The sequence below is a fragment of the Harmonia axyridis genome, chromosome 2 (genome assembly GCF_914767665.1).
Source record: "Harmonia axyridis chromosome 2, icHarAxyr1.1, whole genome shotgun sequence".
Lineage (NCBI taxonomy): Eukaryota > Metazoa > Arthropoda > Insecta > Coleoptera > Coccinellidae > Harmonia > Harmonia axyridis.
In genome coordinates, this window is record NC_059502.1 from 21009266 (window position 1) to 21131597 (window position 122332).

General features: G+C 34.1%; 10 protein-coding genes across 17 annotated transcripts; 6 read left to right on the forward strand and 4 right to left on the reverse strand.

Moving 5' to 3' along the window:
• Positions 1-463: 463 nt before the first annotated feature.
• LOC123673684 (protein crumbs-like) lies at positions 464-6333 on the reverse strand. Its single transcript, XM_045608287.1, has 4 exons — positions 6134-6333; positions 4316-4456; positions 1695-1823; positions 464-590 (listed from the first exon to the last, which is right to left on the reverse strand). Exons 1-4 carry the CDS (start codon positions 6165-6167, stop codon positions 523-525), a joined length of 372 nt encoding a protein of 123 aa, XP_045464243.1. The 5' UTR covers positions 6168-6333; the 3' UTR covers positions 464-522.
• Positions 6334-8032: 1699 nt separating this feature from the next.
• LOC123673685 (luciferin 4-monooxygenase-like) lies at positions 8033-14793 on the forward strand. The gene is made up of 6 exons (XM_045608288.1): positions 8033-8240; positions 9059-9165; positions 9433-10164; positions 12156-12449; positions 12828-13061; positions 13566-14793. Exons 1-6 carry the CDS (start codon positions 8222-8224, stop codon positions 13854-13856), a joined length of 1677 nt encoding a protein of 558 aa, XP_045464244.1. The 5' UTR covers positions 8033-8221; the 3' UTR covers positions 13857-14793.
• Positions 14548-17258, reverse strand: LOC123673686 (neurogenic differentiation factor 4-like). The gene is made up of 2 exons (XM_045608289.1): positions 16786-17258; positions 14548-15094 (listed from the first exon to the last, which is right to left on the reverse strand). The coding sequence occupies exons 1-2, from the start codon at positions 16920-16922 to the stop codon at positions 14623-14625; spliced, it is 609 nt and encodes a 202-aa protein (XP_045464245.1). The 5' UTR covers positions 16923-17258; the 3' UTR covers positions 14548-14622.
• Positions 17259-23903: 6645 nt separating this feature from the next.
• Positions 23904-30104, forward strand: LOC123673687 (enkurin). Its single transcript, XM_045608290.1, has 3 exons — positions 23904-24301; positions 26973-27302; positions 29870-30104. The coding sequence occupies exons 1-3, from the start codon at positions 23993-23995 to the stop codon at positions 30062-30064; spliced, it is 834 nt and encodes a 277-aa protein (XP_045464246.1). The 5' UTR covers positions 23904-23992; the 3' UTR covers positions 30065-30104.
• Positions 30105-30551: 447 nt separating this feature from the next.
• LOC123672201 (tigger transposable element-derived protein 6-like) lies at positions 30552-32161 on the forward strand. The gene is made up of 2 exons (XM_045606214.1): positions 30552-30834; positions 30891-32161. The coding sequence occupies exons 1-2, from the start codon at positions 30552-30554 to the stop codon at positions 32159-32161; spliced, it is 1554 nt and encodes a 517-aa protein (XP_045462170.1).
• A 2727-nt stretch (positions 32162-34888) lies between these two features.
• On the forward strand, positions 34889-46693 carry LOC123673688 (suppressor APC domain-containing protein 2). Its single transcript, XM_045608291.1, has 3 exons — positions 34889-36003; positions 43784-43987; positions 45284-46693. The coding sequence occupies exons 1-3, from the start codon at positions 35017-35019 to the stop codon at positions 45404-45406; spliced, it is 1314 nt and encodes a 437-aa protein (XP_045464247.1). The 5' UTR covers positions 34889-35016; the 3' UTR covers positions 45407-46693.
• Positions 46679-47908, reverse strand: LOC123673689 (probable palmitoyltransferase ZDHHC24). The gene is made up of 2 exons (XM_045608292.1): positions 46919-47908; positions 46679-46862 (listed from the first exon to the last, which is right to left on the reverse strand). The coding sequence occupies exon 1, from the start codon at positions 47799-47801 to the stop codon at positions 46980-46982; it is 822 nt and encodes a 273-aa protein (XP_045464248.1). The 5' UTR covers positions 47802-47908; the 3' UTR covers positions 46679-46862; positions 46919-46979.
• Positions 47909-48191: 283 nt separating this feature from the next.
• LOC123673692 (DENN domain-containing protein 1B) lies at positions 48192-82025 on the forward strand. Of its 8 annotated transcripts, XM_045608295.1 has the most exons (15): positions 48192-48374; positions 48829-48984; positions 49208-49345; positions 64424-64559; positions 64616-64669; positions 65902-66159; positions 67555-67656; positions 67875-68102; positions 69993-70169; positions 70398-70430; positions 70773-71017; positions 72842-72995; positions 77058-77432; positions 80032-80409; positions 80720-82025. In XM_045608295.1, exons 1-14 carry the CDS (start codon positions 48358-48360, stop codon positions 80389-80391), a joined length of 2433 nt encoding a protein of 810 aa, XP_045464251.1. In that variant the 5' UTR covers positions 48192-48357; the 3' UTR covers positions 80392-80409; positions 80720-82025. The 8 variants fall into 8 exon arrangements, with proteins under 8 accessions (XP_045464251.1, XP_045464250.1, XP_045464252.1 ...); XM_045608294.1 differs by having other exon boundaries at positions 80032-82025; XM_045608296.1 differs by having other exon boundaries at positions 80035-82025.
• A 6921-nt stretch (positions 82026-88946) lies between these two features.
• On the forward strand, positions 88947-95051 carry LOC123673691 (valine--tRNA ligase). Its single transcript, XM_045608293.1, has 14 exons — positions 88947-89217; positions 89272-89445; positions 89524-89651; positions 89708-89872; positions 89931-90132; positions 90309-90499; positions 90927-91149; positions 91207-91551; positions 92199-92497; positions 92639-92935; positions 93640-93880; positions 93955-94282; positions 94342-94622; positions 94851-95051. The coding sequence occupies exons 1-14, from the start codon at positions 89059-89061 to the stop codon at positions 94953-94955; spliced, it is 3138 nt and encodes a 1045-aa protein (XP_045464249.1). The 5' UTR covers positions 88947-89058; the 3' UTR covers positions 94956-95051.
• Positions 95052-95769: 718 nt separating this feature from the next.
• LOC123673693 (prefoldin subunit 6) lies at positions 95770-96508 on the reverse strand. The gene is made up of 2 exons (XM_045608303.1): positions 96322-96508; positions 95770-96260 (listed from the first exon to the last, which is right to left on the reverse strand). The coding sequence occupies exons 1-2, from the start codon at positions 96383-96385 to the stop codon at positions 95944-95946; spliced, it is 381 nt and encodes a 126-aa protein (XP_045464259.1). The 5' UTR covers positions 96386-96508; the 3' UTR covers positions 95770-95943.
• Between the last annotated feature and the right edge of the window lie 25824 nt (positions 96509-122332).

Below are 122332 nucleotides of genomic sequence, written 5' to 3' on the forward strand. Positions count from 1 at the left end.
TTCCTAGCTGTATCCACTACATAAATGCTCAACCTAGAGCTAGTTTCATAGTGTAGTTCCAACAATATCGAGTATATATAAATTATGATTTATGCTAGGATAGGCCTGAAAAATCATAGACCTAATTTGATTTTCATTTCAGAAACATACAAATCAGGTTTCACTTTGAAATTTTAGAGCACACTAACATTAAAATTTTAATTTGCAGGGTGAAATTTTTGATACTCCTGTATAGGTAAAATAAATATGTATTAAATATGTAACTTTACAAGATTTCCTTCTTTCCTCAAGTCAAAGTAAAATTTGTATGGACTACTACTCAACAAATTTGGATTTTCGTTCAGCCTTTTTACGAATGTTGCTGAGGGTACTGTGATGCAGTTATAATACATTAATTGCAATAATGAATATGTGGATCATCTTTATACATACTGTAAATTGTTTTAATTTCAAAAGAAATAAATATGATAAGCGAAGCATTTTAGGGTTTTTATTGAAATTTTTTACATATTTTAAGTTAATCTATATCACTATACATTCATATGGAAAAACATTGGTTGTTCCTGAAGCCCCCCCTGGTGTAGGACACGCTGTAAACAGAAAGGTCCACTTAGGAAGTTAAAAACATAATAAAATAAAAATTATTAGTATGTGAGTAAAGTGAGATCAACTGGTAGTTCCTGTTTTGATGAAGGATTTTGAACGATTATAATAATTTTCGAAAAAAGATTTGAAGGATTATGGATCAAGCGGAAGTATCGTAAAGAAAGATTTCTTGTAATATGAACTGATAAAAAATAATATTGATTTCATAATTATAATAATACAGATAGCCTTAGGGGTCACTACGATATTATTTAACAGGCAATGGATTCTAATAATATTTACTCTTTTGAATGACATGTTATGTTGATTGATTGAGTTGAATCGGTCAAAAATCTCGAAAAGGAAATATCTTACAGAAAAATATTTCGAATTGAAGGTTGATGGTTTTTTAGGGGGAAGTCCCCTTTGTGAGGTGTACGTGGGTCAAATTTGGAATTTCAAATAGGTATCCCTGTTTTTTATTACAGATTCGTATTCTACAGCAATAAATACAAACGTTTTCTAAGAACAAGTTTTCACGAATCGTCACAGATGGCTCTGTAATCGAGTTTTAATTTTTCTTCAGAACTGATTGTTTTCAGTACATATTCTGTCATTGATCATTGAAAAATGTCGAAATTATTTGTTTTGGTTCAAAATACTTCCCATTAATTAATAAGGATACATCAATTGAAAGAATATTTGGATTAAAGTAGAAATCTGGAATGGAATCATGAAATGCATTATGAAAATGAAAACATATTTTGCCTCGATGATCCTATTGCAATTATTTTATCTGTAAATTTCTAGCCCCCATCAATAGGTTTTGGAGTCATGAATTTTTGAATGTTTTATTCGGATATTGGAACGAATCAGCTCGGGTTCGAATCTCACCGTTACTTTTCAATTTTGATTTTGTTATTGATATTCAGTCAATTCGTTTCGAATACCGTTAATTTTTCCTTAATTAATTTCTTTAATTTTGTTCATTGATATACACTCATTGAACTAAAGAATTTGCAGTTATTATAATTATTTCTTCACTCAAATTTTCCTTGAGGGCATTACTGAATTTTAGTTGAAAAACATTCAATATTTCCTATTCTCACCTCTGTGACACCTTTGTCCGAAGTAACCTGTACCATCACACCTACAAATGAAATATGGTCTTTGGGAGATTTGTATGCAAGAGCCTCCATTCATACATGGATTTGGATAGCAGCTGTCCCTTCTCTTTCCTGAAATATTTCAATTTTTATTTCATTATTGTATTTTATGAAGAGATAATAAAAACTAATTCGAACTTTCGCTTAAAACCCGAATTATAAATTTAATTAATCATAGAGCTATAACCAGGGCCGCAGCCAGACATTTTGGCGCTCCGGCAAAATAAAATTTCTCCGCCCTAATTGTCGAATTGTATCTTCATTGTCTCCTATTAAATTGATTTTTTTTTATTTACCAAAAAAATATAATCTTGAAAGCTTAGGGTTCTGTAAAACAATAATTTATTACTAAATATTTTTCGATTTAATGAGTTACATATACAGAATGGTCCACCATTGACGCGAAGTCCTATTACGGATATAAGCTCTGAAATTTTGTTTTTTTTTTGACATATTTACATTTGGCTCCACTAGAGCTACATTCTCAAATTATTCGGAAATACACTGCTCAAAAGTTATCGTTTATTTCGATTGTTATAAATTGAAGAGACTAATAACTAATAACTTCGAGATGAATTTCAAAATGAATTCATTTATTTCAAACAAATTTTGAAAGTGAATACTAAAAGAACGGTGGTATAGATAATAAGTCTATGTGTCGACGACGTAAGTACCTACAGGGTGGCCACTTTTTCAATGGGATTGTATTATAACTTTTTTTTTTTTTTATAACTTTTTTTATAACTTTTAAACCATAAGAATTAGAAAGTCGGTCAAATGGAGAAAAAGTTGCCTGCATAGAAAGATTATCAAGCAGTTCAAACAAATCGAAATTATCAGGGCCGGTTATTGAGATATCATAACAAAAGTAAATTCTGTCATTTTGATTTTCCTTTTTTCCCACTTTGTTTCGAATATTATCAAAAAATGTTACAGGAATTTTTTATTCGACAGTAAATTGTTCTCAATTTGACGTAATCAGATTTCGTATCCAACGTTTCGTGCTCTCTGGGCCACCCTCAACCTCATTTTTTTCAATACGGACCTGTATATTTTATGACACTTTTCGAAATAACTTTTAACGCTGAATTCAACGATATATCATACAATGTCATTCAAAGTTGATTTTCAGGTGATTTTGACCCTTATCCAAATTTCTTTGGGTCGGATCTGTATTACATTCAGGTACCTTTAGTTTAATTTACAACATGCAACACATTTCGATAGAAAATCAACTTACTCATCTTGAACTAAATGGAACATATTAGAATCAAATCAAGAAACAAGTAATAATTATTTACATATCTCAATTCATAATAATTAAACGAATTATCATTTAATGAAAGAAAAATCGAATGATTATTCGAAAGTAAATGAAAATGAATGAAGTAAGTGTTCGAAATGTCCACCATTTTGTAAAATGCACTCAACGGTTCCGGAACCCATACTTCTTATACATTTGCTTATTTCGTCTTCTTGAATACCTTCCAATACATTCTCAATCTTCTCGCGAGAAATCACTATTGTTGGATTTGTCATTTGTTCCGTTGAAACAAATTACAGAATCGAACTTTATTTTGATATCATTACGATATAAGTTTTGCAAGGCTTGGTATTCAAATTTAAAATCATTGTATTCGCGTCTCTTGACTATTTTATTAACAGCACTTTTTGATAAATTGCATTCACTACAGATCCGACCCAAAGAAAATTGGATAAGGGTCAAAATCACCTGAAAATCAAATTTGAATGACATTGTATGATATATCGTTGAATTCAGCGTTAAAAGTTATTTCGAAAAGTGTCATAAAATATACAGGTCCGTATTGAAAAAAATGAGGTTGAGGGTGGCCCAGAGAGCACGAAACGTTGGATACGAAATCTGATTACGTCAAATTGAGAACAATTTACTGGCGAATAAAAAATTCCTGTAACATTTTTTGATAATATTTGAAACAAAGTGGGAAAAAAGGAAAATCAAAATGACAGAATTTACTTTTCTTATGATATCTCAATAACCGGCCCTGATAATTTCGATTTGTTTGAACTGCTTGATAATCTTTCTATGCAGGCAACTTTTTCTCCATTTGACCGACTCTCTAACTTTTATGGTTTGAAAGATACCAATACAATCCCATTGAAAAAGTGGACACCCTGTATACCTACTGACTTATTTCCGTTTAAGAATGATCGTACTCGTATTTACGGAAAATTACAGACATTGTGACAATATGAGCAATTTTTTCAGGAAAAGAACGCTTAAAAACATCTTATAATACTCGTGTATGAATCCCTTCAAAATACCTACGGTATCTAGACCGATCCACATCAAACTTGTGCCGAAGCTTACCTATAGGTTCACTTTTTAATGAGTTCATTCGTTTTATATTTACACTCACACTCTTTAAGAGGTAGAAATCACTTTAAGAGGTAGAAATCGGCAGGTTTGATAAGTAGGTATTTCTATCAAGAAATCATTTAAAAAATTCGCTCAGAAGAGGAATTATCTGAATTCACTGAGTTGGTGAATATGGATGAAGAAATTTTATTTTACTTGAATTCACCTTTGAGTGCACTGTTGCATTCAGCCATCGTTTCGTATCTATACTCTGATATACATCCGAAACCACAAGAACAAATACCATTTCTGATTCGACATCCGTCTTTGGTCTGGTCCATATCACAAGCAGAACAGATTCCTAAAACTGAAGATATTGATTACTAGTAATTAGTATTACTAATGATAGAAATTCATTAATCAATTGAGCATATTCAGGGCCGGCGTTAGGGGTGAAACAGTGAAGTGAACGTTTCTGGCGACTTTATTTGAGGGGCGGCAATTCGGCCCAATTTGCTTGCCGTCTTTTCATATTTCATCCTTGATTCTTGAAAAAAACGACATGTTGTACCGCTCGGTTGCATTTGTCAACCAATGGCAGCCCAACCAATATAAATTGAATTCCCGGTACCCCCATTTAAAGTGGGATAAAATAATTATGTATTTCACAAAGACGAAAAACCTTCCTTTTCGAATTATTTGGAAGCCGATATTTACACATTCAATGCCGATATTTACACATTCAATATGGAACATTTTTACGATTTTGCATATTATGAGTAAGCTGATTTTTTTGTGTTCCTTTGTTTTATTAAGATCACTTCGACACATTATATTTGGATGGATTTTTTTATGTTTGCGATGTATTAAGTAAATTTCGATATTTTTGACTTATGTCTATGTATTTGTTCTGTTTTGCTATCTCATTTTATTCAAAAAACTTTTGAATAGAACATGAAACATGAAACATATCAATATTTATCATCCCTTAGAATTTTTTTTTTGCGCAATTGCAAGATTCTTCATCGGAAGAAGAAAGTTCTATATTATCATCGGAGTAGGTGATGTTTTTTTTTGGAGGGAAGGGAGTTATGAGGTTGTCATTGGTGCTTTTTCAGCAGGGGCGCCGAAAAATTTTTTGCTTCAGGCGCCAAAATCACTCGCGCCGGCCCTGAGCATATTAACAATGCTCATTATAAAGATAGGTGGGTACATTCATTCAAAAGTAAATAAATGCTCTTATTGATAAAATTACTGAATATGGATGTGGAAGATAGTTTCGTTGAACATTTATTACAATGTAAGGAAAACATAAATTAAAAATTATTATATTTTAATCGAAATTATTTTCTGAATAGGTGCAGAAATAGAAATTGTCCCTCTTCCGAACAATACCCTTTTTTAATATTTATTTAATCTTCCTTTGTAGGAAGATTTAATCATTATTCTGAAACATATATTTTTTCAAACTCCTGATCTATGAATGCTAATAAAGAGTTTTATCATCAAGAAGTAATACATTTTCACCTGTTATTTATTTATTATATTTCTACTGTTATTTTGGGTAATTTATCATTATTTGTGAAGTAGTTCTCCATGTAATTTGATTTCAAATCTATAGTGGTATCATTAAAATAATGGTTTTCTTTTCATGAATATTCTTGCTCGTTCTCTCCCAATTAATTTCTACATTTAAAACGATTTGATTTATCGCTCAAAACTTTTTGAAACCTACATCCCATTTCGAGTGGCATGTACATTTTACTCATTTTCAATATAAAACGAAAACTACATCAATCACCATTTTAGTGTGTCGAAAATTCAATATTTGATACTCTTTCGATAAACTTTTAATTTGGGATATAACAATGCCATGATTACCTATATTCTAATTTTATAGACAACTATTCAACATTATAGGTAATTTCTCGACTTGAGATAAGTGTCTTGAATGTTTTTCAAGAGTTTGTTATTCCGGAAAATCATTTTGATGAATTTGATTAAGTATAATATGTTTGAGTATTTACGAATACCAAGTACTCACCTAAAATAAATAATACGATCACTTTGAACAACATAATGAATAGATTCGATTTGATACTAACTAAAACTGTTTTTTTTTTTTTTTTAAATGTAAAAGGGTAGATAATAATTTCCGTTGTTTTCTCAGTGGGAGGCTCTTGCCTCCACTTCAATTCTATTCATTTAACTGAAGCAAAGACGTGGTTCTGTTTTGATAACAGAGTCGTTGGCCTCTGCTTCTTCCCACTCTGATTGTGATAAATCAAAGGGCGCTTTACAAATTTGAAACTGAACATTCGTTGTGCCCAACACCGGAAATTTGCTTCATTTAATTCATCTGGATTGTCTAATACCCAGATGGATTTCGAGCTTAAAGAGTCGATGTTCTGTCCTAGCTTTTGCCCGCTTCGACGTCTGCTGGAAAGTTTATTTCAATTTTATTTAACGATTTTATAACCGATTTCAACTTCATTCGATTTTGATATAATTTAGACTAGATGTTGCTTCAAGTTACTTGCGAAAACCACAGCGAAATCTGTTCAGCAGTGTTGGAGATATGTATCTACAGATGCATATGCAAAGAAAAGATGAATAGAAGAAAACATAATCCAGAACATAAACTGTGAAAAATTCGGGAGATAAAAAACAAATTTCGAAAATTTTTGACATTCAGTCATCAGATAATATCAAATGAAATGATTTTTACTGCATATTTATTCGAACGCAAATACATTTTATTTAATTTTCAGGATTTTCTTATGTTGATTGTATTAAATTGTGTGTAAAAATTAATATTGGAGAGCAAGTACTTTGTGAGTGCTAATTTCCGAACGAATCCAATGTCAAATCCGATTACCTATGTTCATTCGGCCGTCCAACTATTCTTAAACACGATAACTCTCGAACGGAAAAACCAAAAACATTAATTTTTCAGAGTAGTTTTGGATCTCGAATGCCGAGGTTAAGTTAGTTAAAGACAAAATCTGACAAGAGGTTAAATTACTATAGCCCCTCAAAATTGCAAAACTTGCAAAATTTTATGTTGATACATACCGTTACTACAACCAGAGAAACTTCAAGAAGAATATTGGAAAAAAATCATTATTTCAGTGACAACAGATATGCTCGAGTTGAGATTTTGCATGTATATAAAATATAACAATTTCATGTTTCGAACAAATTTTCAAATCGGTTGCGTCGTCGGATCATAAAAATTTAAGCAGACTATCGAAAAAATACCAAAAATTCCAGTTGCAACAGATTCGACCAAATTAAATTTAGAAAGTAGATATTTTATACCTACAGAAAATATAGAAAACTTTTCAGCCAAGCCAAATTTTTCGATGCAAAAATAACTAAGCCATATTTAAGTAGAAATCACATTAATTTAATAATTTCAATAAAGATTAAGTGAATGAGAAAAAAATATATAAAACTCGTATAGAAGGGTCATTCTACTACTCGTTCATTCAAAAATTAGCCACTTTGTGGCTCTTTTTTGAATTTTGAAATCGTGGAAGAAAATCAATGCCTTCTGCACTTGTATTATAAATAACTATTCCAAGCTTAATGCAAGATGAACATTTATATGAAATAATCACTGGAAAGGTCTTGCGGAAGCATCATATCATCAAAATCTCTCATCTGGACAAACTAACTGACAACAATAACATAATAGTAAATCACATCTCAGGTATAGGCACAGGTTCCAAGGGCCCAATTAGCACCTGAATGAGCAAACGCTAAAAAGCTCCTGACTTCGCGGGACTGTTTTTTTTTTTCAAAAATTTTATATATAAATCAAGCTGATAAAGATCTGTATAATATTTGTTTTCCGCAATTGTCAGAAGGTGAGCAGAGGTCAAAATGTATTTAGAAATTATTGAAAATAATGAATGGAATCTAAATAAGATAATGAGAATCGAGCACTCCATTGCATAGTTGGAACTTTGACGACATCAATTCGTATTTGTAGGAGAGTGCAAAGATTTCGTGCTATAAAAACATTTTATTGAACCATCTACATTCGTTTCATTCAAGGATACTGCGATAATATATGTTCATGCATAATAAGACAATTATCTACACTGTGCATTGATAACTTGATAATATGAGGAAATATATCACAGGTGAGATAAATATTTAATTTTTATATCTATTGATTGAATGATTGCATAATATTTTACTGCTACTTATTCAATCCCTGAAGTGCATAAACAATTTTATCATTCCCAAATTGTTTAGGGAAGGACGTAACATAGTTTTCATAAACCATAAAAGAGAATTTTTCGTATTGATGTACAAGATGGAATGAAAAATTCCAGAATTTAGGTATACGTACATGTTATTTTTTCCCGCATAAAATATTCCACGTCATTAAAAGAACATCTGAAAATAAAGAATGCAATGAATTATATCTACCATCCCATGTAGACTGTAGAACATCTAGAATTTTTCTAGAAGAAATAGAAATACAAAATCTGTAGCTGAGATAATTCTCCTAAAGCTTAAGATTCCAATATAAAAAGATTTTAAAAACAACGAAACAAGAATTTAAATGAAAAAGCATTTATTGCGAACACTATACACCAACGTGAGCTTAGTAATTACCACGAGAAAATGATGAAGCTTTTTTTGAAATTTGCAGTGCTCTTTAGAGGAAAATAATGATAATTATCATAATTTTTGTAGAATATTCATTATTTTTTATTTCACCCCAATTATTTCTGAATTTCCAAGCTGAAAGTGAATTAAAAGACTTTGGAATTATTTGAGAACATTTCTCACCTACTGAAGATGAAATGATAAATTAGAAAAAAAAACATTTATTTTCCATTTATTATATACATATTGTATTTCAATCAATTATGATAAAATAGTTTTTTATCACAAATTATTGACTTATCTATCAAGACCACAGCAATAATACCAAACCCTATATTTCTAGAAGGAAACATCTTGATCGGTCCAGATCTGAATTTTGAACCTACTGCAGGAGGTTTGGGAAAAGAGATTTTCAATGTTTTGAACTCGAACAAAGGGAAATCTGCACAGGTAGGATAACAACAGACAAAATTGATCTCAATCGCAGAATCAGTAGAATAGTCTCTGTTTTCTCTGTTTCATGTGATAATGATGAAATTCAACAAGAACGTCTAACGCTACTCACCTTCAATGGCAGCATGTTTCCTTGTAGTTAAGTAACCTAGATTCTGCTAGTCCAATTTTCAAATTTAATTTTCAAAATATCCCTACTTTTAGATACCACATATTCTCACTTAAATGTCACTTTTCACTAAAGATTTATGTTTTGCATTTCAGCATCATTTAGAAACTGGAGAAACACTTACCTATGATGAGCTCCTTATAAGAAGTGTGAGAACAGCCATATATCTTTCGAAAAAAAACTTGCAAAAGGACGATGTTGTCTGTCTATGCTCTATGAACAATATTCATACTCTAGTGTCCTTCATTGCCTGTAAATTCGCAAATGTACAATATGCTGCAATGGAACCAACACTGCCTTCAGATGACATGATCTACATAATGAATTTACTTAAACCGAAAGTTCTGTTTGTCGCAGAAAATTTCATCCCGAGAATTGAAGAAACAATTGATATATTAAATCATCAGTGTGAATTGATTTCTTTGGGACGTGGGTCAACGAAGTATAAAAGCATATACCAGCTGTTTTCTCCTGTTGATGGAGAGCAAGATTTCAGTGCTCCTTATGTTGAAGACATCAAGGATACTGCTATTATAGCCCTCAGCAGCGGTTCTACTGGGAAACCGAAAGGGGTGCTTTTGAGTCATTATTCCATTCTGTTGAGTTTATACATCATGTCTAAAGAACTACACCGAAAAGGCACTGTCCGATTCAGCAACTTCACTGAAGAATTCACCATTGGAAATAATTCAGTAATCATCTATTCGCCACCATATTGGTTGTCAGGATTTATATTCAGCATGATGACAATTTTCTGTGGTGGTTGTGTTTTTGTTGGTAATGTATTCGATGCCGAGAGAGCTTGGAAGGTTTTCCAAAAATTTCAGGTATGTTTTTGCTTTCGAATATTTGAAATGAAAATAGTATAAGGTGCGCAACTAAGTCTAAGTTGAATAATTCGAAGAATTGACCATCTTTGCTACAACTTTTTCCCATCTTTCTGGTAGAATTCGAATACCGTTGCGGTAAAAGTGTTCATCTTTTGAGGCTATCCACGAATCATTGATGTCTTCATAAAACCAGCTCTTAGTCATAAAGCTGCCACCCCCTCCCTATATTTCAGTATGTCGATATTGATGAGTGAATACTATAGAAACAATGATAATTGATAGATAGAGGGCTGAAACCTACGTTTTTTGCCAATTTTTGCCAGTTTGAAGAAATTCCTCTAATTTTAATCGGCTGTATCTCGGTTGATATTAGTTTTAGAAATAAGTTTGTGAATACAAAATATAGAGAATTTAATGGTCTACAATTTTGAAAGGAAAAGTTTTGGTCGAAAACTAAAGGGTGTTTTTTTTAGAGCTATATAACTTTAAATTGCAATAAAACAACGATGGATTATTCGATTGACATGAATTTTATTTATCCGCAAGATAATATTGTGGCATTAAATTTCAAATATGATTTCTGGCATATGACCGCCACGGCTGGCTCGGATGTAGTCCAATCTGGACGTCCAATTTTCGATGACTTTTTCCAACATTTGTGGCCGTATATCGGCAATAACACGGCGAATGTTGTCTTCCAAATGGTCAAGGGTTTGTGGCTTATCCGCATAGACCAATGACTTTACATAGCCCCACAGAAAGTAGTCTAGCGGTGTTAAATCACAAGATCTTGGAGGCCAATTCACAGGTCCAAAACGTGAAATTAGGCGGTCACCAAACGTGTCTTTCACTAAATCGATTGTGGCATGAGCTGTGTGATATGTTGCGCCGTTTTGTTGGAACCACAGCTTCTGGACATCATGGTTGTTCAATTCAGGAATGAAAAAGTTAGTTATCACTGCTCTATACCGATCACCATTGACTGTAACGTTCTGGCGTCATCATCGTTTTTGAAGAAGTACGGACCAATGATTCCACCAGCCAGTTTTTCTGGATGTAACGGTGTTTCGACATACACTTGAGGATTAGACTCACTCCAAATGCGGCAGTTTTGTTTGTTGACGTAGCCATTCAACCAGAAGTGCGCTTCATTGCTAAACAAAATAAAATGGACGTAGTGCGCGATACGTATTCCGCACAGAACCATTATTTTCGAAATAAAATTGCACTATTTGCAAGCGTTGTTCAGGCGTGAGTCTATTCATGATGAATTGCCAAACCAAACTGAGAATAAATCACTTGACAACTGTTAAATCGGTCGCTATCTTGAAAAGAAATGCCAACTTAAAGTTATATACCTCGAAAAAAACACCCGTTACTTAGTTTAGAAGTTATGAGCAAAAAACTGAAGAAAGTCCGAAAATATTGAGGTTCTTCGGTCCTCCTCAAGTAAGCACAGGGTCCTCGTGTTGGATAACTTGACAGAGTCATCCCCAGCACCCCGGAACAAGCTGTAGAAGTTTCATCAAGTTCAGAATTTTTTCCAGCAGACCCAACTTTTTTTGCTTTGTCTACTATTTTGTTTACCACATGTATATGCTTGGATCATGACGTTTTGGATAATATGTCAAAATCGACTAGCACTTACTGCTGGAGAAGTCTATTGACAAGCAACGTGAATTTAGTTGCGCACCTAATAATTTTATAAAAATTTTCCAATCTTTACAAATCAATTCTACTCAAAATTGATCCTTTTATTGAGTCCCATCGTGCATGAACAGGTACTTGTGCCTTTTAGGTATTTAACAGAAGGATATTATCTTCAATTTGAAAAAGATGGGGATAGGTCTTTTAGATTTTCTACAGAAATTGTCTCCTCTTATTTTTCGATTACGGGATATTCAACTTTCACCTAATTTGTTTCTATTTTATAAATTGGCAAAATCAATGAAGGCGTTTTATCGTTTATAATACTTTTTACTCTTCAGCCGGATACGATTTTTTTACCTCCTGGACAAGTAAACGAACTTTGTGCATATGGATCTTCCGAGAGTCCCATCATGAGCGTAAGTTTTTTTGGAACAGGGGGCGGTTGTGTTACGTCTACTCATTTGGAGCAAATGAAAAAATGTTTCCCAAATACTAGAGTAACTCAATTATATGGCCAGACTGAACACAGTGGACTTGCAACGGTTGTCAGTAGTAATATCGAAGAAGAGTTTGAGTATGGTGAAAAAAATTTGAAAAGTTGTGGTCGTCCGGTGGATGGAACTAAACTGAGGGTGAGTTTCAGTGGTACTCAGAATAAGAGAGATAGACCAAACATATGTTATATATTCGAAATCAGGGGAAAAAGAGCTAGTCAAATATAAAAAATATACAGGGTGTTCCATTTGAAAAAATAAAGTTGTAATCAATATATTGCTTACTCTGTATATATTTCGTTTTGTGAAATAATTTCAAAAAACACTAGTCGATTTCGTGAAACTTTTGTAGAAAACATTTTTCTGTACCTCTTTTAGTAACAAAGTTAAAGGGGGGGTCAAATTATGGTGAAAAACCCGGTACATCCTGATTTAACAACTTTCAACAGTTTCTTTTTACATTTTTCTCAGTGAGATGAAAATGTAAATGAATTTTGAAATTGAAATTGATTTTAGGTAGTAGATATCGATACAGAGAAAAATTGCGGACCCAGAGAATGTGGGGAATTGAGAATAAAAAGCAAATTGCTCATGAAAGGATACTTCAAAATGGACAGTAGCTCTGTTTTCGACTCAGAAGGATGGTTCAAAACTGGAGATTTGGTTTACTTCGACGAAAATGGTTTCGTTTATGTTGTTGAAAGAATCAAGGATCTTATACTTTATACGGTCTACAACATTGCACCTTCAGTGAGTACAATGCATTACTTATATTAATCTAAGGATGGAGGTAGTGTTGTACTGAAGATCTTTGCAGGTTGATATACGTAACATGAGTTTAGGTTGTTTTAAGTCATTGAATAATTAAAAATCTTCTTTATACGATGTTTTGAATCAAAAGGTTCTGAGTAGAGATTCAAATACCTAATTCAGTGTACTTTCGAATGACATTAACTTTTTTACTAACTGCTTGTCCTCTGCCATAATATCATAGCTAACAAGATAACAACGAAAAGTTGAAATATTCCAAACCTGAATTTGCTCTATCTTGTAGCTCTTTGTGATTGAACATCAAATTAAACATTGAAAATCAACTCTGATAGTTTCTGTGGCTTAATAATTTTGGGTATGAATGTTTTCTTGAATCTAACGGATCAACTCAATTTGTAATAAGTTTAATCAATGTAATAATTATGATTTGCAGAATTTTATAGCAGGTTAAATTTTGTTATTATGAATTTCTTTCATTTGCAGATTATCGAAAACATCTTGAAAGAACATCCAGCAATCTTCGAGTGTTGTGTTCTCGGAATACCACACTTGAAGGACAATGAGCATCCTATGGCGGTAGTAGTACTAAAGAAAGGCCATCAAGAAGGAATAACCGAACGGGAAATTGTTTCTTATGTTAATAATCGTGTATCTGATGATAGATACAAAATAAGAGGGGGTGTTAAATTTGTAAATGAAATGCTAAGGAATCCAACGGGAAAACTGAAGAAACTCGACATGAAGAGAAAGATCAGTGAAGGAATACCATTTTAATATTGCTGTTTTTCAATGTAGATTACTACATTTTTTCAAACTCAAATTATAAAATTTTTTTTCTAAACTGTTCTCAGTATACAAAATTAATGTTGATCAATTATGAAACATGATCAGCATTAGATTTTTGAAGAGGGCATGGTAATTGTTATTCTACATTCAAATACAAAATTTCAACCCGATTAGATCTGTTGTCACGGAAATATCGGGTATGCATTTTTCAGTATTCTTCTTGAATTTTCTATGGTTCTGATGATATGATCAGCTTGAAATTATGATTTCATGTTCACATTCAGTTCAAAATTTGTTTAGCAACACAAACATTCGATGAAAAAATTCTTTTTTCGAAGTTTATCAATTTTTTTGGTTGTTCCTAAATCATATAAAGGAAAAGATTCGAAATTTAAAAAAATTGAGTTCTTCGTCTTTCATAATTTCTTTATTTTTCGAAAAAATATTCTACAAATTGTCTTTCAATAAATTCTAACACAATATTTGAAATATTTGATTTCGGAAAGTCGGTAGGTAGGTTTTTGCCCAATTCAAAGTTGAGAAAAAATGGTAATGCTATCGACTGATAAGAATCAACCATCTCAAATGGCATGTTTCGTTGAAACTTAAATTTGACATATAATAAGAAATGAATAAACTTCAAAAATAGAGTTTCTGGGAGATCAATAACAGGTCAGCCTTCAATGTCATCCTTATATTTCGCCCTATTATACTTATCACTTAGTTTGACTTTGTTTTCAAGAAAACATTTCAATCAGTGGTTGTATCTAGAGTAGTAGAAATTATCGGTGAAAATATCGATTTCACTGTTCCAACACTTGTAACTATCACTATCTTCACCTGAGGAAAACCAGAAGGGGTCGGAACGTAATCTATAATTTTGCCAGCAATTGTTACTATAAGAATTATAAGTTGGAATCCAAGAGTTAGTTATTTTATTATAAGAAGCTAAAGTATCAGAATTCGCACAGCACATTTTACTCCTTTCTTCCCAGTAATTATTTGTTGAATTTCTTATTACAGAACTTGCTATTAGATTTGAGGTAGATTGGCTTAGATTCTTCGACAACATTTTTATATATCTTTCAGATTCCATGGGCTGATTTCCTTCTAGAATTTCACTTAAAACACCAATATAATTAGCAGCCAAACGAAGAGTTTCTATTTTAGATAATTTTTGAGGACTTGCGTTCATATCTATGTAGATTTGTTGGATGGGCATACAACTGAAAAAAAAAACGATTTTACTAAATGAGCCGACTTCGTTGATTTCACAAAACCTTAATTATCATCCAGTTTGAAAAATGACAACGATTTTGAGAGAATTCATCTTAACTGATGTTAGACGAATTTGTTTTGTGAGAAGTATCACAGAAGAGAGATACAAATATCTCCTACACCATTAGCAGGATTTTGATACAAATCTATTAGGTGTAGTGAAAAAAATCCATCATTTTTACAAAAAAACGAGGCTTTAATTACCAATGTTAGAATCAAGGGTAAATATGCGCCGTTTTGTTCAATAACTTTCGTAGATAATATCATTATGCCTCTCTCATAAAAGCCTTGGTCCCTATTGCCAAAAAATTTGAAGGTTGATTCTTAAAAGCATCTGTTGAAGAATTTTTTACAAGCAAAATTGTTCGCCATGGACAGGAACATATGGTAATCACTTGGTACCAGGTCTGGACTATAAGGTGGATGTATAAGAAGATCCCAACCAGGCTTCCCCAGCTTTTGGCGAGTCACTATCGAAGTATGTGGCCTAGCGTTGTCCTGAACACATTTCTGGTATTTGCCAAAGCTGGCCATTTCTCAGTGATTGCCTCCTCAGACAGTCCAATTGTCGACAGTACAGTTCCGAGTTAACAGTTGTACCGTAGGGAAGTACGTCATAGTAGATAATTCCCTGCCAATCCCACTAAACACACAGCTGACAGCGAAAGCTTTCTGGTCGCCAATCCTAGATTGGCTATCGTTTCCGCCGGCTCACCGCGTTTCGACCACGACCGTTTTCGCTTGACGTTGTCGTAAGTGATCCACTTTTCAACCGCTTCAAAATGGGTCGATTTCGTTGCGTTTCAGCAGCGATTTGCCGATGAAAATTCGGCACAAGAGGTTTTTTTGCGTTAACTCGTGTGATATACATATATCTATCGAGTTTCTTCTTGGAACCAGCCTTATTCAATTGGTTTCAACCGTTTTTTTGTGCAATTTCTAGCACTTGGGCAATCGAAACAGTGTTAACATAACGCTCAGACTCGACAACGTCCATGCTTTTATCAACATTTTCAACAATTACCGGAACGGAACCGACGAAACTAGAATTGCGTGTGATTGGCTGTACCAGGACAATAAACACTATTTAGATTTTCAGCCGCCTGATGGCTTGAATTTTCGCCTTTATTGAAGGAAAATTGTAAAATATAGCCTAATTTCTCTTCAATAGTGTCCATATCTGACGCGCGCTCGAACTAAACTGAGTCAAGTAATCACAAAACTGCCGAAAAAGTTTTTGTAGTACAAAATCTCATCTTTCTAATGACATTAAGTGGAAGCCGATAGGACTTATACAACTCGAGATACAGATAACTAAAGCCAACTATCAGAAAAATAATAGATATATTTTTATTACACCTGATACATCTATGATGAATCGATTTATGATGGAATCTTAATGAAAATTCATCATTAATAGAAGAAGAACAATTTCTGGTTTTTGTAAAAAAACATCATAAATATTTGTTCCCAAAAAGTTATTTTGCAATAACTTTTAGTTCTCGAAAATCGGTTACCGTTTTTCACATTTTTGTTGAATAAGAATGCCTTAAAAAAATTATAAAATGACTAAATTTCGCGTTCTCTATGTTATCAATTAGTCTGTTGAAATTTGCAACTCTGAAGTACGTTATCATACCTTCTCAAGATATCCAAAGCAGCATTCAATCCATGCATTCTATTCCTCTCTCTTGCATTTGCCTTACACCTCCGCAATTTTTTCTTATAACTTTTAACTTTATATTCTCTACGTGCAACATTTCCATGTTTATCCATAGTTCTTTAATTCTCAAACTACATCGCATTTCATCTATATAGAAATATCCAATTCATTCGGTACATTTTTTTGTAAGGTATCTGAAACCAACGGAAATTTTACCTAACTGATGGTTGAGAAGACAAAGAGGGGATTTTTATAGTCCAATTAGTATTATCGGGATCGATGTTGACTGAAGCATTTTCCATTTAAGCAAATCGGGATTTCGAGTGCTTTGCGCCCCTTTTCTAGCCATATGTCATTTTTGCTACGTGGGAAAATATTTCTCATTATTATTGGGATGATATCACGGCACATCCTATTTGCTCTGATAAAGGAATGGTAACATGTGGATGAGTGCATGAATAGTTTCCAATAAATTAGAAAGGTTATCATAGATAAGAGATTATAATTCAATTCAACCGTTGCAATAAGAAGTAAATATAAATAGTTCAGAAAATCGAATTCGTATTCAGGGTGTATCCAAATTAGATGTGATGGTTGGAGGTATGCCTCATTTGCTGTCTTTTCAGCCACATTTAGTGACAACCAAAAATCAACAGTTCACGAGATATTTGAGTTCTGGTCACCAAATTTGATTATAATTTTTGATTATTTTCGTGGCCAGCGAGAAGTCCGGATTTAACATCGTTAGAATAGAGAGGGCATATACTTTGTATAAGGAATGGTGGAGGTCTTTTCAAATATAATTTATGTATACATTTTTTACTGAAATTTCGAGTTTAATTGCAAAAAAAAAAAATTAAATTCATTACTTCCCCTTCTTTGCTTCTTTCCCCTTTAGAATCAAAATCTGCTGAAACAAAACATGTGCCTGCATTCTAACGGAAAATTTTTTTATGAAAAAAAAAGAAGGAATTTGAAGTTTTCACAACAATTTTATCATACATAAATTGTGGAATTCGAAAGTTGTAGGCAAATTTATATTATAAATTTACTATTCTTTTCTTCATATACCAACTTTCAAAACATACTAATTCTTATCTTATTCAACATCTATTACAGCATAGATTCGCTTTTTCATACATATCATATCCTTTCCTGTTGAAAATAATCCAAAAGTTAAATCAAACTTGGTCAAAGTAGAAAACATTGGGAAAAAATGCAGTAATTCACAGTTTAATAACTGGATTTTTACGATTATTGAATTTTCTTTCTCGAAATGGTAACAGATACGACAAACTACATAAAACCAAAATGTTCAGTAATTTTTTTTTTACGTGTCAACGTGTCAATAGATCACTGTTTTTTCTAATATTCTTTCAAAAAAAGTTCTGGAGGAAAAAAGCGGGTACTGTTTAAGAAAAAATATTACTCTGTATATTTGAAATCGAAATTGGCATATCACGTGATGTAAACTTTAAATTGATATTGATTTATATTCCAAAATTCAGTTCAATATCTTGCGAAGGGCAGGTGCACTCAAAAAAATGAAACAACACCACGGATATCGAAAACAAAGCGTTTGCGCAAGCTCATGTTTATAAGAATTTTTTTTCTTGAAATTATACGAGGAATTTCTTATTTTTGTTTGTGCTCCCAATTTTGGAACACTCTGTATATGCTTTGTTCAACTACCCAGTATATACAGTTCTGTGACCTCTAAGGGCGCAACAGGCGATTCTTCTCTCGAATTTTTATTCTTGCTACAATGTCAGAAATAATTAAAGAACTCCTTTCGAATCTAAATCGTATGAAAACATCTAATTCGCAATAATTCTTATTAACGCAATTCAACATCTGGATGGGATAGCATCAAAGGAAAGTTTGTTCGATTAGTCGATAAAAGTAAATTGATTCTACTTCCATGTATGGGTAGACCACGTTTCCTTTTCAGATTTACATTGCTTTTCAAATTCCGTAAAAAGGAATTGTTATTGTTAAGGTGTAAGATGGTCACAGTTTAATATACACACATCGTGAAAAGTGTTGAACAAATCCAACCTCCCCCCACCCTATCAACTATCAACTTGTTGAATGTAACATGGCAATTTTTTGTGTTTGGAATCTTCCCTATTTTCATCTTATCACTTGAATGAAAATAATGAACCAACAAAAAATGTTCCTTGTTCGAGAATATAGGTGTATTCGAAGTTAGTCAGTTTTCAGCGAATAACGAGAGTTGTAATATTGAGAATATTCCGTGGAAAATGCCAGGACATCCAATTTCTCAGTTTGACCGGGCAAGAATAGTAGCCCTACATCAAGAAGTTATGTCGAACTACCAGACTACCCAATATTTGTATATTCCACGGACTTCAATAAGGCGCATAGTGGCTCTTTTACTTGAAGGAATCGAAAGGTTTCTGTAACAGCTCTTCGAAGTCATTTTTTAAGGAACTATAGACGGGTAGTCTCAACCAGTATCATAGAGAGACGTTTGCCTTCCTCAAATTTAAGGGCTAGAAGACCTTTAAGAGTACTTCGGCTATCAACTGGACCTAAAGCTACCCGTCGGCAATAGGCATAACACCATCAAGACTGGCTTTTATCAAAAAAGCGCAACGTACTTCTTTCTGAAGAGTCACGATTCGGTTTAGAAAATGATGGGCGACGAGAAAGTGTTTGGAGAGATCACGGAAGACTAGAGTGACTCAATTTCGCCCGGGAAGTGTCCTTCAACTTTTCAGGAATTAGGTTAATCCGAAATGCCTGAAAATTTCAATTATGACTTGATTCGTGGAATTCCTTTAGATGTATTGGGCCGTTGATTGAAAGAAGAGGTGATAATATGGACTATTGAGTTTAGATCCAGTTAATAATAAAACCATGGTTCTATGAAACAGTTTTTCTGGTGCACCAGAAAAACTGCAAAGATGGGGGAGGAGAAGCCTCTACATAGTAAATATTTCTACGAGGTGAAACAGGATCATGTTGACATTGCAGCGTCGAACTATTGGCTCACATCAGGTGGGATGTACCCATAAAAGGAAGGTTTTCTTCTAGCCATCCAACACCAAGTTATCTCCAAGAGAAACAACTGTAAGCATATCAAAAGGATCGAACCAATGATCTAATAATACATAGATGCACCCTTGAGCCATCGGTCACGTGACCACGAAGGATAAGATCAAAATGTTTGAATTTCAACCAATGATAAGGAAAAGGGTTAAATGATTCAATGATCGATTGGTACAATATGTTCAATAGCGCTCTCTAATGCGCTATCATTTTTCTTTCCCCTGAGGATCGAACTAATCACTGAACATCGATGCCGATAATCACAACATATCTGGATTTTAAACTTTGGATTGAATTTTTATATATTATTTCCACATTTGTCGATATATGTGGTGGAAAGAGAAAACAACAGAAACAATTTTTTAGGTGTTTTTTTAGTATATATGTATAAGGAAGCTTTCATCAAGAGAGAGTTGCAATTGAACAATGTATTCGATGTGGGTTAACTTCTTGTAGTCTTTTACAGTTGTTTGTTTTATCTTGCCTTTAATTTTTTATATAGCTTCATTCATTTACACCTTATAGCACTCGCTGATATGAACGAAATGGCTTTCCTTTTTCTGCTGGGTCGTTTCTTCACTCTTTCTTTGGAATTCCGCAGAATATGTAAACGTGGAATGTGTATGGATGGCTTGCAATTATACCACCAGGGCTGTTCCATACGTTCTCTGTTGTCTCCTAAGCCGTATTCATTCCAATCGATTATTTGTTTGTTGTTTTTATCATTACTTTTTTCAGTTTCATTTTCAATTTTTTTTTTAGATTTACTCCCAGGTTTTTTCATATTGGTTCTGGAATTTTGTAGGCATTCTGCTTGTTGACAATGTGAAATGATATGACAGTTTCTTTTTATTTCGGGAAATTCACTATAGCAACCCAAAAATGAAATGGTGGATTGAACTACTGATTCTTTATCAATTTTCATGTGTGATTACTCTATGGATCGAATCGTTTTCGGTTTTTTGGCCCTGATTGGTGTACAATTTTTCGGTTGCACTCATCAACGTATTTGTGTCTGTTAAGTTTGTTTGTTCAAACTACGACTGAGCAATAAAAACTAAATACGAGCATTCTAAATAGAACTGAGTAAACTCAGGACACGAGAAAAAAGTTGTAAAGTTAAAATTGATGTTTTCATGTGTCAATTTTCCAACGTCAATTTAGAATCAAATTTGATATCATCCCGAACTAAATTACAGTTATATTATTTAGATGGCACAAAAAAGGAACATAAGTCGGAAACAGATCATAAATACATCAGGACGTTATAATCACAAACGATCCAAACTAAGATCAAGTAGGGAGAAAGCAAAGAACAAAACCAAATGGAATCGTTATCGATCAAAACCACTAGGACGGAGCTCTAGAGAAATTGAAGAATTCAATGGTGTGCGACAAAAACTAAATATCTGGAGAATTGGACATAACTTTTTACGTCAGAATATAGAAAAAATTGTCGAAAAATGTCGTAGATCGAATTAGTGAAAAATAAGTGATACCCTAGTGCATTAATTAAAATCTTGTTATAGAACTATGGCATTATTCATTATGAACCACATAGCTTCTTGGCTTGCTTCTGTTGAAGCTACAAATTCAGCTACTGCAGTAGAAATTGCTACAGTCTTTGTTTTTCTAGATGCCCAACTGATTGTACCTCCATTTATTTTGAAAAAGAAATCCACTATTTTATTTGTATCTACTCCATCTTCAGCCTAGTCAGCATCAGCGAATCCAATTCAGTTTTTCAGTTTCCTTTTACTTAGACATAATTTGAAATGACATGTGCCTTTAAGGTATCTTACTGGTCTCTTCAGTTCAGTCCAATCTTTTTGATTGGGACACGATATCTTTCGACTCAGAATTGATGCACTGGATGAATATCTGAACGTGTATTGACAGATACGTACAGCAACTGCCCAATTAATTTCTGATAACTTTTATTATTTCCGAGTTGTTCTCCTTGTTTGAGTTTATCATATCCTGAATCCAGTGGAACATTGGATGGTTTGGCATTACCCAAATTGGCTATTAGTACGGTTTCTTGGATATATTTTCTTTGGTTGAGGAAATAATCACCATCTGGACCCATAACCTATTGAATATCTCAATTTCAAATATAATACATCGTGTATTTATTATGTATGTATTTTTATGATAATACAAAAAATTCAAAATTGTTATGATATACATAATAACCCCGATTCATCTATATATAACAACTGAGGAAATAATCACCATCTGGACCCATAACCTATTGAATATCTCAATTTCAAATATAATACATCGTGTATTTATTATGTATGTATTTTTATGATAATACAAAAAATTCAAAATTGTTATGATATACATAATAACCCCGATTCATCTATATATAACAACTGAGGAAATAATCACCATCTGGACCCATAACCTATTGAATATCTCAATTTCAAATATAATACATCGTGTATTTATTATGTATGTATTTTTATGATAATACAAAAAATTCAAAATTGTTATGATATACATAATAACCCCGATTCATCTATATATAACAACTGAATATATAAGGTGTATCAGAAACATAATAAATTGCAACTCCAATATAGACTACTGACAATATTAGGCAAATTTAAAGGTCCCCAGTCTGATGCAGAGATGGCGGTGCTAGTATTAGTATAGTTAGTACTAGTATTAGGTATTACCTAAATCCATATGATTTTTAGTTAGTACCAACCTTCAAACGATACGTGTCGAAATTTTAAAGCAGTGCAAACATTAGTTTGTGAGATATTGCGATGTGAGAGTAGCTACTTTTGTTATTTGGAAAAAGATGAAAAAAAGGATTTCGTGTGGTGATGAAATATTGCTTTTTGAAGTGAAAAAATTACAGTTGAAGCAAAATCTTGGCTTGATGAAGATTTTCTGGGGTCTGCACCAGGAAAATCAACCATCATTGATGGTTATGCTAAGTTTAAACGTGGTGAAATGAGCACCGACGACGGCGAACGCAGTGGGCGCCCAAAAGATACTGTCACCGACGAAAAAATCAAAAAAATTCACAAAATAATTTTGAATTACCGTAAAGTGAAGTTGATCGAGATAGCAGACATTCTGAAGATATCATCTGAACGTTTGCATCATATAATTCACGAATTTTTTTACATGAGAAAGCTGTGTGCAAAATGGGTGCCGCGCGAGCTCACAATCGATCAAAAGCAACAAAGTGATTCTGAGCAGTGTTTGAAGATGTTTAAGTGCAATAAACCCGAATTTTTGTGTCGATATGTGAAAATGAATGATACGAGACATAGCTCCAACATTTCTCTTCGGAGTCCAATCGACAGTCAGCTGAGTAGACTGCACACGATGAACCGAATCCAAAGCTAGGAAAAACACAACAGTCAGCTGGCAAGGTTATGGCATCAATATTCTGGGATGCGCAAGGTATAATATTCATTGATTACCTCATAAAGGGCCAGACCATCAACAGCGATTTATTATATAGCGTTATTGGATCGTTTAAAGGATGAAATCCTTGAAAAACGGCCCCATTTGAAGAAAAAAAGGTGCTATTTCATCAAGACGATGCGCCATGTCAAAAATCGATGAAAATAATGGCAGTATTGCAGGAATTGGGCTTCGAATTGCTTCTGCATCCACCGTATTCGCCAGATCTGGCCCCCAGCGACTTTTTCCTGTTCTCAGACCTCAAAAGAATACTCACTGGAAAGAAATTTAGCGCCAATGAAGAAGTAATCGCCGAAACTGAGGCCTATTTTGAAGCGGAAGACGAATCGTACCACAAAAATGGTATCGAAAAGCGCTATAATCGCTGTATCGCCCTCGAAGGCAACTATGTTGAATAATAAAATCGAATTTTGCTAAAAACATGTGTTTTACTATGGTAGACCGGGGAATTTTCACTTGGCCTGTTAAGTAGTCTGTGATCTGAACGCACCCCTGTAATCAATATTTTCCATCCTCACCTGACATTTAGCAACGTGCACATCGATTAAACATCGACAGGAAACTAACAACAGAATTCTAGATCAATATTATCCCCATTGACAGCAATACGTGCCGTCAAATGTTATTTCGATGAGTAACTTCTCACTGTCCAGACGAAATGTCGGTAATTTATTTGAAAAATCACGACGAGAATATTTATAGCATCACCACAAAACCTGTGCCACTGGTGAAAAAATCACCGAGGTACCGTTCTAAGTACGCTGATTATGTAAGGAAGCCAAACGTCTACTCGACCATATGCAAGGAATCCCATAAGAGTATGGGAAAACCAGTGGAATGTCTGCCAAACCCCAAGGATTTTTTGAGGAAAGGAACAGGAAAACAGCCTCATTCTAGATGTCGACCATACGATGACCCCAAGTTGGAGTTTCAGAAGAAGGGAACATGCTATCCTACCAGAGATGAAGTGAGTACCAGCAACTTGATATGAATATGCATTGAAAAAGTGCATATGATATTCCTAAACATTTATCTGTAAATATCATTCATATTTTGTGAAATGAGTACTGGAGTTTGTTTATTTAAAAACTTCTCTTTTTCGCTAAATTTGCTCAACTGTCTTGACGTTTTTGTTTAAATAATTATGCTGTATTTGTTGATAAAAATTCATTGATTTTTCATTACAATGAGCAGAATAAGAAATTTCCTAAAAAGTCAACTAATAACTTCAATCACTGCTATGCCTGAAATCGAATTCCGAAAAATTTCCATTGCAAAAGGTTTCCATCTCGGTTTCCATTGCAACGTCATAAAGGGTGTTTTTTTTAGAGCTATAGAACTTTAAATTGCAATAAAACAACGATGGATTATTCGATTGACATGAATTTTATTTATCCGCAAGATAATCTTGTGGCATCACATTTTAAATATGATTTCTGGCATATGACCGCCACGGCTGGCTCGGATGTAGTCCAATCTGGACATCCAATTTTCGATGACTTTTTCCAACTTTTGTGGCCGTATATCGGCAATAACACGGCGAATGTTGTCTTCCTAATGGTCAAGGGTTTGTGGCTTATCCGCATAGACCAATGACTTTACATAGCCGCACAGAAAGTAGTCTAGCGGTGTTAAATCCACAAGATCTTGGAGGCCAATTCACAGGTCCAAAACGTGAAATTAGGCGGTCACCAAACGTGTCTTTCAATAAATCGATTGTGGCACGAGCTGTGTGACATGTTGCGCCGTCTTGTTGGAACCACAGCTCCTGGACATCATGGTTGTTCAATTCAGGAATGAAAAAGTTAGTAATCATGGCTCTATACCGATCACCATTGACTGTAACGTTCTGGCCATCATCGTTTTTGAAGAAGTAGAGACCAATGATTCCACCAGCCCTTAAAGCGCACCAAACAGTCAGTTTTTCTGGATGTAACGGTGTTTCGACATACACTTGAGGATTAGCTTCACTCCAAATGCGGCAGTTTTGTTTGTTGACGTAGCCATTCATGAAGTGCGCTTCATCGCTTAACAAAATAAAATGGACGTAGTGCGCGATACGTATTCCGCACAGAACCATTATTTTCGAAATAAAATTGCACTATTTGCAAGCGTTGTTCAGGCGTGAGTCTATTTATGATGAATTGCCAAACCAAACTGAGAAGTGAGAATAAATCACTTGACAGCTGTTAAATCGGTCGCCATCTTGAACAGTAATGCCAACGTAAAGTTATATACCTCAAAAAAAAAATACCCATTACTACCATATTTGATACCAGAATGGTTAGGAATTGGAAGAAGAAGTCCTAAATTTCGAGAAAATACGTAATGAATTAAGAGGGATTACAACCACGTGGTTTTTCGCGTATCAATCTAACTTTCGTACCTAGTTTCCTCTCTGGCGGTCCTGAGATAAACAAACTTTGTAAGAAGTTGTACATTCCTCTTCTTTCTTTTTTCGAAGCAAATAAGTAGAGGTCAGGACTGTACGAAGACTTTCACGAAATTATAGTTTTATTACCTCTTTTGTAATAATTTGTAGTATTTCTTTTAACGAATATTTCAAAAATATATCAGTGCTTTGTAGATATAAAGCATATATAAATTTTTTTTGCGAAAAACAAAAAGGTACCAAGATTTTTTTCATTCGCAAATTAAAAATAATTACTTTGTTCCATGTGGATTATTATTTAAGGAAATTATGTGAACACCCCATAAAAATCGGGGATTTGTAAGAAGGAATATCTCTAATTTCGATTTGAACTGAATAGCCTCGTGATGGTGTTTCATCTTAAGCATTGACAATAACTTAGAGTGTATAAAGGTATGAGGCGGAATCTAAAGAATTATTGCAAAAAATGTAAATATTCATCCGTGATTATATACAATGTTTCGTCACATATTTCTTATGTTTATTTATTTATATTTTCAGATACATATTCATATTACTACAATTTATTCACATTCTTTTTTCTTTATTCTATTTGTTGCAATGTTATCTATACATTTTATAGTTTCATCTATATTCCTACAAATTTAATTCATATTTGTATTGTTTAATTTATATTTTTGTGCTTTCGTCTATTTTCATATTTCTCTATATTTCTCTACATTTTATATGTACACATTAATCTTAAATGGCTAATGACCTTAGCAGTCGATGCCGAAATTCATAAAAAAAAAATATTACTCTGGTGATAGAGGGACAAGAAATTTTTGAAAAGATGTATCACTCGATCCCTATTTAGTTAAATAAAATGAACCTCAAGAGGGTATAGTTTTATTGGACTTACATGAGGAAGCAAGTTTTCATTGATGTATGTATATTAGCAAAAAATTATGAAAAAATTGTATTGAACAAATTTTTCTACGATGACCAAAAAAATGGAATAAAATAAACCGCAAGAAGGTATAGTTTTGGACTTATAGAAGGAGGCAAGTTTTCATTCATCAAAAAATTATGTAAAAAATTGTATCGAACAATTTTTTCTACGACTGTGTAGGTACCTATCAATTTGATTAGGGAGGTTAATTATTGGAGGTAAAATGCCAGATTTATCTGCTTCGATTAAAAAAGAATTCAAATGAAATCAAATTCTCGGCATCATTCAATTATTAATCTTTCGAACCCTTCTCAGGTTAAAAAATTCAATGAAGAGATGAAGAAGAAAGAAGACTACCGTAACAGCCACAACTTCGTTTCGTCAAACATCAAGAAAGTACTAGAACTGAAATCGAAGATTCCCGAAAAAAAGGTCGCTTTCAATAACAAAGGTGATTCGAGACCTCTTATCAGGGAAGTAGATCCTATTTATATCTACTCCAAATATTATGGGAAGACGCCTCCATACCTGCAGAACTACATCGAAAATCAGCACAAGGAACATTTGATGAAGCGAGATACCGAAGGGGTGGAACAACCAAAATGCCGTTATATAACAAGGGAGGATAGAGAAAAACTATTGGAGGTGAGCAGAAACGTTGTGTTTCAAGTAGTGACATAATTGATGAGATGTCGTTGCGGGGTAATAATAATTGGTCGTCTCACACTTATTTCCCAGAGTGAATTATGGTATGAAACTCATATTCAAAAGTTTTTATAATAGATTATTACAAAAAAAATAACAAAATAATAATAGCTTGGCGAGATGTTCTCAATCAATCTTTATGGTGCGCCCTCCTCTTACAGATGATTGCGGTGTATTATCAAGGGATCAATGATGAAATCATCAGTATGGGAAACCAGAGGTCCCTGCCGTATACACCTTTACCTCCATAACGAAATCTGATGACTTTATCGTGAAACAGCTGTCGTTCTGCCGGTAACTGCGCAGCGTGCTCTCGAGGTAGCAAAGAAAATATTTTTTGTTACAAATTGGTGGAAAAAATGAGGATCGTTTCATTGGGAGATTAAAAAAATGTTCTTCTGAAATTTGGATGTTCAACTAACAGGCCAATTGAAAAGTTCCCGGTCTACCATAGTAAAGCACATTTTTTTTTGGCAAAAATCGATTTTATTATTCAACATAGTTGCTTTCGAGGGCGATACAGCGATTTTAGCGATCTTCCAACTTTTCGATACCATTTTTTTTACTACGATTTGTCTTTCGCTTCAGAATTGGCCTCAGGTTCGGTGATAACTTCACCAAATTTATTTCCAGAGAGCATTCTTTTGTGGTCTGAAAACAAAAAAAAGTCCCTTGGAGTCAGATCTGGCGAATACTGTGGATGCAGAAGAAATTCGAAACCCAATTTTGCCATTGTTTTCATCGATTTGTGACACGTCGCATTGTCTTGATGAAACATCATCTTTTTTTCTTTAAATGAGTCCATTTTTTAACGATTTCATTCTTTAAACGATCCGCTATATAATAATCGCTGTTGATGGTCTGGCCCTGGCTCTTTTGGAGGCAATCAATGGATATTATACCTCGCGCATCCCTTCTGGGATGCGCAAGGTTATGGCATCAGTATTATTACTGATGCCATAACCTTGCCAGCTGACTGTTTTCCTCGCTTTGGATTCGGTTCATCGCGTGTAGTCCACTCAGCTGATTGTCGATTGGACTCCGGAGTGAAATGATGGAGCCATGTTTCATCCATTGTCACATATCGACGCAAAAATTCAGGTTTATTGCACTTAAACAGCCTCAAACACTGTTCAGAATCATTAACACGTTGTTGCTGTTGATCGATTGTGAGCTCGCGCGGCACCCATTTTGCACACAGCTTTCTCATGTAGATACAAATATTCGTGAATGATAAGATGTACACGTTCGGATGATATCTTCAATCTTCTTCTTCATTTTCTTCGGTTCTGGCTACGCCATCCTCATGAAGTATTGAACATTCAAATGCAAACTTTCATAATGATCTAATGTGCAGTTTTATAATTAACATAAAGACATAAACACAAATTTTCAGCTATATTTACTGAACTATATTTACTGAACGCATAGTAGGATTTCGCCCATTAACAGACTTAACTGAAGTATTTAAAATCGAAACCTATCATAAAAATTTAAATTTAAATTTCTATTTGAATATCTTTTTTTCTGAATAAGGTTATCACCTGTATTTTACCTTTTCGAAATCCTCACAGAATAAGCAACTTTTCAACTTAATATGCAGAAAAGGCACAGTGCTTTTTTTTTACACCACCTCAAATTGAATTCGGTAACAAAAAAACACTTTCTCCAAAACGTAAATTTTAAATAATTTTTTCCAGAATTCCTGTATAATATTTTATGGTATTCTACATTACATGATTTGAAGCAATCATTCAACAATATTCAAGAAAAATAACTGATTTGAAAAGTATTTAATTTTAACTATGGCATGAGAGAAAGTATTTGAAGTGAAAAAATTCAACATTTTCATAAAACATCATAGATTTCGAAATATGTGAGACTTTCATGTGAAAGATTTTTTCACATCACAATCTGCACAATCTGATCTACATTCCGTTTTCGTTCGACTTGGTCTTTTTGGGACACCTTGTATATATTTTTCAGCATAATATTGGATTATTGTTTCACAAATCAAAATAAACCATTTACTACCAAACTTACCGAAATAATTATTGTTGCTTTCTTAATTTTGCGACCCGGACATTTGCCGCTTCAGGCTAAATTACTCTCAGTCTTCAGTTCATCCTCGGTTCATCCTAAGGTTTCAGCTACATCGAATGAAATTCTTTTTAAATGAACTTTCATCAACTATCTACAGAGTTTCATTATGAATTAGGTATTGGTATTATTCTTTAGGACAAAGTATAATTCTAGGGCAGAAAGGCAAAGCACATGAGACAAAACTATAACGATCTGAACTCAGTTTTTTATTTTTGTTAGTTTGTTAAATGTTTATTATAAAATATAAGTCATGTTCTTTAATCTTCACTGAAATGATCAATTGAATTTGCGTCGTATGTGCTTCAGTCTACGATGGAGTAACACAAAATAATGAACCCTTACCTATGTGCTTTAGTCTGTTATCCCAAGAATTTTGGATTTCAAAATGAAATTTATATTTTCAGGGTTTGAAACAAAATTGGGAAGAGTTGCAGAAGCAATATCAAGGATTGCCAATACTCACCGATACCATTCCCAAGAAAATAAGAAAAACGAAGATGGAAGAAGATTTGAAGCAACTAGAAAAAGATATAGGTCTGGTCGAGAGACATCCGTATATCTATGTGTATGATGACGACTCTTATTTAACGAAAAAATGATATACCTACTTTTTTATCTAATAAAATTAATTTACTACTACTCGTTTTTCTTACATCTCCCGTAATTTGATCTAAGTATTCATTTTTTACTAGATATACAGTGAAACCTCTACTAACGGACACCTCCGTTGAGCGGACACCTCTATTGAACGGACGCATTTTCATAGTCCGGAATTCGGTAAATGCAAATCCTTCATATGGTACCCTCTCTTGGGCGGACGCTCCCTTGGGCGGACACGGACACCTATTTTTCGTATACTAGGTTTCGAAACTCTCCCTTGAACGGACAACCGAAACATATGCAACGTAAATATTTCATGAGAGGCTTCACTGCGTACTGTGCAAACTGTGTTCACATGGTATCTGTGATTCACAAAGGGGGAATCCCCGGTTGCAAATGATAATCAGCATCGGCTTTCATGGTCTAGTTCCGTATAGTTTGATCTTCCCGATAGCGTGTCCGATATATTCCGTTGAGAAAGCAGAAATGCCTACAAAACGTCGAGTATTGACTCTCGAAGAGAAAATTAATGTAGTGAATATATACAATGAGCAAAAACTTAGTGTGAGAGAATTGTCTAAACGTTGCAATATTGGAAAAACAGCGGCTGCTGAAATTGTCAAAAAGAGGAGTGAATTATTGGATCAGTGGCGTTCTAATGACAGTAAGAGTAAAAGGCGAAATTTTTTAAAACCAACGGGCTCAACTATTGACAAGTGTTGCTTTGAATGGTTCATCAAGGCGAGAAATAAAGGAATTCCGTTGTCAGGTAATTCATTTCTATTTATAACAAGAATCATCTCCTAAAAACGTTCTGAATTTTAGGGCCCATCATTCAATCGAAAGCAAAAGAGATTGCGAACAATTTAGCCTATAAAGACTTCAGTGCATCCTCTGGTTGGCTGGAAAAATTCCGTAGAAGGCATAATATCGCTTTTAAAGCCATATCAGGGGAAGCTTCAAGTGTAAATCCAATAGACGTAGAAATGTTCTTGAGTAAATTGCCCATGTTACTGAAAGATTATTCACCGCGAAACATTTTTAATGCTGACGAGACAGGGATATTTTTCCGCGCCTTGCCAAATAAGACCCTAACCTTAAAACATGAAAAATGCACCGGTGGAAAATTATCTAAAGAAAGGCTCACGATACTTCACTGCGTAAATTTGGCTGGAGAAAAGGAAAAACTCTTGGTGATTGGGAAGACTAAAAAGCCCAGAGCTTTCAAGAACATTAATGTGAGTGATTTACCAGTTTTTTGGAGGAGCAATAAAAAGGCTTGGATGACATGTACAATAATGGAGGAATGGTTGAAAAATTTTGATAGAAGAATGGGTATGGAAAGGAGAAAAATTTTGTTATTTTTAGACAACGCGAGTTCTAATCCGAAAGACATACGTTTAACAAACATTCAGATAATTTTTTTACCGCCGAATTGTACATCCGTCGTCCAACCCTTAGACCAAGGTATCATTAGGAATTTCAAAACTTTTTATCGAGCACTAGTTGTGAAAAAATTGTTGTCTGAAATTGAATCAGTTAGCAAGGCTGAAGTTCTTACAAAGAATATAAACGTACTCGATGCTATTTATTATATCAAAACTGCCTGGCAGAGAGTAACAGAAGAAACTGTTAGGAATTGTTTTCACAGAGCTGGATTCAGACAAGAATCAGTCGAACAGACAACGGAAAATGATATTTTTTCAGCTGAAGATGACATCCCTCTATCTGTTCTACAAGACATATGGAGAAATGCACGAACGATGGGCTATAGAGATAATCAAGTCGAAGATTTTATCAATATTGACACAGATTTGATGATAGAAGAAATAGATGAAAACGTTTCTATCTATAATGCTGGCGAAGCAGATCAGTCTTCCGGTGAATCGGACGAAGACCCAGTCGAAAATGAGGGTATTCCAAAGAATTATTCCCAAGCCAATGGCATTTTGAAGACGTTGAAAGGGTTCGCCAAGAATAAAGGAGACTCAAAGGCAGTAGAGATGCTGTCTGAGTTAGAACTTCATTTCCAAAATCAAGTTTCGCGAACAAATACACGCCAGACATCATTATTGGATTTTTTCTCAACCACTTGAAGTATTTGCATATTCGTTTCTTTTAAATATGTATTTTTCTAAAATTTTTTTGTTTTATAATATATACGTATATATGTCCAGATCTCTCGTTTTATTGAATTCACCTTTCAAATATTTTGTGGGCAGGCCCTCCCTTACACGGACACCTCCGTTGGGCGGACACTTTTTCACGGTCCCAATGGTGTCCGCCCAAGAGAGGTTTTACTGTACCTTTATATTTGATGTTCTATCAAGACTCCCATTTGAGTTGTTCCAAACAATTAGGGTGAACTCATACATTGAACATGTACTTATACACTGCTCAACAATTGATAATAATAATCGATTTTGTGAACAAGAGCCGATGAAGTGAGGAAGACTTTGATATAATCAACTCAAAACATCTTACTTTTTCCTTAGAGAACATATAATGTACAGATATTCACGAGATAACTTGAAAAAAATACAAATGAAGAGAAGTTCATAAGTGATCCCTAGCAATTGTTGATCAGTGTATTAAAACTCATTCGATCTCTTATCGATCACCAATCATCCATCGAGCATCGAATCAATCAATATATTCTTGAAAAACCAGCAATCACTAGAAATAAAAAATGCAAATTGGAGTTCTAACCTAAAAATCATAATTAAGTTATTATTGAATAATGATGGTATCTAAACTGTTCTGCAATCTCAGAATTTAAAATTTTACCGCCATTCAAGACGAAGATCTAAATGTACAGTTATTCATTCTCTCTTTCTTTATCGTGGGTTGCCCATAAGACAACATACCTGCTGTGTGCTCAATCCACGTTACCTGAAAACAAAAAGATCGCTTTAAAGGAGGGTATACAATGTAGGATTTACTCTAAGGTTGGGGCTCGACATCAATGATAATGATTTCTTTAATAATGCACATTGAATGGATAATTACTACTGCTCTTGTAATTAATTGAACAAAAAGAAATCTTAGATGAACGAAATAACGATATGAAAATAGATATGTATTCAATACTTGTTGAATGAATAATAGAAAAGTTTATTCTTCAGTTGCTGAAATTTGTCATTCACTGAAAATAATTTTATTTATTGTTACAATTACATCCTCTGATCTGAAGTCACATTATTGACGAATCATCATTTCTAGAAAAATAAAAATGCATCTGAAATTCTTTACACATCAGAAAAAACATTTTCAGAATTCCAAAATTTAGTTGAAATGATTTATTTTCCGATTACCTATTTTTCTTTCCATTCAGTCAAGTCATTTTATGTTGATTTCTATTTAATTTTTACATTTCTCGCAAGCTTAGGGAAAGCTCGAAGGAAAATTCTACTGATAATAAATTAGTATTTGAGAATTCTACTCTTTGGATGAACAAAATTTAATGTTCCTCGTTTCACTTCCAGATCACACACAACATTTCATATTGATGTACCTAATTCATATCATTATTTTTTCTTTCCGCTAACAACAATGTGCAGAAGTTATAACAATCTAAGAAATGTTGACATATTTTTTCTTTCATTATCTCATATCAGGAGATCACGTTGAGGAACTAACAGACATAGATGATTCATTGTATATGTATGTTTTTTTTTGTTTTTATTATTCTAAGACTACATGTTTCCTTATTTTTTATCTGCTTTATAAGCGGCGATGTACCATTGTGATTTCTGTTTGTATTATTGCATACACCTGTAATTGGGCCTCGGCCTGTTGGATGTATTTATGAATAAATAAATTTTAAAAAAATGTTAGCTTTTCTAAAAGATTATTAATTTTGAATGTTTTTTTGCATTGAAAATTCAAAAACCTTACGAAGTAATGTTTAGACACAATTTCTTATTAAATCTACCAATTTAATTAAAGAACAAACACATACAGGTAAAACATATACCTATTTTTATCGATAATTGAGAAAAAAGCTGTTGAGGAAAATTGTGAGTACGCATAAGAAGACTTTTTCAGGTTGAAATAAAAGTACCTAATGGCAATCATTAATTTTCTCGTTTTTGATGAAAATAAGACAAAATTTGGTATATAATATATGAAAACATATTTTTCATAAAATATGGAGTGCTTCCATCAATTAACGATTAAAATGGAGATACCTATATAGATGAAGTTAATGTGAAAATTTTGAACTCAAAATAAGCTCGGTAAATTAATGAGTTTTTATCTGAATGAACTTCGTGCATGTATTGATTGCAATGATATGATATAATGACATTTTCCAATTAAGAATCTTATTAGAAGATTGTTATTTTAGCGGCTTGGTCAAGGAAAAATGTCGGAAATGCAGCTATGTGGTTTAAAAAAAAAATTTTTCATTCGAAACTTTGGCACTTTGTATTTCAAAAGTTCACGACATTTGTTATCATGAATTTTTTCTTAAAATAAAACCAAGTATCATCCCTTTGAACCTTGAATATTAGCATATCGAATGTATTTTTTTATATTTCACCGGGAAACTTTCAAATTCTTAGATTTTAGGGAAAATCGATCATATTTACCAAATTTTTCACAAATAATGTCTTCTTTAAAAAAACAACTAAATATCTTATGAAAAAAAATTCAAAGTATCAAATACCATCGGAAATATAAAACAATATACATATCTCAAGATTACTACGCGCCATGAAACACAAAACATCACATCTTAAAATTCCCACTCGCCATTCCTACAAGATTTCTCTCGAGACAAATCCTGTAGCGGCACCGCATCCATGGGTCCCCTACCATTGACCATCCGAATCTGGTTGCCAGCACGCGGCGGTATCGGCCGAGCCAGTTCACCAACGATCTCAAATGAAACGGTCTCCTCTCCTTTTGTGTTCAAACGATGTTCTGAGAGTGTAAACAGTGACACACGATGACCTCACCATCCACCCTCGATGGACTGCCAAAACAATTCGTGTCGGCTATGAGAACCCTCTTCGACATTATGGACGACAAAAGGACAGGCTACGTAAATTTTTCGGACATCGAAAACAGATGGCAGGACGACGGCTCCAAGGGACTGCCCAAAGGTGTCATCGAGAGCTTAAGAAAGGTCACACCGCCCAACGGCTTGTTGACGTTTGAGAGATTCTGTGCCGGTTTGAAGATTTGCCTGTTGAGGAATCAGGTGGATAATCGAAACGATCACAAAAGGAATAACGACCATGTGAGTGTACAGTCCAACAGTAGACCTCCTTCAGCTCCCCTTTTAGACATCGAAACGTCCCCAAACACTCAATGGACCAACACCGCAACCATAAGACCCAACAATGTGATATCTCAACAGAGGACAATCAGCATGCCCCTGCTCCTACCCAAGGAAAGTTCAAGCCATCAATCAGAACCTGTAGAAATCCATAACAACCTTAACAACTACGAGAAACCCCTGCCTACAAACAACAAACCTACCCTTTACGGACCTCCAAAACCTCCTAGGACAGCGATAGGCATCGAAAGAAACCCCACGACCAACATCGACAGAGCAGAGATCAGAAACGCTCTTCAAAATTGGCAAATGGGATTGATGATGAACGATGACAACAAAACTAAGCAACAGATACAATACACGGGTCTGCTGAGACCTAGCAGGAGTCTGGGAGATGGTAAGGCAGCTATTCAATCTGATATTCAAACCGGTATGTACCAAAAAAAGGCAAATGTGAGAAGAAGAGAACCAAGAAGGCATACTTTGCAGAATGGCATTGATTACAACATGTTGAAAAGGATGAAACAGATAGAACAGGAGAAGGATGTGCTGATGCAGGGACTTCAAGCTGTGGAGAAAGCCAGAGATTGGTATCTGAAACAAATAGCTGCTCTTCAAGATAAAATAAAATATTTGGGTAGAATGGGTCATGTGGTGAGTACCGACATTTTAATTGTTAAATTTCTCATGATAAAACTTCACATTTCATTCAGAATAATGAGTAGGTTCACATACGAAACGAACTATTGTTATTTGATATCTGATAATAAAAGTGTGTGGAATATGATTTGGTACACTTCTACTGATATTCGACTATTACATTCGAAAAGATATATAAACGCTGAGCCTTAATGCAGATTTGGAATATTCTAAACAATCTAAACCAATTAATTAAAATCTATTGCAGTATATTGAGGCTTGATGGCTTTGTACCATGTTTACATATTAAAGGTCTTCTCACTATTGTCTTCTGACTTTTGGTATCCCGTAAGAATATATCGGATAAATTGATTTAGTTAAAAAGCGATCTTAAGAAGTCGAATTGTCTGTTCAAAAATTCATTATTGATAAAATTTTGTCGATTGTTGCACTTTTCTGAAAGCTCCATAATTAATAATTACTTAAAAATATGTTATGTAGGTATACTAAACCATGAAATGAATAGATTGGATGATTGAAAGAAAAGATTGTTTAATATTGCCATATTATTAGACACTTATGTCATCTCAATTATTTAATAGCATACCTATACCTAATAATCAGAATTAAACACTTGGTGGTTTAATTGTCTCATGTTGATTGTTATTTCGAAGTAGAAAAAAATTCAAATATTAGAAAGGAGGACATTAGAACGATACACTTCTGTGTAATATTTACTCTGTATTTTTTATCAAATTCAGTACAAACAAGAAAGAGCGAAGAGCAAGAGAAATATCTCTCCTTCGAAATTTAAATTATTAATATTCCACAGAAGATATTTTGGTAGATTGAAGTACATCTAAATGCATAAATGAAATGAAAACTTCATTTTATATAATTTTGGATCGGCCTTTAATAAAAATTATTGTTAGATACTGGGTGAGTCAAACATTATTCAAAATGAAAATCATTTAGTTCATAATTCACCATGTAATTAAAAAAGTCGTCCGCGAAATATTTTAAAGTAATTATTCAAGAAACGCCCTGTAAATAAGGAACAAATCAAGATATCTATGATCTGCTTTCTGATATCTAATTATTTCGAAAAAAGAAAGGTCTTTGAAAATTTTTTGTCTGATCCTTATAGTTCTTGGGATGCTCTCAGTGAGCATCAAATTTCTGACACCCTGTACAATGTCTTTCATTGGACAATGACAAAATAACAATAGCCAACGTGTCTCTTACCGTTAGGTACTATGTATGAAATTTTCATTGTATAAAACTTTTTGACAACTTTTGTAATAACGGTCACACCTCTTTACATATTAACCTGTGTATCTCAAAAACTGACCATAGCAAAGCAAATACTGTTTGACATTATAATAGTGTACTCGACCTAAGAGTAATGACAAAAAATTGGACAATTCCTCAGACGACTTTTTTAATTAGAGGATGAATTATGAACTAAACGATCTTCATTTTGAATTATGTTTGACTCACCTCGTATATGACAATAATTTTTATTAAAAACAAGTCCAAAATCATTACTATATGTGTAATCAATATTTGTCGCGCAAAAGTGGTTCATTCATGATCTTTTCCTGCGAGAAATGTTACTTTAAAGAAATGCCATTTTCCTACTCCGACACCCTGTATCTCGAAAATTAGTCATATGATTGAGTTGGACCCATAGACTTTCTTGTTCAGGAGGTCATATTCTATAAAAACGAAAAATTCAGAAAAATTAACTGGTGTCAATTTTTTCACTAGGCCTCTAAAAAGGGTCCATAGTGATTTCGCCTATTTGGATTTTATGGTGCACGTTGTGCATACTTTAATCAAAGTAGAAAACTAGTATTTTATAGGTGATGGACGAGAAAATATAATTCCATACTTTTTACTAAAAAATTTTATCTTCTTGATGAATAAAATTTTTTGAATTATGGTAAAATACCATATTTTTAGAACCTCATTTTGAAACCAGTTTTTTTAAAACATCATAAGAAACAACGTATGAATATAATTCTATTATCATAAATTGTCTTCAAAGATTAGAATTATACGGCCTGCAATTTCATATATTCAGTTAGGACGATGTCAAAGGTAAATCAAATTTTTACTGCTCAACATCGTCATTGAAATTCATGTCTTTCTATCTTACCCATAAAAGTACGATTTATATGTGCGACAATTCCAGTTACTGTCAACATTCTCCAAGTAGCACAAATCCTACTTTCAATTTTGTCCAAGAAATATAATACCACAAAACTATTCAACCAGCTAGTGATATCAAGCAATGCTTCAACTAAATCTTCCCATTAACAATCTTCAATTACAGAGTAACGTGTTGTCACCAATATACAGGGTGATTCACCGGGATGGCCTATAAGACGTTTATGTAAAACTAATCATAATTTTGAGCTGAAAATTTGAATACTGGGGTTTGAGACAATGATCTTTCTCCCTACAATATTTTCAGATCTCTGCAGCTTCCGGTTATACCGGAAACAGACTACCACTTCCTTATTTCAAATGGCACACCCAGTATATTATTGCATCATAGATAGCTTTTCTGACGACAATTTCGGCAATATGCCATACCTCAGATAAAAACTCAACGGTTTATGAATTAATGGAATTCTCATGAAAAAAATGGTGGCGATGAGGTCAAAAAAAGCTTTTTTTGAAAAATTTTTTTCATTTTCGATTCTGCAAATACGTAGTATCTATCATAAGACTGTTTGCATTTTGGACCAAAAATGGACAGGGTGTTCAAAAGAAGATCATGAACTTGGACAACTCATATTCATCAACACTCAAGATTTTCAACTTAGAACCTATATTTTTTATTATTTCAGTCTATTCTACGTACAAAAATAGTGGAGGTTGCTTAAGCAAACCTTATACCTAAAATTAATACTTCAAGAGTTATCGAGAAAGAAACTTAAATGAGGCAAACCGATGTTTGGATAACTGAATTTTACATTTCCATTTACTTTCATTAAACCAATGAAATGTTTAATATTACAATCACTGTTCATTGAAATTGTCCAGAGCAGTTACTCATAACGTAACGTATGATTTTATATATCTAAGTATTTCTATCCAATTAATACCTATCTACTAATTAATATATCATCGAAACAACGAACACTAAACGTCAATTTCAAAATCGTGAAATTGATGAACAGGCATTCATAATGAAATTTCATTATATTGATGAAAAAGTACATTGCATCAATGAAATCAAGTTGATCATTGGCATTCTTCAATACAATTTAAAAATAATATTTTCTGCTGAAACCATTCAAATTGCTGCTTTTTTTCTCAAAATTAATATATCGCAATTACTAATTTTATGTGTTTTTGAACATATGGTAATTTATTTAGAATTTTAATAATAATTTTCCAAGAGTCTTCTATAACTCCAGAATTATTGAAGCTGAGGTATTGCAACTGAGAATTTTTCATAAATTGTTAATTATAAAAAATAACGGACATTGGTCGATGAAGAACAAAATATTTATTAGTCTTCTTATGCCAACGTCATATAAGGAGAATAGGTAGTTTGTGAAATGGGGTGATATCGTAATTCAAAATCCATGGATTTTCTTTATCCAAATCTGGCTATTTTCCAACAATTTGCTGTATGAAACGTCGCAAGACTCCGGTAACAATGATTCCTTTCTTACTATCTCACCTTGTGGTAACAAATCCGAGTGCACAACACTCAACAAAATATTCAGTGAACGACACCATGATATTTGAAAAAAAATTACCATCTCATTCGATCGAATTTTATACGGTTCCGCCTCACTCACGAATAATCCATGTCCCATCGCAAATTACAATGCTTTTCAGTTTTTATGAATGTAAGGTCAGAACTGACTCTTTCTAGCATGTCTTGAGACTTTTAGCTGTGGGCACTAGTGGAGCGGCAACGTGTTTCATTATCACTGAACCATTTCAAATGGTAAAGAATTGATTAATGAGTTGCATAAATTTCGATGAGCATCTCAAACGAATAGAACAACTAATGACTTACAACATTTACACAGTTATTACAAATTTTCAACAAAGAAATATTGAAACCTAACTTCCACGGTAGTTGACTTGGACTTGATTCGTAAAATTTCATTTCAATCACTTCGATGTTAAAGTAAAATAAAAGTTCTTAAAGTAATTTGAAAAAAAATAACCAGATTATGTATTCTTTACATATAACTGCAATTTTTATTTATAATTGATCAGAATGGGGTTTGATTTTTTAGAGGGTCTGGATATCTGATAAAATTCAATCGTATTAATTTCTTGGTGAAAAGTCCGAAATTCCTCTTCTTCGCTTCATCAGGGGTACAGCTATATATTCTGGGACCAATAGTGCATACAAATTTATGAATCAGTGAAGTAGATACTCGGTGTAGTATATACCTGTGATATATGCAAATTTTGTCTTTGTCTTATGTAGAAAATATGTATGTGCATTTGAGATTTTTATTATATTTTTTATTCTGGAATATAAACTTCGAATAACTGAAACTATACAATTGCTGCATATCCAATGTCCAACTGTTAGAAAAGAGCTGATTTGTTGGAAATCTATTTGGTTTTGAGATCACCACCTTCAGATTCTACTTTCATGTTGAAATCAAGGTTTTTATTTGACTTTCGTAAGTACCGCCACAAGCAACTATTCCATAAAAGATAATAGACACAACCAAAGTTCTCTGAACAATTTTCAGTATTTTTATTGGAAGGAATTTTCTCAGTTTTTAAAAAGTGTTTCCTCAATCGTTTGGTTAATTACTAAAAATAATGTCAAAGTGTTATTTAACATATAATTAATATACATAATTGTATACTTATTATCAGGTTTGCCTATTTCTCTTTCGCAAAAATATTCCTAGTGACATATCAGTGAATTTTAAAAACTGAAAATCAATGTGAATACTAAATTGGATTTGCCGGCAAATAATACTTATACGACATAATGATATTGAATTGATTTTTTCAGTAAGTTTTAGTGTTATTCAATGGAAGTAATCTAAAATATTGATCGACATGGAAATAATATTAACCCTCGTATAAAATCTGCAATGTTTCTAAGCTTATCTTGAAATAATCCTTCATCAAAAAATTGATATAAAAAGATTTTCCATTTCGTAGGTTAATTAATGAAAGTAATGGACCAGGAGTGATTACCCAAAAATAAAAAGGGTAATATAAAGGATATAAAAACGGTGTAATCAAAATCAGTTTACTTGAGCCATTATATTATCCGATTCAAGTACATTTATTATAAAAAAAAATAGGAAAGCACTGGCCCGAAGTCAGGGTCAGGGAAGACGAAATATCAATCATTCGCCAATTTCTCAATTGGTGACCACATTCCCGTAGGTACCTATATATTTACCTTTTTACTATTTCATACTATTTCAAAATTCAAAATCACAAACTTGACATTCAAAGAACGATCTCTCAAAAACAACTGTACCAGTTAGTTCTTAGTATTCATGTCGGAATTTAATGAACAAAATTTTGAAATCGAAAAGTTCCCATTGCTAATCAGCAATTAATTCAGATATGAGAAGATAATACATTCATTAAAAAATTCATATAATGCAAATGAAGTCGATGTTATCTATCTTCTAACTAATAAGAATTTTCTGCTCGATAAAATTCAACAGAATCTAGAATTTAATGTATCTATTTCATGCCAATTTCTCCTTTGTTGCCTATCATAAATCCAAAATGGAAATTTTGATTATTTTTTCATGCAGTTTTAATTTAATTCGCTTCAGATAAAACTTTCTAAGCCGAATGTGATCCGTAAAACAATAAAATTTCTTCGAAAAAGGCCATGAAAAGGTTATAAACTTCAAACTCGCTTCGCCATCTATTGCCTTTTTATTTCAATGATATGCGGAAGATGTGAAGATATTATGCATTTTCTCCATTGATATATTACGGCAATAATCTGAATATAGAGATCAAGAGATCCCACCGAAAGGTTTCATTAGAATAAAATAATAATGCGATATCAACGCTTATGAGCTTCTGGTTCTTTATGTATGCCAGTATTTAGACTTAACTTGAACCGTTGACTGCTGACACCGTTTCTCAGTGTGCGTGACTTTTCTCTCCTTTGTAATAAAAACCGATAGGAATGCAATGATTATTACAAAATCGTCGTTAGGCTTCATTGAACGCTCCTCAAATAAGGTGTTGGAAAAGACACGATATTGTGGATTAGTCTCGGTTAGAATTAAAGCGATCCTTTTATGTATTCGTATTAGTTGAAATAAATACCAGGATTGCTCGGTAAGTTATCGACATAATAATTCAATGTACAAGGTGTCTCAAAAAAGAGTTTATAAGTAAAAAAGCGATTAAAAAAAATAAAAATTTTTGAAAAAATGTTAATATGTTGATTATATTAATTATAAAAATACACTATTTGGCAATTTATTTCACAATATAATTTTGCCCAAAAGTCTACCCTCGCTTTCAAGACACTCATTCAATCAAACTCGTCTTGGCAAGTAAGTTTCGTGGTCTCGTTGTGGTGACTCCATTTCATGCCTAATATGTTTCTTTAACTGGGACAGGGAAGTTGGATTACTGACATAAACTTTAGATTAGAGGAAACCCCACAGGTAAAATTCCAAAGGCGTGAAATAAGGACTGCGGGGTGGCCAATGAATATCACCTTTCCTGGAGATTAATTTGCCTCTGAACGGCATCTTTGGATTTCAATTCTTCTACCACTTGAATTTTATAGGGGTGCAGCTTTATGCCCGCCACTCACGAAGCGTTTCTTCCAGCGTTTGGTAGCTAGCGTCGAAGAGATTCCAGTCGGGCAGTCAAGTTCATACTCTGATTTACAGTCGTACGGCCGTGTCCCGAGCTGTCTGACTGGAATCTCTTCGACACTAGCTACCAAACGCTGGAAGAAACGCTTCGTGAGTGGCGGGCATAAGATCGCTAAGTAAAATGCGGTGTATGTATATTCAAAACACTTGCACTCCTTTGAATGAAGAGATCGGGATCATCACGAACGATTCTGAATAACTTTGGCTTCATGTCTGTCTATCGGTAAATGTGTTTTCGAAAACCTTTGTGACATTTTCAATTCTTATAGTTCGTTTCCGATTTTCCGTTGAGCATGTGCAAACGTGAAATTACCGGTATTTTTGGGTTAGGAAATAAATGGTTCTGAAACAAGGAAGCTTTTTGGCACAACCATTGGCAGATTTGTTTATTAGTATGATTTTCTATTTTGGCGAGACGTTCTCGAGCCAAATTAACTAGTTGCACCCCGAAATTGCTGATGGCACTTCATTTAGGCAATCCAGCGATCTTTACCTAAGATACCCTCTCACACCATCGTGGAGAGGTGTCTCTGCTGAAACGCGGCGGCTCCCTTGAACCCGCCGAGGTCGCATTAGAGTGTGGCGCGACACTCTCAACGCCACCTCTCGAGCAGACAGAGTCACCACACTATATTGTATATTTTTCTATTACTCCATGTTTATTCGCATTCGTACCTAACAGGAAATTGAAATACATTACTTTTTGTTCTCTACCTCAAAATTGATATCAAAAATAACACGAAACATTGGAAAAAATTATAATAATATCTATTTTAAATTATTGACTAGACTTCTTGGGGTTGGATTGACAAATATTATTTGAAAAGTTAATAAATTCATTCAAAAATTGCGTATATAATCGAAATTAAATTTTTATGATTCAATTATGATATAATATGAGCTAATAATCATTTTTGAAACAGGAGCCATGGTCAGAATCACAGCAAGAACGCTTGGAACTACAGAGAGCCAGAGTAATAGAAGTCAATAGGCATCTTTCAGCTTTAACTGAAAGTTGGGAAAGAGGAGGATTACCACTTCACATCAATTTAGCAGTTAATCACTATCCCTCGGCCCATGGAGACATAACAGATAGACTCAAACAACAAAACCGTTTATTAACAGAGGTAAGCAAAGAATATGAGCTCAGTAGGCTCAATTCTTCATTTTTCGATCTGTACCTACTACCGCTATAATACAGTGTGTCAATTTGAAAAGGACACCATGCAAAATAAAAAAAAGGAGGCAAAATGCAAAAAGAGGTAAACTTTGAATCGTAGTTGTTAGTGTTAACGAAACCGACGACATCCTCTGGAGCCTTGGCTATTACTTCGTGAGTATCCAGAAATGACTTTCCCATATGAGTGGTTTCAGCTCGAAGCTCAGCTCGTTGTAGCTTCAAGGGCTTTCTGGTATAAGTCGGTAAAAGCACCACAAATATCTTTGCATGAGCAAGACCCGGAGTATTCTTCCAGAGGGTTTTCCTTTTGTCCCTCTCCCATTGTTGGACCTCTGTCTTGTATTGGAATTTTCCAAGCCCACAAAAGGGCTCAGGACCAACAGGTGTCAACCTTGATGCCCTTTGAACAAGTTCATCGATTTCTTCATTTCCTTCAATACCACAATTACCCATAATAGAGTTACTTCATTGCCTCTAGCCAGTTGTTTTATGGTATTGCGGCACTCCAAAGTCAGTAGATACCCCTGGCTATATGATTCCAGGGACCTCAGCGTGGTCTGGCTGTCCGTATGCTTTGAAGTAATTGGATGTTTAAAACTGCCGAAAAAGAAAAAACAAGAAGAGTTACTATAGAAAATTCTCCATTATTTTGTAGATAATTTATTTTGAAATTCTGCCATCACGCTTAGGAAAAGTTTAACTTGAATTTCTCGGAATGCTGTGAGTATTCTTTTATTGTCACCAGAGGAAAAACTCTGAAGGTGTCAATCTGAGGAACGTGGTGATCATTCCATCAGCCCCTTCTACTAAACCTTTCTTCTGGAAAATGGTTTGAAACTTTCCCACCCTTTTTTTATTTTTCGAAAGTACCTACTAACAAAAAAGGTGAAGTGTAAAGCCATTTTCGAGGAGGCAATCGAATTACGATTCAAATTACCATTCCCATTTGAGATACTTATACATTGATTGAAACCAATCGTATAAAATATCCCCTTCGAACCAAAAGTTTAACTTATTGGATTTTTTTCTGATTTTGCACGAGGGCGAGATATTATTGAATTTGGTACCTCTTTTCAAATTGACAGAGCTTATACATATAGGCTCAACTCCGAAAAAAGGTGAGCAAATTTGTCTTTTTTTGGTGTCTTATTATTTGTGGCTTGTAAACAATAAATCATATCTAGTAAAACAAATAAGCGATCATTTTTGAGATATTGAATTTCAAAGAACATATCTTTTACAGGAAGTAAGCAAGAAGAGTGAAAGAATTTCTGCCTTAGAACATGAGAAGGCAAGCTTGATCCAAGTTTTACAAATGAGGTCACCTTCAAGTAGAAGCAATGGACAAGAGGAAGCTGTCTTTTAGTTCATCCTTGAATTTTCTACAACGATTCTCTAATTTTTTTTGGGCAGTTTATTTTATAACAAAATTCAATAATCTTAATTGCCAAAATTTGATTTTCTGCATCTCCACAATGAAGAGATCTTTATAGTTTACTCGTTGGTTAAAAAATGATTATGCATTGTTTCATCCCAAAACTGAAAAGTCTTTATTCCTATGAAGAATTTAACTATTGTTAATTATAAAAATTTTATGCTGATATCATATTACAATATACTGAATAGATTTCATTGTGAAAATCTAATGTGATATAATAAGGAAATTTCACTAGATATTTTATCATGTTTGTTACCTTTTTTGTGAACTATGATATTTCTGTGCCATTATGAATTGCTACAAAAAACTTAATTATTACTATATAAAAAATTTAAGTGATAAATATTTATGTAGTTATTTAATGAACTATCATCAATTGCTCATTCATATACATAATGTTGAATATACATCGTTCTATAGTTTCTACTCCACAAAATTTTGTTTTCATATTGTTGTAATCTATTAATCTACTAGAAACATAACCAGACTGAATTTGTGTTTAGTGATATTTTATTGTGGAGTTAAATTTTACTAAATATTTCATATTCTATTGAATAATATTCAAAATTAGAAAATGAAAACTATTTGGCTTTCTGAAAAATTGTATATAGCAATTTTATCATGAGTAGCTCAATTAAATTATAAATCATATTTCAGATTCGAAAACTTCTGTTTTTGAAGTAAATATGTAACTCTTATTTGATAGGTGAACCAGTATTCAATTTCAGTGTTCCTAACATAAATTAAAACTCATTCTTGAAAGAGTGTCGTCAAATTTAAGGTAGCTAACTTGAAGAAATTTCATATATGTTAATCAGTAATATTGATATGCTGCTTGATTTTCGTTTCATCGGAAAAACAAATTGAAGTTCTTCTCTAGTGAAGATATATAAAATACGAATTTATATGTATAATTCCTCAACCATGATTTTTTTTTATTACGTATGCATATCATATGTTTCATGAAAAACTGGAATAAACTTGAGCAATGTAGTGATATTAATGAATTAAGATATAAAAAATTTTAGAGCTTTAATATTTTCCTTTCTTATTTATTTTTGCAGGTTTTCATTTATTTCAGAACCAATCCAAGGAATTTATCGAAATGCTATTTTAGAATTTGGAATATCCCCAATAAAATGATGCTTTGAAGTAATTTTGTAGTTGCTATCTATTTGATGGACAATAAGAGAATCAATATAACTTTTTATGGCTTTATTGATGATTTAATAACTTTCCATTGAAAGTATATTAACTGCTTGATATATACAAGTAAAATGTGAATACATTCAACATTCATGCAAATTTATTTGAACCCTGTAGTATAAATCCAAATCACAATGAGCTGTCATTTCAAAATAGTCTCTTATAAATTAAGTTTTTTTTCATTAATTCAAATGACTTTATTCAATGAAAGTCACCAAATTATTAATTCATAATAAATTTCCAATCAATGAGATAAAATTACAACATTCAATTTATATGGTACAAATATATGAAATTATTTCGATTTATTTGACTCCGAAGTGATCCAGTTAACACCATCCTGTGGAAGTTTGCTCTCAATTAAAGGAGATAACCAAACTAAGTACCATCTTTCTCCAAAAACATCTTTCATATTTTCAATTCTACCACGATTATACTTAGAATAATGTTTTTCATGTGTAGTCTTATTTCTCATTATTAATTTACTGTGAAAAACTAAAAGTACTCCAGTAAACATAGCTCCAAATACAGTTAGTAATGTAGCAGCTAAATACACTTCCTTATATGTGAAGAATACAAATAAGGCTGCTATAGGAAATACTAACTTCAACAATGAACCTAATGTATCAAAATGTACTACATCATAAATAAAATAAAAATTATAAATTGAAGCATATAAAGTAGCTACAAACATGTATACTACAAATACATAAAAATACCTATGATTGAAATGACCAATGCAACAACTTGTAAACTTACAGTGGTGATCTCGCTTTAGAATACAAACGTTACAGATATCACAATGCCAAGATCTAGGAGGTGTAATGCTCTCACAAACTGAGCAGAATTTCCAATCATGACCCAGAACTGATGGCAAAAAGAGTCCTTTAATACTGTTGTCACATAAAATTATTGCCATTATATTGGAACATAGATTCCAAAGTATAAAGGTTCCTGTGCATAAGTGAAAAATGAAAGCGGGGCTCCATAATATGTAGAAATGAGGTAACACTACGAAAATCTCGAAGTAATAGATGAAAGGAATTATTATCATCAGAAAAGATGTGATTGCTGCATCTTGAAATGATCTAGGTAAAATGTAACGCCTTACACGCATTTGAACTAGGGAAATGTCAACAGGTTTATTTATGTATCAAATTTCCAGTATTTGATTTGTAATAGAATTACAGGAATGTTAATGGCAGTTATTGTTGACTTTATTACAAATTATTTGTAAACAAAGAACATAGAACAATATTCACAATATTTGCCAACTCACCAGAATGATTAGTTCCCCTTAAATTTTTTAATATTATTCATGTACCATTTTTCTCGATATGAATGTAAATTGTTTATTACTAATTATTAATATTGCATTAGTTCGTATTTGTTGATGGCAGAATGGACACATTTAGATCAAATGTACTTCAGTAGGTGGAGTGAACCCTTTGTCAATAAACTTCAAATATATCTAACCTATTATTTTGTCTTTTTGTAACTTGTCAAAACATTTGTCAGTTTTGTCCACAAAATATTGAGTGTTGGGTGTTCGTCGGGAAATCGGTAGGAAATGTATAATGAATTGACAAATTCGCGATAAAAAATGCTCTTGTGAACTATAAACAAAATGGAATATTTAATTTGATGTGAAAAGAATTGCAACATAATTTATTATGGGATCCAGACTAAGGTAATAATCATAGGTCATATACTTTCTCTGCAAGAAAGAATTGATATAACTATTTTATACTCCCAAAATTATTTATTTGTATTATGAGTAATATTTCATATTTCTCTTTAAACTCCTGCCAGCAATTCTTATTTCCTTATTCTTCAATTATTTGACTATTCGAAAATAAAATGTAAAGCAGATGGTAGTTATTTATATTTCTCTAATTTGAATATATTAGAAAATTATGCTAAAACTAAGTTGATTAGATAATCGTAAAATTGTAGCATGTTCAATTGATTTGAATTTTTGGTTATTTCTATGAACAAAAAAAAAACTATCATAGTTGCAATTAATATAAGAATAGTGTTTTGATTTGAGATATCCCAAGAATGAATTCGAATAATATCAAAATTTAAAGATAAATGGTGTATTTCAACTCAAAACATCTATTTTTGATTTTCACTTATTTCAGAACCGATGTGACTCATTTTTTCGAATGCTTCTGTGAAGTTGTTCCTCCTCAAGGCGAAAATGATGCGTGGATTATCCAACAATTTCCTGATAAGTACAAAGATGAGGAAGTACTTAAATCTGTACCTAAATTTGCATATCCTTATAAAATAGAAAAGTAAGTTTTTTGAGAAAACCTGACTCTGAAATATTTCTCTGTTGGATTGATATAATATCTATTGTATGTCCTTATTGAAAAAAATTCTACAAAATTCTGTTGATTTTTGAAATTGGTGAAAAATTACCTAGAAAAAAATGAGATAGAAGTATTCATATTCTGCTTTCATATCAAAATAATTGAAGTAAATATACGATAAAATTAAAATTGTTACTATTTTCAGTACTGTTATACAGCATTATTCGTTTGTGCTCACCAACAATGAGTCGAAGTGGACATTTGGATTTTGCAGACATGATCCAAACTCACAAACTGCTATAGTTGTATTAAGCTATCTACCATGGCATCATGCTTTTTATAAGTGAGTATTTTATTATGATTTTGAAATGATGTTGCGAATAATTGAGAATCAAACAAAATATTCAAACTAGAGCCATTCAAAAGAATGTACTCTGACACAGAACTCCTAATTGATCATTAGCAAATATGAATGAATTTTTCAGTTTAGAAAGTGGAAGAAATAATGGGTACATATATCTTGAGGTTTACCTATTTATTGTCTAGGGAACATAATAATGAAACAATTATATTATTTATTCTGGGTAACAAAGAATTTTGCTATAGAATATTGGTATTGGTCTTCAGATAATAGGCTCGCGATTTCGTCTGCGACAACTCATTATTTTAATCGAATTTCAATTAAACCAGTCCTCAATGTTATTACAAGTTTAGCTCAATCTTCATGTGGAAATCTTAGAGAAATTGGTTCAATAATTCAAAAGATTAACATGTAGGTGTATACATTTCCAAGCAAATTCTCTTCGGAATGTTGCAGAAGCCAAAGTAAATATCCATTCAAATGATTTAGCATGTAAATTCTATCTTACGCTTTCAAAAACTTATCTCCTGATTACCTTGTTTGTATTATGGTGAATAGTGATGCGATAAACGAGAGATAATCATTCGATCTCCCCAGTGGGAGAGGAAGTCCCATTCTTCACATCTAATTGATCATCACATTTCAAAGGCAATGCCTCATTGCAACGGTTATTTCTTTTTGGGCACTCGTTCTCCGAACGGATTGCTCTATTATTTCGCCACGACAGGGCCGGGTTAGGGGTGAAACAGAGGAGCGACCTCAGAGGAAAGAAAAGATAGAGGTGCCCTTAGAAGTAAATAGCGTTGTATTGTAATCAATTGCAACAGTATGATGATAAAGTGAGATAGGACAACAACAAACCTGTCAAATTGACAACTAGAGGGGCGGTAAACATTTCAGTGGCGTAGTCAATGGTTCTCTTACTGCCTCTTATTAAGTTTTTGGTGCTGAAATGTTTGGAACAAACATATGCATATTTCGGCAAATTGTTCATTTGCAATATTAATACGTGGCACCATATTTTGCTAAATTCTCTATTTGAAGGAAACTTACAAATGTTAGCATTGAATTAAGTTTTCGATATCTCTCAAATACTACGCCATAGACGAGATATATTCTACGCCTATGGACTCAAAACGTGAACTTACCTATGATAGGTTAGGTTTTCTTTTCCGATGTTTTACACACTATACATGTTTTTCGAGTATTTACCATGATTAAAATTAACAATATGTAACTTAAAATTCACAAACTTGTATGAAATAACGCCGATTACAAACGTGAAATTAAAATGAACAGTTAACCCTTAACGCACCTCTAGTTGACACGTGCAATAACAACAACAGAACCGTGTTGCCAAATCCTCAGAATATTCGAAAAACATTTATGCCACAGAACGGAGAAAAGATTACTTCTTCCTCAGAATGGCAACGCAGTACATTATAAGTGTTTGTAAACAAAAATGTTATAGCGATGTCAACAAATGCTATAAGGCACCTCTATCCTTTCTTTCCTCTGAGGGAGCGACCGTTTCAGGCGCCTCTATTTGAGGGTCGGCAATTTGGCCGAGTTTGTTGGCCGCCTTATCATATTAGATCCTTGATTCTTAAAAACAACATAAGGTTATTCTGTTTCGCTGGGTCATTCCCTGCAATAAAAATCTCCAAACTGCCTTTACTAAGCCGCCTGTATAATGAATAACATATGACAGCCCAACCAATATAAACATAATTCCCTATTACCCTCATTGAAAGAGGGATAAAATTATTTTATATTTCACGAAAACGAAAACCAACTTTACCTTCGCTTTCGAATTATTTGGAAGCCGATGTTAACACATTCAAAATATGGAATATTCCTACGATCATTCCAAACTGCCAAACGTTTTCAGCGGAACACAATTCCGGTCTCGATTAGTTTTCGAAGCAATACTGAAAATTTACATTCCCTACCTTCCTTTGTATCTTGTGTTGTGATAGGAAATCATTCCTCGATCGTACTCAGTGTCATGTGGAAGTGAAAATCAGATATAGTACTTATGGCAGCAGGGGTGCCGAAAAATTATTGCTTCAGGCGAAAAAATTACTCGCGCCGGCCCTGCTCCACGATGTCCTTTTTTTTCGAATTTTGAGCTGGAATTGATCCCAAACCAAAAGTTATAATTTCTAGCTTCATGCGAATTTCATATTGATGGTGTTATCAGAATCAGAGAAAATTTAAGATGAATATCGGAAAAAATACAGAATACTTCCGACCGAGTTGAGCTCTTACGTATACAGGGTCCTTCACGAGGAACCTCACCCATATTTATACGGGAAACTACTGAACGTATTTTCATGAAATTCAGCACTTATAAGTATTTCACGATGCTGATGAAATCTAAAATATTTTCAAGGCATGAGCACCTCCGGTTTTTCCGGAAATGACGTCAACTTCCGTTTTTCAAATTAGAACACCATTTTTTTATTGCAGAAATAGATTCCTTAGAATATTTCAAGTTATTTTGATGTAACATTTTTCAGTTTTGGTTGGAAAATTCTCTCTGAGCGGGAAAATTCGAAAAAAAAATCGAAAATAGAGCTCCGCTGAAACAAGAATAACATCTTAAAAAATCCCAAAAATGAAAATTTTCCATCCAAAAACCTCGAAGTTATTCTTGTTTCAGCGGAGCTCTATTTTCGATTTTTTTTTCGAATTTTCCCGCTCAGAGAGAATTTTCCAACCAAAACTGAAAAATGTTACATCAAAATAACTTGAAATATTCTAAGGAATCTATTTCTGCAATAAAAAAATGGTGTTCTAATTTGAAAAACGGAAGTTGACGTCATTTAGGGAAAAACCGGAGGTGCTCATGCCTTGAAAATATTTTAGATTTCATCAGCATCGTGAAATACTTATAAGTGCTGAATTTCATGAAAATACGTTCAGTAGTTTCCCGTATAAATATGGGTGAGGTTCCTCGTGAAAGACCCTGTATACAGGGTGATTGACTGCGATAGCGTATTAGACATTTATGGAAAACTTATTATAATTTCGCGATGAAAATTTGCATGTTGGGGTTTCAGACAATGATCTTTCTCTCTAAAATATTTTCAGATCTCTACACTTTCGGGTTATACCTGAAACAGACTATATCATATTTCAAATGGCACACTCAGTATATTGTTGCATCATTAGATGATGCTTAGTTGATGACAATTCCAGCAATATGCCATAACTTGGGTCAAAACTCAACGTCCATGAGATAATGGAATTCTTATGGAAAAACAAGTTGGCTACGAGGACTCGTTTTTTTTAATATTTCTGCAGAAAAAGCTTTTTTTGAAAAAACCTTCTTGAATTTCGATTCTGCCAATACGTACTATTTGAGAAATGTTTGAGATTTGGGCCAAAAATGTAGAGGGTGTTTGAGAGAAGAGCATGAACTTGGACAACTCTAATTCATCAAAACTCAAGATTTTCAAATTAAAACCTTTACTTTTAGTTTTTCTGTCAATTCTACGTATAACTAAAGGAGGAGTTACTCCAGCTAACTCCATTGCTAAAATGAAAACTGTGAAAGTTACCGAGGAATTACTTGAAATTAGGAATAATTTCTAACTGAGTGGGAGTAGTTTTTGACTTCTCGAAGACACAGATAGAAACTTTTTGTGTCGATAACTAAATTTTCCATTTCATGAATTATAATCAATTCTTAATTGGGATTATTGAGAATCGATAGACCAGTAAGAATTTTCAAATTAATATGTAAACTCATTCATGAAATTCAAAATTTAGTTGACAAAACATAGAATTTCAGTTTCGTTCTGCGTTTTCCGTCCGTAGTCGCAGACTACTCCATTCAGTCAGAAAATGCGGTTTTTCTTATTTCAAATTCTTCTTCGATAACCCTTCAAGTTTTCATTTGAGGTATAGGGTTTGCTTAAGTAACTTCCTCTCTTTTTATACTTAACATTGACTGAAAGAATAAAAAATATAGGTTGTAATTTGAAAATCTTGAATTTTGATGAATTTGAGTTGTTCAAGTTCATGATCTTCTCATAAACACCCTGTACATATTTGTTCCAAACCGCAGTCTTGCGTATTGGCAGGACAAAAAATTAGAAAATGTTTTTTCGAAAAAACATTTTCTGCAAAAATATTTTGAAAAATGTGAGTCCTCTTCGCCAAAATTTCTTTCATAAGAATTTTTTTACTCTTGAATCCTTGAGTTTATATCCAAGTTGAGGTAAATTGCTGAAATATCCATCAAATAATCTATCTAATGATGCAATAATATACTGGGTGTGTTATTTGAAATAAGGAAGAAGTGGCATGTTTCCGGTATAACTGAAAGTTGTAGAGATCTGAAAATATTTTCGGGGAAAAGAACATTGTCTCAAAATTTCCAGCATAAACTCTGACGTTTCTTCAAACGTCTAAAAAGCTATCGCGGTGAATCACCCTGTATATCGCCCACATCCCCTGTTGCTTTTTTTAACGTTCTCGAAAATAACAGCGCATCGCGTTGTTCAGAACACCCGTGCCAAGTTCATCCAAGTCTAATTTCGAACTACCATCAGCTAAGTGCTCATTTCGTCCTATTGTTGACGGTTGTCATTGCCGAAGGTATTGTTAGCAAACAATCCATTTTTTCCATGATCTCCGAATGATTACTCTTCGAACTGACGCCACGAAATTCCAGAGGTGGAATAAAATAAGCATTAAAGATAAATAGGAATGGAAACGTTTCAACTAGGCGACTCGTTATTCAGAGCTATATTGCATTGAACTAATGAGAAATGTATGGGGGAATTGAATCGAGGTTTCAGATTGTGATGTAAACGTGGTATTTTGTTTCTCTGTAATAGGTAATGACGTTGGATGTTGGGAGTTATTATTATCAAACCGTGAAAGTTTTTAATGAAGGAGGGCCATGGAAATATATGGATTAATTCGGAGGAGGGTTACAATTACAACCTCAAATTAATGAATATAGATAAAGGGAGCATATTATGTAATTTTCAGTAAGCAAATTTTGTCCCCAACATGAACTATCAAATTTGACAAGAAGCGCGCGGGAATGAAAACATATCAGTGATACGATATTTCACTCAATTCGCGAGTTTCTCCACAAAGAACGCACTTCTTATGTCCCACAGTGAATCAACGTTTCATATTAATTCAAAATATATTGAAATAAATTCCTCAATATATCAAAAATTCAGAAAACAAAATTCAACCGCGCCAAACGACGTGAAACAACTGTTGACACTAGGAGGGCAAAAGTTGCCAAACCTTTGATTTCAGCAGGTAGATACAGAAAATATTCTGCTTATTATAAATTCGACAATTATGAAAAATATCGGATTCCAAATATTCAAATTTGCATATTTAAATAAATATATTTCATTCAATATAATATACATTCAAAACAATATAGTAAAATTGTGGATTTGAAAATATATCACAATCCGACAACGTAATCTAACCATGTTGAGGACATGTAAAAATTGCGTATACTTCCTCTATCTATGTTTATTACTCTTTGTATTCAACGAAATTTTCGATATAAAGATTATTGAACTAGTATGTTCAGCTGTTCAAGCTATACAATCAACTGTAGGAAGTCTTATAATCATAGTACTTGGAAGATATATTAGGGCATTCGGGCAAGAGATTTGAACTCCACGCTCGAAATTATGTTTTCCTGGTAATTTCAAAGCTACAAATTCAATAGAGATGCAGTTAGATGTAACAATTACAAGCTTCGTTTTAATTTTGCATGTCGATCGCGTAAACAGAATCATAGAAAATTCCTGAAGAATACACAATATTTCTGTGACCACAAAACCGACAGGATTGAGATTTTGGGTGTTGATATGAGATAACAATTGTAACATAGGCAATGAATGTTATATTCGTAGTTCAGAGAGGTCGACGTATAATATTAAATATAGTTTTTTCGAATAAATAATATTTTCCCCCTCTATTATTGTTTGTATCAGACGCCCCCAGAGCGTACATTCCCGAATTAATTGCTGCAATAGCTCCCCTATCGCTACGCCTCTGTCACGAACGGAAAAACCTAGTAGGAACTCGAAATTTCTAGATCCGGTTTCGATTCTTGAATATCGCGGTCGAGTTGGTTATTGGCAAAATCTGACCAGTGTTCCGTTTATGGAAAAACTGGAAATATTTCGTGAAATCAAGAAATTTTAAATTGAAGAATAACCATCAAAATTTCGAATTGTTATATGAAATTTTTGGTTGCAAATAACTTGTATGATCTTCCATTGAACTTCCGCCCTTTAAAAAGTAGACAACCTCTATATTTTTTTCAGGAAGAGCAATACAAAAAATTATTAACTTCAAACAATGAAGCATGGTCGATAAATCTCAGTATACAGATACAAGAGTACAGATATCTCAGATACAAGAGTACAGATAAAAACCTCAGCAAAAACTGCCTCCCCGTATAAGTATAGTGATTGGTTCGTGTATTTGTTTATAAAATAAGCTGACATATTTATATTGAAGGGTCTCCTCTTCACCCAAACAAAATGCTTTCATCCTTCCTTTTCACCAGAAGTTGACGACGCATATTAGGCCATTTGAAAAGTCCCCGGTCTGATATACAGATGGCGGTGCTAGTATTATATCTATATGATTTTTAGTTAGTTCCAACCTACAAACGATACGTGTCAAAATTTGACAGGAGTCCGACCATTAGTTAGTGAGATATTGCGTTGTGAGTGTAGCTACTTTTGTTATTTGAAAAAAGATGGAAAAAAAGAGTTTCGTGTGCTGATAAAATATTGTTTTTCGAAGGAAAAAAATGCAGTTGAAACAAAATCTTGGCTGCACCGAGAAAATCAAGTTTAAGCTTGCACCAAAGACGGCGAACGTAGTGGACGCCCAAAATAGGATGTCACCGACGAAAAAATAAAAAAAGTTCACAAAATAATTTTGAATGACCGCATAGTGAAGTTGATAGCAGACATTGTGAAGATATCATCTGAACGTGTACATCATATCATTCACGAATATTTGTACATGAGAAAGCTGTGTGCAAAATGGGTGCGGCGCGAGCTCACAATCGATCAGAAGCAACAACGTGTTAATGAGTCTGAGCTGAGTTAGAATCTGTTTAAGTGCAATAAACCTGAATTGTTGCATCGATATGTGACAATGGATGAAACATGGTTCCATCATTTCACTTCGGAGTCCGATCGACAGTCAGATGAGTGAACTGCACACGGTGAATCGAATACAAAGCTAGGAAAAACAAAACAGTCAGCTGGCAAGGTTATGGCATCGGTATTCTGGGATGCGCAAGGTATAATATTCATTGATCACCTCCAAAAGGGCCAGACCATCAACAGCGATTATTATATAGCGTTATTAGATCGTTTAAAGAGTGAAATCGCTAAAAACGGCCCCATTTGAAGAAAAAAAGGTACTGTTTCATCAAGACAATGAGCTGTGTCACAAATCAATTAAAACAATGGCAAAATTGCATGAACTGGGCTTAGAATTAATCGCCAGATCTGGCTCCCAGCGACTTTTTCCTGTTCCCAGACCTCAAGAGAATGCTCGCTAGAAAGAAATTCATCGCCAATGAAGAAGTAGTCGCCAAAACTGAGGTCTATTTTGAAGCGAAAGACAAATCGTACTACAAAAATGGTTTCGAAAATTGGAAGATCGCTATGATTGCTTTATCGCCCTCGAAAGCAACTGTGTTGAATAATAAAATAGAATTTTGCCAAAAAAATGTGTATCACTATGGTAGACCGGGTAGCGTAAAGGCAAAAGCCTGTATAGTACAGAGCGCGAGGTTCGCGCGACGCTCTGTATCACTCGTGGTTTTGTTTATGAATATGCTGCGTTGCGTGTGACAAATCGCAGTACGATACAGAGCAACTGTCGCAATTCCTCGTCCGCCTCACTTGGAATCGTAATATTGACCAGTTACTAGTTGCATATTACACGTTCACGTTGTTATAGGTTATAATTTCTATTTTCTCTTGATTCTATCGCGTGCATCATGGATGAATCAACCTTAAAAAGATTGTTCGGGCGTTTGTGCCAAAATGTAAACATTCTCAATATAACAGCTGTGGACAACAACGAAAAGTTCAGTATTTTAGTGCAGTGTAAGCTTTCAGGAGTGGGCACAGTGGATGAAAAATGTGACAATTGGGTAAAAGATTTTTCATACTCGACCAATACAAACTGGATAACGTTAAGACGTTATCCTAATGCAACTCGCTATGAATTCCGAAAGCTATACGTGTGTCAACACTCATCATTGAATAAAGTAGCTGAACGAAAACGGCAGTCGTGTGAAGTTAGGAACAAAAATTGCAAAGCACAAATAGACATTAAATTCAAAAAAATTAATAGAAACACAATAAAAAATGATGTGCTGTTAAAAGACGGAATTAACGTAGTGATAAAAATAAATTTTCAACATTCCCATAGGATAAATGTGGCACAAGCTTTTCGATACTTGCGTGTGAACAAGACAGTACAAGACATTTTTGAGTCATACTTTATTTCGGGAATGACTCCGTCAGCTGCTAGATTTTATCATGAAATGAAAATAATTGAATCTGGTTCTGAAGAAACGAAGGAAATACAGAATGTAAGTACAGCATATCTTCTTGCTAATGCTAGAGAAAATCCTACTGAGAGGCAGATAAAGTACTTGTATGATAAGTGGCGTTTCTCTCAGTACGGTAGTCGAGAAGAAAAAAGTATGATAGAAGTTCTCAAGAACAGACAGTCCTTGTTGCAGAAATCCGGCGGTACACTAGTCATCAAAGAAAATCCTTTTATCGCAGTTGTTATTACTCCAATAATGCGACGCGCATTTCTTCAAAATTTATGCACTGAAATGGTTTTCGTGGACTCCAGCGGATCTTGCGATCAGACAAATACTTGTGTCACATTTCTATTCACTTCAAACAAAACAGGGGCTGTTCCTATCGCATGCATTCTTCACACATCCCAAACTGAAGCGAATTATACTTTAGCTTTTGCGTCTGCCACTGAAGCAATCGAAGTAGAAAATAGAAAGTTCGATCCAAAAGTGTTTATGACTGATGACAGTGCATCCGAGCGCAATGCGTTATCAGCTGTATTTCCGAACTCCATATTACTTCTATGTACATTCCATCTTTGTCAAGCTTTATGGAGATGGCTCTGGCAAACTGACCATAACGTGAAAAAGGAGGACAGAAGAACAGTGATGGAAATGTTTAGGAACATACTTTACGCTCCAACATTACAAGATTCAGAAGAGAATTATGATTTCTTGATGAGTAATAATATAGTGCAAAGTAACAAAGCATTATATGATCATCTGGAGAAATTGTGGGTCCGCAGAAAAGAATGGTGTATTTCGTACAGAAATAATATAATAACAAGAGGTAACAATACTAATAATTACACTGAAGCTTCAATTAGGATTTTTAAAGATATAGTTTTGCAAAGGTGCAAGGTTTTTAACTCTTGTGCATTGGTTGATTTTATCATCAATGTGTTCGAAAACTACTATAAGCGAAAATTGTTGGAATTTGCAAATTCAAGAAGATCTAAACCCCAAATTGATTATAGAAATATGTGTTTTAGAGCAAAAGATATTAACATTATTTATCAAAGGGACAATACAATTTTCCATGTTGCATCTGAAAAAGATTCCAATTTATTTTATACAGTGAATGCTAAAATTGCTTTTTGTGATTGTCCATCAGGCACAGGTGGCAAATTCTGTAAGCACCTATGCGCAATAGAACAAAAATTTGGTATATTATTTAAAACGTCTCCAGTTCTAAGCGTTCATGACAGAATACAATTAGCCAAATTAGCTGTTGGGCATTCAGCACCAGAGGAATTTTATAAAAATATGGATTCAAACACAACTGATCTTGAAAACTTTGAAAACTCAGTTCAATCAACTAATTCTGTTCCTGCTGAAGTAGACTTAGCAACATCAATGGATTTACAAATGAACGCCGAAGAATGTGAAAGCCGATTTAAAGAAGAAATTAAAAGAATGCGCAGTGAATTTGAGCGCATAACAAGTACGCTCGAAGACAATCAAAGCCCAGAAGCTACTTTATCCATCATTAAGTTTAATGCAGTAATGAACAGCCTGAAAACCCCTTCCCAAATTTTAAACTTTTTGGAAGCTAAAAGTCGAATATGCGGGAGAAAATCTAGAAAAATTCGAGTGCAGCCAACGTCAATTTCGCGACGTAAAAACAAAGCATTGCCTCAATCTGGGAGAATTCAAGCTGGCAGGCCTTCCAAAATTGAAAAACTAAAACGGAAGCACAGCCTTGGAAGCAACATTTCGCATAACCTACCAAATGCTAAGTTACATTGAACTTAATTCTGTATTTCGTTATTTAAAATATATAATGACCCATGTATATATGACTTTTATTGTACGAATATCTACCATTCATCAGGAAGATGAAGGTAGGAATGAATAGATTTTAAAATTCACGAGACAAACCTATACTGTTCAATTGGGTATTTCGCCACAATATTCTCAATTAAACAAAAAGTAATTTTAATTCAGAATCATATGCCAAATTTATGTAAAATAATATGAAAATGCAGTGTTGCAAAATACCTAATTAAGCACGTATAAATATGAACACGACACAAAGACATATATAATTTATTGGCTCTGTATTACACTGGAATTTGTCGTCTGCCATGCAGCGTATTCATAAACAAAGCCACGAGTGATCGAGAGCGCCGCGCGGACCTCGCGCTCTGAACTGTACAGGCCTTTGCCTTTACGCGACCGGGTACTTTTCAGTTGGCCTGTTAGGTATATCATAATTAAAACTTAAACAAAAGGAAAAGAACCACATTTAAATCAAAATTGAAGTAATTAAATTCGATAATTTAACGATACGACCATTTCAAATGAATTATTTTTCACCGCGAAAATAAATTCCTACTAACTTTCGGGTAATAAAATTTTGAGTATGGTACCGCATTAACGTTGCAGTAGAGATTGCTGTTGCTAAACCGCATCTTTATGGATTCAGTCCAACACATCATGTGTATATTGAAACAGACGCATTATCGAATTAACCTTCGTGGGAATGAATGGAACGAATTAATACGTAACGATACCGGATGTAAAGCATTCCTCGTTTCCATCTACGGAACCTTAGGCCCGCCGTGGCTATTGACCGATACATGTATATTGCAAGTGCAGTCTCTGAGTCTCGGACTTCGCTAAGAGGTCCTACCATTTATTAGCCTATTTAACAATTTGAAACGTTCGTTGACCACGATCGGATTACTGTTATCAATCATGTTTTCTGGGAAGGTCACAGTAGAAGAATATTCGTGACGATCAAATTACCGAAATAAAGGGTGATTTTTTTTAGAGCTATAGAACTTTAAATTGCAATAAAACAACGATGGATTACTCGATTGACATGAATTTTATTTATCCGCAAGATAATCTTGTGGCATTACATTTTGAATATCGTCGGCTAAGAGTGTAAATCTGCTATGTCCATAATGAACAATTTCACAGGAGACCAAAAAAACCGTACAGTACAGTGTTATAATAATAATAATAATAAGAGAGTTTATTCATGAAAATACATTCAATAAACTCTATTGAATGTATTTTCATGAATAAACTCTCTTATTATTATTATTATTATAACACTGTACTGTACGGTTTTTTTGGTCTCCTGTGAAACTGTTCATTATGGACATAGCAGATTTACACTCTTAGCCGACGATATGATTTCTGGCATATGACCGCCACGGCTGGCTCAGATGTAGTCCAATCTGGACGTCCAATTTTCGATGACTTTTTCAACATTTGTGGCCGTATATCGGCAATAACACGGCGAATGTTGTCTTCCAAATGGTCAAGGGTTTGTGGCTTATCCGCATAGACCAATGACTTTACATAGCCCCACAGAAAGTAGTCTAGCGGTGTTAAATTACACGATCTTGGAGGCCAATTCACAGGTCCAAAACGTGAAATTAGGCGGTCAACAAACGTGTCTTTCAATAAATCGATTGTGGCACGAGCTGTGGGACATGTTGCGCCGTCTTGTTGGAACCACAGCTCCTGGACATCATGGTTGTTCAATTCAGGAATGAAAAAGTTAGTAATCATGGCTCTATACCGATCACCATTGACTGTAACGTTCTGGCCATCATCGTTTTTGAAGAAGTACGGACCAATGATTCCACCAGCCCATAAAGCGCACCAAACAGTCAGTTTTTCTGGATGTAACGGTGTTTCGACATACACTTGAGGATTAGCTTCACTCCAAATGCGGCAGTTTTGTTTGTTGACGTAGCTATTCAACCAGAAGTGCGCTTCATCGCTAAACAAAATAAAATGGACGTAGTGCGCGATACGTATTCTGCACAGAACCATTATTTTCGAAATCAAATTACACTATTTGCAAACGTTGTTCAGGCGTGAGTCTATTCATGATGAATTGCCAAACCAAACTGAGAATAAATCACTTGACAGCTGTTAAATCGGTCGCCTTCTTGAACAGTAATGCCAACTTAAAGTTATATACCTGGAAAAAAAACACCCTATATAAACACCATAATCCTTATTATGTATCTGATAGAAAAATGAGCATATAGCAGTCATGTAATCATAGTTGTCTGTATTTCCCATTGTGAAGCTGTGAAAGTTATTCCATACCTTATAAGACTTCGATGTAATTCTCGTAAAATTGAGAACGAAATCAAGACGTCATTCAGCCTTGAGGATGCAAGGCAGAACTTGAAATGGAATTCATCAGTAGGAAATCGATTCGATCTCCGGTTAAGATTCGCAGTTTCTAGTTTATTATTGCCGCATAACACTGGCACTCTCGTGGGAAGCGTATTAGGATGTTTTTTAGGAAATGAGGATGCTTCAATATGTTCGGAAATTGTAAATTATCGTATACACACCGGAAAATTAGAGGAACGTACAGAATCTCAACGGAGTATTAAGTATCTGGAACCTTTTGGCCGATTTTAGCAATTATTTTTTCAATTTTAGCTTGATTCTTAGGGAGCATAACTGTTCAGATGCTGTCCTTAGTTACTACGTTTTTTCAATTTACAAGGTGAACAAAAATAATGAATGAATAAAACACTTATTCAGAACACCTGTGGTGTGAATCGTTGACAGATGAGAATGTTTACCAACAGTCAGATGTTGTCTCATTATTTCTGAACATTCCTCTTTTCAATGATTGCGATATCTTAATTTTCAGAGAAATTACAGCTTTTCAAATTGTTATCAGCTGAGATTTGGAATTTGATAGCTTTCTGTTTAGCTTTTCTTCATTCTGAAAACCCTCAGCGCCTACTGAGTGTTGCAATAATCTACTTAAAATATTGATAAGAAGAATGCACGATCAAACTATGAATTATTTTCAAACTAGAAATTAAATTTAAAAAAAAATGACGTAACCATCTCGAAAAATGTAAACTGTGATTCTATTTGCTTAATAGAAAGAATAAGTTTTAACAATTAATTTTTTGAGAAAATTCAAATCTATATCATTTCAATTCATAACTTAGTATTAAAAGAGTATGAAAATAAATTTCGAAAATAAAGTCCTTCAATTTCTACATATTTCCTAGTCCTCGAGAAGAGATTATTCATTGCTCTTCTAATCATACCGAGATTGCCTCTTACATCTGCGCAAGCTTTTTCTGTCCTGATCCCGTGAAGTGTTTTCAATGACACATATCTTATCCTTCAAATAACCTCACAGAAAATAATAGACAGGAGTTAGATCCGGTGACCTTGGCGGCCATGACACAGAGCCACCATTTCAGGAAATGAAATAAATAGGTTCAAATTTTCTCAAATATTTATTTTTCAATTCTTATTTTAGTTGTAAAGCGAATAGAAGAAACCTTTTGAAGGATTGTGTGAATTGAAGAAATCCACATAATTTAAACTAAATCGTACCAAGTTTTGGGTATCAGAAATTTAGGCCAACCTTCATCAATCACACTTTATCTCCGAAACTAACAGTATTAGGTTACACAACAAGGTACTTTTCATGTACGTGAATTAGAACTTCTCACAAGGCCGAAAATAACTTACTGTTGAGGTCTGATTTTTTTTCAGCAGAGAAGAACCATAATCCGAGAATATATGTTTTTTTTTTAAGACTTGATATCGAAGGATTCATTCAACTTAAAATGATGATGATTTTATTTTCGAAGCGTATTTTCCATATATTTCCGTGGTTTAGGACCATTATTGGTCCAAAATTCGAAAATAACAGACATTGTTATAAAGTGATATATCGCTCAAAAATAAAAGAATAAAAATTTTAAAAATTCTTATCTTCTAAAGTTGACTACACAAAACCAGGAAATTCAAAACGTGTGTTGTCTGCGATTCTTCTAAATGTAACATTTTCCATTGCGAATGTCTAGTTCCAATAGTTTCTGAGTTATGAATACTTGATAAGATAATAATTATAATTATAAATCTTTTAAACACTTTTTTCAATGATTTAAGCCATTGTATCAATTTGCAGTGTTTTATATCTTTAACTGACAAATTTAGTGAGAACAGTTGGGGTCAATAAATTAAATCTTGAATTAACGAAATTCATAGTGCATTATTCATGAATTATTATCGACATAATACCGCAGATAATGTGGGTGTTTGTTTATGAGTAAATGAGAACGACACTGAGTCATTACCGAATATTTTCTCCAATAAATCATACCGCCTATAATCATACCTCCCTGTAAGAGAAAAACTTCAACCTCCATGAGTATGAACATAGTATAAGGATCCTTCATACTATGGTATGAAGTATGAACTTTCATTTTGAAAAAACGAAATTAAAAATGAAACTGTTGGTATTCATATTGTTCTTCAAATTTAGCCATGAGGAAAAGTACCGACTTCAAGTCCAGAGCTTTTGGGCGCTCTTCGTTCATGCGCCAATTTCGCCCTTGGAGACCATATAACTCGATTTTATGATATTCATTTCAATTTTATTATTATCATGTATAAAACTAAAATGACCATTGTTTCAGATTTTTAGATACTACAGCATCACTTATGCATAGCACAAGAGCGGAAGACTTAAGAGAATTCTTGACTTCAGTGTATGATGCCAAACTAGCCGATCCAGGAAAACAATTTTCTGTTTCATTCAATAAAGAGCAGAGTGTAAGTAGTTCTTAAAATATTTTAATTATGAATTAATGCAGTGTTGAACTTTTCAGATTTTCTCAGTGGATGTTCCAAAGCCATTTCAGTTGCCCAGTATTCCTGAAAATGTAAGTTTTTTTATCGTTTTTCATTTTCAATAGATACATCAATAATTGTGGTTAGGACTTTGCTATAAAATCATTTTCAATTTATTTTCAATTTTTTGTGCTTGTTCTTTTTGGAGATAAACATTTTTTCCATAGGCATTTAATTTCTTGTACATTCATGGGGTCGTCACTCGATCGGTATAAAAATTGATTTTTGTCCAAAATTTTATGTAAATAGCTTTTCTAGTTTCCAAGAAAAACTCTGGACGGCGAATGAACGAATGTTCTTTCGATTTTTGAATTCTACACATTCAAATACGAAATTGTGAAAACTTGTGAAACTACTAAGTTCATGATTAGAAATAATATACCAACAAACATCAGAAATTATACATTTAGGTTTATTGTTTCCTCGTTTATCCTAGTTTAACTGAACTCGTATAGAAAACAAACCGAATAATAAATAAATAACTACAAAAATAATAATAAAACATTATAATAACGGTTATCACAGAAAACTGACACTAGGCCTGTAAAATTCCTAGATTATGATTTTCTTTCTGGGGTATCATTGCATATTATTATGACATCATGAGTCAGTACTGTTTGTATCGGGTGTCCCAAATTCGTTGTCTAGTGAGGGGATCTCAGAATGGCTTTGAGCTAGAAAAAAAATGAATGGTACATTTTCGGGCCCGATTTTTGGGAGAATTAATTTGGTTATAACAGCACCTCATAAGAAAATTGGAAAATGGCGTGAAATGAAAACTTCTCATAACTTCTTTTTTACTGATGCTATAAACATAAAACAAAAACAATCTACAGGCATTTTTTTCAGTAGAATTCGAAAATGTTTAAATTTCTTAGCAAACTCTGAAAATCGTCAAAAGTTTCAGTTTTACACGGCAAATCATTCCAGTGCCTATCTATGATTATCTGTGAACTTCAGATAATTAAAATATTAGGTGGCCACCAAGGTCCAGGGACCTTAGATTTAGATTTTTTCAACATTTCAACATGTTCAAATTGATAAACGTTGTTTTTTACATGTGACCTAAGAACAAATCTAATGGTGTTAAATCCGGAGATTTTGGCGGCCACCGAATAATTGATTTATCTGAGTTTCACAGATTATCATAGGTAGGCACTTGGTTGATTTATTTTATCGTGATTCTTTTGATAATATTCGAAGTAGGTAATCAAATCAAATTTATGTATCCAAGATTGTTGCTACAAGACAATTTTTTTTCCAGAGTAATCTCACAGAGTACTATAATGCCGTCGATTCTACCAACATGATGCAGATATTCGCTTCCATGTTGTTCGAGAGGAGGATAATCATCCGTTCCAAGAGACTGAAGAGACTGAGTGCTTGCGTTCAGTCCGCAAATGACCTCATTTATCCGATGCACTGGCAGCACATTTTCATTCCAGTACTCCCGCTTTCATTGGTAGAGTACCTCTCTGCGCCCATGCCTTTTCTAGTTGGAGTTCCAGAGGAGGTTATGAAGGTAAGACCCTGAATTAAACAATTACACACGGTGTCACATTGAAAAGGAAACAAGTTTTGTCAGGTACAAAATTTAAAATTTCGGAAAATCTGAAAAGTGACGTATTTAAGACAGTATTTACGTCCCTAGAAGATCTCTGGAAGATTCACAGTTTATAGTGTTAGCATGTCATGAAATAGTACCTGAAATGTGATGATGGTGTTGATCTGGTAGTATTGATCTTGAGAGTCTTCCTGTCTGACAATAAAATGATGTGCCCGTCAGTCGAAGCATGTTCAGCGAGATTTGTGGGCTGGAACCAGATGTCACCAAGATCGTGTTCTTCAGCAAGTTCTTCCAATTCAGGCTGTAGGAAGGTTTCCAACATTGACACATAACTCTGGGAAGTAACTGTGATGGTGACATTTTCCTCCTCGAAAAAATAAGGGCCTTTCACTCCAAACTGAGACACAGCACACCAAACTGTGACTTTAGGTGAATGGAGTGGTCTTTCACGGAGTTCAAGTGAATTATATGTCGCCCTGTACCGGAAATTTTGTTTATTCACTGTTTCAAAAAGGTGAAAATGTGCCTCAAAACTACTGAAAAAAGTAGCTCTTTGGGAGAATCATTCCCTCACAATGATTTTTGCGGTTCACGTAATCAGCAGCACTCAACTCTTGAACAAGCATGATTTTATACGGGTGGAATTATAAATCCTCATGCAGAATCATCCTCAAAGATCGGTCTGACCTTCCCAAAGCTATCGCATGCCTCCCTGTAGAGCGTCTTGGTGAATGCTCGACTGCTACTCGAACAGCACAATTTCCGGTGTTCTTACCGTTCTCGGTTGTCCATGTCCTCGCATTCGTCGTGTACTTTTTGTTTCCTCAAGTTGACGAGCCCAAGTTGTTTTTTGTGCTTGCAAAGGGGACTGAAACGTTGACCGGAATGCCGAAATGCCGCTGAGTCGTGATCACAGAACGGTTATTTGTATAAAACGTGCGAATGGCAAAGCCTCGATGCACTCCGGTCCAAATCATGCTGCTGTCTAAAAACTTCTGACTCTAAGGAACACAAAGACTCCGTCCACACCTATCTGCCCCCACTAAATCTCGAGCAATGACCTGTCAAAATTCGTCAATCGGTTCTGCCGCACCCTGTATAAACGTCAGCCTTGGAGCGAGCAACCTCTGCAGATGCCTATCGCACTTGTAGGCGAAATTTATTATTAATTTTGCCAACAATCGGTAACATTGGGAAAAATGATAGATTTAAAAAATCATTCTATTTTATCAATGTGATTATTTCAAATTTTCATAATAACATATAAATCGGTCGAAGCCTTCAAAAAAAAAGCTGGTACAAACTAGTCCACCAATAAAGCAGTAAAAAATCTGGAATTTTTTTTTTCAGAAAGTGAATCGTTCTGAAATTGGCGATGTTGTGATATTAGATGCTGATACCAATAGTATTGAAACTCCATTTGACGACCTGAATAGTATTCCCCAAGAAGTGGTGAGTATACATTTTTTTATTTTTTCACTCTTAAAAAAGAGAAATATTTTCCGCCATTATGTAATATTGTTGAGACCGTTTGATTTCACATGTATCGGAATAGCGTTTTCAATATTAAATAATAGAATAAAACCTTAGAATTAACATTTGTAAAGTAATCAAGCTGCGAACAATATTTCCTCATAATTTGTTCATTCCTAACGAATATTTACCTTTAGGTGAACCCTCTGAAACGCCAACTGAAGAACAAATCCTCCTTATTGGGCGATGCGGTATCACGTGCTTTTCTGAGGGCTCTAGTTCATTTGATCGGTGGGTACAGAGACGCCCTCCGGATGCAACCTGGAAAAAGTGTTTCTTTCGATGAGGAAGTTTTTGTAGGTACTAGACCAGCTTCAATGAAGCCATTTATTAAGGAAATGCTCAATCTACAGATATTTAGGCAGGTAAGGAAAAACTTTTTTAGGGCATTATGATGAGGGTCGTATCAATCAAAGTGAAAGATTCGAAGGAATAACATGACTGTTGAATAATTTTGCTGGCACATGGGAGTTCTTGTCTTGGATAAAAAAACCAGTTTTATGTTTCGATTAATCCCGGTTTTTTGATGGAACAAGCAAAACAATGGCCTAATAGGTATTATTCAAACTTTGCTTCATCGACAACATCGGTTAAAAGGTGCTCTAAAGTAAGAAATTCAGCTCTGATGACGAAGTGATTGCCGAGAATGGAGGCTATTTCAAAAGCAAAACGAATCCTTCTACTGAAAAAGTAGTGAAAAGTTAGAAAAGCGTTGGACTACATGTAACACTCTTGAAGGTCACATTTTTGGTAAAAATTCGACTCTACATAGGCGTACAATTTTGCTTCCACCGTTTTTTTTTTTCGGAAATTCGAGGCTTTATTGTTAAAAACTGGTTTTACATTTATGATTCAAAGTATTCTCCATCGCTTGTCACTAATTTTTTCCATCTTTCGGGCAGCGTACGAATCCCGCGTTGAAGAAACTGGTCATTTTTTGAAGCGATTTACGAATCGATCCAATTTTTTCCTTCTTCATTAGACCCGAAGTGCTGCTCAGCCAGGCCGGGTGCCATTGATCGAAACAAGTGACACTCCGAGGGAGCAACGTCTGGAGAAAACGGCGGGTGGGGTAGGATTCCCATTTCAACGTTTCCAAGTATGTTTTGACCACTTTCGCAACATGGGGTCGAGCATTGTCATGCTGTAAAATCACTTTATTATGTCTCTCGTTGTATTGCGGCCGTTTGTCTTTCAATGCTCGGCTCAAACGCATTAATTGCGCTCGATAACGATAGCCTGTAATTGTTTCAGTCGGTTTTAACAATTCTTAATACACGATGCCGATCTGGTCCCTCCAAATACTGAGCATGACTACGGAACCGTGAATATTCGGTTTGGCCGTCGACTTGAAAACATGGCCGGGATATCCCCATGATTTTCTGCGCTTAGGATTATCCTTATGAACCCATTTTTCGTCTGCACGGCGGAAACAAAATTGTACACCTAATATAAGAAGTTGAATTTGAGTTAAGTTTAATCTACAAATTTTTTCGCTTGTAAAGATTCTGTAGATTATAGTGCGGTTACTACAACGCAGTAGAATACTATGTCTACTGTGAACTCGGAAATTTCATACGACATATGGGTTCTTAAAGTGCCTGTCAAATAGGTATTTCGATTTATCTTGCACCTTAATTGATACACCTCTTATGATTATATTACTCGATTTTAATCTGTACATTCTCCAAACAATCTCCAAAATTGTATTAATAAACCAAGCGTTTTCATGAATTCAGAATGGGGATCATTATTACTAATTTTTCAATTTTATTGTGTGACCTTGAAATCATTCTAGTTTTCTTTGCTTCCCTACTAGAACGCTGAAGTAACCTTTTCGCGTAATTTTTTGTTTAGCGATTGTCGTAACGTGTGTTAAATGCGAATATTGTGATAAAGGACTTGGTAACTTCAGCTTTTTAGTTTATTGTTAAATATTTAGTAACTCTTAAGCTAACCGCACACTGGCAACTTTGAGTGTCGGTGATTAAATAATTTAGCGATAATTATGAACTCTGTAAGCCATTAATTTTCAAATTTGATTATCTCATTTACTACTCTAATTTTCTTTTGCCGCACCTGAAATCAACCACCTTGTATATTGACATTTTCAAAAAAACTCAAATATTTACCGATATAATTGTGTGAATACCAGTATTTAAATAATTCGATTGAATTGATAATGTAGGATCAACTGAAAGTAAACATTTATTTACACGAATCGTTTCAATGTTACACATTATCCTTCGTTTCAGTTTATAGAGGAGAGACTGACAATGTTGAACAATGGCCTGGGTTTTTCTGATGAATTCGAAGTGGAAACCTTCAAGTTTTCTGAGAAGTCCAATTCGAAACTGAAACAACAATACAAAGAGTGGACGACGGCAATGAAGTCTGAGGGAAAAGAGTTTTTCAAAAGTGTTAAAGATAAGGTATACACAAAATATTTTGATCAACTCCTTTGTAAAATCTTATCTAATCACTAACTGAATCGATTAATTGGAGCAAGGATTCTGGATTATTTACATCGAAGGAAACCAGTGCTGTATTCATTGAAAGTTTTGTTAAACATTTCGGATGAAATTTTCATTGTATAGTACAATAAAAGCTCAATTGTTTCTTTGATCGTTTTGCGTTCATAATAACTAGAAAATTTTCAGGCAAATCCGGCTGTCAAATCGGCAGTAAAAACTGTGAGTGAAAAATGTGTTCTTATGTCCTTTGCATGTGCAAAGATGCTTTCGCATTACCTGAAAACAAATCACCTATACCTTTGTAATTTTATGTGCTTGTGTGTTTGTTGGGTACTTCTGAATGATATTTTCAAGGCTTGCTGTTGGAAATTCCGATTGGAATCTTTTTGTGTTTCACGTTTCTATATTTATATCTAGATGGAGTTCTGTTCATATGAATGTTTTGAGTTTTAATCTATTCTTCTTTATGCATGCCTTGGTCTGCTTTTCCTAACGGCTTGCTTTTTTATCGCCTAATTGCTTCAACTTTTTCGAGTATTTTTTAAAGTTTATTTTTCTTAGGTCAAAGGAGGCGGGAAAGGCGTCAAAAACGCTTACAAAGGACTCCGCTTCCTCCTGAAAGAAGGCGAGGGTGCCCCACATCAGCTACAAAATGGGTCTCACGACTCAGGGCCAAAAAGTAATAAGCCGAGATCAGCGCCTAGTTCCCCAACTACTAGTAAGAGAAGAATCGCTGGTTTGAGTGTGCCTACTGCTACATATAGGAAAGACACGTCCCTACCTTTCAGAAATTCTCCTTTCGAGAGGTGAGTCTCAAGTTGTATTCGATAAATAACAAGTTGTAGAATGGGCTCCTATTCCAACACGAATGCGAAATTCGTAAACGAGCGACGAAGGAGCGAGTTTTCGAACGCATGAGTGTTGGAATTGCCTTCTGCAACGAGTATTAGACGATATTTTCCCTATTTCAGTCAAGTTTTGTGAAATATTGTCCTAATTCAATGAAAATTTCAGATTATATATCCTAGTGACTTTTGTTTTGTATCTTGGCAGTTGGTGTGACTGTTACGAAAATTGACAGATTACGGAATTTGAATATGAATCGTACGTTTCGAATTTTGAAATAATTTACAATTACTCCTTAAATTCGTGATTATGTCTGACAAAATCGTGTTAACACCACCAAAATTAAGAGAAATTGCGAATAATGTGACAAATAATTTATTTCACCATATCCAAATTATATTGACAATTATTGACGTTTGTTGAAATTTGATAGAATTGGAGGTCAGTATAGACAACCACAAAACGAAAAATATAACTGAAAACGATGCTGTAATGAGTTCATTATAGCACTGTTTTTAGAACTGTAATGAACTCATTACGATACTGAAATAGAGAAAATAATGTATAATACTCGTACAGAAGGCTCATTCAACACTCGTGGAAGAATATCAATGGCTTATGCACTTGTATTATATAAGTATTTTATGGAAGCACGGCAGTGCGCTTGGCTGCATTTTTATGTGTATATTCTCACAAATTCTACAGCTATTCCCTACCTCAATTTCTCTGGATTTAACAGTATAACTTCCCAGTTTTCAATGAATCTAACCTGATGAAGCCGCAATGTTGGCGAAACAATTGTCGCATTAAAAGATTAGTGGGAATTACTTTGTTTTATTATGTAAAATTCCAATTACTAGATCATTACCAAGAAACAGATCATGAAAATAGAAGCAATGAGAATCGACTTGACGTATGCGTCCAATGTTGATATAATCTGTCTGAATATTAATGATATCGCAACAAAAAACACTTTAGCAAATAGAGCCGAACTCTTGAGAAAAATAAATATTTTAATTCTTCAATTCATTACTTTTCTCTGAAAATAGCACATTGGTTAATGGCAATGTTCCATACTCAATTAACTTAATTTTTTCGTATTTTACTGGCTATTAATCATAATATCAATACGCATAGACGAATTAAAGTGGATAAATTACTATCCTTTTGTGCTTGCTTTCTCACGCGAAAGGAGTGCCCAAAACGAGGCGTGTAAATACATTAAAATAATAATCAAAAATTCGTCGAACTTCTGCATTGATATTATTCAAGATTGGAGACTAATTCAACTTTGAAATGTTCAGTTCGTGCAGCTAATGCATTCGTCTAGACTAGACGAATATGAATTACAACTAAAGAATCGATTTGGGAAATTTGAATGTTTATCTTAGAAGAGCGTGGCAATCATCGCTTGTTACCAGTGTCAAAAATTGGCTTTCGATGGAAGAAAAAAGTTTCTAACATTTTCTCACAAACTTCAGCGGACTTTAATGTTTTTCCGCATTCACACCTCGTGGTACCTTCAATATTAGATAACAATGTGCTGTGGCGTGCAGACTAATGTCTCGAAGTGATTATTCAACTATAGAAACAGAAAAATAATCAAATTACTTATTTTTGGGGTCGTAATTCACAGGTTCTAAAATGTTTCAGCGATATTTGTTCGATTACAACGTTTTTAGTGCAAAATTTCTTGAGAATAAATTGAAATATAAACAAGTAAAACGAATATTTCAGAGAGAAATCAGATTGTAGAGTATTTGAAATATGTATATCTATTTCAGGTCTTACAGTCCATTGAGCCCAAGTTCACAGCCCCATTCACCTGGCGATAGCAACTCGAGAAGTGACAGTCCAGACATACCAAGAATAGATCTAATGAATGAAGTTCAAGATTTGCTTAAGCTGAGGCTGGAAAATCCACCAGTGGACCGATCGGTACTTATTAAAATTATAATATTCTATTGTTAGATGTACTTGAATCTTTACTTAGTCGATTTTTCTTCATTCTCTCATCCATACCGAGATGATATTGTGAAGAAAATTGTTCTTATCTCATACAAAAATTCAATATTATTTTTAAATTCATCAAAATTCAAGAGTTGGATGAGAATGCGTTTGAGATATTTATCAACTTATTTTGAAGATCATGTTTTCATTTGCTTCTTTTCAGGAATCGTCTGCCACAATAATTTTTCATTACAACAGCTAAAGTTTATTAATTTGCTGAGTAATAGTTATAACATCATTTTTCAACATTCGTTTGACTTTCTTTTTTGTTTTTAATGATATTGCGATTGGTTAGAGTCCGAATATCTTTGATTTTTCTCTTTGTGTATTATAACAAAATGTCATCACTTCTGAATTGGAATTCTATTACTGAGGAATCTGCTCACACTTTCAACATATTTGGTTGAATTTTTTCCAATCTACGTAAGAAAAAATTAAGTAATGACTCCTTGTTTGTGAATATAGTCACATCAAGAGTTGATTGAAGAGATGAAATAATTGATGAATAGATTGAAATCTTTTTTGGACTAAATAACAATATTCATTCAATTCGTTGGAACCATTTCAAAAATGTTATAAACAATATTTGGCAGGAATGATATTCGAAAAATATACATGTTTAAGTACCTATTCAAAAATATAATGAATGACTAGACATAAAGATTTCATTCCTCTGTAAATTTAGAAGCTATGAATTCAGATCTTGTAGAATAACAATTACAATTGTTAAAATAACAAAAAAAAGTTAGATTTATTTAGTTTTCATTCTGATATTTTACATGTAGTCTGAGACCTGCTTTACACAATGATCTAACTAATTAGTAAGTATAATTAGATATAATCATGTATTCAATAGGATAATTAATTTTTCACTAACAGTGGTAGAATAACTTGGTATTTTTCATTGAAAATTAATATTAACATTTTCCCGTTTTCAAAATTAAAATCATACAAATTTTTTAGGATAAATCAAAAGATGGATCCTAGGCTTTCTTGATGAAAATCCCTTCCTGTGAATATAAAAACAAATGAAAATAGTGATGAACCAATATAATATTAGGTGGTTAGATCTAACCAATGAACATTTACAAATTTTTAGTTTTATTCTCTTAAAAAAATTGGTTTTTATAAATGTTGAAATATTCTCAGAAATTTATTAAAGAACACAAAAGTATAAATGAAACATGTTTCCATTATTTCTATTCATTAACTATTATAGTCTTCATCTAATAATAATTCAAATGTGTGTTGAATTGATAATATTGAACTGAAAACAATGATTATTTAAGATCAAATATTCTAATTCTAACAAAGAACGTTTGACACATACATATTGTGATGATATGTCGATATCAATAGAGTTAACAATGTTGTGAAATTGAAGACAATATTGAAGCTGCTGAACAGTATGTTGTATGTTTCAAATTTGTCGTTTAGGTGTCATCAGAAATTGAACTTGACATATGGAACAACCTGGAGAATTCCCAATAAATAATTACAATATTCAACTGGTTCAGGAATTAGGGCAGATGTTACTTTTTTCGGATCGAATGAATAACCGAAGATTTTATTGTTTCACATTCAACGATGGATTAATGTTTACTTAAACGATAGAATTCCAGGATCCTCATTAGCTCAAACACCTCTGAATCCAGAGAAAGCTGTAGTATGCTGTGCTCTCATGCTCATTGGAACTAATTTCTACGATGGTGATCATGAAGAGTGTGTTATCGTAATGGTTTACACGCGTTGGAGCATGTGTCTAGAACTCCATTGATGCGTACAGTTGTAACACGTCCCACTAGCACTATTTGTTTACCTTTTATTTATTATGTAAAGGTGCCAACTAACGTCGGTGATCTGAAGATGTGATCATTTTGCAGATGCACTACTCACGCTACAGCTATCGCCAGATCGAGTCTTTTAATCTTGATCGAACATTGGCTTAGCATACGTGAGTGGAGAAAATCCGTCTGATGCAGTTGACAGTCCAGATTTCTGAGCGGTTCTTTGTTTGAAAAAAGACACAAGATTTGAAGAGTTGTGAAATTCACGATTGCCATCAGTTCTCGGTCTTCAGGTTTGGCTGTAAACATAACGCCACCGACATATTATTCGATTTGTGTCTGCATCATGAAGTTATCGATTAACCATGTCAGCTTACGAGCCAAATCCTCGTCATTTGCGGGAGGTTTTAATTTTCTGCTTTAATATGAAGAAATCTGCAGCTGAGGCTTATCGAGTGCTTTCAAATACCTATGGCGAGGCTGCTATTAGTGAAAGAACTTGCGGAAAGTGGTTCCAACGCCTCAAGAACTGTGATTTTGACGTCGAAGACCAGCATGGCGGTGAAAGAGAGAAGGTTTTCGAAGATGCAGAATTGAAGGCATTACTTGATCAAGACTCGTGTCAAACACAACAAGAATTGGCAGGATCATTGGGAGTGTCGCAACAAGCCATTTCAAAACGTATGAAAGTCATGGGAATGATTCAGTATATCCAAACTCACTTGAACTAGTCCATAAAAACGCTTGGCCATAGATGAAAGTATTGCTAGACAATAAATTCACTGAACCCCAAGGAATTTCTGGAAAGCTGGACAACCCTTGTATAATCGAAATATTCTGGCTTTCTCCAAGTGACTTTGTACCTATATACTATACCTACAATGGCACATATCAAAGGGTTGACAACATAAACTTTAGATCTTCTTCAGTTTTGCGTGCGTTACATTCGCAATCTTTTATTCGCCATATTGATAACATTATAAAGGGTGGTTTTTTAGAGCTATAGAACTTTAAATTGCAATAAAACAACGATGGATTATTCGATTGACATGAATTTTATTCATCCGCAAGATAATCTTGTGGCATTACATTTTTAATATGGCATATGACCGCCACGGTTGGCTCGGATGTAGTCCAATCTGGACGTCCTATTTTCGATGACTTTTTCCAACATTTGTGGTCGTATATCGGCAATAACACGGCGAATTTTGTCTACCAAATGGTCAAGGGTTTGTGGCTTATCCGCATAGACCAATGACTTTACATAGCTCCACAGAAAGTAGTCTAGCGGTGTTAAATCACAAGATTTTGGAGGCCAATTCACAGGTCCAAAACGTGACATTAGGAGGTCACCAAACGTGTCTTTCAATAAATCGATTGTGGCACGAGCTGTGTGACATGTTGCGCCGTCTTGTTGGAACCACAGCTCCTGGACATCATGGTTGTTCAATTCAGGAATGAAAAAGTTAGTAATCATGGCTCTATACCGATCACCATTGACTGTAACGTTCTGGCCATCATCGTTTTTGAAGGAGTACGGACCAAATATTCCACCAGCCCATAAAGCGCACCAAACAGTCAGTTTTTCTGGATGTAACGGTTTTTCGACATACACTTGAGGTTTAGCTTCACTCCAAATGCGGCAGTTTTGTTTGTTGGCGTAGCTATTCAACCAGAAGTGCGCTTCATCGCTAAACAAAATTTGCTTATGAAAATCGGGAACAACGACAATCTCATTTTGGACCAAATTGCACTATTTGCAAGCGTTGTTCAGGCGTGAGTTTATTCATGATGAATTGCCAAACCAAACTGAGAATATATCACTTGACAGCTGTTGAATCGATCGCCATCTTGAACAGTAATGCCAACATAAAGTTATATACCTCGAAAAAAAAACACCCTATACATAGCCACTCTAACTTCAGATTATTTTGACATTTTTCTTCAATCGTTTACTTCATCCCATTTCTGAAGTAAATGAACTATGTAATATGTATTATGTTGTACGAATGACGGACACTGTGAGTCCTATGTTGCATAGATGATTTTCTATAATTGTATAGCCTTCTAATGAATGTATCATAATTTTTAAGTTGGAAAATTGTGTAAAGCAGTTTCGTCTTTGACATAATTGTGAAAAAAACACATCATTATCACGATATCCATTTTTGTGTTAACCTGTCATGTTTATCTGGCTTTTCAGCTTAAACCTGTCCGTAGTCTCGAGAACTTCAAGCACGAATTTCCCAACAGCTCATTTCCCACAAGTCCCGAACACCAGAGTGGTGCTGCATTATCATCTTCACGCATAGCACCGCCCCTCTTTCTTCCCCGCCTAGCATCCCAGGATTCCGAGAATCTGCTCCTGCAGTCTCCCGACGACGTCTTCTCCTCGCCTCCCGCGCCCCCTCCCCGTGTTACCCCACCACTTCCCACCCAAGACCTCTTCGGCACCTCAGCTTTTGTGGTCGGTGGAGGGAGAAACGAAAATGGCGATCCATTATTTTACGTTGCTCATCAAGATTCTGTTGATATCGTTAAGTTGTCACCGCCAGTTGTTTGTGTTTCCAGGCGTAAGGTAAAAAAATAACCAGGATGAACCCAATAATTTTCTAGTCGTCTTAGAATTTTTCAGTATTCTATCTACTTTACTTTTCATTGAAATTCATTCGCAAATCTTCAAATACTACAATGAAGGTTAACGTTTGAAAATGTTATTTGAAAACCACATAAAAAAATCGGTGATTTGTAAGAACTGTTTTGAACTGAGCAGTCACGTGGTAGTGTTCCTTCCCTCTTAACTTTATGTTCCTAAATTTTGACACGCATCTTTTGAAGCTTGGTAGGATCAAGAAAAGAAGGACTCTGGAAGTGTCATCTATGCGCCAGGCCAGGGACTTATTGAGTGATGTAGTACATCAATCATTCTAAAGCATATATCGTTAAATATGGCAAAAATAAAACAACTGCCAATGGACGTGGGCGCTCGTTGCAACGCCAATGGAGCACGGTCTAATCCAAATCTACTAACTGACAAAGAAACTGCAACACCCAGAAGGAGCTTTTTAAATTTTTTTGGTAAAACATAAATAGTATAGCAAGGAGTAAATGATTGAAATTGAAGGAAGGTTTACAATTATTTTTAATAAATTTGTTAATGAAGTGTTTGTCCACCGCGGTTATCTATACACTCCCCAACACCTCTCGGCATTGATGCAATAAGATGGTCTATTTCTTCTTGAGGAATACTGTCCCAAGCTACCTGTATTTCATGTCTCAGAGCATTCAAAGTCCGTGAGGCTTGGGTAAACTTCCAAGCCTTCTACCCATGATGTCCCAAACATGCTCTATGTGCGAAAGATCGGAGGATTTGGGCGGCCATGGCAAAAGATTCACATGATTCGCTTCGAAAAAGTTTAAACTTACTCTGGCAACATTATCTTGCTCGAATTCTAGAGCTGGTTAAGGTAAGGGAGAACATATGGCTCCACTATTCTTTGAAGGTAACGCAGCGCTGTCATGTTAACTCAAATAAAGACTAAATCTGACCTACTTGCATGTGCAATAGCACCCCGTACCATAAGGCCTAGTGTCCGTTGTACATGATGCTCAACATCAAACTGGGGTTCACGTTTTTCTCCCCGACGTCGTCTAACCCTTCTTTGACCATCATGTCAAGGATAATAGAGATTTATCAGAAAAGACAACCTGATGCCATTCCACATTTCAATGTTGACGTTCTCTGCACCACTGTAATCGTTTCCAGCAATGTTCAACCGTCAGAGGTAACACAAGATAATGCTGCAATCCGAAAGCCCTTATCCGGTGGTAAACCGTTCGGACATTACAGGATGGCCTTGTTCTCCTAACCACTCCATCGGCCAAAGATCTAGTTGTCGCAAATTGGCCTCTAATAGTCATAAGTCTTAGACGTCGGTCTTGAACTTCATTTGTGCCCCTTCGACGTCCGGTGCCTACTGTTTTTAGATTTTGGGCATTATCAAACCACCCTTGACAACATCTCATAACAGTAGTTGGATTTCTGTTCGTACGGTTAGCGATTTCAAATTCACTCAGCTGACTATAAATTCTGCGTACACGAGCTCAAGACATTTTAACAACAACTTTACATCGACTTTGGATATCCTCGAACAGCCGATTTGTTGTAAAATTTAAAAAACGACTACAATATTTAAATAACAAAAATTGTTCATATGAAAAAACCTTCACGATTTTTTTCTTCGAATTCAATCATTTACTCCTTCCTATACTATCTATGTTTTACCAACAAAAAAAAAATTAAATTTAAACAGCTCCATCTCCACTCACAAAAAAATTCAATAAAATCGGACTAGTAGAATTCGTATTTGATCATCTACGACCCAAGGGGTATACTAACTTCATTCGAATCGAATAAGAATTGTAGAAGTTAAGGCTACTTACTTAAGGTTACTTTACACCTCCAAGATCATACTATTGGGTATTATAATTTTTGTTATCAGGCAGCATGACTATCTAAAATCAAATTCAAGAACCGATATGAGCATAAGTTCTATTTGAGAATGGTCTGTTAAATCTTCATCATTTCACTAATAAACAGTATCTTGATAAAATACTGAATAAAATTTTAGTCCCAAATCTGAAATATACCTTATTTAAACTACCGGAGTTTATTCATTTTTTTATGTTGGTAGAATACTGAACAATTCTAAACTCAATGAAATATACTCAAATTACCCACATGGCAAAAATTCTCTTTTTCATATTCTTTCATTAGCATTTCCAATGATTTGTACCAAATATTGATTAGAGGTCAACTAAAGTGTGCACTGTTTAATTTCATTGTGGTATTGAATATTTTGATGTTCACATATGACCCATTCTTACTAATTGACATAGAAAAATAATACTCAATAATTAAGTATACCTATATGTTTGATTTAGTTAGAACAAAAATTGAAAATTCAGCCTGAATAAATTTTGAGCTTTTTTACAATATTTCCATATGCTTCTATAGGAGAAAATAAGTTTACTAAACCCATTATTATTGTTATTGTTAATTCTTTCTATGTCAGTTAGTATTTTTTCTTTTTAGATATAATGAATAGTTTAGATTGATATATTTTGCCAAGTGTGTTGAAAATGCGAGCTTATTGATTAATTAATAGTCTTTACAGCAGCAAAACGAAGAAACTGAAGACCTTATTCGATTGGATTCTACATCTGATGATATGGATGACTTTGATCCATTGAGATCCCCCCAACAAACTGCAAATTCTTCGTTTTTGCATCGAAATACATGCAATGTTCCATTGAGCATATCCAACCCATTATATGCTTACGAAAATCATAGTGTTTTGAGAAAGAACGGTAATGTTCCAAATGTAACAACCTCAAGTAGAGATCACGATCTACTTCAAGAGTATGGTATAGACTTCAATAGTTTTTCTAGTATCCAGAATAAAATATCAGAATTTGAAACAGAGGCTGGATCTAGTAAAGTTAATTCGAAGAGTGGATGGACGACCTTCGATTAAGGTTGAAAAAATTCATTTGTGAGTAAATCGAATCGATCTTGTTATTTAGAGAACTTTTCTGAAAACGATTTTCTATGAAAGTGATGCAATAGAATGTTTATTACTACATATTTTTCGATTCATGGCATAATTTCCATAATATAATGTCATTAGAGCCCTATCAATTATTTTATTAGGTAATATTGGAGATTTTAGTGCCTTCAACAATTGATCTCTTACTGATTCTTCAATAAGATATTTATCTCAAATTTTTATTGCTTCATAAGATGGAAATGAAACGAAAATAAAAATTGCACAAAAGACGAATCATGAAATATTTACATTACAGTACAACTTCTTACATGAAATCGAGATAATCAAGAAAATCATCGAAAACTCCACAGCTTGAATTTGAAAATTCCAAAATACTTATCCTTCTGATATTAATATAATAAAAATTGGTCAAATAATTCATTGAATCTGAAGTAATTCAATAGAATACTTGCTAAAACGAAAAATTTATATCAATAAAGAATTAATGAAGATACATATGTACAGAGTGCTACTGCAATATGAGTACCTACCAAAAAAAACACTTTATCGAGGTATGGAATAAAAATGTATTAAAGATCACAATTCTCTTGGTAATTTTACAATTTATGTAGAGAAATATTAAAGATATTTTAGCTCTTTAATTTTATGTTATAATATTATTCAGCCCTTTCTCTTTATATTTCTATGTATGTATTGCAACATCGCTCTGTATATAACAACCAATAATATGAAAACATGCTGGTGCAGATCAAGATTCAAAGCCACATTTGAACGACCTATTGATTCCATTAATCTTCAAAGTCATGCTTATTTGATATAAGTAATAATGATGTAATGTTATTAAAATAAAATATGTAATATAATGAATCCATAAAATTTCTAAAGATTTATTAGAAATTGCTGTCATTAAAAGTGAGCGAAACTTAATTCATATGAAATAAGAACAAGTTAATATTCTTTTACTTTCATTGTAATAATTCATATCCATTTTCAAAAGTAATGTAAGGATTAAAAATATCATGAATTAGATATTTGCTTCCAATGCCAAGCAATATACTAGTGAAATTATTTATTATTTACAAATTAGAGTTATATGCTTGTACAGGTTTTGTTGAGTTTTTTATTCTTGGATTTTATCGACAATTTTTTGCCCTTTTTAATATATAATAATCATAACTATTATCACATTAAATTTTATATCTTTCTTTTTAATTTGTGTATCTACAAAATTGGAAAATAATTTTATCTTATATATTGTTCTCACATATTCATATTTTTGGTACATGTACACGAATATGCTAACGGAGAAATTCTATTTAGCTCTTAGTATCATTTAAAGTAATAATTTTTCGACAAATTGTTTTATATATAAGAAAAGAATTCTAAAAGGAGAAAATATATTAACCATTTAACTGATAAACATTTTCAAATGAAAACAGTCATTATGTGCATAAATCGATCTTTTAATCAAGTTTGAAAATTTTATTTTATTATAGAATTACTTAGCTGTGATATTATAATAAAACTCCCTATTGAAATATATGAAAATAATTGAATTTTGTTGATTTGTACAAATATGTTAATAAATAATTGAAAATTTCGATTATATTTTTCTATTCCATACAAAGACATAGTCTAATGTTATCCCGATCCAGTGTCAGAAATAATTGATTCGAAGTCAGTTGCTCTTTAAAATGCATTTTTTCTTCAAAAAATTTGTAGAATTTTATTTTTGAACAAAAGTTTCCCAAAATAGGACGCTGTATCATTTCACCACGATGCTCAATGCTGTGATTTTAGAATTTTGAGGTGTTAGACTCACTCATGAATCTATTGTCAAATTCAATTCTGCCTTTTCGGCCTGTAAACACGATAACTCTCGAACTATAATCTTAAAATTTTCAGAGTAGGTTTGAATCTCCAATGCCGCAGTTAAGTTTGTTAATGGTTTCATAACTAGCCCTTCGGAATTTTTTAAAACTGTTGAGATCAAAATTTGCATTTGGATATAAATTTGACTTTCAAGCTATGTGTAAAATTGATGATTGCAAACTAGAATCAGAATATTTCACATTTAATAGTAAAATATCTATTTCAGTAATATATTCTAGGACCTAGGAATTAAAAAAATTGAAAAATTCAAAAATATGCTTCTTCGCCTTTAGACAGACTTCAAGAAGTCACCATTGATTCTAGGGAAACCTTTTGAATTCCGCTCCTGACGGTTTGCCTTTTTTAATCCGTTTAAATGAGGTTCTCGATTTCGAATTTTTAGATTCACTACTTTGTCTATTTATTATATAAGGAGTAGAAGGATATTTCTTTTCTTTCTACTCAACGATTTTGACGTATAGCCGGGGATTCCCCACATACCACTATAGCAGCAACGGATATTTCTACAAGTTGATATAACAATCTCTTTTCATCATGAAATTTTGCTATAGTTTTTGAATGATGTGTGGTCAATTTGACGCCCTTAGAAATGTGCTTAGGGGGGACGGAAATAGAATAACTCTCAGAGGAATCTAAGTATATATAAAACCGCTTGCACATATACGTCAAACTTTAAACGTAAAATCACAGCCCAAACGGGACCATCTAGAGCAAAAATGACAAGAATAAGACCCCCCTCAAAATCGTCTGGAGATCCCGGGAAAAATCCCAAACCTTCGATTCTCCTCGCGGTTTTCGAGTATACGGGGTGTTTCGGAACATTTTGACATTTCAAGTCCCATATTTCTGTGGTATCTGTGGACAATTTGACTGTCAGTGTCATGTTAATAATAAATATTCCATTTCTATATATGAAAGTTCTTGAAAAAGTTTGCAGTTTCCAAAATTGTTATTCAATATTTAAATAAATGCCGACAGATAAAATGCAAAGTCTTCGGCGAATCGAAAATTCGATAGATATTTGTCAAAATTTGGAAATGAATATTGATATCATCGAATGCATTTTCAGTTCAGGTTCGTTTGAAGGGTTTGTATAATTATTGATTCAATTGGATGAATGTTACTTTATTTCAGGAATTTTTCGTTTATTTTCCACAAACTATAAAACTACATTCTCTTTCGTGAGAATTTGAATCTATTGCGACAGAAGATGGAACTACAAAAGAGAACAGAAGTTTCATCTGATCATGTATTAAACAGATAGAAAAACTCCTTATAGATAATTCACAATTGGCTTTATTACTGGAAAAAGAGCCAAGTTAGTCAGATGACATTCAAAAATTTCCATGTGTTTTTTGAATATCTGAAATATACACTTTTACGACAGGAGAGTGCAAAAATATAAATGACCCATCCGTTTTTGAAGAATTTGAGTGCAGTGCTGTTGAATTTATAATGAATAAGTCAAGTCGTTGTGAAATCTTCCATACGAATAATTTCAACTATATATTATCTATTATATTATTTGCTGCTCAACTGAAACATGTATTAATAAACCTTGGAAATTAGAGATTCAAACTTTTTACCTGATTTCTCAAAAAGGTTCCACCAAGATAAGAAATTAAAATTTCTTATGAGGTAACATAAGCCATGGGTATTTGAAAGGCAAGTCTATTCATTCTGTCTCTTTTTAGTTTGTTTATTAAAGCTATACTAGGATATACATATAAAAAATCAGTTGAATTACTAGTCAAAATGTTACGACAGAAATAAAATTTAAAGGATCATTCAGTATATGAAGAATTTCAACATGGCAGTTACTTTTGAAATTGGTATCAATTTTCGAGCAATTCAATGTAGGTATAAAATACTTTAAAAAGTAACTATTCATCAAAACTTTCCATTTCATGAATGAATGATTAAACATGTAGATACCTATTTCACTAAAGTTTTCAATCGTTATAGGAATAGTTGCTCTATGGCCAGTTCGAAAATGCTATCCTACTGATTTATTCATTGCTTTTGGTAAAATTAAATTATTAATTGATTCAGATCCAAAGTTAACATTTGAAAAAAATCAACCCACTAACATGGGTCAATAGTATTGGCTGATACAATTTTAGTACCAAGGCAGTCATTTCAAATACTGAACACATCTTCTGACTGAAGTAAAACTTGAACAATGACCTTTTTTTACTTGCAACTTGAAATGAATTTTGCACTTTTTCAGTGTTCAATAATGAGATAATTATTAAATTGACTCAAGAAATTAACATTATCAGGATTAGTTAATACTGCTAAAGACGTTAATAAACCTATTAATTTCTTATATGGTTCATCATTACAACTCTCTTTTGTTGAATCAAATTTCAATTGAGTTTTCAAAGGAGTGATATTCAGCCCTAAACATTTTTTAGCTTTCCATAAATTCTTTATGATAAAATTATCATTTGAATTTTCTATCAGATATTATATTCATTCAGAATTAACATTAGTTAAAACGAAAAAGTCATCCACGTACAATGCAACAACAGTTAGCAAGTTATTTTTTGATTTTATGTAGATACAATGCTCAATTGTTGATCTTTTTTAACTAATATCTATCAAAATTTTATTTACTATATATATTGCCCTGTTCAATTTACTTCTGAGTAAAACCCAGAGCTACAAGCTTACTCTATAACGTAGCGAACCATCATTCAGATGTCCTCCACTAAATCAGAATTATCTAGTGAAATTTCTATATCATACCTTATCTATGATAACTACATCTCGACTGGTATTAATGAAATTGTTACCTGTATCCCTTTGATCATTCACCAGAACCCATAAAAATCATTTTTGTCCCTATACCTTCAAGAAATATACAACAGAAAAGTATGCAAAATTCATCGATACAATAATCAGATTCTAAAAACGCCTTAGTTCTTCAGGAATGTCCAATTGGTCTTTCGATATTATAAATTATTGGAAATAACCTACTATTAACCAAATTTTTAGATTTCAAAAAGTGTCCTTCCTTATATTCTAAATATATACACCCTATATAATTGTTGATCATATATTGTATTCCTTAATAAATTATGGAATAGAAGAATAATTTGTTGCTCAACTGAAAAAGTATTGATGAACTTGGAAATGAGGGACTTCTTATAACCTGATTTCTCAAAGATGTTACACCTAAATAATTTATTCATTCTGCCTCTTTTCAGTTCATTATAGCTATACTGAATATTCCTAAAACAAAATTTCACTGTAGGTCTTTTCATAGATCTTATCGAATGATTATGTAAATTCAATATTTGTCAAAACTGAAAATAAACATTGAATGCAGTTTCTTTATTTCAGGTGGTATTTCTATTGACTGATAATAACTCTCACACTTTGATTATGCATTTTTCCCAAATTTTTTAAAGAAGAAAGAAATTGCCATTTCTAGAGAAATGAGAATTTCAGATTTCAAAATGTCTAATTACTACTTCAAATATATATACACCTTATATAATTGTTGATCAAATATTGTGTATTTCTTTACAAATTAGTTAATAATTTGAAGTTTTAATCTCAATTTTCAGACTTGAATTGGTCCAACATCTCTAGATACTTCTAATTGATATTCGACAAATAAGTATCCTGTATAATTAGCCACACAAACGAAAATAATCCATCTTCTGAAAAGAAAAACAATGTTTACTATATAGAATTAATTTTAATAATGATTCAAAAGTGATGAAATTTTGCAGACTTACTTATTTTGGGTCTTAGATCACGAATCCGCTGTCATAAATTCCTTAATCCAGCTAGTTTTTTTTTTTATTGTGATTTTTTTTTTTTAATTGTGAAATTGGCCTAATGAAGGTGAGGTTATCCACATTAATAGCTAGTTTTCTTGTATTTTATCAACTGATTCTCGTTAGAAATGATTAATTAATCACATTTCAAGCTTTCCCTGACATAAAAATGCCTTTTTTTCGTCAAAATCGATGGTTTTATCGATTGTTTATATATGGCGGCGGCCATCATGTTTAATACGTAACGTTTGTCAGATGCAATGATGCATAGACCTAATATCCTAATACGGATATTAGGTCTATGGTCAGATGCGAAATAATCTGCGACGTTGCCTGTATGCCAGATCTTCTTGATGGGATCGGTTTTTTACTTGGTGGAAATTCATATTAATAGATTGTTTGAGATTATGACGTATTATAAAACTGTATGGAAACTCATAATTTTCGCACAGCTATTCGAGCAGAAAATTCGGCAAATTTATTTTCGAAATGAATAAATGGTAGTTCATATGGTGTTATTCTGGTTTCTTCGATATTGGCATCGGATTCAGTTTAGTCCTCCTGAACATATACAGGGACATTGATGTTGACGAGGACGCTGTGATTACAAGGTTTTCAAAGGGTTCACAGACCAAATTAGATTTTGTGTTATACTTGCCAATTGTCTTCTTTTTTTTTTCATATGAAACAATAGATTTACTATTTTTTTTTTAAATTTCTACCTGAATGGCTAAAACCGTGATAACTAAATAAATATATTATAATATAACAAATACATAAGCGTACAAATTTTTTTACCGAAATTTGAGGCTTTATTGTAAAACACTGGTTATACATTTATGATTCGAAATACTGCCCATCGCTGGTCACTATACTTTCTCACATCTTTCGGGCAGCGTACGAATTGAAAAAACTGGTCATCTTTTGAAGCGATCCACGAATCGATCCAAGTTTTTAATTCTTCATAAGATAGGAAGTGCTGGTCAGCCAGGCTGTGTGCTATTGATCGAAACAAGTGATAGTCCGAGGGAGCAACGTCTGGAGAATACGTCGGGTGGGGTAGGAATTCCCATTTCAACTTTTTCAAGTATATCTTGACTTTCGCAACATGGAGTCGAGCATTGTCATGCAGTAAAATCCATTCATCTACTCTCTCGTCGTATTGCGGCGGTTTGTCTCTCAATGCTCGACACAAACGCATTGATTGCGTTCGATAACGATCGCCTGTGATCGTTTCAGTTAACAACTCATAATACACTACGCCGAGCTGTTCCCACCAAATACTGAGCATGACCTTAGAACCGAGAATATTCGGTTTAGCAGTCGACGTGGAAGCAAGGCCGGGATATCCACATGATTTTATGTGCTTGGGATTATCGTAATGAACCCGTTTTTCGTCTCCAGTCCCAATCCGATGCAGAAATTCCTTCCGTCTTTGCCTCGAAAGCAGCTGTTCACAAACAAACAAATTCCGTTCAAACACCTCCCGGCTTCAACTCGTACGGCACCCACTTTTCTTGTTTCTGAATCATTCCTATGACTTTCAGGCGTTTCGAAATGGCTTGTAGTCCTAATGATCCTGTCAATTATTTGAATTTGAGAGCATAATTATGTTTGAACACTACCCTTATTTTTACCGTAGAATTCAACGAAATCACAAAAAAAATAGGGTTCTGATTTGAAAATCGAAAGTTATGATCAAATTTTGTTCACAATTTTTGGCACAATATTTGAAACACCCTGTGATGATATTTTTCAAATTCAAGATATGCACGATATTCCAACATCATTCTAGTTTGTGAAAGTGAATTGAGTATACGCATAGGATATTCACAGTGAAAATAATTCACGTGATAGTGACTATGGAAATTCTCTCTTTTTTACGGTTTTTTCTTAATATTTTGAAAACTATGAGAACTAACGCAATAATTTTAGCAGAGAGTAATTGAGAATGGAAATCTTTCTTGTATAACCGGAAGTGCCAGAACTTCTAAAATATTTTAGCTGAATAGGGCATCATGAACAATGTCATATTCTGAATTTTCAGATTTCAAATCGGCCCCGTTCTCCAGAAACGTCTAATAGGCCTTCGAACTTGAAACACCCTGTATAAATATTCATATAAATATCTAAATATAAATATTTTTGAGAGGTTAAGCTCGATATCGGTGTAATCTGGGATTTGGTACCATAGAAAAACTCGAAACCCTTAACGGCGAACCCCCTCAAACTTAAGGCTAGGACCGCCCTTGATTTGTCGTCATGGAAAGTTATTTGCATCAAATATTTTCATGTGAGCAAGGGCGAAATGGTATGTTCTAGGAAAGAAGTCATATAGAATTCTACCCTAGAATCAGCATAGGATACCGAGTGAATCGTCTAAAATCTGCTAACGATACAAGGTTTCCGAAAAAAATATTTTATTTTCTAGAGGGATACCCAGTGAAGGATCTACCGGCATATTGACGGGGTCCAAGGGGCGGAGCCCCTTCGGCGAGCAGAGCGAGTAACTCATTTAATTTCGTTTCAAGTGAATTTCCATCAAGTAAAGACCGATCCAATCCAACACAAATATAAGTCACGCTGCGAAAAAAGTATCCATATCCTGAATTGAATTCGTTTTCAAGTCAAAATGATTAGTCCGAACTCCGAGAGTTTTCTGAACGTTAGGTTTTAAATTCAAACATTTTGTTAAAAAGAAACGTTTTTTTTCCATATCTTTATGGGCGTATTTTCTTGTCGATTTTCAGATGACATCAGTAGCTATAATGTCGGTAGCTATAACGTTACCGATTAAAAATTGACTTTGAAGTCATGAATATGAAAGGAAAATTCATCCATCACCATCAGTCATCAGTCAGTCATTGTTTCTAACGTGGATTCAATAACTGTGGTTATAATAACAGGTTAGGATCCTGCTAGGTAGTCTTGGTAACATATTTTTTCGATTATGAGCGAAGAAGTGAAAGTTGTCACAGAAAATGGGGATGTTGAGCCTCCAAAAACGGCCAAACAGCTCGAAAAGGAAGCAAAAAAGCAGGCGAAATTGGACAAACTAAAACAAAAATTGGAAAAGAAACAAACTACTGCTCCTAAAAAAGATAATGAGGTATAACTAAGTTTTGTATAGGATTGACTGCATTCTCATTGATTTTGTTTTCAGAAAAAGGAAAAAAAGAAAGAATTCAAGGAAGCTGCTGTTTACACTTCAAATACCCCTGAAGGTACAAAAAAAAATATTTCGGACTCATTACCTGACTCCTACAGCCCTAAGTATGTTGAAGCTGCTTGGTATACTTGGTGGGAAAAGAGCGGTTTTTTCAAGCCAGAATATGGAGTGAGCAAATTTTATTGATAGATTTATGAGCATAATAAGTTTCAATTACCTCATCTCAAATTTTAATTTCTTTTTCAGAAAAAATCCATAAGTGACCCATGTCCTAAGGGAAAATTCGTTATCATTATTCCTCCACCAAATGTTACTGGAACCTTACATTTAGGTCATGCCTTAACTAATGCTATCCAAGATTCAATTGTGAGATGGTATGTTTTTTTTCAAATTTTCAAATGATATTGATTCATCAATGATTAACTAACAGGCACAGAATGAAAGGACAAATGACATTATGGAATCCAGGTTGTGATCATGCGGGTATTGCTACACAGGTGGTTGTTGAGAAAAAACTATGGAAAGAAGAAAAGAAAACAAGACATGACCTAGGAAGAGACGAATTCCTGAAAAAAATATGGAAATGGAAGCAGGAGTGAGTCATTTTGTCACCAATCAATTGTAATTCATATTTTTATCATGTCATTTTGTAGAAAAGGGGATAGAATTTACCACCAATTAAAGAAAATGGGTTCCTCTTACGATTGGGATAGAGCAGCTTTTACAATGGATCCTAAATTATGCAAGGCTGTGATAGAAGCTTTTGTGAGATTACATGATGAGGGTATAATATATAGAGCTAATCGCTTGGTGAATTGGTCTTGTACTCTGAAATCCGCAATTTCTGAAATAGAGGTAAATATTTTTTTTTTTTTACAGAAAATGAACAAATTTGGCTTCGGTCTTAAAGAGTCGAAATAATTTCACCAGCATAATGTTCATTATGGAAAATTCTATTGACTATTGTTGAAACTACATTTCAATAAACTGAATGAAATGTGAATATTTCTCCATCACATTATATTTTGCAGGTGGATAAAATGGAAATTCCTGGTAGAACTTTCATATCTGTACCTGGTTATACAGAAAAAGTTGAATTTGGTGTTATAGTATCTTTTGCTTATTGTGTTGATGGAACTGATGAAAAGGTAGTAGTGGCAACAACTCGTATAGAAACCATGCTTGGAGATACAGCTGTTGCTGTCCATCCAGATGATGAAAGGTTAAATTTAAATTCATATTTTCTCAGATTTTATTCCTTGTTTGGAATCAATGAAATCATTATCATGTCCATAAAATAAATGATTAGGGCTCAAAGTGGATCTCAATTCAGCTGAACAAAGATGAGTTGAAGAAATTTCTCTTTTTTTTTTTTAAATTTTACTATGTATTTAACTTTGTAAATGAATTCATTACATATTGAATTTTTCATAATTATTCCAAAGATTATATGTTTTGATCTACAGTTAATTTTATTGAATGTTTACTTGAATCAGGGTAACATGCCGTGAAAAAATATCTTTCTCATTTTAGTTTACTAAGTAACCACTGTTAACAATGCTTATACTGAGGACCCTGAGTCATCTGCATCATCTGATGTTATAGGAATATCACATTTTTTATATTTCAATTGTATTTCCTTTTTAAAGATACAAACATCTCCATGGTAAATTTGTAGTCCATCCATTCTGCAACCGTAAAATTCCTATTGTTGCTGATTCATATGTCGATAAAGATTTTGGTACTGGCGCTGTCAAAATCACACCTGCTCATGACCCTAATGATTACGAAGTTGGACAAAGGCATAATTTACCGTTCATAACAATTTTCAATGATCAGGGAGAGATATGTGGCGAATATGGAAAATTCACTGTAAGTCGTAGATGCCGAACTATCTTAACTTTATTTTTATCATTTCAAAATTTTCAGGGTATGAAACGTTTCGATGCTAGGAAAGCTATTCTGGAGGCCCTAAAAGAAAAAGGCCTTTATGTAGAAACCAAAAATAATCCTATGGTAGTACCTATATGCAGTAGAAGTAAAGATATTGTTGAGCCCATGTTGAAGCCTCAATGGTATGTCAAATGTGAAGAGATGGCTTCGAAGGCCATTGAAGCTGTCAACTCTGGTGAATTGAAGATAATTCCTGAAATGCATGTTAAAACTTGGCATCATTGGATGGAGGGTCTTCATGATTGGTGCATTTCCAGACAATTATGGTGGGGACATAGGATACCAGCCTATACTGTTACTTTCAAGTCCAAACCAGAAGGAGTAAGTATGCACAGTGAAAATCCAAATAAATCTAGACATATAGTGAATGAAAATTATTTCATGAATTTAATAAGTGGTTAGGGGATTCTACGAAAGAAGTATAGAATATTATAATTAAGAAAATATATTGATTCCAAATTTCAATTTGCAATCGATAATGATATTAGAAATCTATATTTTCTGAGGATTGGCGCTTTTTACGCTTTAACAGTCACAAATTGATAATTGACATCAGCTGTATATTGGATCAACAACATATTCTTCTTTATAAATTTCATTTTATTGAAGCCTTGTCAGTATATTCATTAATTATCAACTCATGCTTTATCTCGATATTGAAAATTTTACTTCTGTTAACTTTATTATTATTCATTTTCAATATATATATTATTTTATAGTTGAATCTGGATGATTTCAGAGTGGTAAGTGGATAACAATATGGTACTAGTACTCACTTTTCTTCTCAGTAGAAGTATCACTCAATAATGTATATGCTAAAAAACAAATGAAATGAATAAATATTTCTAGAGGCTCTTTGCACTGTAGATTTTATTATTTTATCATCGATTTTCTTTAGCTTATTACACCACATCTGCAATAAATGAATTAATTCATCACCAGATGATATTTAATGCTTCGATTTTAAGGTTGGTGAGTCAGAGATATGGGTATCTGGTAGAACAGAACAAGAAGCACTGGAAAAAGCTCAGGCAAAATTCTCAACATCAGCAGACAATATAATATTGACTCAAGATGAAGATGTGCTGGATACTTGGTTCTCCTCTGGTTTATTCCCATTCTCAATCTTTGGATGGCCAGATCAAACTGAAGATCTCAATGTATTCTACCCCACATCTTTGTTGGAAACTGGTCATGATATCCTCTTTTTCTGGGTGGCAAGAATGGTATTTTTCGGTCAAAAATTGCTGGGAAAGTTACCATTCAGGTGAGGCTTTATGAATTTTTGAATTTTTAACATTTATTTATTCTTGTTATTCCCGAATAATGAACCAAATTAAATGAGTTTATTCCTTCAAGCTTTCATTTTTGGTGTACGAGTTTTGAATAAGTGAATCATTTATTATAGGGAAGTCTATCTCCATCCAATTATAAGAGATGCACATGGTCGTAAAATGAGCAAGTCGCTTGGAAATGTGATTGATCCTATGGATGTAATCAACGGAATCACTCTGGAGGGATTGCACATGCAACTCGCTGATGGTAATTTAGATGCTCGAGAAGTGGAAAAGGCTAAGGCTGGTCAGAAGCAAGATTTCCCTGAAGGAATTCCTGAATGTGGTACAGATGCCTTGAGGTTTGCTCTTTGTGCTATGTGTAGAGGACGAGATATAAACTTGGACATTCTTAGGGTGCAGGGATACAGGTATTCAATTATTTTTTATACATTTAATTAAAATCAGGTATATGCCCCAACCAAATCTTAAACACCATATTGAAAAGAAATTAATATCATATTCAATTCAAAAAATTATAAAAAAGATAAAAACACTGAGGTGAAATCTGGGATTTTTGCACACTTGTTCAAATTCGTATTCATGTAATTTTTTCATGAAAAAATTTTCTTTGGTAAGCAACGAAGCACATGAAAGTTAATAAATGAGATGCATTTGTCTATTTTGGATGGAAATCGGCCTAACAATTTTTTTAAAACAATTGCTGCATCCTTCTTGTATCTTATAGTATCTTGGCATATCTTCAATACTCCCTGCAAATAATTGAAAAAAATTGAAAACTAAACGGTCCCCTCTCCAAAAATATTTCGGCCCAGACTGAAAGAGTCATTTTTACTGATATGTTGATGATTGAGCAAATTTAACTTGCCTAATCTAAAATGAAAAAATCTTGTAAAAGAATATTTTGAGATATAATATTATTAATTCAAGATAATAATTATTGTTGTCAAGATTGCCAAATCTTACTTCCCATTTTTTCATTGAAGTGACTGCTGCTCACAGTGAAAATAATTTGTTCCATTTTTGACATTTTCAAGTATTTCCTTTCATTACACTATTCGTATGTTCAATTTCACAACTACAAAAAAAAATTTTTAAATGAAATTTTTTTCAGATTTTTCTGTAACAAATTATGGAATGCCACTCGTTTTGCTTTGACCTATCTTGCAAATGACTTTGTGGCCCCTGAGAACAATTCCTTCATGGGTAACGAAAGTTTAATGGATCTATGGATATTAAGTAGGCTTGCAGCAGCGGCACAAGACGCCAATAAAGGTTTTGAAACTTATGACTTCTCTCTAGTAACTAATTCAACATACAATGTGTGGCTGTATGAAATTTGTGATGTTTATTTGGTGAGTAAATTTTGTGGAATATCTATATCGTACTGTATATTTCTTCAATCATTAATGTGCCATAAATTTTCTAGGAATGTCTCAAACCAGTGTTTTCTGGATCAGATGAAGCTGCCAAGAAAACAGCTTGTGTGACTCTTTACAGAGCATTAGAAGTAGCTCTTCGTTTGCTGTCTCCTTTTATGCCTTTCATAACTGAAGAACTTTATCAGAGATTGCCAAGACCTTCTTCATTGATCGATCAAATTCCAAGTATTTGTGTTGCTCCATATCCTGAGGCTGACGAGCTAGGTTGGAGACAAGAATCTATCGAAGAAGATGTTGAATTTATTCAACGTGTGGCTAAAGCTATTAGATCTGCTAGAAGTGATTATAATTTACCTAATAAATCCAAGACGGAAGGTATATAATTTGAAATCAGTATTGAGTTTTTATTGTTACTAATTATAATTTCGTTTCAGCTTATGTAAAATGTTCGGATCCTAAAATTTCTGATATTATATCAAAATATAATTCACCATTGTGTACTTTATCATACTGTTCCAAAATTACTAGCAATGAGGAGGTGCCAGTTGGTTGTACTATAATAACAGTTTCTGATAAATGTGAAGTGCATTTACTACTCAAGGGACTTATTGAGCCTGCAAAGGAAATAGCTAGAATTGAAAAGAAGATGCAAGCCTTACAAGGGACACAAAGTAGTTTGGCAAAAGCTATGACTGCTGCAGATTATTCTACAAAGGTATTAAATATTTTAATAAAAAGTAGTTTGTCATTATTACAACTATCCAACAGAATTTGAAAGAAATAATTACTTTTTTCATGTGAAAGCTGGATGTACGACACCAAATTGATATTTTCAATAAAATAATAAAAAAAAATGTTCTAAATAAACTTACACCAAATCTTAATTGATTAACTATTGAGTCATTTGGCAATTTTGATAGTGATAATATTTCTTTGCTTATAGGTCCCGCAGGAAGTTCAAGAAGCAAATTCAGAGAAGCTTTCTCAAACAAAAATTGAACTGGAGAGACTAGAAACAGCCCTTGGAAACCTGAGGCTGATGGAATAAGAAATAACTTCTTAAATAAGCTTTTTTTATTTATTGATTATTGTCTATTTATTCTAGATATGCATTTCAATAAATGTTAATTTAATACACATTAAAGGTGGTGTTTTCTTTATTTATTGATTAAATGAAGTTTTGCTTCAGGTATTATTCCATTCGTATTACGAGATGTTCAAATAATTATTCGATCTGTTGTGTTTTATTCTTGACAAAAATTAGGAATTTCTTTAGAAATACTTATCTCATATCGTGGATCAGTGAACTAAAACACATAAGTCAAAAATTATTATCAACGTCAATGTTTATTATTTTCTTTAAAGACTCAATTTCACAATGATAGTTATTGTTGACATCAACTATCCTAGGTACCACTACCGTTTAAATTATTTGATAGTTACTATCTCCTGCTAGATAGTTCGAAACTACCCTCGCCGTTAATATAAGTCAAGACGTAAAAGGGCAATAGCATGTTTTCCCCCCTTGACTATCAAGGAAACTATGATGAGTGTTATCATCGTAATATTGATTAACACAATTTTGGTGCATTAAAAAACAATGCAGAAGTTTGTATCTTTATAATTTTGACTTATGTGCTTTAGAAAGAAATATGGTGGAGCAGGCTAGGTAGAGGCATGACGTGAGGTAAGTAATCAAATATTCTATTGTATTTACAGTGAAAATGCATATATTTTCTCTTCAAATACAAGAGGATATTAGAATCGCCCGCTTACCTCTATCCTCCCCCCTCCACTATATTTCAACCATACTTCCCTCGATATAAGTATTTCTTCATTAGATTCACAATAAATTATATACGAAAAATTTATTTTTTTATTAGGAGTTAATTCTAGTTAACAGGTTTGAAATATTCCATATTCATTCAATTTAAATACATTTCTTATAGAAAAGTTAATTCATATTTGCCTAAGCAAACACATACTTGAATGGACCATAAGTGGTCTCCACTAAAGATTTTAGTGCAAATGATTTTTTAAGCTTGCATGGCTGCTTTAACATGGGCTTGCTGCAGTGTATGCTGCAACTTGTTTAAAGCTTCTTTGTGATTATCTTGTTTTTTCTCTATAGAAGCAATGAGATCATCAACTCGCTTAATCTCCTTAGAAATATAATCCATTCTTTTCGAAACATTTATTCTGGCTTCTGACAAGTCAGTTTTGATGAGAACAGGTCCAACACTTTTGTATACTTTGGCATTATTTTCTAAAATATCTAATTCGCCTTTGACTATTTCATTTTCACTCAGTTGACCATCTAATTGTTGTCTAGTGGAAATTGCTTTTTGTAATTCTATAAGCAGAAAGTCGATGAGTAATGGTTATGTTATGGATGAGAGTGAATTATAAGTTACCTTTTTGGGTATTTCTGAAATTATCCAATTCAGATTGGAATTTCCTCTGCAGTTCTTCTAGCATTTTTAATCAGTTTTAACTTTGAATACCAAATTTGGAAAATCCTATTTTCAGGTATTATTTTACCAGGTGTTTTGGAAATCTTTAAGTTTTTGGAGCAGGTTATTTATAACAAGAGAGCATAGAATCCTTTTACATATGTCATTTGTCATTAGTAATGACATAACGTTGCATATCTGCGAATTAAAATACAGTAGGTAATCCGTCTGCACCGTTTGATCCAGGAGCTTTATAACGAGCGTTCATTTAAATTCGTGGTCAAGAGTGCTGTGGAGGGATAAGAATTGATTATCACTACTTGATATCACTGAAAATCCACACTAATTTTTCCACAGCACTCTTGACCACGAATTTTAATGAACGCTCGTTATAATTTCTCTTGTTTCTTTCATACACACACACACACACACCTGTAGATTAGGCAGTTAACAATTTTTGTTTTCCATAATTTTGCTTCGATATCTTCGATTTTGAGCGCTCGTCACCGAACTGATTGCTCTATCAAATCGTCACAATGTCTGTAATTTCGAATTTTTGAGCCGGGAATGGTCAAAAATGCTAAGGTTTTCCTCCGCGGCTACTAGTTACGTAGAACCTACATTCGGTGCAATTTTTCATTACTTTTTCCAATAAATCTTGGCTTCCAATGCTTCAAAAGTTGCTGATTTGTCGGCATAAATCAATGACTTAACATAGTCCCACAAAAATAATCGAGAGGCGTCAAGTCGCACGAACGAGGTGGCCAGTTAACGAGACCACTCCTGGAAGTAAAAGTTGTCACCAAATTGAATTTGCAATAAATTGATGGTTAAGCGAGCTCTATTGTAAATTGCGGCGTCTTGTTGAAATCAAATGTCGCCAGAAATAAGCTTTATCAGTAAGCGCAATCAGCTGTTTTTCTTAGACGCGTTAGCTAAGATCCTTATGTAAAATTTTCCACGTAGTAAAAGGACAAAGGCCAACAAGTTGAGAACGGCGACGTATCGATGTTTCGAGCAATAGCAGCAATATTCTTTTCGGTACGCACATTTCTTTGTCTTGTTGATGGTCTTGAATCGAGAGGAGTATCATAAAAGCGAAAACGACTAATAACTGCATAAACTGCTCTATGAACTTCGCGAACAGATTTATTTTTTCAAACTAAATATCCACTATTTGGAAGCGTTGTTTTGGAGTTAAACCATTAATGATGAGTTGCCAAACCTAAAAACCTTACTGAACAGAAATGTCAACACAGTTTGACATTTTCAACTGTCAAAACAAAGACAACAGTCGTAGAAACTTCTCACGCAGCTAAAAAAAACACCCGTTATTTCTGTTGTCTAGTCTCTTAGGGTTATCATCGAATCTGCTTCATTTTTTCGACTTTTTACGTTATTTAAAATTTTGCTTCTTCCCCTTGATATTTATGGTTTATAGATCTGTTTTCAATTTTCAACGCAATAGTTAGTTGATTCTATCCAAAATGATTTTCGAATATCCGAGTTAAAAATGATATTCGGATGACTATGAATAAAAATCCATTACATTTTGATGCCCTGTAAAATTTGCAGAGTTCTTGAAGAATGAATACACGAAGGGCATATAATCAGGATTCTAATGGAATCCTGTCAAAAAATCGTGAAATTGCATTTATTTCTCATCAGAGTAGCAAACATAACTGCACGCAAAGTGTTTACTGATAATGTACGAAGTAGTTTCAATGTAAAACGATTATCACAAGATGGTACGGCTTTAATAAGAGCCAGTTTTATTCTAGTTGATCAATTTTACGCTTCAGCGTTCGTTTTTGAGCGTTCGTTCAACGAACATAAAGAAATACCATTTCGTAAGGATGTCCAAATTTTTATAATTTTGGGCCGGAAATGGTCTCAAACGATGAGGGTCGACTCACTGATGATGAATTCGTCGTCAAATTCGATTACATCCTTCCGGTACAGCTGTAAACACGATACATTTCGAATGGAAAACTTAGATACCCACTTAAAATTTTTAGGATAGGTTCGATTCACGAATGGTTTACTTCGTTAAAGGGAAAAATCGATCTAGTTCGATGATTGAAGTTTGAAGGTGAAACTCTGTACAAGAGTTGCTCACTGGAGAGCATCTCGAGAAATATAAGACTTATAGAAAAAATCTTCAAGGGTCCCCGATCTGTTTTTTCAAAATAATAAGATATCAGAGATCATAGATAACTTGTTTAGTTCTCGAGTTACAGGGCGTTTCTGAAAAAATATCGTTTCAAATATATCGCTATATCTTGGTTTCAGTTCGAGATATTCGAAAATTTTTTTTTCAGTAGTTTTTTTTGGTTTATATGATACTCATAAGAGATCATTCTAAGTATGTTTTTAATTTTTTTTATTATTATTGAATTATTGACATAGGTAACTGTTTAAAGATAGAGAAATAATCATTCTACAGACAAATAACAAAACTTGAGGTCAAATACAGAAGCTATCTGGAATTGATAACTAAACTTATTTTAAAAAAAATTATGTACTAGGTACCTAGTACATAATTTTTTTTTTGGAGATACGTATCTCCAAATAATATTCAATTACAAAAATTGTCACAAAGGTTTTTCATTAACTTTAAAGAACACTGAAAATAAAGAGGTATGAAGTTTTTCCCTACTCTCTAATATATATATTTTTTTTTTTTTTTATTAACTGTTTATTGCATATTTACAATCTACTTATATAGTAATTAGTAAATGTTATAAGTATTGGTTCATGGCTTGAGTCGGGTACCATCCATCAATGGTTCTCCGTACAATCATTCCTCCAAGAGGTCTTCGGGCCAGGTTCTTTTCAATCTCTTATCCAAGAGGGGTTGGGCGAAAAGATTGCTAATCATTATATTTTCATGATTTGCGGTTCGGTCCTTGTATTTGTTGATTCTTGGCGTTATTGTATCTTTTATTGATTTTATTCTCAGATCATTTTGTAAGCTGTAGTTTGTGACGTACCATGGTGCTCCTGCTATCATACGCAGTGTTTTGGACTGGAATGCCTCGAGTATTCTTGTGTTGGACGGCTTAGAACATCCCCATAGTTCTATTCCGTAAGTCCACACTGGTTTAAGGATACATTTATAGATTGTCACTTTATTTTCAAGAGATAGCTTCGATTTTTTGTTCAATAGCCAGTACATTTTCTTCACCTTTAGGTCGAGTTGTCGCCGTTTCATTTTTATATGAGTTTTCCATGTCAGTTTCTCATCCAAATGTAGTCCCAGGTACTTGATCTCTGTTTGGATAGGTATGGGTGTATTTTGCAATTTTACTTGTGGGGGTTTCCCTTTTTTATTGGTGAAAGTTACCTGGGCCGACTTGTTGGTGTTAATATCAATCTTCCATCTTTCAAGCCAATCAGAGAGAGCATCCAGATGATTTTGTAGTTTTTGGGATGATAACAATGGGTCTGCATCTGAGGTTATAATTGCTGTGTCGTCCGCAAATGTTGCTATGATAGACTGGTCAGTTTGTGGGATATCCGAGGTATATATCAGGTAGAGTATAGGTCCGAGTACGCTACCCTGTGGAACTCCTGATCTTATGGTCTTATAATCGGATAACGAGTCCTCTGTTTTAACCTGCAAGTAGCGGTCGTTCAAGTATGACTTCAATATTTTGTAAAATCGGTCAGGTAAGATTTTTTTCAGTTTGAATAGTAGTCCCTCATGCCAAACTCTGTCAAAGGCTTGTTTTACATCTAGGAACACCGAGGTGCAGTACTCTCCCGTTTCAAGACAAGTTTTGATTTTGTTGACAATTCGATGGCATTGTTGGATTGTTGAATGGTTATTACGGAATCCAAATTGGTGATCTGGCACATGTTCTTTCAGTGGTGTTGTTTCTTCTAGTCTTTTTAGTAGGAGTTTTTCGCATAACTTTGACATGATAGGTAATAGACTAATCGGGCGGTAAGATTCACAGTTTGTTGGTGGCTTGCCGGGTTTGAGTACCATGATCACTTGTGCGAGTTTCCACTGCATTGGATAGTAGCCTATTTCTAAAATTCTATTGAGTATGGTAGTGAGAAGGACTATGGCTTTCCGTGGCAGGTTTTTCAGTACGTCTCCTACTATAAGATCATGTCCAGGTGCTTTGCGTGGATTCAATAATTTAATTTCACTGAATACTTCCTTCGGTGTAAAGTGCTTAATTGGAAGAGATGACTGGTTAGGAGCATTTAGAAAATCTTTGATTTCACTGTCAGAGTTACCTTGTTGGTTGGGACTATATACTTCAGCTAGATATTCAGCAAAAACTGTTGATTTGTCAGAGTTTGTGCGAGCCCAAGTTCCATTAGATTTTTTGATGGGTGAGTTGCTTACTATGGGCTGTTTCAACTTTTTTGTTGCTTTCCACAAAGAATGGTCGTCAGGAGATAGCTGGGTTATATAGTTATGGAAACTGTTGTTCTTTATTTCTTGTAAGGTTTTCGTGATCTCGTGAGTTAGTCTGTTTAGATTCCTTTTGACTGATGGGTTTCTACTTCTTTGCCATAGTCGTCTCATTCTTCGTTTTTCAGATATCATTTGCCTAAGGTATAGTGGTGTATTTTGAATTTCCACTTTTTCACTTGTATCTGGTGTAGCAGTCCAGGACGCGTATTGTATGATTTCTGTCAGGTATTTAACAACTTCTTCTATTTCTTCGCCATTACTTATTCGATGGTTCAGAGTTATGACTTCATTAATTGTTTTCCGAAATAGTTCCCAGTCTGTTTTTGCGGTGCATAATTTTGGTATAGACTTCTTCTGGATCGGGTGAGTGCTAAGGGTGATTATTATGGGACTATGATCGGATGACAGATCGTAACAGGATTCAATATTGATGTGTACATCACCAATGCCTTTAGTTATTCCAAAATCAAGCAGGTCAGTGGGCCAATAAGTGGGATCCCCTGTAGATAGGATATTGAGGTTATTGTTTGATATCGTTCTATATAGAGCTCGTCCTTTGGGGGTGGTTAATCTAGACCCAAATGCGGTATGTTTCGCGTTCCAATCGCCTGCAGTAAGGAAACGAGGGCCTAGGGTGAGTATGAAGTCGTTATATTCTTCAGTTGTTACTGTATGGCGTGGAGGACTATATATTGCTGCTATACATAGGGGCCAATTGAAGGTTTCCAGGTTCAGTACAGTTGCTTGGATTTTGGCAGTGATGTAAGGCTGTTCTTCATGGTGTTTATATGTATTTTTTATTATGATCGCTGATCCTGCATGTGCTGTTCCATCTGGGTGGTTTGCATAATATATGTTGTATCGAGGTATTTTGATATCAGTATAATTGGTTGCATGACTTTCTGAGATTAGTAGGATGTCGATTTTGTTGATGTCAAGGAAGTATTCTATTTCCAGGATATGGTTTTTTAGGCCATTGGCGTTCCATGCAGCAATTCGTAGTGATGTAGCCATTAGTTAGATAATTTGTTGATGACTGTAGTGAGCATGCTTAGGATCATGCTGTTTTGATTGAGCAGTTGTGTGAATAAGTTCTTGAAATCCTCCAGGAAGTCTGTTAGTTTTTCTGATAGTTGTTGTATGCCATCTGTGTCTTGAGTATTTAGGGCTTGGGCGTAGGTTTTATTCGTTTTACTAATATTTCTTGGTTGCGGTAGTGTTTGGACTTGTGGAGTACTGGTTGTTACTTGGTTTTGTGGATTAGTTCTGTTTCCTTTATTTCTGTTTTTCATATTCATTAGGTCACGGTAAACAGAGCATCCTTTATAATTTGCTGGGTGATCACCTTGGCAAAGTGCGCATGTGGCTGGGGTATTTTTTTGTTTCCGGCAATTTTTACTGTCATGATCTTGTCCACATTTAACACAGTTATAGGGTTTTCTGCAATATGTTTTGCTGTGTCCATAATCTTGACATCGCGTGCATTGAACAATAGTGTTTTTGAATTTTGGTGGTTCTACCCTGATTTTAATTTGCCCAAGAAATTCCAGATTGAATATCTCTTTGTTGTTTTTTTGAGGCTCTAGATCTATGAAGTGAAGTGAGAGTGGATCTTTACTCACCCTGTGCTTGGCATTGATGATATTTCTCACTTTATGGCCTTTTGTTTCGAGCTCCTGTTTAATTTCGGGTATTGGTATTGAGTGGTGCAATCCCCGTATAACTACTCTATAAGCCCTTTCTTCCTTCAATTGATAGGAGTGATGTATGATATCTTCAGATCTTAGATGATGTATTAATTTTCTATATGTTTCTGAATTGACTGGGTTGACTTTGATTATATTGTTTGCCATGCTTTTAACAACATATGTTTCAGGAGGGGTCGCTGTTGTTAGGCTTGCTATCATATCCTTGTAGTTTGACACACCATAAATATATATAGGTGGAGGTTTGTGGATTACTTCCCTTTCGTTATGTTTTCTTCCCTTTCCTTGCTCATCAGGTAAAGTATTTCCGCCATCATCGTTTTGGAGTTGTTGGAATCTGTTGTTTGTTTCTATTTGCTCCGCACTTTCTTCTGAAGATTGGCGATGAACTCTTTTTCTCTTGTTGTTAGTGACTTTTTGCCATGTGTGAGTTTTTGGGACTTGATAAACTGGTTGTCCATGTTGATCAAATCCAATTATGTTTTCCGAGGGGGAGCGATTATTTTGTGTACAATTATCTTGTGTGGTGTCTTTCATCTGGACCTCCTGTATATCATTCTGATTAGGGTTTATCAGATCCCCAGGCGTGGAACTCATGTTTGTTTCCTCGCTATCCGCGGTTATCTGATTCTCGGGACATCTGGTCAACTTTATCGCGTTTGTGTTTATCAATTCTTGAATGAATGCAAATCCAATAATATAATTATATTGGTAGAAAAACGGGAGATTTTTCTACCTCCTTCCACTTAGTGAGGGTAGCAATGTCTTATTCACTAAACCCCCAATTTTCATGAAACTTAACACTTTCTTTTTCAAAGTTATCAGCAAAATTCGAAGATCGTTTTTCAACACGTGCGCACCGTATCGCTATATGATAGACAATCCTCTAATATATAAACCATAAAAATTACTGAAAAAACGTTTGAGAATTTTTCTAATATCTCGAACAGCAACCAAGGTATACCGGAATATTTGAAACAGTCATCTTTCAGAAACATCCAGTAATTTGAGAATGAATCAAGATATCCTTGATATGCTTGCTTATATCTTATTATTTTGGGGGTCTCTGGAAATTTTTCTCATAGTTCTCACAGGCTTTCAGTGAGCATCGACTTTAGGAAACCCTGTACAATGACAAAATAAAACTTCACAAGAACTCACTTCAAAATTGACATCATTAGCTAACAGTTTCGGCTTATTACTAAAGGAGGGTGCTTCTTTAGAGCTATCCAACTTTAAATTGCAATAAAACAACGATGGATTATTCGATTGACATAAATTCTATTTATCCGCAAGATAATCTTGTGGCATTACATTTTAAATATGATTTCTGGCATATGACCACCACGGCTGGCTCGGATGTAGTCCATCTGGACGTCCAATTTTCGATGACTTTTTCCAAAATTTGTGGACGTATATCGGCAATAACACGGCGAAAGTTGTCTTCCAAATGGTCAAGGGTTTGTGGCTTATCCGCATAGACCAATGACTTTACATAGCCCCACAGAAAATAGTCTAGCGGTGTTAAATCACAAGATCTTCGAGGCCAATTCACAGGTCCAAAACGTGAAATTAGGCGGTCGCCGGTCACCAACCGTGTTTTTCAATAAATCGATTGTGGCACGAGCTGTGTGACATGTTGCGCCGTCTTGTTGGAACCACAGCTCCTGGACATCATGGTTGTTCAATTCAGGAATGAAAAAGTTAGTAATCATGGCTCTATACCGATCACCATTGACTGTAACGTTCTGGCAACCATCGTTTTTGAAGAAGTACGGACAAATGATTCCACCAGCCCATAAAGCACACCAAACAGTCAGTTTTTCTGGATGTAACGGTTTTCAACATACACTTGAGGATTAGCTTCACCCCAAATGTGGCAGTTATGTTTGTTGACGTAGTCATTCAACCAGAAGTGCGCTTCATCGCTAAACAAAATAAAATGGAAGTAGTGCGCGATACATATTCCGCACAGAACCATTATTTTCGAAATAAAATTTCACTATTTGCAAGCATTGTTCCGGCGTGAGTTTATTCATGATAAATTGCCAAACCAAACTGATAATAAATCACTTAACAGCTGTTAAATCGGTCGCCATCTTGAACAGTAATGCCAACTTAAAGTTATATACCTCGAAAAAAACACCCTATAGAAGGAATTGAGAACCGCCGCATTCGCCATTTTGTCACTCGATGGATTTGTTATGAATGAAATATTAGTGCTCGATTCATTCATTTTTTTGTCCTCGTATTACAATCTCCTTCTTCTTGAGAGTTCACCTTATTTTCCTCTCACCTTTTTTCCCATATGTGACCGATAATACGAGAACATTAACGTAAGAAAAAACCGAGTGTTTTGAAGTTGAACGGCGATATTATAAGATGATTTCTCTAATTCTGTGGTTATTCCGTTCATTCTTCCACATCTTGTAGAACAAAATCGTGCGAGAATATATCAGAAACGCACAGTTTTCATGGTTTTATTTTATTATTCTATGTTGGCACTCCGAACTTTCCGCCACGGCTTTATCTGTCAATTCATCAATTTGCCTTAAAGAAATCAGTTCTGCCAACCAACATTTTTCAATGAAAAAGTCACTAAATTATATTTATGGAAATATTTCATTAATTTCAATAAAAATGCAATGAATTAGAGAAAATAATGTATAATACTCGTACAGAAGGCTCATTCTACCACTCGTTCATTCCAAAACTCGCCACTTCGTGGCTCGTTTTTGAATTTTGAACTCGTGGCAGAATATCAATGCCTTCTGCACTTGTTTTATAAATAACTATTCTCTAATTCTGTGGTTATTCCGTTCATTCTTCCACATCTTGTAGAACAAAATCGTGCGAGAATATATCAGAAACGCACTGTTTTCATGGTTATATTTTATTATTCTATGTTGGCACTCCGAACTTTCCGCCACGGCTTTATCTGTCAATTCATCAATTTGCCTTAAAGAAATCAGTTCTGCCAACCAACATTTTTCAATGCAAAAATCACTAAATGATATTTATGGAAATGTTTCATTAATTTCAATGAAAATGCAATTAATTAGAGAAAATAATGTATAATACTCGTACAGAAGGCTCATTCTACCACTCGTTCATTCCAAAACTCGCCACTTCGTGGCTCGTTTTTGAATTTTGAACTCGTGGAAGAATATCAATGCCTTCTGCACTTGTATTATAAATAACTATTATTATTCCTGAAGTTTGTATTAGAACTGCTTCCGATGTAGAGCTCTCAGGAAGATGATCCCAGGTCAGCACTTTACTTATTATTTCTCTCACCTTACATTTTATTTTCGTAATATAGATCGGTATATTTTTAGGCTATTTCCGTGGGATTGTCATTATTTTAAATTATTTATTAATTCAACCGGTCAGTTTGTGGAAAATTGGTCTATTTTTTTTTTCTATGATGGCGCAATCAAATGAAATTCAAGCTTGAAATTGTTATTTTCTATACATGGGGATTCCCAACTACAGTACTGAACTTCAGATGGTGATGTTAGGTTGTTTTAAAAAAAAGGTCCCACGAACATAGGTATGCTCCGTTTCCGAGATACAGGCTATTGAAGAAAAAAAACGGTAGGTTTTCATAAATTATCGTGAATTTTCTTGAACTAATTTGGTTAAAATTTGGTATTGGTTATTTAAAGTAATGATGCGTTCATTTAACCCTAACTAGATTGAAATTATTCGATCCAGTGGCATCCCAATGAGCCCAACAGCCAACAATATCGCGAAAAAAGTACTTCATTGACTTTTTTGTGTTTTTTTCCAGATTAAGCTACTAAAAATAAGTACAACTTTTTAGTCTTTTGTGTTTTCTTCATATCTAGCTTCACTTTCGAGAAAAAAATTGAAACCACTCAGCGACAAACATTGCCATATTATATATGTCCGATTTTAATCATTTATGGAAATGAATGGCTCCAAAATTTCCATTCGTGTCCATTGATATGATCTATGCATAACAAAAAAGTATGTTTAGAAATAGGCGTAAATACACTTGCCAGTTCTGCTCAAAAAAACATGGAGATATCAAATAGAAAACTATCTTAGGGCCAGTTGCACCATTTGCCTAAGCATTGATTAAAAATTTAAACGTTGATTACTCTATGACTTCTCAACAGAAATCAGAAATTAATCAATGTTTAAATTTTAATCAATATTTAGGCGAATGGTGCAACTGGCCCTTAGAGGCTTATCATTGATCAATGTAAGTTATTATTTTCAATGATGAGCCTCTAAGATAGTTTAGAAACAGGCGTAAATACACTTGCCAGTTCAGCTCAAAAATACATGGAGATTGGAGATATCAAGTAGTAAACGATCTTAGAGGCTTATCATTGAATAGTTATTTATAATACAAGTGCAGAAGGCATTGATATTCTTCCACGAGTTCAAAATTCAAAAACGAGCCACGAAGTGGCGAGTTTTGGAATGAACGAGTGGTAGAATGAGCCGTCTGTACGAGTATTAGACATTATTTTCTCTAATTCATTGCATTTTTATTGAAATTAACGAAATATTTTCATAAATATCATTCAGTGATTTTTGCATTGAAAAATGTTGGTTGGCAGTACTGACTTCTTTAAGGCAAATTGATGAATTGACAGCTAAAGCCGTGGCGGAAAGTTCGGAGTACCAACGTATAATAATAAAATATAACTATGAAAACTGTGCGTTTCTGATATATTCTCGCACGATTTTGTTCTACAAGATGTGGAAGAATGAACGGAATAACCACAGAATTAGAGAATAGTTATTTATAATACAAGTGCAGAAGGCATTGATATTCTTCCACGAGTTCAAAATTCAAAAACGAGCCACGAAGTGGCGAGTTTTGGAATGAACGAGTGGTAGAATGAGCCTTCTGTACGAGTATTATACATTATTTTCTCTAATTAATTGCATTTTCATTGAAATTAATGAAATATTTCCATAAATATCATTTAGTGATTTTTGCATTGAAAAATGTTGGTTGGCAGAACTGATTTCTTTAAGGCAAATTGATGAATTGACAGATAAAGCCGTGGCGGAAAGTTCGGAGTGCCAACATAGAATAATAAAATATAACCATGAAAACAGTGCGTTTCTGATATATTCTCGCACGATTTTGTTCTACAAGATGTGGAAGAATGAACGGAATAACCACAGAATTAGAGAATAGTTATTTATAATACAAGTGCAGAAGGCATTGATATTCTTCCACGAGTTCAAAATTCAAAAACGAGCCACGAAGTGGCGAGTTTTGGAATGAACGAGTGGTAGAATGAGCCTTCTGTACGAGTATTATACATTATTTTCTCTAATTCATGGCATTTTCATTGAAATTAATGAAATATTTCCATAAATATAATTTAGTGATTTTTGCATTGAAAAATGTTGGTTGGCAGAACTGATTTCTTTAAGGCAATTTGATGAATTGACAGATAAAGCCGTAGCGGAAAGTTCGGAGTGCCAACATAGAATAATAAAATATAACCATGAAAACTGTGCGTTTCTGATATATTCTCGCACGATTTTGTTCTACAAGATGTGGAAGAATGAACGGAATAACCACAGAATTAGAGAAAATAATAACTGACATCGATCAATGAACGAAATGGAAATAAAACTGCAATAACAATCCTTTTTTTACGACTATTCTTTCTTTTTCTGTAATAAATATCCAAATATTCGAAACTATAACGAATGTCCGTCTATATTTTCGCGAGTAAGCCATAAATCCACCTAATTATATACATAACGCAAGCCATACTGGGTAGACATGTCAGCCAATCATTAAACCTTAATTTCTTAAGCCATTAAACCGACGATGAAATTCAAACTCTGATAAACTATAACAGAGCACGAAAAAGGTTTTCACAAGAGGGACTGGAGACAGATTGCGTGATGTCTCATCATAAGCCACATTATCTATTGGAAAATTGAGGAAAACTATGCTTGAACGACATGCCCGCTTCTATTCTCCATAAGTTATCTCATGCAGAATGTCATTCTTTATTGAAATGCTATCCGTAATGCGTCGTCCCGTTGATCTGATATGTGCTCAAGAAATTGCTGAAAAAATGGGAAGTGAGTAGGTTTAGTTGTGTGCGAGCGGGAAGGATAATTAAAAGTTTGAAGGATGGCTGACGACGAAGAGTTGAACAGGGTGAGTTTAGACTAATGTCAGTTTGTCGCGAATGTTTTGCCTTGTTTGCATACTTATTATTCAAATTATTATAATTTTCCATATATAACGACTCCGTAGAACTTTTCATGGGGATATCTTTTAATTTATGTTTTTCGCTAAAAATACGTAGAAAGCGTCATTTCCGTTTTGACGCTTCTCTAAGATTTCACAAAGTTGACCTTAGTTAATTAGGATAAATTTTATAAAGATTCAGTTTTTGAATTCTTCAAAGAGTTCATGAAATTTTAACAAGTTTGTCTGAATTTAGACTGATAAGTTTGTGGAACATTGTGAGTTTTAAAATTATAGTCTTTGAAAAGTACGATAAATGTTGAAGCGCAGAATTTGGATGAAATATTTGAAAATTTATATCCTTAGAAGTAAGATTTTGTGGAAAAATACTCAATTCAATATAACAATACAATTACATGTTCCCAATTTCATGTTTTGAAAGGACCATGCACCAGTGGCGTACCCAGTCATAAGACTTGGGGGAATGGAGAAAATGAAAATTGATTATTCGTTTCCGATATCTTTTGAATTTACAGACACATCTTGAGATTTATTTTCAATTCGAGTAGTTTGAAGCTTTTACTTCAGAATTTTATTAATTTTCACCCGATTTTTACATCAATTTTGCTTTTTTAGCCCGTAAATAAATTATGATTATGCCGACGGCAGTCAGATCAAGCCCTTCGATATAACCGCTGGTTGAGTTTTTCGTTGATTAAATTTTTACACAATTAAATTATTGAGCGTTATTGCGGCTCATAATGGATATTCCTCCTGAAGGGAATATATCCCCTTTATCCCCCCTCCCTTTAGGTACACCACTGCCACGCACCGCATCAAAGGAAATAGGATTTCGGTGAATTTGTTCGAATTTTCTATATGTTGGAGAACTCGTAATGCTGATCAAATGTCTTTTGTGCATCAGCACTCTGAAATCAACTGTTTGGATTGAATAGAATGCTAAAAATGACTTTTTTCGGCAACCGTCCGGGAAGTGCTCACTTCCCGGACGGTTTTTCTCTGAGAAAGTAGCATTTCCCGGCCTAGTCCGGAAAGTACGTACTTCCCGGACTAGGCCGGAAAAGAATCATAGAATCCATAGCAACCGAGATAACGGCTGACAGTTCATATGGAATTAGTTGTCAAAGATTTGCATGTTTTTTTATCGCAATCGCAATAAAATATGGAAAGCAGCAGCGATAGTGTTATTTTACATGGTTGCCGAAAAAATATTGTACGCAACACGCCCGAAAATGGTTTTTTTGGACTCACAGACTTCCAGGACTCGCTTACGCTCGTCCTGGAATTTTGTCTATTCGTCCAAAAAAACCCTATTTTCCGGACTTGTTACGTAAATTACTATTCTTAATATTCAAATGTCCATTGTGAACAAATATTTTCGAATATACAGGGTGAGTCAAAAATGTGTACCGAGCTTTCTGGAGGTAATAGTACATTGAAAAATAAGTATAGTTTCTTGAATAAACTTATAGCCCAAAATGCATAATAAGGGAAATATATTTAGTGCATGAATGTAAGTTTTTAAAATACATTTTTTTATTACACTACATTTTTGATATTGTTATAAAGGGGTTTTGAGAGGGAAGGTCATGATTTTGTCGGGACAACTTTTTTGTTGTATTCGTTTCGGTAAAAAAATAAAAGCATTCGATGAAGCGAAGAATATAACATGAAAAAGGCACTCTTATTCAAATACAAAAAATTGAACCGTTTTCGAGATATTTAAGAAAACCATAAAAGTTATCCCAAAAAAAATCATGACTCACTCTCTAAAAACACCCTTTATAACAATATTAGAACTGTAGAAGTGCAATAAAAAAATGTATTTTAATGAATTACAATATACATTCATGCACGAAATTTCAATCAGTAGTTGCATTCACCGTTTAGAAGTTATGCGGAGAGATTTTTTAAATTTTATCAACTTTGGAAGGATATGTTTCCCTTAACATGCATTTTGGGCCATAATTTTATTCATCAAACTATACTTATTTTTCAATATACTATCACCCACAGAAAGTTCGGTACACATTTTTGATTCGAGTCCAAAAAAACCATTTTCGGGCGTGTTGCGTACAATATGTTTTGGGCAACCATGTAAAATAACACTATCGCTGCTGCTTTCCATATTTTATTGCGATTGCGATCAAAAAACATGCAAATTTTTGACAACTAATTTCATATGAACTGTCAGCCGTTATCTAGGTTGCTATGGATTCTATGATTCTTTTCTGGACTAGTCCGGGAAGTACGTACTTTCCGGACTAGGCCGGGAAAGAATCATAGAATCCATAGCAACCGAGATAACGGCTGACAGTTCATATGAAATTAGTTGTCAAAAATTTGCATGTTTGCGTACTTTCCGGACTAGGCCGGGAAATGCTACTTTCTCAGAGAAAAAGCGTCCGGGAAGTGCTCACTTCCCGGACGCCGAAAAAAATTATTTCTGCGATATCACGTTCTTTAGTGATTTCCAACTAATTAAGCGGTGGAATTTAATTTATTTTCAGATATTTTGTGAGATATCAATATCAATTGCGATTGATGATGTTGACATCTTCTAGATCGAACTGAAATATCTAATATGTATGATTCCATAATTCCTGAAGGGCTAAACTCAATTCCTGAAAAGTTGAAGATGGGTTTTGGCGATTGGATATTGCTTTCCCTAAATAATCCCATACGTGCTCAATTGGATTTATGTCTGGTGAGTTTGCTGGCCAGTTCATTCTCTGGATATTTTTCTATTGGAGAATGTTTTGAACCCTTCGTGTGCGATGTGGTGGGGCGTTATCATTCTGATAAATGAAATTATCCCCAAATTCGTTGCGTAGGGGAACAATGAATGGTTCAATGATATTTTCGTAGATGGTACCAGTGATTGTTCGTTCAACGATAATAAGAGGGATTTAGCACATTAGCACATTATTGATCCGCCATGAAAGGGCACAACTTCCCGGACGAAATTGAGTCGCTCTAGTCAGCTTAGACCTCTCCAAACCCTTTCTCATCGACTATCACTTTATGAACCGAATCTTAACTCGGCTGAAAAAGTACGTTGTGCCATTGTGCTAAAAGCCGATCTTGGTGGTTTCTGCCCATTGCCGACGGGTAGCTCTATGTCCAGGTGATAGCCGATGTACCTACTCTAAAAGACATTCTTGCCCTTAAATGCAAATTGCAAGACCTTTGACGATCTGTGTATTTTGGAGTCGTTCATTGAGCAGTGGTTCCCACTCAAGAAACAATATTTTCAATAAATCGTACCTTCCGTTCTCCGTAAAAGTCTAGGGTACCATCGATCGTTGTCCACCCTGTATATCCTTCAGCAACATGCGTACCTACTCTTCCAACTACCATAACATTTCAGCGTAGTCATACTGGCTCTAGCTTCCGACAGAAGTGTTGCTGAAGTTCGAGGCGTGTATACCTTTAGATATATTTTTCAGTATCGTACAATCCTAGATGAAGGATGTTTCTAAATTGGAGATACAAATGAATATAACAGATTCCTTGAATCATTTCAAGAAAAAAGTGGTATAAGTTCCCTTCACAAGATAGTTAATTTTAATTTGGCATATATACATAAAACAATTCCAAATTTCCATCATGTGATATGCTGATTTGCAATTCCATAGGCTGATATTTTTTCTGGTACAGTGCCTGCTTCTTTTCTCCAGAAGTTCTTTCTTTCGTCCAGTAGATACTACACTTTTCGGTTTTTTTCTGCTACCGATTTCGAAAGAAAAAGTTCAAACAATTCTCTAATAAACCTCAGGAAAATCCAAATCATTATAAAGATCCAGTTAGTGAGCTGTGATGAAGAAATTAGAAGAACTACAAGAAACACCTTTTATCTCGAAAATAAAGTTTTAAACGAGAAATAATGATTTCGGTTCTGGAATATTGAAATGGCTAATATCTCTCTGACTTGACCTCGGCTCGGTATGTGTCAATAACATCCCAAGATTCCGGCGATAAGTTTGGTTCTGATGTTGATTATTTCCATGAATATACAAACTAACCCTGTAGCTTTCTGAGGAAAGGCAGAATAGTTATTTATAATACAAGTGCAGAAGGCATTCATATTCTTCCAAGAATTCGAAATTCGAAATTTTTAAAGAACGAGTGGTAGAATGAGCCTTCTGTACGAGTATTATACATTATTTTCTCTAATTCATTGCATTTTCATTGAAATCAATGAAATATTTCCATAAATATCATTTAGTGATTTTTGCATTGAAAAATGTTGTTGGCAGAACTGATTTCTCTAATGCAAATTGATGAATTGACAGATAAAGCCGTGGCGGAAAGTTCGGAGTACCAACATAGAATAATAAGATATAACCATGAAAACTGTGCGTTTCTGATATATTCTCCACAAGATGTGGAAGAATGAACGGAATAACCACAGAATTAGAGAAATTAATTTTTTGCAGTCAATCCGTATACACCTAGTCCTACTCTACTCTGGTAAGAGTATGTAAAGTTACTCACGGAACACCCTGCAGACAGCTAGGCATCTTACATTTTTCTTTAAAGTTTATATTTGAAGTTCGAAAGTTCCCTCATAGCAATAATAGTGCGCCTCATAGAAAATTAATATCAGTATGACAAAATTAAATAAAACGGAATTTTGAAATTTGTGGATTTAGTACTCGGGCTTCTGGTTTGCAAGCCGTTACCCTCGAAGCATAAACATATACCAATACTCTTGGTTCCCATTTGTAACTCATACTAAACTAACCTCCTGCAGTGCCTGGATAACAGCACCAGGAGTGTCCCTGTTGATGTTATTTACCTGGACTTCTCGAGGGCGTTTGATAGGGTGCCTTTGAGGGGATTTCTTGCGAATTTGAGAAGGTTCGGGATAAGAGGTGCACTTCTGGAATGGATTCGAGTTCTTTGTCAGGGTTTTTGGATCCGTTTCTATTACTAGACATGTAACTAGTGGGGCACCTCATGGACCCGTTTTGAGACCACTATTATTTATTTTTTACACCTCTGATATGCATACTTGAGTGTATTAGGCTCGATGATTGGTACTCGTTATGTGTTGGCTAGCCGCCAGCTGAGGCAGACTTCCTCGCAGAATGATCATTGTTTCCAACGATTTGAGTTGGTCTGAACACAACTAGAATATTTGTGCTTAGGAATGAAAGAAAATATATCTCATCTCGATATAATTTCGCTCTTGCGACCCCAGAGTATGTAGCAACATATAGATACAAGATGTATGTCCGTCCTATTCTTGAGTTTGCCGGTCCGGTCTAGTGTCCCAATTTCAAGGGTGATGTTGAGTTGTTGGAGTCTGTCCAGAACTGAGCCCGTATACCACATGCACTTTTAAAACCTACCTATGATGACCGCTTGAAGATCATGAATTTACCGAGATTTACCAACCGCAGGAATAGAGGTGATCTAATTTTGGTTCTTGATTTATCCGAGCTATATACTCTCAGTCATAATAACCTAAAAGGACATAATTTATAGCACCGCAAGGAAAATTTCTGGATCACACCAATAATCACAAATTGTCCTTTGTATTATCCCCTTATATCTGGGCTAGGCTAAATACTTGGCCTATTGCCCTATGTCATTCAGTGACTGTTTTCAGTACACAAGGATTTTGGAGAAGAATAGCTAAAAAAATTGATGCGTCTGATGTAGACTTTATAGTGTTGTAAAATTTTCTGGAGTCCATGATAAAAATCAATTCGTCTCTTTCATTATTTTAAAGTCAAGTAAACCGCATAAACAATCAAAATAATGTCTACAGAACGGACAACCATAGGTCATTGTAACTTTTGATTCTTTCTATTCCGATTTGACATTATTATCTTGAAATTCGATAATAATGCACTTCATCTGAAGGCGATAGATACCTAAGCGATACTTCAATTCTTTTCGATAAATTCTACACGCATTCCCGAATCGATTTAACTGTCTGTTACCCCGGTAATAACACACCCTCTGAATGATATTCGATAAAAATCTTGCAAATCAAGGTGCCTATCAAGTGTTTAATCTCAAGATTTGATTAAAAACATGGGTGATCGACGTGATAATAAAAAGAAGAAATTATCGAGCAGGCTCATCCTTCTAGAGGGTATAAGAAGGCTGGCGATGCCCAGCAGATCCTTGAGTGAGGGAACTGTAATGGTATGTTAGGTGTTTCTAGCAAGAATTGAAATTCGATTAGTCTTGAAATGATTGTTGAAAATTTGCCAAAGCTTAGGTACTAATGGAGAAAGATTTGTTTCTCATCATTTTCATTTGAATACTTTCCACATCAGTCCCCCCCTTCAATTTGAAGAGGAAACAAATATGGAAATTTTCCGATTTGAAATGGCACGTTTAAGATATTTTGAATTTAAAATATAATAAATCAAATAATTTGACAACTTTGTGTCTAATCCTTCACAATATATCTGTATGATATATTTAGTTTATTTTTGTGAAGGATTAGACACAAAGTTGTCAAATTATTTGATTTATATTAAATATCCTTTATCAAGAAGACTCATTAAACTTCTATAATATTTTGAATTATTTATTTAAACTAACTTAAATATCAATATTGTATACTGCTCTTCAAAAGTTAGGGAACTTGAGACAAAATTGATATATATTCACTCTTTTGAAATCATTATTTTAAGTAGCTTAGTAAAGTAAGAAAAAACCACAAAAACCGCCAATGTGAGTTTATGTACTTAGTTACATACACATATTTCAGAACATTATTCTTTAGATGTGGTAAAGAATTAAATAATTTTCCTATTTCATTAGAAACCTATATCCCAAGGACTTCGATATATAAAAAAACTATATTGAAACACTGTCCTGGTGTCTGTAATTTTTGAGCACTCATTCATTCATGCGCATATAACAGTTGTACAGTGGCGGACAACTGGGGACGGTCACGAGTTTTAGATAATTCACAACCGGTTCGAATATAATGACTATAGTATACAAAAATATAATAATATGAAAATAATCAATATATGAAGATAAAAAATAAGAAAAAACAATATAGGCGTACAACTTTGCTTCCGCCGTTTTTTTCCCGAAATTCGAGGCTTTATTGTGAAAAACTGGTTGTACATTTATGATTCAAAATATTGTCTATCGCTGGCCACTACTTTCTCCCATCTTTCGGACAGCGTACGAATCCCGCGTTGAAGAACTGGTCATCTTTGAAGCGATCCCCGAATCGTGCTGGCCAGCCAGGGCCCAGGAGGTGTGCCATTGATCGAAACAAGTTTGGCCGTCGACGTGGAGGGATGGCTGAGATATCCCCATGATTTTCTGCGCTTGGGATTAGTTTGAAGTAATTATATCTCATTTAAATTAATTCGAAGATTAATTGATAAGAGTAGTTTTTCCTCCACGATTTCGTGCCAACGTAATAAACCCATTCTTCGTCCATTTTTCTACGATGCAGAAATCCCTTCCGTCTTTGCCTTGCAAGCAGCTGTTCAGAAGCAAATAAACGCCGTTCAACATCTCTCGGCTTCAACTCGTACGGCACCCTGTTCCTTGTTTCTGAATCATTTCCATGACTTTCAGGCGTTTAAAAACTGCTTGTAGCGTCACTTCCAGTTCAAATTCTTGCCAATTCTTGTTGCGTTTGACATGAGTCTTGATCGAGTAATTAATGCCTCCAATTCTACATCTTCGAAAATCTCTCCTTCACCGCCATGGTGGTCTTCGACGTCAAAATCACCGTTCTGGAAGCGTTGAAACCATTCTCTGTTGGTCTGTTTATACCTTTACTCCCTTATGGCACAACTGTTTAATCCAAACTCCACTGTCAACAATTGGATCGTCCGAAAGAAGCCGCCAGCTTTGGTCATTAGGAGAGGAATTGTGTTCCATCAGAACAGCACCATCGATAGAAGCTCCAGATGCTTGGTTGGGATGTTCTTATGCATCCTCCTCATAGTCCGGGCCTTGCATCTAGTCCTCTATCTCAATTTTTTGCAATTAGGGACGAGAGCTTCTATGAGAGAGGCAACAAGTTATCCAACAAAACGACATAAATTTGTCCTAAATCGAATCATTCTTACTATGGGGATGAAGGTTTGTTTTTCATGCAAAAATAATGGATTTCTTTTTACCTCTCCTTACAGGGGATGAGCCTTTGATTTGTACATATATTTGAACCGAAGATTCCTGAGGTTCAATTGAAAACATCTTTTTCCTTAAACATCTTTTTTTTTTATTTGGCTCGGTTGAAAGAATAAAAAAATGTTATTTTTAGTTATCCCAAATGGAATGGAATCGAAGGAATTGATTATCGGAATATAGTTCTTTTATTGGTGTGATGAATCTTTTCCGAACATAACATTTAATTATAGTCCGATCAACTCCAGAATGCCCGATACGCTAAGTGGAAAAAAAAATTTGATCGGAAAAAATGGTAAAGAAAAAAGCGTTTCTTTTGACTTCAGGAATCTTTGGTTGAAATATACTAACTGACAAAGAAACTGCAACACCCAGAAGGAGCTGTTTAAATTTAATTTTTTTTTGGTAAAACATAGATAGTATAGCAAGAAGAAAATGATTGAAATTTGGAGAAAAGAACGAAAAGTTTACATTTTTTTTAATGAATTTGTTACTAATGTGTGTGTCCACTGCGATTATCTATACACTCCCCAACACGTCTCGGCATTTATGCAATAAGATGGTCTATTTCTTCTTGAGGGATACTATCCTAAGCTACTTCAAGCTACACAAGTACTTCATGTCTCAGAGCCGCCAAAGTCCGTGGGGGCTTCTATCTATGATGTCCCAAACATGCTCGGGAGATCATATAGCTTCACTATTTCTTGGTGGTAACGCAGCGCTGTCATGTTACCTCAAATAAGGACGAAAAATGACCTACTTGCATGTCCAATAGCACCCCAAACCATAACGCCTATTGTCATTTGTACATGACGCTCAACATTAAACTGAGGTTCACATCTTTCTCCCCGACGTCGTCTAACCCTTCTTCGGCCATCATGTGCACCCAAGGAGAATAGAAATTCATCAGAAAAGACGACCTAATGCAGTTCCACATTCCAATGTTGACGTTCTCTGCGCCACTGTAATCGTGCCGGCGATGCTCAACCGCCAGACAGTTACAGGATGGCCTTGTTCTCCTAACCTCTCATAAGCTAAAGATCGAGTTGTCGCAAATCGGTCTCTAATGGGCATAAGTCTTAGACGTCGATCTTCATTTGTTCCCCTTCGACGTCCGGTGCCTACTCTCATTCGATTTTGGGCTTAATCAAACCACGCTTGACAACATCTCATAACAGTAGATCGATTTCTGTTTGTACGGTTAGCGATTTCTCAAAATGACAACCTCGTCTCCCGTAGACCAATAATTCGACCTCTTTCAAATTCACTTAGCTGACGATAAATTCCGCGTACACGTGCTCTGGGCATTTCAACAACTAAACATCGTTTTTGGATCTCCTCGAACAGCTGGTTTGTAGTAAAATTTAAAAAAAACTTGCAAAAAACGACTACAATATTTTAGTAACAAAAATTATTTATATGAAAATCTTTCTCTGAAACGGTTGCCCCTAGCAACTTAAATGAGTTATACCTTTTTTAACTAGAAAAGTCAGGGGAATCGATTTTTTTAGTCCAGAATGACGTACAGGGTAGCACAGAAAAGTTGCTACGGTTTAAAGGGGACGAAATTATTGCCAGTGGCGCCCTCTAGAAAATACAACCAAATCGACCACAAATTTGAATTTCTCACCTCAAAAAACCCCATGTACCAACTTTCATGCAATTATTTGGAATCAGTCGAAAGATATTTAAGAAAACGCGAATTATTTTTTCAACTTTAACACCCTGTATCTCGGAAACGAAGCATTTCCGGACCCATGTTCATAGAAACTTTTTTGCTTAAAATGATGTTATCTATCACCCGTTTCAGTTTGTCGGAAACAAATCAGAACACCCTGTATATGTACAAGTCAAAGACTCACCCTGTGTATTACCAAAGAAACACTAAGTCTAGCAAACGAACAAACAAGCATACCAACACTCTTCAAACATTTTTCCAAAATCATTCAACCTTTCAATTCCATGCAATATTAATAAATGAAAATGAATCAATCCCATCCTTTCAAGCCTGTTATCAAGCTTGCTGATTGAACGGCACCCTAATTTCTACCTGTCAGAACTGTTAATCAGGGTAGGATTTAATTTCGGCTCACATAAAACTTCACACATGCTTTAATAGATCCTGTGCACTAGATGGTGCCAAGCAGAAACCTCGCGCGCTATTTATCCAGAGAAAAAAAATCATCGCCACCATGGCTGGAATGGAAATAATGCTGGTTTGAATCCTGAAACGCGAGCTTCGCGTGTTTTAATTTCGGCACAGGTCCTTCTTTCAGTTTTGTGAGAGGTGTCTCTCCAGGTTGAGTGGAATTTTTGGATTTTTTTGTGGTTCGAGTGATGTTCGTGTCAGGTGTTCCTTTACACTCGGATTCTGAGAGCGAATTGGATGATTCTGAGCTTGATCCTTTGGAGTTGCTAGCGGTGAGATGATAAAAGGAAGAAAAAAATTCGATAGATTCCTATCAATCATTGATTTTTTGATTATTTCAGGTTTGATGAAAATTATATTTATTTGTTACATCATACACTTTCCCAAGAGGTTTACGCACCACCAAAAAGTTGGCAAAAGTTTAAAATACTTTCTAGTCAAAAATTTTGTTTCAAAATATAACATTTCAGAATCCTCGCAAAGACGAAGAACGTGAATTTTTCCATAAAATGAGCCAATAATCTTTTTACTTTCCTTTATAATCGACACGGCAGCAAAAAATCGGACTCTTAAGGTTTATGATTTTATTAGCGCTTTCACGATGTTTATTTTTTTTACACTACGAACACGTCTATGTCCGATGTTTATTATTTTCCTGTATCTACCCGCTTTGTCGGCGTCCCACTCGTTTTGCCATCTATGATTTTTACACTCGTCATCGGTTTACACTTACCCGTTGTTTTCGGTTTCTTGTCACGAAATTTTGATACTGCAGTTATCAAAGAACTGAACTGAGTTATTCGCATCGAAAAATTGTCTGTGCTGTGTTTTACAATTTGATGTGTTTCGATCAAATTGAAATTTATTTGTGGAAACATCAGTCTTGAATTGGCTATAAAGGGTGTTCCTAAATTGGAAGTACTTCTGATAATTTAAAAAATAAAGTCCCATGACATGGGCCCGCAAACGATTTGTCTTCGAGATTCAGATGTTAAAGTTCAAGTTTTTTCTCATAGCAGCTTACCTTCTAAAGATATTTAACTTAAATTCGACAGAGATATTCCAATTTAATGTTTTCATCATGTGATATGCTAATTTTGAATGCAAATGTACACGGTGATATTTTTTCTGCTGAACTACCAGTAATTTAGAAAATTGTAAATTGTTCTTGTCAAACAATTCTTATATTATATATAATTGTTATAAAAGACATACTTATTTACCCAATCTGTAGAGAAGATTAATGAAGATAAAAAAAACTGTTATAAGCATCACAAAAAAGTAGGACTACAAAAAACACCATACATTTCTAAAACAAATCGTTTGCGGGCCCAAGTATAGGACATTTTATTCTTTGAATTATTCAAGAAGTGTCTCATTTTTCTTCCAATTAGGGACCCCCCGTATAAGGTAAAAACAATCGGATCGGTAATCAAAAAATGCTATTATTTCGAGTAATTTTTGGTTCGAACTTCGTTATCAAACCTTTCTTTCTCACATTACAGATATGAGTACACGTTGTCGTCAAAAAATTTTTTTCGATTACCCCACCCCAAAAAAAAAGATCTACGTCCTTGACTAGGGGAGTCCCGTAGGACACTATTCTGGGTCCTGATCTTTTTATACTATACATGGATGACCTACCTGATAATAGCCAGATGATATCTTTGTTGTAGTTGTTTCATTACCACTCTTAGTTTCGTTTTTGTTTTATTATTACTATCATGTTATATTTTTCGATATTGTTCATGTCTAGGTTTAGTTATTTTCTGGTACATCTGTAAAATGGCTTGTTCCGTTTGAATAAATAAATAAATAAATTATCTGTATCAAACTAGAATTATTAAAGCCTATTTGAGAAGTCCAAGTCGTGAAATGATTCATTATTGACTAAAGAGTAGATATTATGAAATTCACGACCATTTTTTTACAGAGAAGGAGGGAAGAATGCGAACGAAAAGCCAGAAGGGGGGAGATGGATCCCCGCCTGGAATTCACATTCCAAATTTTGATGGATGCAACAGGTTTACCACGAAATGAAATCATGGATCATGTTTTCGAAGGTGATATGGTGAGTGGAAGAAATGCTAATGGATGTAGAATTATTTGTTGGTTTACCTATGATCAAACCAAAACCAGGATAAAATTAAAAAAGAATTTTTAGCGATTGTCAACGTTACCAAACGATAATAATTTGTGGGATCCCAGTCCTAAAAAAATCGAACTGAATGAGGATTAGGGGGTCAGGGTAGATGTCACCTTATACAGAGTGATTCACCGGGATGGCCTATTAGACGTTTATGGAAAACTAATCATAATTTTGTGCTGAAAATTTGCATATGGGGGTTTGAGACAATGATCTTTCTCCCTAAAATATTTAAAGATCTCTACAACTTCCGGTTATACCGGAAACAGACTACTACTTCCTTATTTCAAATGGCACACCCAGTATATTATTGCATCATTAGATATAGCTTTTTTTATGGAAATTTCGGCAATATGCCATACCTTGGGAACAACTCAACGGTTCATGAGTTATTGGGATTCTTATGAAAAAAATGGTAGCGATGAAGGCTCACATTTTTTTTTATATTACCGCAGAAAGAGCTTTTTCCAAAAATTTTTTTTTCTTTTTCGATTCCGCAAATACGTAGTATTGTAAGACTGTTTGCGGTTTGGGCCAAAAATGTACAGGGTGTTTATAAGAGGATCATGAACTTGGACAACTCAAATTTATCAAAACTCAAGATTTTCAAATCAGAACCTATATTTTTATTATTTCAGTCGATACTACGTCCAAAAATAGTGGGGGATACTTAAGCAAACCCTATACCTAAAATGAATACATTAAGAGTTATCGAGGTAGAACTTTAAATGAGGAAAAACCGCTATTTATAACTGTGTGGTATAGTCTGCGATTTCCGAAAAACACAGAAAGAAACTAAAATTCGATGTTTTCATAACTGAATTTGACATATCAAGAATTGTAATGAATTATTCGTTATTGAAAATTGTATTGGTTTATGGATTTCTCAACAATCCCAACGAAAAATTAATTAAAATTCATGAAATGTAAAATTTAGTTATCTAAACATCGAATTTTAGTTTCTTTCTGAGTTTTCCGTAAACAGACAGTTATTAACACAGTTATAAATAGCGGTTTTTCCTAATTTGAAGTTCTTCCCTGATAACTTTTGAAGTATTCATTTTAGGTATAGGGTTTGCTTAAGTAACCCACTGAAATATTAAAAAAAATGTGAGTCCTCATCGCCACCATTTTTTTCATAAGAATCCGAATAACTCATGAACCGTTGAATTTTCACCCAAGG

What these genes read in the sequence shown, in the direction of transcription:
- LOC123673684 (XM_045608287.1), bottom strand. Translation starts at nt 6,167, where the DNA reads ATGTTGTTCAAAGTGATCGTATTATTTATTTTAG. An exon ending in GATCGTATTATTTATTTTAG is followed by an intron (nt 4,457 to 6,133) that starts GTGAGTACTTGG and finishes CAATATCTTCAG; the next exon opens with TTTTAGGAATCTGTTCTGCT. An exon ending in CGGACAAAGGTGTCACAGAG is followed by an intron (nt 591 to 1,694) that starts GTGAGAATAGGA and finishes TTCTGTTTACAG; the next exon opens with CGTGTCCTACACCAGGGGGG.
- LOC123673685 (XM_045608288.1), top strand. An exon ending in AGGTTTTCCAAAAATTTCAG is followed by an intron (nt 10,165 to 12,155) that starts GTATGTTTTTGC and finishes TTTACTCTTCAG; the next exon opens with CCGGATACGATTTTTTTACC. An exon ending in TCTACAACATTGCACCTTCA is followed by an intron (nt 13,062 to 13,565) that starts GTGAGTACAATG and finishes TTTCATTTGCAG; the next exon opens with ATTATCGAAAACATCTTGAA.
- LOC123673686 (XM_045608289.1), bottom strand. Translation starts at nt 16,922, where the DNA reads ATGGATAAACATGGAAATGTTGCACGTAGAGAATATAAAGTTAAAAGT. An exon ending in GCTTTGGATATCTTGAGAAG is followed by an intron (nt 15,095 to 16,785) that starts GTATGATAACGT and finishes TTTTTTTTTCAG; the next exon opens with TTGTATGCCCATCCAACAAA.
- LOC123673687 (XM_045608290.1), top strand. Translation starts at nt 23,993, where the DNA reads ATGTCGGTAATTTATTTGAAAAATCACGACGAGAATATTTATAGCATC. An exon ending in GCTATCCTACCAGAGATGAA is followed by an intron (nt 24,302 to 26,972) that starts GTGAGTACCAGC and finishes AACCCTTCTCAG; the next exon opens with GTTAAAAAATTCAATGAAGA. An exon ending in ATAGAGAAAAACTATTGGAG is followed by an intron (nt 27,303 to 29,869) that starts GTGAGCAGAAAC and finishes TTATATTTTCAG; the next exon opens with GGTTTGAAACAAAATTGGGA.
- LOC123672201 (XM_045606214.1), top strand. Translation starts at nt 30,552, where the DNA reads ATGCCTACAAAACGTCGAGTATTGACTCTCGAAGAGAAAATTAATGTA. An exon ending in TAAAGGAATTCCGTTGTCAG is followed by an intron (nt 30,835 to 30,890) that starts GTAATTCATTTC and finishes TCTGAATTTTAG; the next exon opens with GGCCCATCATTCAATCGAAA.
- LOC123673688 (XM_045608291.1), top strand. Translation starts at nt 35,017, where the DNA reads ATGACCTCACCATCCACCCTCGATGGACTGCCAAAACAATTCGTGTCG. An exon ending in TGGGTAGAATGGGTCATGTG is followed by an intron (nt 36,004 to 43,783) that starts GTGAGTACCGAC and finishes TTTTTGAAACAG; the next exon opens with GAGCCATGGTCAGAATCACA. An exon ending in AAAACCGTTTATTAACAGAG is followed by an intron (nt 43,988 to 45,283) that starts GTAAGCAAAGAA and finishes TATCTTTTACAG; the next exon opens with GAAGTAAGCAAGAAGAGTGA.
- LOC123673689 (XM_045608292.1), bottom strand. Translation starts at nt 47,801, where the DNA reads ATGCGTGTAAGGCGTTACATTTTACCTAGATCATTTCAAGATGCAGCA.
- LOC123673692 (XM_045608294.1), top strand. An exon ending in TGGCATCATGCTTTTTATAA is followed by an intron (nt 49,346 to 64,423) that starts GTGAGTATTTTA and finishes CCATTGTTTCAG; the next exon opens with ATTTTTAGATACTACAGCAT. An exon ending in ATAGTATTCCCCAAGAAGTG is followed by an intron (nt 67,657 to 67,874) that starts GTGAGTATACAT and finishes ATTTACCTTTAG; the next exon opens with GTGAACCCTCTGAAACGCCA.
- LOC123673691 (XM_045608293.1), top strand. Translation starts at nt 89,059, where the DNA reads ATGAGCGAAGAAGTGAAAGTTGTCACAGAAAATGGGGATGTTGAGCCT. An exon ending in CAAGATTCAATTGTGAGATG is followed by an intron (nt 89,652 to 89,707) that starts GTATGTTTTTTT and finishes ATTAACTAACAG; the next exon opens with GCACAGAATGAAAGGACAAA. An exon ending in CCGCAATTTCTGAAATAGAG is followed by an intron (nt 90,133 to 90,308) that starts GTAAATATTTTT and finishes TATATTTTGCAG; the next exon opens with GTGGATAAAATGGAAATTCC.
- LOC123673693 (XM_045608303.1), bottom strand. Translation starts at nt 96,385, where the DNA reads ATGCTAGAAGAACTGCAGAGGAAATTCCAATCTGAATTGGATAATTTC. An exon ending in TTTCAGAAATACCCAAAAAG is followed by an intron (nt 96,261 to 96,321) that starts GTAACTTATAAT and finishes TTCTGCTTATAG; the next exon opens with AATTACAAAAAGCAATTTCC.